We start from the raw sequence: 121,896 nt of genomic DNA on the forward strand, positions 1-121,896 counted from the left end.
GGAGACTTGAGGAATTTTGAGGGATTTTTCTTAGGCTTTGTGGGAATTGGAGCAGATTTTTTGGGATGTTTCTGGAATTCGGTAGGGTTTTGAGACGTTTCAGGGATTTTTGTGGGATTTTTCTGGAATTTCATGTGATCTTTCTGAGCTTTTGTGGGATTTTGATAAAATTTAAATACTTTTGTGGGATTTTTTTTGAATGTTGTGAAATTTTGTGGGATTTTGAGGAGTCTTGAAGAATTTTGGGGGGATTTTTCTGGAATATTGTGGGATTGTTCCTTAAATTTTGTGTGATGCTTCTGGAATTTCATGGGGGTTTTATGGAAGTTTGAAGGATATTGTGGAGACATGAAGAATTTTCAGGCATCTTTCTTAGATTTTGTGGGAATTTGTGGAAATTTTTTGGGATGTTTCTGGAATTCGGTGGGATTTTGAGAAGATTGATGGCATTCTTTAGGGGTTTTTTTTGGAATTTTGTAGGATTTTTTGGAGTTATTCCGGAATTATGAGGAGATTTTGTGGGATGATTCTGGAATTATTGAGGTTTTTGTGAAATTTTGAAAGATTTTGGGAAGATTTCAAGAATTTTGTGGGCTTTTTCTTAGATTTTGTGGAAATTTGTGGAGATTTTGTGGGATGTTTCAAAAATTTGATTGGGTTTTGAGAAGATTTAAGGACTTATTTTATTTTTTTCTGCAATTTTGAGGGATTTATATGCTATTTCTGGGGATTTTTTTTAATTTTGTGTGATTTTTCTGGAATGTTGTGGGATAATGAAGAGACTTGAAGAATTTTGAGGGATATTTCTGGAATTTTGTTGAAAGTGGAAGAGATCTGTGTGGATGTTTCTGGAATTTTGAGGAAATATTTTGGAATGTTGTGGAAATTGGAAGAGATTTTTTTTATGTCTCTGGAATTTGGTGACATTTTGAAGAATTTTGTGGCACTTTTGTGGAATTTTTGTAGAATTTTGTGGGATTTTGAGAAGACTTGAACAATTTTGTGGGATTTTTCTTAGATTGTGTGGAAATTTGTGGAGATTTTGTGGGATATTTCCAGAATTTGGAGGGGGTATTGTAGAATTTTGAGGGATATTGAGGAAGCATGTAGAATTCCGCGGGATTTTTCTTAGATGTTGTGGAACTTTGTGGAGATTTTGTGGGATGTTTCAAAAATTTGGTAGGGTTATGAGAAGATTTAAGGATTTTTTTGGGTTTTTGCTGCAATTTTGTAGGATTTTTCTGGAATTTTGTGATATATTGAGGAAACTTGATGAATTTTGAGGGATATTTCTAATATTTTCTGGAAATTAGTGGAGATTTTGTGAGATGATTCTGGAATTTGGTGAAGGGAGAAAATTTAGGTAATTTTGTGGTATTTTTTTCAAATGTTGTCAAACTTCTCTTAAATTTTCTGGAATTTTCTCAAATTTTGAGGGATTTTTGTAGAATTTTGTGGAAATTGTGGAGATTTTGTGGGATGTTTCTGGAATTCAGTAAAGTTTTGAGAAGATTTAGGGAATTTTGTGGTATTTTTTTCTTTAATGTTGTGTGATTTTTTTTAAAATTTTGTGGGATATTGAAGTGATTTTTGTGGAAGTTTCTTGAATTTTGTGTGATTTTTTTTGAATTTTGAAAGATTTCGAAGACTCATGAAAATTTTTTAGGCATTTTTCTTAGATTGTGTGGAAATTTGTGGAGAATTTTGTGGGATATATCTGGAATTTCGTGAGCCTGTGAGAAGATTTAAGGAATTTCTTGCTTTTTTTCTAGAATTTAGTGGGATGTTTCCAGAATTTTTGGGACTTTTTTTGGAATGTTTTGGGGTTTTGTGGATCATTGTGGGATATTGAGGGGACTTGAAGAATTTTGAGGGATTTTTCTAAGGTTTTGTGGAAATTTGTAAATATTATGTGGGATGATTCTGGAATGTTGTAAGGTTCTGAGAAGATTTAGGAAATTTTGTGGGTGTTTTCTGCCATTTTTTGGGATTTTTCTGGAATTTTGAGGGATGTTTCTGGAATTTTGTGGGTTTTTTTGTAATTTGGGTGATTTTGGAGAGACTTGAAGAATTTTGAGTACATTTTTCTTAGATTTTATGGAAATTAGTGGAGATTTTGTGGGGATAATTCGAGAATTTGGTAGGGTTTTCTGAAGTTTTATGGAATTTTGTGGGATTTTGAGGAGCCTTGATGAATTGTGTGGGATTTTTCTTAGATTGCATGGAAATTTGTGGAGATTTTTGTGGGATATTTCTGGAATGTGGTAAGCTTATAAGAAGATTTTGGGAATTTTGTGGGTTTTTTTCTGGAATTTTGTGTAATGTTTATGTAATTTTGTGGGATTTTGAGGAGACTTGAAGAATTCTGAAAGGTTTTTCTTAGACTGCGTGGAAATTTGTGGAGATTTTATGGGATATTTCTGGAATTTGTTGGGCTTATAAGAAGATCTGGGGAATTTTGTGGATTTTTTTCAGGAATTTTGTGAGGTATTTCTGGATTTCGGTGGGATTTCTTTGGAATGTTATGGAATGGTGAGGAATTTTGTGGGATTCTGAGGAGAGTTGAAGAATTTTGAGGGCCTTTTCCTTAGATTGCGTGGAAATTAGTGGAGATTTTGTAGGGTGTTTCTGGAATTTGGTGGGGTTTTAAGAAGTTTAAGGGAATTTTGTGGGAATTTTCTTGTAAAGTTGTGGTAATTTTCTTGAATTTTGTGGGATTTTGAGGAGACCTGAAGAATTTAGTAAGATTTTTCTTAGGTTTTGTGGAAGTTTGTGAAGATTATGTGGGATATTTCTGGAATTTGGTAGGCTTATGAGAAGATTTAGGGAATTTTGTGGGTTTTCTCTGGAATTTTGTGGAATGTTTCTGGAATTTTGTGGGATTTTGAGGAGACTTGAAGAATTTTGAGGGATTTTTCTTAGATTGTGTGGAAACTTGTGGAGATTTTTGTGGGATATTCCTGGGAATTTGTAAGCTTATGAGAAGATTTTTGGAATTTCGTGGGGTTTTTTTGGAATGTTGTGGTGATTTTCTGGAATTTGGTAGGCTTATGAGAAGATTTAGGGAATTTTGTGGATTTTTTTCTGGAATTTTTGAGGTGTTTCTGGAATTTGGTGGGATTTTTTTGGAATGTTTTGGAATTGTCTGAAATTTTGTGGGATTCTGAGGAGACTTGAAGAACTTTCAGTACATTTTTCTTAGATTGTGTGGAAATTAGTGGAGATTTTGTGGGATGTTTCTGGAATTTGGTAGGGTTATGAGAAGATTTTTGGAATTTGGTGGGATTTTTTTGGAATGTTGTGGTAATTTTCTGGAATTTTGTGGGATTTTGAGGAGCCTTGAAGAATTGTGTGGGATTTTTCTTAGATTTTGTGGAAATTTGTGGAGATTTTTGTGGAGATTTTCTGGAATTTGGTGCGGTTTTCAGAAGATTTAGGGAATTTTGTTGTATTTTTTTGGAATGTTGTGGCCGTTTTCTTGGATTTTGTGGGATTTTGAGGAGCCTTGAAGAATTGTGTGGGATTTTTGTTAGAATGTGTGGAAACTTGAGACGATTTTGTGGGATGTTTCTGGAATTTGGTAAGCTTATGAGAAGATATTGGGGGTTTTGTGGATTTTTTCTGGAATTTTGTTGGATGTTTCTGGAATTTGGTGGGATTTCTTTGGAATGTTGTGGAATTGTCTGAAATTTTGTGGGATTCTAAGGAGACTTGAAGAAATTTGAGTACATTTTTCTTAGATTGTGTGGAAATTAGTGGAGATTTTGTGGGATATTTCTGGAACTTGGTAGGGTTATGAGAAGATTTTTGGAATTTGGTGGGATTTTTTTGGAATGTTGTGGTAATTTTCTGGAATTTTGTGGGATTTTGAGGAGCCTTGAAGAATTGTGTGGGATTTTCCTTAGATTGTGCGGAAATTAGTGGAGATTTTTGTGGTGATTTTCTGGAATTTGGTGGGGTTTTGAGAAGATTTTGGGAAATTCGTGCGGGTTTTTTTGCAAGTTTGTGGGGTGTTTCTGGAATTTTGTGGGATTTTGAGGAGCCTTGAAGAATTGTGTGGGATTTTTCTTTGTGCGGAAATTTGTGGAGATTTTTGTGGGATATTTCTGGAATTTGGTAGGCTTATGAGAAGATTTAGGGAATTTTGTGGATTTTTTTCTGGAATTTTGTAGGCTGTTTCTGGAATTTGGTGGGGTTTTCAGAAGTTTAAGGGAATTTTCTGGCATTTTCTTGAAAAGTTGTGGTAATTTTCTTGAATTTTGTGGGAGTTTGAGGAGCCTTGAAGAACTGTGTGGGATTTTTCTTAGATTGTGTGGAAATTTGTGGAGATTTTGTGGGATGTTTCTGGAATTTGGTGGACTTATGAGAAGATTTTGGGAAATTCGTGCTGGTTTTTTTGCAAGTTTGTGGAGTGTTTCTGGAATTTTGTGGGATTTTGAGGAGACCTGAAGAATTTTGTGGGATTTTTCTTTGTGCGGAAATTTGTGGAGATTGTGTGGGATATTTCTGGAATTTGGTAGGCTTATGAGAATATTTAGGGAATATTGTGGATTTTTTTCTGGAATTTTGTGGAATGTTTCTGGAATTTGGTGGGATTTTTTTGGAATGTTGTGGTAATTTTCTGGAATTTTGTGGGATTTTGAGGAGACCAGAAGAATTTTGTGGGATTTTTCTTAGATTGCGTGGAAACTTGTGGAGATTTTTGTGGGATATTCCTGGAGATTTGTAAGCTTATGAGAAGATTTTGGGAATTTCGTGGGTTTTTTTCTGGAATTTTGTTCAATGTTTCTGGAATTTTGTGGGATTTTGAGGAGCCTTGGAGAATTGTGTGGGATTTTTCTTAGATTGCGTGGAAATTTGTGGAGATTTTGTGGGCTATTTCTGGAATTTGGTAGGCTTATGAGAAGATTTAGGGAATTTTGTGGATTTTTTCTGGAATTTTTGAGGTGTTTCTGGAATTTGGTGGGATTTTTTTGGAATGTTTTGGAATTGTCTGAAATTTTGTGGGATTCTGAGGAGACTTGAAGAACTTTGAGTACATTTTTCTTAGATTGTGTGGAAATTAGTGGAGATTTTGTGGGATGTTTCTGGAATTTGGTAGGGTTATGAGAAGATTTTTGGAATTTGGTGGGATTTTTTTGGAATGTTGTGGTAATTTTCTGGAATTTTGTGGGATTTTGAGGAGCCTCGAAGAATTCTGTGGGATTTTTCTTAGATTTTGTGGAAATTAGTGGAGATTTTTGTGGTGATTTTCTGGAATTTGGTGGGGTTTTCAGAAGCTTTAGGGAATTTTGTTGGGTTTTTTTGGAATGTTGTGGCAGTTTTCTTGGATTTTGTGGGATTTTGAGGAGCCTTGAAGAATTGTGTGGGATTTTTCTTAGATTGTGTGGAAATTTGTGGAGATTTTGTGGGAGATTTTCTGGAATTTGGTAGGCTTATGAGAAGATCTGAATAATTTTGCTTTTCTTTCTGGAATTTTGTGAGATGTTTCTGGAATTTGGTGGGATTTCTTTGGAATGTTTTGGAATTGTCTGGAATTTTGTGGGATTTTGAGGAGACTTGAAGGAATTTGTGGGATGTTTCTGGAATTTTTAGGATTTTTTTTGAATGTTGTGGAGTTTCTGTGGAATTTTGTGGGATATTGAGGAGATTTGATGAACTTGGAGGGATGTTTCTTAGGTTTAGTGGAAATTTGTAAAGATTGTGTGGGATGTATCTGGAATTTGGTGGGCTAATGAGAAGATTTTGGGGACTTCGTGGGGGTTTTTTTTGTAAGTTTGTGAGGTGTTTGCGGAATTTGGTGGGATTTTTTTGGAATGTTGTGGTAATTTTCTGGAATTTTGTGGGATTTTGAGGAGACCTGAAGAATTTTGTGGGATTTTTCTTAGATTGCGTGGAAACTTGTGGAGATTTTTGTGGGATATTCCTGGAGATTTCTAAGCTTATGAGAAGATTTTGGGAATTTCGTGGGGTTTTTTTCTGGAATTTTGTTCAATGTTTCTGGAATTTTGTGGGATTTTGAGGAGCCTTGGAGAATTGTGTGGGATTTTCCTTAGATTGCGTGGAAATTTGTGGAGATTTTGTGGGCTATTTCTGGAATTTGGTAGGCTTATGAGAAGATTTAGGGAATTTTGTGGATTTTTTCTGGAATTTTTGAGGTGTTTCTGGAATTTGGTGGGATTTTTTTGGAATGTTGTGGAATTGTCTGAAATTTTGTGGGATTCTGAGGAGCCTTGAAGAATTGTGTGGGATTTTTTTTAGAATGTGTGGAAACTTGCGGCGATTTTGTGGGATATTCCGGGAGATTTGTAAGCTTATGAGAAGATCTGGGTAATTTTGCTTATTTTTTCTGGAATTTTGTGAGATGTTTCTGGAATTTGGTGGGATTTCTTTGGAATGTTTTGGAATTGTCTGGAATTTTGTGGGATTTTGAGGAGACTTGAAGGAATTTGTGGGATGTTTCTGGAATTTTTAGGATTTTTTTTGAATGTTGTGGAGTTTCTGTGGAATTTTGTGGGATATTGAAGAGATTTGATGAACTTGGAGGGATGTTTCTTAGGTTTAGTGGAAATTTGTAAAGATTGTGTGGGATGTATCTGGAATTTGGTGGGCTTATGAGAAGATTTTGGGGACTTCATGGGGGGTTTTTTTGTAAGTTTGTGAGGTGTTTCTGGAATTTGGTGGGATTTTTTTGGAATGTTGTGGTAATTTTCTGGAATTTTGTGGGATTTTGAGGAGACCTGAAGAATTTTGTGGGATTTTTCTTAGATTGCGTGGAAACTTGTGGAGATTTTTGTGGGATATTCCTGGAGATTTCTAAGCTTATGAGAAGATCTTGGGAATTTCGTGGGGTTTTTTTCTGGAATTTTGTTCAATGTTTCTGGAATTTTGTGGGATTTTGAGGAGCCTTGGAGAATTGTGTGGGATTTTTCTTAGATTGCGTGGAAATTTGTGGAGATTTTGTAGGGTGTTATTGGAATTTGGTGGGATTTTCAGAAGTTTAAGGGAATTTTCTGGAATTTTCTTGTAAAATTGTGGTAATTTTCTTGAATTTTGTGGGATTTTGAGGAGCCTTGAAGAATTGTGTGGGATTTTTCTTTGTGCGGAAATTTGTGGAGATTTTTGTGGGATATTTCTGGAATTTGGTAGGCTTATGAGAAGATTTAGGGAATTTTGTGGATTTTTTTCTGGAATTTTGTGAGATGTTTCTGGATTTTGGTGGGATTTTTTTGGAATGTTGTGGTAATTTTCTGGAATTTTGTGGGATTTTGAGGAGCCTTGGAGAATTGTGTGGGATTTTTCTTAGATTGTGTGGAAATGTGAGGCGATTTTGTGGGCTATTTCTGGAATTTGGTAGGCTTATGAGAAGATTTAGGGAATTTTGTGGATTTTTTCTGGAATTTTTGAGGTGTTTCTGGAATTTGGTGGGATTTTTTTGGAATGTTGTGGAATTGTCTGAAATTTTGTGGGATTCTGAGGAGACTTGAAGAACTTTGAGTACATTTTTCTTAGATTGTGTGGAAATTAGTGGAGATTTTGTGGGATATTTCTGGAATTTGGTAGGGTTATGAGAAGATTTTTGGAATTTGGTGGGATTTTTTTGGAATGTTGTGGTAATTTTCTGGAATTTTGTGGGATTTTGAGGAGCCTTGAAGAATTGTGTGGGGTTTTTCTTAGATTTTGTGGAAATTAGTGGAGATTTTTGTGGTGATTTTCTGGAATTTGGTGGGGTTTTCAGAAGCTTTAGGGAATTTTGTTGGATTTTTTTGGAATGTTGTGGCAGTTTTCTTGGATTTTGTGGGATTTTGAGGAGCCTTGAAGAATTGTGTGGGATTTTTGTTAGAATGTGTGGAAACTTGCGGAGATTTTGTTGGATATTTCTGGAATTTGGTAGGCTTATGAGAAGATCTGGGTAATTTTGCTTATTTTTTCTGGAATTTTGTGAGATGTTTCTGGAATTTGGTGGGATTTCTTTGGAATGTTTTGGAATTGTCTGGAATTTTGTGGGATTTTGAGGAGACTTGAAGGAATTTGTGGGATGTTTCTGGAATTTTTAGGATTTTTTTTGAATGTTGTGGAGTTTCTGTGGAATTTTGTGGGATATTGAGGAGACTTGAAGAACTTGGAGGGATCTTTCTTAGGTTTAGTGGAAATTTGTAAAGATTGTGTGGGATGTATCTGGAAGTTGGTGGGCTTATGAGAAGATTTTGGGGACTTCGTGGGGGTTTTTTTTGTAAGTTTGTGAGGTGTTTCTGGAATTTGGTGGGATTTTTTTGGAATGTTGTGGTAATTTTCTGGAATTTTGTGGGATTTTGAGGAGACCTGAAGAATTTTGTGGGATTTTTCTTAGATTGCGTGGAAACTTGTGGAGATTTTTGTGGGATATTCCTGGAGATTTGTAAGCTTATGAGAAGATTTTGGGAATTTCGTGGGTTTTTTTCTGGAATTTTGTTCAATGTTTCTGGAATTTTGTGGGATTTTGAGGAGCCTTGGAGAATTGTGTGGGATTTTTCTTAGATTGCGTGGAAATTTGTGGAGATTTTGTGGGCTATTTCTGGAATTTGGTAGGCTTATGAGAAGATTTAGGGAATTTTGTGGATTTTTTCTGGAAATTTTGAGGTGTTTCTGGAATTTGGTGGGATTTTTTTGGAATGTTGTGGAATTGTCTGAAATTTTGTAAGATTCTGAGGAGACTTGAAGAACTTTGAGTACATTTTTCTTAGATTGTGTGGAAATTAGTGGAGATTTTTGTGGGATATTTCTGGAATTTGGTAGGGTTATGAGAAGATTTTCTGGAATTTGGTGGGGTTTTCAGAAGATTTAGGGAATTTTGTTGGATTTTTTTGGAATGTTGTGGCAGTTTTCGTGGATTGTGTGGGATTTTGAGGAGCCTTGAAGAATTGTGTGGGATTTTTGTTAGAATGTGTGGAAACTTGTGGAGATTTTGTGGGATGTTTCTGGAATTTGGTAGGCTTATGAGAAGATCTGGGTAATTTTGCTGATTTTTTCTGGAATTTTGTGAGATGTTTCTGGAATTTGGTGGGATTTCTTTGGAATGTTTTGGAATTGTCTGGAATTTTGTGGGATTTTGAGGAGACTTGAAGGAATTTGTGGGATGTTTCTGAAATTTTTAGGATTTTTTTTGAATGTTGTGGAGTTTCTGTGGAATTTTGTGGGATATTGAGGAGATTTGATGAACTTGGAGGGATGTTTCTTAGGTTTAGTGGAAATTTGTAAAGATTGTGTGGGATGTATCTGGAATTTGGTGGGCTTATGAGAAGATTTTGGGGACTTCGTGGGGGGTTTTTTTGTAAGTTTGTAAGGTGTTTCTGGAATTTGGTAAGGTTTTCAGAAGTTTAAGGGAATTTTCTGGAATTTTCTTGTAAAATTGTTGTAATTTTCTTGAATTTAGTGGGATTTTGAGGAGCCTTGAAGAATTGTGTGGGATTTTTCTTTGTGCGGAAATTTGTGGAGATTTTTGTGGGATATTTCTGGAATTTGGTAGGCTTATGAGAAGATTTAGGGAATTTTGTGGATTTTTTTCTGGAATTTTGTGAGATGTTTCTGGATTTTGGTGGGATTTTTTTGGAATGTTGTGGTAATTTTCTGGAATTTTGTGGGATTTTGAGGAGACCTGAAGAATTTTGTGGGATTTTTCTTAGATTGTGTGGAAATGTGAGGCGATTTTGTGGGCTATTTCTGGAATTTGGTAGTCTTATGAGAAGATTTAGGGAATTCTGTGGATTTTTTCTGGAATTTTTGAGGTGTTTCTGGAATTTGGTGGGATTTTTTTGGAATGTTGTGGAATTGTCTGAAATTTTGTGGGATTCTGAGGAGACTTGAACAACTTTGAGTACATTTTTCTTAGATTGTGTGGAAATTAGTGGAGATTTTGTGGGATATTTCTGGAATTTGGTAGGGTTATGAGAAGATTTTTGGAATTTGGTGGGATTTTTTTGGAATGTTGTGGTAATTTTCTGGAATTTTGTGGGATTTTGAGGAGCCTTGAAGAATTGTGTGGGATTTTTCTTTGTGCGGAAATTTGTGGAGATTTTTGTGGGATATTTCTGGAATTTGGTGGACTTATGACAAGATTTTGGGAAATTCGTGCTGGTTTTTTTGCAAGTTTGTGGAGTGTTTCTGGAATTTTGTGGGATTTTGAGGAGACCTGAAGAATTTTGTGGGATTTTTCTTTGTGCGGAAATTTGTGAAGATTGTGTGGGATATTTCTGGAATTTGGTAGGCTTATGAGAATATTTAGGGAATATTGTGGATTTTTTTCTGGAATTTTGTGGAATGTTTCTGGAATTTGGTGGGATTTTTTTGGAATGTTGTGGTAATTTTCTGGAATTTTGTGGGATTTTGAGGAGACCTGAAGAATTTTGTGGGATTTTTCTTAGATTGCGTGGAAACTTGTGGAGATTTTTGTGGGATATTCCTGGAGATTTGTAAGCTTATGAGAAGATTTTGGGAATTTCGTGGGTTTTTTTCTGGAATTTTGTTCAATGTTTCTGGAATTTTGTGGGATTTTGAGGAGCCTTGGAGAATTGTGTGGGATTTTTCTTAGATTGCGTGGAAATTTGTGGAGATTTTGTGGGCTATTTCTGGAATTTGGTAGGCTTATGAGAAGATTTAGGGAATTTTGTGGATTTTTTCTGGAATTTTTGAGGTGTTTCTGGAATTTGGTGGGATTTTTTTGGAATGTTTTGGAATTGTCTGAAATTTTGTGGGATTCTGAGGAGCCTTGAAGAATTGTGTGGGATTTTTGTTAGAATGTGTGGAAACTTGCGGAGATTTTGTTGGATATTTCTGGAATTTGGTAGGCTTATGAGAAGATCTGGGTAATTTTGCTTATTTTTTCTGGAATTTTGTGAGATGTTTCTGGAATTTGGTGGGATTTCTTTGGAATGTTTTGGAATTGTCTGGAATTTTGTGGGATTTTGAGGAGACTTGAAGGAATTTGTGGGATGTTTCTGGAATTTTTGGATTTTTTTTGAATGTTGTGGAGTTTCTGTGGAATTTTGTGGGATATTGAGGAGACTTGAAGAACTTTGAGGGATCTTTCTCAGGTTTAGTGGAAATTTGTATAGATTGTGTGGGATGTATCTGGAAGTTGGTGGGCTTATGAGAAGATTTTGGGGACTTCGTGGGGGTTTTTTTGTAAGTTTGTGAGGTGTTTCTGGAATTTGGTGGGATTGTTTTGGACTGTTGTGGTAATTTTCTTGAATTTTGTAGAATTTTGAGGAGCCTTGAAGAATTGTGTGGGATTTTCCTTAGATTGTGCGGAAATTAGTGGAGATTTTTGTGGTGATTTTCTGGAATTTGGTGGGGTTTTCAGAAGCTTTAGGGAATTTTGTTGGGTTTTTTTTGTAATGTTGTGGCAGTTTTCTTGGATTTTGTGGGATTTTGAGGAGCCTTGAAGAATTGTGTGGGATTTTTCTTAGATTGTGTGGAAATTTGTGGAGATTTTGTGGGAGATTTTCTGGAATTTGGTAGGCTTATGAGAAGATCTGGGTAATTTTGCTTTTCTTTCTGGAATTTTGTGAGATGTTTCTGGAATTTGGTGGGATTTCTTTGGAATGTTTTGGAATTGTCTGGAATTTTGTGGGATTTTGAGGAGACTTGAAGGAATTTGTGGGATGTTTCTGGAATTTTTAGGATTTTTTTTGAATGTTGTGGAGTTTCTGTGGAATTTTGTGGGATATTGAGGAGACTTGATGAACTTGGAGGGATGTTTCTTAGGTTTAGTGAAATTTGTAAAGATTGTGTGGGATGTATCTGGAATTTGGTGGGCTTATGGGAAGATTTTGGGGACTTCGTGGGGGTTTTTTTTGTAAGTTTGTGAGGTGTTTCTGGAATTTTGTGGGATTTTGAGGAGACCTGAAGAATTTTGTGGGATTTTTCTTAGATTGCGTGGAAACTTGTGGAGATTTTTGTGGGATATTCCTGGAGATTTCTAAGCTTATGAGAAGATTTTGGGAATTTCGTGGGGTTTTTTCCTGGAATTTTGTTCAATGTTTCTGGAATTTTGTGGGATTTTGAGGAGCCTTGAAGAATTGTGTGGGATTTTTCTTTGTGCGGAAATTTGTGGAGATTTTTGTGGGATATTTCTGGAATTTGGTGGACTTATGACAAGATTTTGGGAAATTCGTGCTGGTTTTTTTGCAAGTTTGTGGAGTGTTTCTGGAATTTTGTGGGATTTTGAGGAGACCTGAAGAATTTTGTGGGATTTTTCTTTGTGCGGAAATTTGTGAAGATTGTGTGGGATATTTCTGGAATTTGGTAGGCTTATGAGAATATTTAGGGAATATTGTGGATTTTTTTCTGGAATTTTGTGGAATGTTTCTGGAATTTGGTGGGATTTTTTTGGAATGTTTTGGTAATTTTCTGGAATTTTGTGGGATTTTGAGGAGACCTGAAGAATTTTGTGGGATTTTTCTTAGATTGCGTGGAAACTTGTGGAGATTTTTGTGGGATATTCCTGGAGATTTGTAAGCTTATGAGAAGATTTTGGGAATTTCGTGGGGTTTTTTTCTGGAATTTTGTTCAATGTTTCTATAATTTTGTGGCATTTTGAGGAGCCTTGGAGAATTGTGTGGGATTTTTCTTAGATTGCGTAGAAATTTGTGGAGATTTTGTGGGCTATTTCTGGAATTTGGTAGGCTTATGAGAAGATTTAGGGAATTTTGTGGATTTTTTCTGGAATTTTTGAGGTGTTTCTGGAATTTGGTGGGATTTTTTTGGAATGTTTTGGAATTGTCTGAAATTTTGTGGGATTCTGAGGAGACTTGAAGAACTTTGAGTACATTTTTCTTAGATTGTGTGGAAATTAGTGGAGATTTTGTGGGATGTTTCTGGAATTTGGTAGGGTTATGAGAAGATTTTTGGAATTTGGTGGGATTTTTTTGGAATGTTGTGGTAATTTTCTGGAATTTTGTGGGATTTTGAGGAGCCTCGAAGAATTCTGTGGGATTTTTCTTAGATTTTGTGGAAATTAGTGGAGATTTTTGTGGTGATTTTCTGGAATTTGGTGGGGTTTTCAGAAGCTTTAGGGAATTTTGTTGGGTTTTTTTGGAATGTTGTGGCAGTTTTCTTGGATTTTGTGGGATTTTGAGGAGCCTTGAAGAATTGTGTGGGATTTTTCTTAGATTGTGTGGAAATTTGTGGAGATTTTGTGGGAGATTTTCTGGAATTTGGTAGGCTTATGAGAAGATCTGGGTAATTTTGCTTTTCTTTCTGGAATTTTGTGAGATGTTTCTGGAATTTGGTGGGATTTCTTTGGAATGTTTTGGAATTGTCTGGAATTTTGTGGGATTTTGAGGAGACTTGAAGGAATTTGTGGGATGTTTCTGGAATTTTTAGGATTTTTTTTGAATGTTGTGGAGTTTCTGTGGAATTTTGTGGGATATTGAGGAGATTTGATGAACTTGGAGGGATGTTTCTTAGGTTTAGTGGAAATTTGTAAAGATTGTGTGGGATGTATCTGGAATTTGGTGGGCTTATGAGAAGATTTTGGGGACTTCGTGGGGGTTTTTTTTGTAAGTTTGTGAGGTGTTTCTGGAATTTGGTGGGATTTTTTTGGAATGTTGTGGTAATTTTCTGGAATTTTGTGGGATTTTGAGGAGACCTGAAGAATTTTGTGGGATTTTTCTTAGATTGCGTGGAAACTTGTGGAGATTTTTGTGGGATATTCCTGGAGATTTGTAAGCTTATGAGAAGATTTTGGGAATTTCGTGGGTTTTTTTCTGGAATTTTGTTCAATGTTTCTGGAATTTTGTGGGATTTTGAGGAGCCTTGGAGAATTGTGTGGGATTTTTCTTAGATTGCGTGGAAATTTGTGGAGATTTTGTGGGCTATTTCTGGAATTTGGTAGGCTTATGAGAAGATTTAGGGAATTTTGTGGATTTTTTCTGGAATTTTTGAGGTGTTTCTGGAATTTGGTGGGATTTTTTTGGAATGTTTTGGAATTGTCTGAAATTTTGTGGGATTCTGAGGAGCCTTGAAGAATTGTGTGGGATTTTTGTTAGAATGTGTGGAAACTTGCGGAGATTTTGTTGGATATTTCTGGAATTTGGTAGGCTTATGAGAAGATCTGGGTAATTTTGCTTATTTTTTCTGGAATTTTGTGAGATGTTTCTGGAATTTGGTGGGATTTCTTTGGAATGTTTTGGAATTGTCTGGAATTTTGTGGGATTTTGAGGAGACTTGAAGGAATTTGTGGGATGTTTCTGGAATTTTTGGATTTTTTTTGAATGTTGTGGAGTTTCTGTGGAATTTTGTGGGATATTGAGGAGACTTGAAGAACTTTGAGGGATCTTTCTCAGGTTTAGTGGAAATTTGTATAGATTGTGTGGGATGTATCTGGAAGTTGGTGGGCTTATGAGAAGATTTTGGGAACTTCGTGGGGGTTTTTTTGTAAGTTTGTGAGGTGTTTCTGGAATTTGGTGGGATTGTTTTGGACTGTTGTGGTAATTTTCTTGAATTTTGTAGAATTTTGAGGAGCCTTGAAGAATTGTGTGGGATTTTCCTTAGATTGTGCGGAAATTAGTGGAGATTTTTGTGGTGATTTTCTGGAATTTGGTGGGGTTTTCAGAAGCTTTAGGGAATTTTGTTGGGTTTTTTTTGTAATGTTGTGGCAGTTTTCTTGGATTTTGTGGGATTTTGAGGAGCCTTGAAGAATTGTGTGGGATTTTTCTTAGATTGTGTGGAAATTTGTGGAGATTTTGTTGGAGATTTTCTGGAATTTGGTAGGCTTATGAGAAGATCTGGGTAATTTTGCTTTTCTTTCTGGAATTTTGTGAGATGTTTCTGGAATTTGGTGGGATTTCTTTGGAATGTTTTGGAATTGTCTGGAATTTTGTGGGATTTTGAGGAGACTTGAAGGAATTTGTGGGATGTTTCTGGAATTTTTAGGATTTTTTTTGAATGTTGTGGAGTTTCTGTGGAATTTTGTGGGATATTGAGGAGACTTGATGAACTTGGAGGGATGTTTCTTAGGTTTAGTGAAATTTGTAAAGATTGTGTGGGATGTATCTGGAATTTGGTGGGCTTCTGGGAAGATTTTGGGGACTTCGTGGGGTTTTTTTTGTAAGTTTGTGAGGTGTTTCTGGAATTTTGTGGGATTTTGAGGAGACCTGAAGAATTTTGTGGGATTTTTCTTAGATTGCGTGGAAACTTGTGGAGATTTTTGTGGGATATTCCTGGAGATTTCTAAGCTTATGAGAAGATTTTGGGAATTTCGTGGGGTTTTTTCCTGGAATTTTGTTCAATGTTTCTGGAATTTTGTGGGATTTTGAGGAGCCTTGAAGAATTGTGTGGGATTTTTCTTTGTGCGGAAATTTGTGGAGATTTTTGTGGGATATTTCTGGAATTTGGTGGACTTATGACAAGATTTTGGGAAATTCGTGCTGGTTTTTTTGGAAGTTTGTGGAGTGTTTCTGGAATTTTGTGGGATTTTGAGGAGACCTGAAGAATTTTGTGGGATTTTTCTTTGTGCGGAAATTTGTGAAGATTGTGTGGGATATTTCTGGAATTTGGTAGGCTTATGAGAATATTTAGGGAATATTGTGGATTTTTTTCTGGAATTTTGTGGAATGTTTCTGGAATTTGGTGGGATTTTTTTGGAATGTTTTGGTAATTTTCTGGAATTTTGTGGGATTTTGAGGAGACCTGAAGAATTTTGTGGGATTTTTCTTAGATTGCGTGGAAACTTGTGGAGATTTTTGTGGGATATTCCTGGAGATTTGTAAGCTTATGAGAAGATTTTGGGAATTTCGTGGGGTTTTTTTCTGGAATTTTGTTCTATGTTTCTATAATTTTGTGGGATTTTGAGGAGCCTTGGAGAATTGTGTGGGATTTTTCTTAGATTGCGTAGAAATTTGTGGAGATTTTGTGGGCTATTTCTGGAATTTGGTAGGCTTATGAGAAGATTTAGGGAATTTTGTGGATTTTTTCTGGAATTTTTGAGGTGTTTCTGGAATTTGGTGGGATTTTTTTGGAATGTTTTGGAATTGTCTGAAATTTTGTGGGATTCTGAGGAGACTTGAAGAACTTTGAGTACATTTTTCTTAGATTGTGTGGAAATTAGTGGAGATTTTGTGGGATGTTTCTGGAATTTGGTAGGGTTATGAGAAGATTTTTGGAATTTGGTGGGATTTTTTTGGAATGTTGTGGTAATTTTCTGGAATTTTGTGGGATTTTGAGGAGCCTCGAAGAATTCTGTGGGATTTTTCTTAGATTTTGTGGAAATTAGTGGAGATTTTTGTGGTGATTTTCTGGAATTTGGTGGGGTTTTCAGAAGCTTTAGGGAATTTTGTTGGGTTTTTTTGGAATGTTGTGGCAGTTTTCTTGGATTTTGTGGGATTTTGAGAAGCCTTGAAGAATTGTGTGGGATTTTTCTTAGATTGTGTGGAAATTTGTGGAGATTTTGTGGGAGATTTTCTGGAATTTGGTAGGCTTATGAGAAGATCTGGGTAATTTTGCTTTTCTTTCTGGAATTTTGTGAGATGTTTCTGGAATTTGGTGGGATTTCTTTGGAATGTTTTGGAATTGTCTGGAATTTTGTGGGATTTTGAGGAGACTTGAAGGAATTTGTGGGATGTTTCTGGAATTTTTAGGATTTTTTTTGAATGTTGTGGAGTTTCTGTGGAATTTTGTGGGATATTGAGGAGATTTGATGAACTCGGAGGGATGTTTCTTAGGTTTAGTGGAAATTTGTAAAGATTGTGTGGGATGTATCTGGAATTTGGTGGGCTTATGAGAAGATTTTGGGGACTTCGTGGGGGTTTTTTTTGTAAGTTTGTGAGGTGTTTCTGGAATTTGGTGGGATTTTTTTGGAATGTTGTGGTAATTTTCTGGAATTTTGTGGGATTTTGAGGAGACCTGAAGAATTTTGTGGGATTTTTCTTAGATTGCGTGGAAACTTGTGGAGATTTTTGTGGGATATTCCTGGAGATTTGTAAGCTTATGAGAAGATTTTGGGAATTTCGTGGGTTTTTTTCTGGAATTTTGTTCAATGTTTCTGGAATTTTGTGGGATTTTGAGGAGCCTTGGAGAATTGTGTGGGATTTTTCTTAGATTGCGTGGAAATTTGTGGAGATTTTGTGGGCTATTTCTGGAATTTGGTAGGCTTATGAGAAGATTTAGGGAATTTTGTGGATTTTTTCTGGAATTTTTGAGGTGTTTCTGGAATTTGGTGGGATTTTTTTGGAATGTTTTGGAATTGTCTGAAATTTTGTGGGATTCTGAGGAGCCTTGAAGAATTGTGTGGGATTTTTGTTAGAATGTGTGGAAACTTGCGGAGATTTTGTTGGATATTTCTGGAATTTGGTAGGCTTATGAGAAGATCTGGGTAATTTTGCTTATTTTTTCTGGAATTTTGTGAGATGTTTCTGGAATTTGGTGGGATTTCTTTGGAATGTTTTGGAATTGTCTGGAATTTTGTGGGATTTTGAGGAGACTTGAAGGAATTTGTGGGATGTTTCTGGAATTTTTGGATTTTTTTTGAATGTTGTGGAGTTTCTGTGGAATTTTGTGGGATATTGAGGAGACTTGAAGAACTTTGAGGGATCTTTCTCAGGTTTAGTGGAAATTTGTATAGATTGTGTGGGATGTATCTGGAAGTTGGTGGGCTTATGAGAAGATTTTGGGGACTTCGTGGGGGTTTTTTTGTAAGTTTGTGAGGTGTTTCTGGAATTTGGTGGGATTGTTTTGGACTGTTGTGGTAATTTTCTTGAATTTTGTAGAATTTTGAGGAGCCTTGAAGAATTGTGTGGGATTTTCCTTAGATTGTGCGGAAATTAGTGGAGATTTTTGTGGTGATTTTCTGGAATTTGGTGGGGTTTTCAGAAGCTTTAGGGAATTTTGTTGGGTTTTTTTTGTAATGTTGTGGCAGTTTTCTTGGATTTTGTGGGATTTTGAGGAGCCTTGAAGAATTGTGTGGGATTTTTCTTAGATTGTGTGGAAATTTGTGGAGATTTTGTTGGAGATTTTCTGGAATTTGGTAGGCTTATGAGAAGATCTGGGTAATTTTGCTTATTTTTTCTGGAATTTTGTGAGATGTTTCTGGAATTTGGTGGGATTTCTTTGGAATGTTTTGGAATTGTCTGGAATTTTGTGGGATTTTGAGGAGACTTGAAGGAATTTGTGGGATGTTTCTGGAATTTTTAGGATTTTTTTTGAATGTTGTGGAGTTTCTGTGGAATTTTGTGGGATATTGAGGAGACTTGATGAACTTGGAGGGATGTTTCTTAGGTTTAGTGAAATTTGTAAAGATTGTGTGGGATGTATCTGGAATTTGGTGGGCTTCTGGGAAGATTTTGGGGACTTCGTGGGGTTTTTTTTGTAAGTTTGTGAGGTGTTTCTGGAATTTTGTGGGATTTTGAGGAGACCTGAAGAATTTTGTGGGATTTTTCTTAGATTGCGTGGAAACTTGTGGAGATTTTTGTGGGATATTCCTGGAGATTTCTAAGCTTATGAGAAGATTTTGGGAATTTCGTGGGGTTTTTTCCTGGAATTTTGTTCAATGTTTCTGGAATTTTGTGGGATTTTGAGGAGCCTTGAAGAATTGTGTGGGATTTTTCTTTGTGCGGAAATTTGTGGAGATTTTTGTGGGATATTTCTGGAATTTGGTGGACTTATGACAAGATTTTGGGAAATTCGTGCTGGTTTTTTTGGAAGTTTGTGGAGTGTTTCTGGAATTTTGTGGGATTTTGAGGAGACCTGAAGAATTTTGTGGGATTTTTCTAAGGTTTTGCGGAAATTTGTGAAGATTGTGTGGGATATTTCTGGAATTTGGTAGGCTTATGAGAATATTTAGGGAATATTGTGGATTTTTTTCTGGAATTTTGTGGAATGTTTCTGGAATTTGGTGGGATTTTTTTGGAATGTTGTGGTAATTTTCTGGAATTTTGTGGGATTTTGAGGAGACCTGAAGAATTTTGTGGGATTTTCCTTAGATTGCGTGGAAACTTGTGGAGATTTTTGTGGGATATTCCTGGAGATTTGTAAGCTTATGAGAAGATTTTGGGAATTTCGTGGTTATTTTTCTGGAATTTTGTTCAATGTTTCTGGAATTTTGTGGGATTTTGAGGAGCCTTGGAGAATTGTGTGGGATTTTTCTTAGATTGCGTGGAAATTTGTGGAGATTTTGTGGGCTATTTCTGGAATTTGGTAGGCTTATGAGAAGATTTAGGGAATTTTGTGGATTTTTTCTGGAATTTTTGAGGTGTTTCTGGAATTTGGTGGGATTTTTTTGGAATGTTTTGGAATTGTCTGAAATTTTGTGGGATTCTGAGGAGACTTGAAGAACTTTGAGTACATTTTTCTTAGATTGTGTGGAAATTAGTGGAGATTTTGTGGGATGTTTCTGGAATTTGGTAGGGTTATGAGAAGATTTTTGGAATTTGGTGGGACTTTTTTGGAATGTTGTGGTAATTTTCTGGAATTTTGTGGGATTTTGAGGAGCCTTGAAGAATTGTGTGGGATTTTCCTTAGATTGTGCGGAAATTAGTGGAGATTTTTGTGGTGATTTTCTGGAATTTGGTGGGGTTTTCAGAAGCTTTAGGGAATTTTGTTGGGTTTTTTTGGAATGTTGTGGCAGTTTTCTTGGATTTTGTGGGATTTTGAGGAGCCTTGAAGAATTGTGTGGGATTTTTGTTAGAATGTGTGGAAACTTGTGTAGATTTTGTGGGATGTTTCTGGAATTTGGTAGGCTTATGAGAAGATCTGGGTAATTTTGCTTTTTTTTCTGGAATTTTGTGAGATGTTTCTGGAATTTGGTGGGATTTCTTTGGAATGTTTTGGAATTGTCTGGAATTTTGTGGGATTTTGAGGAGACTTGAAGGAATTTGTGGGATGTTTCTGGAATTTTTAGGATTTTTTTTGAATGTTGTGGAGTTTCTGTGGAATTTTGTGGGATATTGAGGAGACTTGATGAACTTGGAGGGATGTTTCTTAGGTTTAGTGAAATTTGTAAAGATTGTGTGGGATGTATCTGGAATTTGGTGGGCTTCTGGGAAGATTTTGGGGACTTCGTGGGGTTTTTTTTGTAAGTTTGTGAGGTGTTTCTGGAATTTTGTGGGATTTTGAGGAGACCTGAAGAATTTTGTGGGATTTTTCTTAGATTGCGTGGAAACTTGTGGAGATTTTTGTGGGATATTCCTGGAGATTTCTAAGCTTATGAGAAGATTTTGGGAATTTCGTGGGGTTTTTTCCTGGAATTTTGTTCAATGTTTCTGGAATTTTGTGGGATTTTGAGGAGCCTTGAAGAATTGTGTGGGATTTTTCTTTGTGCGGAAATTTGTGGAGATTTTTGTGGGATATTTCTGGAATTTGGTGGACTTATGACAAGATTTTGGGAAATTCGTGCTGGTTTTTTTGGAAGTTTGTGGAGTGTTTCTGGAATTTTGTGGGATTTTGAGGAGACCTGAAGAATTTTGTGGGATTTTTCTAAGGTTTTGCGGAAATTTGTGAAGATTGTGTGGGATATTTCTGGAATTTGGTAGGCTTATGAGAATATTTAGGGAATATTGTGGATTTTTTTCTGGAATTTTGTGGAATGTTTCTGGAATTTGGTGGGATTTTTTTGGAATGTTGTGGTAATTTTCTGGAATTTTGTGGGATTTTGAGGAGACCTGAAGAATTTTGTGGGATTTTCCTTAGATTGCGTGGAAACTTGTGGAGATTTTTGTGGGATATTCCTGGAGATTTGTAAGCTTATGAGAAGATTTTGGGAATTTCGTGGTTATTTTTCTGGAATTTTGTTCAATGTTTCTGGAATTTTGTGGGATTTTGAGGAGCCTTGGAGAATTGTGTGGGATTTTTCTTAGATTGCGTGGAAATTTGTGGAGATTTTGTGGGCTATTTCTGGAATTTGGTAGGCTTATGAGAAGATTTAGGGAATTTTGTGGATTTTTTCTGGAATTTTTGAGGTGTTTCTGGAATTTGGTGGGATTTTTTTGGAATGTTTTGGAATTGTCTGAAATTTTGTGGGATTCTGAGGAGACTTGAAGAACTTTGAGTACATTTTTCTTAGATTGTGTGGAAATTAGTGGAGATTTTGTGGGATGTTTCTGGAATTTGGTAGGGTTATGAGAAGATTTTTGGAATTTGGTGGGATTTTTTTGGAATGTTGTGGTAATTTTCTGGAATTTTGTGGGATTTTGAGGAGCCTTGAAGAATTGTGTGGGATTTTCCTTAGATTGTGCGGAAATTAGTGGAGATTTTTGTGGTGATTTTCTGGAATTTGGTGGGGTTTTCAGAAGCTTTAGGGAATTTTGTTGGGTTTTTTTGGAATGTTGTGGCAGTTTTCTTGGATTTTGTGGGATTTTGAGGAGCCTTGAAGAATTGTGTGGGATTTTTGTTAGAATGTGTGGAAACTTGTGTAGATTTTGTGGGATGTTTCTGGAATTTGGTAGGCTTATGAGAAGATCTGGGTAATTTTGCTTTTTTTTCTGGAATTTTGTGAGATGTTTCTGGAATTTGGTGGGATTTCTTTGGAATGTTTTGGAATTGTCTGGAATTTTGTGGGATTTTGAGGAGACTTGAAGGAATTTGTGGGATGTTTCTGGAATTTTTAGGATTTTTTTTGAATGTTGTGGAGTTTCTGTGGAATTTTGTGGGATATTGAGGAGACTTGATGAACTTGGAGGGATGTTTCTTAGGTTTAGTGGAAATTTGTAAAGATTGTGTGGGACGTATCTGGAATTTGGTGGGCTTATGAGAAGATTTTGGGGACTTCGTGGGGGTTTTTTTTGTAAGTTTGTGAGGTGTTTGTGGAATTTGGTGGGATTGTTTTGGAATGTTGTGGTAATTTTCTGGAATTTTGTGGGATTTTGAGGAGCCTTGAAGAATTGTGTGGGATTTTCTTAGATTTTGTGGAAATTTGTGGAGATTTTTGTGGTGATTTTCTGGAATTTGGTGGGGTTTTCAAAAGCTTTAGGGAATTTTGTGGATTTTTTTCTGGAATTTTGTGAGATGTTCCTGGAATTTGGTGGGATTTTTTTGGAATGTTTTGGAATTGTCTGGAATTTTGTAGGATTCTGAGGAGAGTTGAAGAATTTTGAGGGCCTTTTTCTTAGATTGCGTGGAAATTAGTGGAGACTTTGTAGGGTGTTATTGGAATTTGGTGGGGTTTTCAGAAGTTTAAGGAAATTTTCTGGAATTTTCTTGTAAAGTTGTGGTAATTTTCTTGAATTTTGTGGGATTTTGAGGAGCCTTGAAGAATTGTGTGGGATTTTTCTTAGATTGTGTGGAAATTTGTGGAGATTTTGTTGGAGATTTTCTGGAATTTGGTAGGCTTATGAGAAGATCTGGGTAATTTTGCTTTTCTTTCTGGAATTTTGTGAGATGTTTCTGGAATTTGGTGGGATTTCTTTGGAATGTTTTGGAATTGTCTGGAATTTTGTGGGATTTTGAGGAGACTTGAAGGAATTTGTGGGATGTTTCTGGAATTTTTAGGATTTTTTTTGAATGTTGTGGAGTTTCTGTGGAATTTTGTGGGATATTGAAGAGATTTGATGAACTTGGAGGGATGTTTCTTAGGTTTAGTGGAAATTTGTAAAGATTGTGTGGGATGTATCTGGAATTTGGTGGGCTTATGAGAAGTGTTTGGGGACTACGTGGGGTTTTTTTTGTAAGTTTGTGAGGTGTTTCTGGAATTTGGTGGGGTTTTCAGAAGTTTAAGGGAATTTTCTGGAATTTTCTTGTAAAATTGTGGTAATTTTCTTGAATTTTGTGGGATTTTGAGGAGCCTTGAAGAATTGTGTGGGATTTTTCTTTGCGCGGAAATTTGTGGAGATTTTTGTGGGATATTTCTGGAATTTGGTAGGCTTATGAGAAGATTTAGGGAATTTTGTGGATTTTTTTCTGGAATTTTGTGAGGTGTTTCTGGAATTTGGTGGGATTTTTTTGGAATGTTGTGGTAATTTTCTGGAATTTTGTGGGATTTTGAGGAGACCTGAAGAATTTTGTGGGATTTTTCTAAGGTTTTGTGGAAATTTCTGAAGATTATGTGGGATATTTCTGGAATTTGGTAGGGTTTTGAGAAGATTTAGGGAATTTTGTGGATTTTTTTCTGCAATTTTGTGAGGTGTTTCTGGAATTTGGTGGGATTTTTTTGGAATGTTGTGGTAATTTTCTGGAATTTTGTGGGATTTTGAGGAGACCTGAAGAATTTTGTGGGATTTTCCTTAGATTGCGTGGAAACTTGTGGAGATTTTTGTGGGATATTCCTGGAGATTTGTAAGCTTATGAGAAGATTTTGGGAATTTCGTGGTTATTTTTCTGGAATTTTGTTCAATGTTTCTGGAATTTTGTGGGATTTTGAGGAGCCTTGGAGAATTGTGTGGGATTTTTCTTAGATTGCGTGGAAATTTGTGGAGATTTTGTGGGCTATTTCTGGAATTTGGTAGGCTTATGAGAAGATTTAGGGAATTTTGTGGATTTTTTCTGGAATTTTTGAGGTGTTTCTGGAATTTGGTGGGATTTTTTTGGAATGTTTTGGAATTGTCTGAAATTTTGTGGGATTCTGAGGAGACTTGAAGAACTTTGAGTACATTTTTCTTAGATTGTGTGGAAATTAGTGGAGATTTTGTGGGATGTTTCTGGAATTTGGTAGGGTTATGAGAAGATTTTTGGAATTTGGTGGGATTTTTTTGGAATGTTGTGGTAATTTTCTGGAATTTTGTGGGATTTTGAGGAGCCTTGAAGAATTGTGTGGGATTTTCCTTAGATTGTGCGGAAATTAGTGGAGATTTTTGTGGTGATTTTCTGGAATTTGGTGGGGTTTTCAGAAGCTTTAGGGAATTTTGTTGGATTTTTTTGGAATGTTGTGGCAGTTTTCTTGGATTTTGTGGGATTTTGAGGAGCCTTGAAGAATTGTGTGGGATTTTTGTTAGAATGTGTGGAAACTTGTGTAGATTTTGTGGGATGTTTCTGGAATTTGGTAGGCTTATGAGAAGATCTGAATAATTTTGCTTTTCTTTCTGGAATTTTGTGAGATGTTTCTGGAATTTGGTGGGATTTCTTTGGAATGTTTTGGAATTGTCTGGAATTTTGTGGGATTTTGAGGAGACTTGAAGGAATTTGTGGGATGTTTCTGGAATTTTTAGGATTTTTTTTGAATGTTGTGGAGTTTCTGTGGAATTTTGTGGGATATTGAGGAGACTTGATGAACTTGGAGGGATGTTTCTTAGGTTTAGTGGAAATTTGTAAAGATTGTGTGGGACGTATCTGGAATTTGGTGGGCTTATGAGAAGATTTTGGGGACTTCGTGGGGGTTTTTTTTGTAAGTTTGTGAGGTGTTTGTGGAATTTGGTGGGATTGTTTTGGAATGTTGTGGTAATTTTCTGGAATTTTGTGGGATTTTGAGGAGCCTTGAAGAATTGTGTGGGATTTTCTTAGATTTTGTGGAAATTTGTGGAGATTTTTGTGGTGATTTTCTGGAATTTGGTGGGGTTTTCAAAAGCTTTAGGGAATTTTGTGGATTTTTTTCTGGAATTTTGTGAGATGTTCCTGGAATTTGGTGGGATTTTTTTGGAATGTTTTGGAATTGTCTGGAATTTTGTGGGATTCTGAGGAGAGTTGAAGAATTTTGAGGGCCTTTTTCTTAGATTGCGTGGAAATTAGTGGAGACTTTGTAGGGTGTTATTGGAATTTGGTGGGGTTTTCAGAAGTTTAAGGAAATTTTCTGGAATTTTCTTGTAAAGTTGTGGTAATTTTCTTGAATTTTGTGGGATTTTGAGGAGCCTTGAAGAATTGTGTGGGATTTTTCTTAGATTGTGTGGAAATTTGTGGAGATTTTGTTGGAGATTTTCTGGAATTTGGTAGGCTTATGAGAAGATCTGGGTAATTTTGCTTTTCTTTCTGGAATTTTGTGAGATGTTTCTGGAATTTGGTGGGATTTCTTTGGAATGTTTTGGAATTGTCTGGAATTTTGTGGGATTTTGAGGAGACTTGAAGGAATTTGTGGGATGTTTCTGGAATTTTTAGGATTTTTTTTGAATGTTGTGGAGTTTCTGTGGAATTTTGTGGGATATTGAAGAGATTTGATGAACTTGGAGGGATGTTTCTTAGGTTTAGTGGAAATTTGTAAAGATTGTGTGGGATGTATCTGGAATTTGGTGGGCTTATGAGAAGTGTTTGGGGACTACGTGGGGTTTTTTTTGTAAGTTTGTGAGGTGTTTCTGGAATTTGGTGGGGTTTTCAGAAGTTTAAGGGAATTTTCTGGAATTTTCTTGTAAAATTGTGGTAATTTTCTTGAATTTTGTGGGATTTTGAGGAGCCTTGAAGAATTGTGTGGGATTTTTCTTTGCGCGGAAATTTGTGGAGATTTTTGTGGGATATTTCTGGAATTTGGTAGGCTTATGAGAAGATTTAGGGAATTTTGTGGATTTTTTTCTGGAATTTTGTGAGGTGTTTCTGGAATTTGGTGGGATTTTTTTGGAATGTTGTGGTAATTTTCTGGAATTTTGTGGGATTTTGAGGAGACCTGAAGAATTTTGTGGGATTTTTCTAAGGTTTTGTGGAAATTTCTGAAGATTATGTGGGATATTTCTGGAATTTGGTAGGGTTTTGAGAAGATTTAGGGAATTTTGTGGATTTTTTTCTGCAATTTTGTGAGGTGTTTCTGGAATTTGGTGGGATTTTTTTGGAATGTTGTGGTAATTTTCTGGAATTTTGTGGGATTTTGAGGAGACCTGAAGAATTTTGTGGGATTTTTCTTAGATTGCGTGGAAACTTGTGGAGATTTTTGTGGGATATTCCTGGAGATTTCTAAGCTTATGAGAAGATTTTGGGAATTTCGTGGGGTTTTTTCCTGGAATTTTGTTCAATGTTTCTGGAATTTTGTGGGATTTTGAGGAGCCTTGAAGAATTGTGTGGGATTTTTCTTTGTGCGGAAATTTGTGGAGATTTTTGTGGGATATTTCTGGAATTTGGTGGACTTATGACAAGATTTTGGGAAATTCGTGCTGGTTTTTTTGGAAGTTTGTGGAGTGTTTCTGGAATTTTGTGGGATTTTGAGGAGACCTGAAGAATTTTGTGGGATTTTTCTTTGTGCGGAAATTTGTGAAGATTGTGTGGGATATTTCTGGAATTTGGTAGGCTTATGAGAATATTTAGGGAATATTGTGGATTTTTTTCTGGAATTTTGTGGAATGTTTCTGGAATTTGGTGGGATTTTTTTGGAATGTTTTGGTAATTTTCTGGAATTTTGTGGGATTTTGAGGAGACCTGAAGAATTTTGTGGGATTTTTCTTAGATTGCGTGGAAACTTGTGGAGATTTTTGTGGGATATTCCTGGAGATTTGTAAGCTTATGAGAAGATTTTGGGAATTTCGTGGGGTTTTTTTCTGGAATTTTGTTCAATGTTTCTATAATTTTGTGGGATTTTGAGGAGCCTTGGAGAATTGTGTGGGATTTTTCTAAGGTTTTGCGTAGAAATTTGTGGAGATTTTGTGGGCTATTTCTGGAATTTGGTAGGCTTATGAGAAGATTTAGGGAATTTTGTGGATTTTTTCTGGAATTTTTGAGGTGTTTCTGGAATTTGGTGGGATTTTTTTGGAATGTTTTGGAATTGTCTGAAATTTTGTGGGATTCTGAGGAGACTTGAAGAACTTTGAGTACATTTTTCTTAGATTGTGTGGAAATTAGTGGAGATTTTGTGGGATGTTTCTGGAATTTGGTAGGGTTATGAGAAGATTTTTGGAATTTGGTGGGATTTTTTTGGAATGTTGTGGTAATTTTCTGGAATTTTGTGGGATTTTGAGGAGCCTCGAAGAATTCTGTGGGATTTTTCTTAGATTTTGTGGAAATTAGTGGAGATTTTTGTGGTGATTTTCTGGAATTTGGTGGGGTTTTCAGAAGCTTTAGGGAATTTTGTTGGGTTTTTTTGGAATGTTGTGGCAGTTTTCTTGGATTTTGTGGGATTTTGAGAAGCCTTGAAGAATTGTGTGGGATTTTTCTTAGATTGTGTGGAAATTTGTGGAGATTTTGTGGGAGATTTTCTGGAATTTGGTAGGCTTATGAGAAGATCTGGGTAATTTTGCTTTTCTTTCTGGAATTTTGTGAGATGTTTCTGGAATTTGGTGGGATTTCTTTGGAATGTTTTGGAATTGTCTGGAATTTTGTGGGATTTTGAGGAGACTTGAAGGAATTTGTGGGATGTTTCTGGAATTTTTAGGATTTTTTTTGAATGTTGTGGAGTTTCTGTGGAATTTTGTGGGATATTGAGGAGATTTGATGAACTCGGAGGGATGTTTCTTAGGTTTAGTGGAAATTTGTAAAGATTGTGTGGGATGTATCTGGAATTTGGTGGGCTTATGAGAAGATTTTGGGGACTTCGTGGGGGTTTTTTTTGTAAGTTTGTGAGGTGTTTCTGGAATTTGGTGGGATTTTTTTGGAATGTTGTGGTAATTTTCTGGAATTTTGTGGGATTTTGAGGAGACCTGAAGAATTTTGTGGGATTTTTCTTAGATTGCGTGGAAACTTGTGGAGATTTTTGTGGGATATTCCTGGAGATTTGTAAGCTTATGAGAAGATTTTGGGAATTTCGTGGGTTTTTTTCTGGAATTTTGTTCAATGTTTCTGGAATTTTGTGGGATTTTGAGGAGCCTTGGAGAATTGTGTGGGATTTTTCTTAGATTGCGTGGAAATTTGTGGAGATTTTGTGGGCTATTTCTGGAATTTGGTAGGCTTATGAGAAGATTTAGGGAATTTTGTGGATTTTTTCTGGAATTTTTGAGGTGTTTCTGGAATTTGGTGGGATTTTTTTGGAATGTTTTGGAATTGTCTGAAATTTTGTGGGATTCTGAGGAGCCTTGAAGAATTGTGTGGGATTTTTGTTAGAATGTGTGGAAACTTGCGGAGATTTTGTTGGATATTTCTGGAATTTGGTAGGCTTATGAGAAGATCTGGGTAATTTTGCTTATTTTTTCTGGAATTTTGTGAGATGTTTCTGGAATTTGGTGGGATTTCTTTGGAATGTTTTGGAATTGTCTGGAATTTTGTGGGATTTTGAGGAGACTTGAAGGAATTTGTGGGATGTTTCTGGAATTTTTGGATTTTTTTTGAATGTTGTGGAGTTTCTGTGGAATTTTGTGGGATATTGAGGAGACTTGAAGAACTTTGAGGGATCTTTCTCAGGTTTAGTGGAAATTTGTATAGATTGTGTGGGATGTATCTGGAAGTTGGTGGGCTTATGAGAAGATTTTGGGGACTTCGTGGGGGTTTTTTTGTAAGTTTGTGAGGTGTTTCTGGAATTTGGTGGGATTGTTTTGGACTGTTGTGGTAATTTTCTTGAATTTTGTAGAATTTTGAGGAGCCTTGAAGAATTGTGTGGGATTTTCCTTAGATTGTGCGGAAATTAGTGGAGATTTTTGTGGTGATTTTCTGGAATTTGGTGGGGTTTTCAGAAGCTTTAGGGAATTTTGTTGGGTTTTTTTTGTAATGTTGTGGCAGTTTTCTTGGATTTTGTGGGATTTTGAGGAGCCTTGAAGAATTGTGTGGGATTTTTCTTAGATTGTGTGGAAATTTGTGGAGATTTTGTTGGAGATTTTCTGGAATTTGGTAGGCTTATGAGAAGATCTGGGTAATTTTGCTTTTCTTTCTGGAATTTTGTGAGATGTTTCTGGAATTTGGTGGGATTTCTTTGGAATGTTTTGGAATTGTCTGGAATTTTGTGGGATTTTGAGGAGACTTGAAGGAATTTGTGGGATGTTTCTGGAATTTTTAGGATTTTTTTTGAATGTTGTGGAGTTTCTGTGGAATTTTGTGGGATATTGAGGAGACTTGATGAACTTGGAGGGATGTTTCTTAGGTTTAGTGAAATTTGTAAAGATTGTGTGGGATGTATCTGGAATTTGGTGGGCTTATGAGAAGATTTTGGGGACTTCGTGGGGGTTTTTTTTGTAAGTTTGTGAGGTGTTTCTGGAATTTTGTGGGATTTTGAGGAGACCTGAAGAATTTTGTGGGATTTTTCTTAGATTGCGTGGAAACTTGTGGAGATTTTTGTGGGATATTCCTGGAGATTTCTAAGCTTATGAGAAGATTTTGGGAATTTCGTGGGGTTTTTTCCTGGAATTTTGTTCAATGTTTCTGGAATTTTGTGGGATTTTGAGGAGCCTTGAAGAATTGTGTGGGATTTTTCTTTGTGCGGAAATTTGTGGAGATTTTTGTGGGATATTTCTGGAATTTGGTGGACTTATGACAAGATTTTGGGAAATTCGTGCTGGTTTTTTTGTAAGTTTGTGAGGTGTTTCTGGAATTTTGTGGGATTTTGAGGAGACCTGAAGAATTTTGTGGGATTTTTCTAAGGTTTTGTGGAAATTTCTGAAGATTATGTGGGATATTTCTGGAATTTGGTAGGGTTTTGAGAAGATTTAGGGAATTTTGTGGATTTTTTTCTGCAATTTTGTGAGGTGTTTCTGGAATTTGGTGGGATTTTTTTGGAATGTTGTGGTAATTTTCTGGAATTTTGTGGGATTTTGAGGAGACCTGAAGAATTTTGTGGGATTTTCCTTAGATTGCGTGGAAACTTGTGGAGATTTTTGTGGGATATTCCTGGAGATTTGTAAGCTTATGAGAAGATTTTGGGAATTTCGTGGTTATTTTTCTGGAATTTTGTTCAATGTTTCTGGAATTTTGTGGGATTTTGAGGAGCCTTGGAGAATTGTGTGGGATTTTTCTTAGATTGCGTGGAAATTTGTGGAGATTTTGTGGGCTATTTCTGGAATTTGGTAGGCTTATGAGAAGATTTAGGGAATTTTGTGGATTTTTTCTGGAATTTTTGAGGTGTTTCTGGAATTTGGTGGGATTTTTTTGGAATGTTTTGGAATTGTCTGAAATTTTGTGGGATTCTGAGGAGACTTGAAGAACTTTGAGTACATTTTTCTTAGATTGTGTGGAAATTAGTGGAGATTTTGTGGGATGTTTCTGGAATTTGGTAGGGTTATGAGAAGATTTTTGGAATTTGGTGGGATTTTTTTGGAATGTTGTGGTAATTTTCTGGAATTTTGTGGGATTTTGAGGAGCCTTGAAGAATTGTGTGGGATTTTCCTTAGATTGTGCGGAAATTAGTGGAGATTTTTGTGGTGATTTTCTGGAATTTGGTGGGGTTTTCAGAAGCTTTAGGGAATTTTGTTGGGTTTTTTTGGAATGTTGTGGCAGTTTTCTTGGATTTTGTGGGATTTTGAGGAGCCTTGAAGAATTGTGTGGGATTTTTGTTAGAATGTGTGGAAACTTGTGTAGATTTTGTGGGATGTTTCTGGAATTTGGTAGGCTTATGAGAAGATCTGGGTAATTTTGCTTTTTTTTCTGGAATTTTGTGAGATGTTTCTGGAATTTGGTGGGATTTCTTTGGAATGTTTTGGAATTGTCTGGAATTTTGTGGGATTTTGAGGAGACTTGAAGGAATTTGTGGGATGTTTCTGGAATTTTTAGGATTTTTTTTGAATGTTGTGGAGTTTCTGTGGAATTTTGTGGGATATTGAGGAGACTTGATGAACTTGGAGGGATGTTTCTTAGGTTTAGTGGAAATTTGTAAAGATTGTGTGGGACGTATCTGGAATTTGGTGGGCTTATGAGAAGATTTTGGGGACTTCGTGGGGGTTTTTTTTGTAAGTTTGTGAGGTGTTTGTGGAATTTGGTGGGATTGTTTTGGAATGTTGTGGTAATTTTCTGGAATTTTGTGGGATTTTGAGGAGCCTTGAAGAATTGTGTGGGATTTTCTTAGATTTTGTGGAAATTTGTGGAGATTTTTGTGGTGATTTTCTGGAATTTGGTGGGGTTTTCAAAAGCTTTAGGGAATTTTGTGGATTTTTTTCTGGAATTTTGTGAGATGTTCCTGGAATTTGGTGGGATTTTTTTGGAATGTTTTGGAATTGTCTGGAATTTTGTGGGATTCTGAGGAGAGTTGAAGAATTTTGAGGGCCTTTTTCTTAGATTGCGTGGAAATTAGTGGAGACTTTGTAGGGTGTTATTGGAATTTGGTGGGGTTTTCAGAAGTTTAAGGAAATTTTCGTTAATTTTCTTGTAAAGTTGTGGTAATTTTCTTGAATTTTGTGGGATTTTGAGGAGCCTTGAAGAATTGTGTGGGATTTTTCTTAGATTGTGTGGAAATTTGTGGAGATTTTGTTGGAGATTTTCTGGAATTTGGTAGGCTTATGAGAAGATCTGGGTAATTTTGCTTTTCTTTCTGGAATTTTGTGAGATGTTTCTGGAATTTGGTGGGATTTCTTTGGAATGTTTTGGAATTGTCTGGAATTTTGTGGGATTTTGAGGAGACTTGAAGGAATTTGTGGGATGTTTCTGGAATTTTTAGGATTTTTTTTGAATGTTGTGGAGTTTCTGTGGAATTTTGTGGGATATTGAAGAGATTTGATGAACTTGGAGGGATGTTTCTTAGGTTTAGTGGAAATTTGTAAAGATTGTGTGGGATGTATCTGGAATTTGGTGGGCTTATGAGAAGTGTTTGGGGACTACGTGGGGTTTTTTTTGTAAGTTTGTGAGGTGTTTCTGGAATTTGGTGGGGTTTTCAGAAGTTTAAGGGAATTTTCTGGAATTTTCTTGTAAAATTGTGGTAATTTTCTTGAATTTTGTGGGATTTTGAGGAGCCTTGAAGAATTGTGTGGGATTTTTCTTTGCGCGGAAATTTGTGGAGATTTTTGTGGGATATTTCTGGAATTTGGTAGGCTTATGAGAAGATTTAGGGAATTTTGTGGATTTTTTTCTGGAATTTTGTGAGGTGTTTCTGGAATTTGGTGGGATTTTTTTGGAATGTTGTGGTAATTTTCTGGAATTTTGTGGGATTTTGAGGAGACCTGAAGAATTTTGTGGGATTTTTCTAAGGTTTTGTGGAAATTTCTGAAGATTATGTGGGATATTTCTGGAATTTGGTAGGGTTTTGAGAAGATTTAGGGAATTTTGTGGATTTTTTTCTGCAATTTTGTGAGGTGTTTCTGGAATTTGGTGGGATTTTTTTGGAATGTTGTGGTAATTTTCTGGAATTTTGTGGGATTTTGAGGAGACCTGAAGAATTTTGTGGGATTTTCCTTAGATTGCGTGGAAACTTGTGGAGATTTTTGTGGGATATTCCTGGAGATTTGTAAGCTTATGAGAAGATTTTGGGAATTTCGTGGTTATTTTTCTGGAATTTTGTTCAATGTTTCTGGAATTTTGTGGGATTTTGAGGAGCCTTGGAGAATTGTGTGGGATTTTTCTTAGATTGCGTGGAAATTTGTGGAGATTTTGTGGGCTATTTCTGGAATTTGGTAGGCTTATGAGAAGATTTAGGGAATTTTGTGGATTTTTTCTGGAATTTTTGAGGTGTTTCTGGAATTTGGTGGGATTTTTTTGGAATGTTTTGGAATTGTCTGAAATTTTGTGGGATTCTGAGGAGACTTGAAGAACTTTGAGTACATTTTTCTTAGATTGTGTGGAAATTAGTGGAGATTTTGTGGGATGTTTCTGGAATTTGGTAGGGTTATGAGAAGATTTTTGGAATTTGGTGGGATTTTTTTGGAATGTTGTGGTAATTTTCTGGAATTTTGTGGGATTTTGAGGAGCCTTGAAGAATTGTGTGGGATTTTCCTTAGATTGTGCGGAAATTAGTGGAGATTTTTGTGGTGATTTTCTGGAATTTGGTGGGGTTTTCAGAAGCTTTAGGGAATTTTGTTGGATTTTTTTGGAATGTTGTGGCAGTTTTCTTGGATTTTGTGGGATTTTGAGGAGCCTTGAAGAATTGTGTGGGATTTTTGTTAGAATGTGTGGAAACTTGTGTAGATTTTGTGGGATGTTTCTGGAATTTGGTAGGCTTATGAGAAGATCTGAATAATTTTGCTTTTCTTTCTGGAATTTTGTGAGATGTTTCTGGAATTTGGTGGGATTTCTTTGGAATGTTTTGGAATTGTCTGGAATTTTGTGGGATTTTGAGGAGACTTGAAGGAATTTGTGGGATGTTTCTGGAATTTTTAGGATTTTTTTTGAATGTTGTGGAGTTTCTGTGGAATTTTGTGGGATATTGAGGAGACTTGATGAACTTGGAGGGATGTTTCTTAGGTTTAGTGGAAATTTGTAAAGATTGTGTGGGACGTATCTGGAATTTGGTGGGCTTATGAGAAGATTTTGGGGACTTCGTGGGGGTTTTTTTTGTAAGTTTGTGAGGTGTTTGTGGAATTTGGTGGGATTGTTTTGGAATGTTGTGGTAATTTTCTGGAATTTTGTGGGATTTTGAGGAGCCTTGAAGAATTGTGTGGGATTTTCTTAGATTTTGTGGAAATTTGTGGAGATTTTTGTGGTGATTTTCTGGAATTTGGTGGGGTTTTCAAAAGCTTTAGGGAATTTTGTGGATTTTTTTCTGGAATTTTGTGAGATGTTCCTGGAATTTGGTGGGATTTTTTTGGAATGTTTTGGAATTGTCTGGAATTTTGTGGGATTCTGAGGAGAGTTGAAGAATTTTGAGGGCCTTTTTCTTAGATTGCGTGGAAATTAGTGGAGACTTTGTAGGGTGTTATTGGAATTTGGTGGGGTTTTCAGAAGTTTAAGGAAATTTTCTGGAATTTTCTTGTAAAGTTGTGGTAATTTTCTTGAATTTTGTGGGATTTTGAGGAGCCTTGAAGAATTGTGTGGGATTTTTCTTAGATTGTGTGGAAATTTGTGGAGATTTTGTTGGAGATTTTCTGGAATTTGGTAGGCTTATGAGAAGATCTGGGTAATTTTGCTTTTCTTTCTGGAATTTTGTGAGATGTTTCTGGAATTTGGTGGGATTTCTTTGGAATGTTTTGGAATTGTCTGGAATTTTGTGGGATTTTGAGGAGACTTGAAGGAATTTGTGGGATGTTTCTGGAATTTTTAGGATTTTTTTTGAATGTTGTGGAGTTTCTGTGGAATTTTGTGGGATATTGAAGAGATTTGATGAACTTGGAGGGATGTTTCTTAGGTTTAGTGGAAATTTGTAAAGATTGTGTGGGATGTATCTGGAATTTGGTGGGCTTATGAGAAGTGTTTGGGGACTACGTGGGGTTTTTTTTGTAAGTTTGTGAGGTGTTTCTGGAATTTGGTGGGGTTTTCAGAAGTTTAAGGGAATTTTCTGGAATTTTCTTGTAAAATTGTGGTAATTTTCTTGAATTTTGTGGGATTTTGAGGAGCCTTGAAGAATTGTGTGGGATTTTTCTTTGCGCGGAAATTTGTGGAGATTTTTGTGGGATATTTCTGGAATTTGGTAGGCTTATGAGAAGATTTAGGGAATTTTGTGGATTTTTTTCTGGAATTTTGTGAGGTGTTTCTGGAATTTGGTGGGATTTTTTTGGAATGTTGTGGTAATTTTCTGGAATTTTGTGGGATTTTGAGGAGACTTGGAGAATTGTGTGGGATTTTTCTTAGATTTTGTGGAAATTTGTGGAGATTTTTGTGGGATATTTCTGGAATTTGGTAGGGTTTTCAGAAGATTTAGGGAATTTTGTTGGATTTTTTTGGAATGTTGTGGCAGTTTTCTTGGATTGTGTGTGATTTTGAGGAGCCTTGAAGAATTGTGTGGGATTTTTCTTAGATTGTGTGGAAATTTGTGGAGATTTTGTTGGAGATTTTCTGGAATTTGGTAGGCTTATGAGAAGATCTGGGTAATTTTGCTTTTCTTTCTGGAATTTTGTGAGATATTTCTGGAATTTGGTGGGATTTCTTTGGAATGTTTTGGAATTGTCTGGAATTTTGTGGGATTTTGAGGAGACTTGAAGGAATTTGTGGGATGTTTCTGGAATTTTTAGGATTTTTTTTGAATGTTGTGGAGTTTCTGTGGAATTTTGTGGGATATTGAAGAGATTTGATGAACTTGGAGGGATGTTTCTTAGGTTTAGTGGAAATTTGTAAAGATTGTGTGGGATGTATCTGGAATTTGGTGGGCTTATGAGAAGTGTTTGGGGACTACGTGGGGTTTTTTTTGTAAGTTTGTGAGGTGTTTCTGGAATTTGGTGGGGTTTTCAGAAGTTTAAGGGAATTTTCTGGAATTTTCTTGTAAAATTGTGGTAATTTTCTTGAATTTTGTGGGATTTTGAGGAGCCTTGAAGAATTGTGTGGGATTTTTCTTTGCGCGGAAATTTGTGGAGATTTTTGTGGGATATTTCTGGAATTTGGTAGGCTTATGAGAAGATTTAGGGAATTTTGTGGATTTTTTTCTGGAATTTTGTGAGGTGTTTCTGGAATTTGGTGGGATTTTTTTGGAATGTTGTGGTAATTTTCTGGAATTTTGTGGGATTTTGAGGAGACCTGAAGAATTTTGTGGGATTTTTCTAAGGTTTTGTGGAAATTTCTGAAGATTATGTGGGATATTTCTGGAATTTGGTAGGGTTTTGAGAAGATTTAGGGAATTTTGTGGATTTTTTTCTGCAATTTTGTGAGGTGTTTCTGGAATTTGGTGGGATTTTTTTGGAATGTTGTGGTAATTTTCTGGAATTTTGTGGGATTTTGAGGAGACCTGAAGAATTTTGTGGGATTTTCCTTAGATTGCGTGGAAACTTGTGGAGATTTTTGTGGGATATTCCTGGAGATTTGTAAGCTTATGAGAAGATTTTGGGAATTTCGTGGTTATTTTTCTGGAATTTTGTTCAATGTTTCTGGAATTTTGTGGGATTTTGAGGAGCCTTGGAGAATTGTGTGGGATTTTTCTTAGATTGTGTGGAAATTTGTGGAGATTTTGTGGGCTATTTCTGGAATTTGGTAGGCTTATGAGAAGATTTAGGGAATTTTGTGGATTTTTTCTGGAATTTTTGAGGTGTTTCTGGAATTTGGTGGGATTTTTTTGGAATGTTTTGGAATTGTCTGAAATTTTGTGGGATTCTGAGGAGACTTGAAGAACTTTGAGTACATTTTTCTTAGATTGTGTGGAAATTAGTGGAGATTTTGTGGGATGTTTCTGGAATTTGGTAGGGTTATGAGAAGATTTTTGGAATTTGGTGGGATTTTTTTGGAATGTTGTGGTAATTTTCTGGAATTTTGTGGGATTTTGAGGAGCCTTGAAGAATTGTGTGGGATTTTCCTTAGATTGTGCGGAAATTAGTGGAGATTTTTGTGGTGATTTTCTGGAATTTGGTGGGGTTTTCAGAAGCTTTAGGGAATTTTGTTGGATTTTTTTGGAATGTTGTGGCAGTTTTCTTGGATTTTGTGGGATTTTGAGGAGCCTTGAAGAATTGTGTGGGATTTTTGTTAGAATGTGTGGAAACTTGTGTAGATTTTGTGGGATGTTTCTGGAATTTGGTAGGCTTATGAGAAGATCTGAATAATTTTGCTTTTCTTTCTGGAATTTTGTGAGATGTTTCTGGAATTTGGTGGGATTTCTTTGGAATGTTTTGGAATTGTCTGGAATTTTGTGGGATTTTGAGGAGACTTGAAGGAATTTGTGGGATGTTTCTGGAATTTTTAGGATTTTTTTTGAATGTTGTGGAGTTTCTGTGGAATTTTGTGGGATATTGAGGAGACTTGATGAACTTGGAGGGATGTTTCTTAGGTTTAGTGGAAATTTGTAAAGATTGTGTGGGACGTATCTGGAATTTGGTGGGCTTATGAGAAGATTTTGGGGACTTCGTGGGGGTTTTTTTTGTAAGTTTGTGAGGTGTTTGTGGAATTTGGTGGGATTGTTTTGGAATGTTGTGGTAATTTTCTGGAATTTTGTGGGATTTTGAGGAGCCTTGAAGAATTGTGTGGGATTTTCTTAGATTTTGTGGAAATTTGTGGAGATTTTTGTGGTGATTTTCTGGAATTTGGTGGGGTTTTCAAAAGCTTTAGGGAATTTTGTGGATTTTTTTCTGGAATTTTGTGAGATGTTCCTGGAATTTGGTGGGATTTTTTTGGAATGTTTTGGAATTGTCTGGAATTTTGTGGGATTCTGAGGAGAGTTGAAGAATTTTGAGGGCCTTTTTCTTAGATTGCGTGGAAATTAGTGGAGATTTTGTAGGGTGTTATTGGAATTTGGTGGGGTTTTCAGAAGTTTAAGGAAATTTTCTGGAATTTTCTTGTAAAGTTGTGGTAATTTTCTTGAATTTTGTGGGATTTTGAGGAGCCTTGAAGAATTGTGTGGGATTTTTCTTAGATTGTGTGGAAATTTGTGGAGATTTTGTTGGAGATTTTCTGGAATTTGGTAGGCTTATGAGAAGATCTGGGTAATTTTGCTTTTCTTTCTGGAATTTTGTGAGATGTTTCTGGAATTTGGTGGGATTTCTTTGGAATGTTTTGGAATTGTCTGGAATTTTGTGGGATTTTGAGGAGACTTGAAGGAATTTGTGGGATGTTTCTGGAATTTTTAGGATTTTTTTTGAATGTTGTGGAGTTTCTGTGGAATTTTGTGGGATATTGAAGAGATTTGATGAACTTGGAGGGATGTTTCTTAGGTTTAGTGGAAATTTGTAAAGATTGTGTGGGATGTATCTGGAATTTGGTGGGCTTATGAGAAGTGTTTGGGGACTACGTGGGGTTTTTTTTGTAAGTTTGTGAGGTGTTTCTGGAATTTGGTGGGGTTTTCAGAAGTTTAAGGGAATTTTCTGGAATTTTCTTGTAAAATTGTGGTAATTTTCTTGAATTTTGTGGGATTTTGAGGAGCCTTGAAGAATTGTGTGGGATTTTTCTTTGCGCGGAAATTTGTGGAGATTTTTGTGGGATATTTCTGGAATTTGGTAGGCTTATGAGAAGATTTAGGGAATTTTGTGGATTTTTTTCTGGAATTTTGTGAGGTGTTTCTGGAATTTGGTGGGATTTTTTTGGAATGTTGTGGTAATTTTCTGGAATTTTGTGGGATTTTGAGGAGACCTGAAGAATTTTGTGGGATTTTTCTAAGGTTTTGTGGAAATTTCTGAAGATTATGTGGGATATTTCTGGAATTTGGTAGGGTTTTGAGAAGATTTAGGGAATTTTGTGGATTTTTTTCTGCAATTTTGTGAGGTGTTTCTGGAATTTGGTGGGATTTTTTTGGAATGTTGTGGTAATTTTCTGGAATTTTGTGGGATTTTGAGGAGACCTGAAGAATTTTGTGGGATTTTCCTTAGATTGCGTGGAAACTTGTGGAGATTTTTGTGGGATATTCCTGGAGATTTGTAAGCTTATGAGAAGATTTTGGGAATTTCGTGGTTATTTTTCTGGAATTTTGTTCAATGTTTCTGGAATTTTGTGGGATTTTGAGGAGCCTTGGAGAATTGTGTGGGATTTTTCTTAGATTGTGTGGAAATTTGTGGAGATTTTGTGGGCTATTTCTGGAATTTGGTAGGCTTATGAGAAGATTTAGGGAATTTTGTGGATTTTTTCTGGAATTTTTGAGGTGTTTCTGGAATTTGGTGGGATTTTTTTGGAATGTTTTGGAATTGTCTGAAATTTTGTGGGATTCTGAGGAGACTTGAAGAACTTTGAGTACATTTTTCTTAGATTGTGTGGAAATTAGTGGAGATTTTGTGGGATGTTTCTGGAATTTGGTAGGGTTATGAGAAGATTTTTGGAATTTGGTGGGATTTTTTTGGAATGTTGTGGTAATTTTCTGGAATTTTGTGGGATTTTGAGGAGCCTTGAAGAATTGTGTGGGATTTTCCTTAGATTGTGCGGAAATTAGTGGAGATTTTTGTGGTGATTTTCTGGAATTTGGTGGGGTTTTCAGAAGCTTTAGGGAATTTTGTTGGATTTTTTTGGAATGTTGTGGCAGTTTTCTTGGATTTTGTGGGATTTTGAGGAGCCTTGAAGAATTGTGTGGGATTTTTGTTAGAATGTGTGGAAACTTGTGTAGATTTTGTGGGATGTTTCTGGAATTTGGTAGGCTTATGAGAAGATCTGAATAATTTTGCTTTTCTTTCTGGAATTTTGTGAGATGTTTCTGGAATTTGGTGGGATTTCTTTGGAATGTTTTGGAATTGTCTGGAATTTTGTGGGATTTTGAGGAGACTTGAAGGAATTTGTGGGATGTTTCTGGAATTTTTAGGATTTTTTTTGAATGTTGTGGAGTTTCTGTGGAATTTTGTGGGATATTGAGGAGACTTGATGAACTTGGAGGGATGTTTCTTAGGTTTAGTGGAAATTTGTAAAGATTGTGTGGGACGTATCTGGAATTTGGTGGGCTTATGAGAAGATTTTGGGGACTTCGTGGGGGTTTTTTTTGTAAGTTTGTGAGGTGTTTGTGGAATTTGGTGGGATTGTTTTGGAATGTTGTGGTAATTTTCTGGAATTTTGTGGGATTTTGAGGAGCCTTGAAGAATTGTGTGGGATTTTCTTAGATTTTGTGGAAATTTGTGGAGATTTTTGTGGTGATTTTCTGGAATTTGGTGGGGTTTTCAAAAGCTTTAGGGAATTTTGTGGATTTTTTTCTGGAATTTTGTGAGATGTTCCTGGAATTTGGTGGGATTTTTTTGGAATGTTTTGGAATTGTCTGGAATTTTGTGGGATTCTGAGGAGAGTTGAAGAATTTTGAGGGCCTTTTTCTTAGATTGCGTGGAAATTAGTGGAGATTTTGTAGGGTGTTATTGGAATTTGGTGGGGTTTTCAGAAGTTTAAGGAAATTTTCTGGAATTTTCTTGTAAAGTTGTGGTAATTTTCTTGAATTTTGTGGGATTTTGAGGAGCCTTGAAGAATTGTGTGGGATTTTTCTTAGATTGTGTGGAAATTTGTGGAGATTTTGTTGGAGATTTTCTGGAATTTGGTAGGCTTATGAGAAGATCTGGGTAATTTTGCTTTTCTTTCTGGAATTTTGTGAGATGTTTCTGGAATTTGGTGGGATTTCTTTGGAATGTTTTGGAATTGTCTGGAATTTTGTGGGATTTTGAGGAGACTTGAAGGAATTTGTGGGATGTTTCTGGAATTTTTAGGATTTTTTTTGAATGTTGTGGAGTTTCTGTGGAATTTTGTGGGATATTGAGGAGACTTGATGAACTTGGAGGGATGTTTCTTAGGTTTAGTGGAAATTTGTAAAGATTGTGTGGGACGTATCTGGAATTTGGTGGGCTTATGAGAAGATTTTGGGGACTTCGTGGGGGTTTTTTTTGTAAGTTTGTGAGGTGTTTGTGGAATTTGGTGGGATTGTTTTGGAATGTTGTGGTAATTTTCTGGAATTTTGTGGGATTTTGAGGAGCCTTGAAGAATTGTGTGGGATTTTCTTAGATTTTGTGGAAATTTGTGGAGATTTTTGTGGTGATTTTCTGGAATTTGGTGGGGTTTTCAAAAGCTTTAGGGAATTTTGTGGATTTTTTTCTGGAATTTTGTGAGATGTTCCTGGAATTTGGTGGGATTTTTTTGGAATGTTTTGGAATTGTCTGGAATTTTGTGGGATTCTGAGGAGAGTTGAAGAATTTTGAGGGCCTTTTTCTTAGATTGCGTGGAAATTAGTGGAGATTTTGTAGGGTGTTATTGGAATTTGGTGGGGTTTTCAGAAGTTTAAGGAAATTTTCTGGAATTTTCTTGTAAAGTTGTGGTAATTTTCTTGAATTTTGTGGGATTTTGAGGAGCCTTGAAGAATTGTGTGGGATTTTTCTTAGATTGTGTGGAAATTTGTGGAGATTTTGTTGGAGATTTTCTGGAATTTGGTAGGCTTATGAGAAGATCTGGGTAATTTTGCTTTTCTTTCTGGAATTTTGTGAGATGTTTCTGGAATTTGGTGGGATTTCTTTGGAATGTTTTGGAATTGTCTGGAATTTTGTGGGATTTTGAGGAGACTTGAAGGAATTTGTGGGATGTTTCTGGAATTTTTAGGATTTTTTTTGAATGTTGTGGAGTTTCTGTGGAATTTTGTGGGATATTGAAGAGATTTGATGAACTTGGAGGGATGTTTCTTAGGTTTAGTGGAAATTTGTAAAGATTGTGTGGGATGTATCTGGAATTTGGTGGGCTTATGAGAAGTGTTTGGGGACTACGTGGGGTTTTTTTTGTAAGTTTGTGAGGTGTTTCTGGAATTTGGTGGGGTTTTCAGAAGTTTAAGGGAATTTTCTGGAATTTTCTTGTAAAATTGTGGTAATTTTCTTGAATTTTGTGGGATTTTGAGGAGCCTTGAAGAATTGTGTGGGATTTTTCTTTGCGCGGAAATTTGTGGAGATTTTTGTGGGATATTTCTGGAATTTGGTAGGCTTATGAGAAGATTTAGGGAATTTTGTGGATTTTTTTCTGGAATTTTGTGAGGTGTTTCTGGAATTTGGTGGGATTTTTTTGGAATGTTGTGGTAATTTTCTGGAATTTTGTGGGATTTTGAGGAGACCTGAAGAATTTTGTGGGATTTTTCTAAGGTTTTGTGGAAATTTCTGAAGATTATGTGGGATATTTCTGGAATTTGGTAGGGTTTTGAGAAGATTTAGGGAATTTTGTGGATTTTTTTCTGCAATTTTGTGAGGTGTTTCTGGAATTTGGTGGGATTTTTTTGGAATGTTGTGGTAATTTTCTGGAATTTTGTGGGATTTTGAGGAGACCTGAAGAATTTTGTGGGATTTTCCTTAGATTGCGTGGAAACTTGTGGAGATTTTTGTGGGATATTCCTGGAGATTTGTAAGCTTATGAGAAGATTTTGGGAATTTCGTGGTTATTTTTCTGGAATTTTGTTCAATGTTTCTGGAATTTTGTGGGATTTTGAGGAGCCTTGGAGAATTGTGTGGGATTTTTCTTAGATTGTGTGGAAATTTGTGGAGATTTTGTGGGCTATTTCTGGAATTTGGTAGGCTTATGAGAAGATTTAGGGAATTTTGTGGATTTTTTCTGGAATTTTTGAGGTGTTTCTGGAATTTGGTGGGATTTTTTTGGAATGTTTTGGAATTGTCTGAAATTTTGTGGGATTCTGAGGAGACTTGAAGAACTTTGAGTACATTTTTCTTAGATTGTGTGGAAATTAGTGGAGATTTTGTGGGATGTTTCTGGAATTTGGTAGGGTTATGAGAAGATTTTTGGAATTTGGTGGGATTTTTTTGGAATGTTGTGGTAATTTTCTGGAATTTTGTGGGATTTTGAGGAGCCTTGAAGAATTGTGTGGGATTTTCCTTAGATTGTGCGGAAATTAGTGGAGATTTTTGTGGTGATTTTCTGGAATTTGGTGGGGTTTTCAGAAGCTTTAGGGAATTTTGTTGGATTTTTTTGGAATGTTGTGGCAGTTTTCTTGGATTTTGTGGGATTTTGAGGAGCCTTGAAGAATTGTGTGGGATTTTTGTTAGAATGTGTGGAAACTTGTGTAGATTTTGTGGGATGTTTCTGGAATTTGGTAGGCTTATGAGAAGATCTGAATAATTTTGCTTTTCTTTCTGGAATTTTGTGAGATGTTTCTGGAATTTGGTGGGATTTCTTTGGAATGTTTTGGAATTGTCTGGAATTTTGTGGGATTTTGAGGAGACTTGAAGGAATTTGTGGGATGTTTCTGGAATTTTTAGGATTTTTTTTGAATGTTGTGGAGTTTCTGTGGAATTTTGTGGGATATTGAGGAGACTTGATGAACTTGGAGGGATGTTTCTTAGGTTTAGTGGAAATTTGTAAAGATTGTGTGGGACGTATCTGGAATTTGGTGGGCTTATGAGAAGATTTTGGGGACTTCGTGGGGGTTTTTTTTGTAAGTTTGTGAGGTGTTTGTGGAATTTGGTGGGATTGTTTTGGAATGTTGTGGTAATTTTCTGGAATTTTGTGGGATTTTGAGGAGCCTTGAAGAATTGTGTGGGATTTTCTTAGATTTTGTGGAAATTTGTGGAGATTTTTGTGGTGATTTTCTGGAATTTGGTGGGGTTTTCAAAAGCTTTAGGGAATTTTGTGGATTTTTTTCTGGAATTTTGTGAGATGTTCCTGGAATTTGGTGGGATTTTTTTGGAATGTTTTGGAATTGTCTGGAATTTTGTGGGATTCTGAGGAGAGTTGAAGAATTTTGAGGGCCTTTTTCTTAGATTGCGTGGAAATTAGTGGAGATTTTGTAGGGTGTTATTGGAATTTGGTGGGGTTTTCAGAAGTTTAAGGAAATTTTCTGGAATTTTCTTGTAAAGTTGTGGTAATTTTCTTGAATTTTGTGGGATTTTGAGGAGCCTTGAAGAATTGTGTGGGATTTTTCTTAGATTGTGTGGAAATTTGTGGAGATTTTGTTGGAGATTTTCTGGAATTTGGTAGGCTTATGAGAAGATCTGGGTAATTTTGCTTTTCTTTCTGGAATTTTGTGAGATGTTTCTGGAATTTGGTGGGATTTCTTTGGAATGTTTTGGAATTGTCTGGAATTTTGTGGGATTTTGAGGAGACTTGAAGGAATTTGTGGGATGTTTCTGGAATTTTTAGGATTTTTTTTGAATGTTGTGGAGTTTCTGTGGAATTTTGTGGGATATTGAAGAGATTTGATGAACTTGGAGGGATGTTTCTTAGGTTTAGTGGAAATTTGTAAAGATTGTGTGGGATGTATCTGGAATTTGGTGGGCTTATGAGAAGTGTTTGGGGACTACGTGGGGTTTTTTTTGTAAGTTTGTGAGGTGTTTCTGGAATTTGGTGGGGTTTTCAGAAGTTTAAGGGAATTTTCTGGAATTTTCTTGTAAAATTGTGGTAATTTTCTTGAATTTTGTGGGATTTTGAGGAGCCTTGAAGAATTGTGTGGGATTTTTCTTTGCGCGGAAATTTGTGGAGATTTTTGTGGGATATTTCTGGAATTTGGTAGGCTTATGAGAAGATTTAGGGAATTTTGTGGATTTTTTTCTGGAATTTTGTGAGGTGTTTCTGGAATTTGGTGGGATTTTTTTGGAATGTTGTGGTAATTTTCTGGAATTTTGTGGGATTTTGAGGAGACCTGAAGAATTTTGTGGGATTTTTCTAAGGTTTTGTGGAAATTTCTGAAGATTATGTGGGATATTTCTGGAATTTGGTAGGGTTTTGAGAAGATTTAGGGAATTTTGTGGATTTTTTTCTGCAATTTTGTGAGGTGTTTCTGGAATTTGGTGGGATTTTTTTGGAATGTTGTGGTAATTTTCTGGAATTTTGTGGGATTTTGAGGAGACCTGAAGAATTTTGTGGGATTTTCCTTAGATTGCGTGGAAACTTGTGGAGATTTTTGTGGGATATTCCTGGAGATTTGTAAGCTTATGAGAAGATTTTGGGAATTTCGTGGTTATTTTTCTGGAATTTTGTTCAATGTTTCTGGAATTTTGTGGGATTTTGAGGAGCCTTGGAGAATTGTGTGGGATTTTTCTTAGATTGCGTGGAAATTTGTGGAGATTTTGTGGGCTATTTCTGGAATTTGGTAGGCTTATGAGAAGATTTAGGGAATTTTGTGGATTTTTTTCTGGAATTTTGTGAGGTGTTTCTGGAATTTGGTGGGATTTTTTTGGAATGTTGTGGTAATTTTCTGGAATTTTGTGGGATTTTGAGGAGACCTGAAGAATTTTGTGGGACTTTTCTAAGGTTTTGTGGAAATTTCTGAAGATTATGTGGGATATTTCTGGAATTTGGTAGGGTTTTGAGAAGATTTAGGGAATTTTGTGGATTTTTTTCTGCAATTTTGTGAGGTGTTTCTGGAATTTGGTGGGATTTTTTTGGAATGTTGTGGTAATTTTCTGGAATTTTGTGGGATTTTGAGGAGACCTGAAGAATTTTGTGGGATTTTCCTTAGATTGCGTGGAAACTTGTGGAGATTTTTGTGGGATATTCCTGGAGATTTGTAAGCTTATGAGAAGATTTTGGGAATTTCGTGGTTATTTTTCTGGAATTTTGTTCAATGTTTCTGGAATTTTGTGGGATTTTGAGGAGCCTTGGAGAATTGTGTGGGATTTTTCTTAGATTGCGTGGAAATTTGTGGAGATTTTGTGGGCTATTTCTGGAATTTGGTAGGCTTATGAGAAGATTTAGGGAATTTTGTGGATTTTTTCTGGAATTTTTGAGGTGTTTCTGGAATTTGGTGGGATTTTTTTGGAATGTTTTGGAATTGTCTGAAATTTTGTGGATTCTGAGGAGACTTGAAGAACTTTGAGTACATTTTTCTTAGATTGTGTGGAAATTAGTGGAGATTTTGTGGGATGTTTCTGGAATTTGGTAGGGTTATGAGAAGATTTTTGGAATTTGGTGGGATTTTTTTGGAATGTTGTGGTAATTTTCTGGAATTTTGTGGGATTTTGAGGAGCCTTGAAGAATTGTGTGGGATTTTCCTTAGATTGTGCGGAAATTAGTGGAGATTTTTGTGGTGATTTTCTGGAATTTGGTGGGGTTTTCAGAAGCTTTAGGGAATTTTGTTGGGTTTTTTTGGAATGTTGTGGCAGTTTTCTTGGATTTTGTGGGATTTTGAGGAGCCTTGAAGAATTGTGTGGGATTTTTGTTAGAATGTGTGGAAACTTGTGTAGATTTTGTGGGATGTTTCTGGAATTTGGTAGGCTTATGAGAAGATCTGGGTAATTTTGCTTTTTTTTCTGGAATTTTGTGAGATGTTTCTGGAATTTGGTGGGATTTCTTTGGAATGTTTTGGAATTGTCTGGAATTTTGTGGGATTTTGAGGAGACTTGAAGGAATTTGTGGGATGTTTCTGGAATTTTTAGGATTTTTTTTGAATGTTGTGGAGTTTCTGTGGAATTTTGTGGGATATTGAGGAGACTTGATGAACTTGGAGGGATGTTTCTTAGGTTTAGTGGAAATTTGTAAAGATTGTGTGGGACGTATCTGGAATTTGGTGGGCTTATGAGAAGATTTTGGGGACTTTGTGGGGGTTTTTTTTGTAAGTTTGTGAGGTGTTTGTGGAATTTGGTGGGATTGTTTTGGAATGTTGTGGTAATTTTCTGGAATTTTGTGGGATTTTGAGGAGCCTTGAAGAATTGTGTGGGATTTTCTTAGATTTTGTGGAAATTTGTGGAGATTTTTGTGGTGATTTTCTGGAATTTGGTGGGGTTTTCAAAAGCTTTAGGGAATTTTGTGGATTTTTTTCTGGAATTTTGTGAGATGTTCCTGGAATTTGGTGGGATTTTTTTGGAATATTTTGGAATTGTCTGGAATTTTGTGGGATTCTGAGAGAGTTGAAGAATTTTGAGGGCCTTTTTCTTAGATTGCGTGGAAATTAGTGGAGATTTTGTAGGGTGTTATTGGAATTTGGTGGGGTTTTCAGAAGTTTAAGGAAATTTTCTGGAATTTTCTTGTAAAGTTGTGGTAATTTTCTTGAATTTTGTGGGATTTTGAGGAGCCTTGAAGAATTGTGTGGGATTTTTCTTAGATTGTGTGGAAATTTGTGGAGATTTTGTTGGAGATTTTCTGGAATTTGGTAGGCTTATGAGAAGATCTGGGTAATTTTGCTTTTCTTTCTGGAATTTTGTGAGATGTTTCTGGAATTTGGTGGGATTTCTTTGGAATGTTTTGGAATTGTCTGGAATTTTGTGGGATTTTGAGGAGACTTGAAGGAATTTGTGGGATGTTTCTGGAATTTTTAGGATTTTTTTTGAATGTTGTGGAGTTTCTGTGGAATTTTGTGGGATATTGAAGAGATTTGATGAACTTGGAGGGATGTTTCTTAGGTTTAGTGGAAATTTGTAAAGATTGTGTGGGATGTATCTGGAATTTGGTGGGCTTATGAGAAGTGTTTGGGGACTACGTGGGGTTTTTTTTGTAAGTTTGTGAGGTGTTTCTGGAATTTGGTGGGGTTTTCAGAAGTTTAAGGGAATTTTCTGGAATTTTCTTGTAAAATTGTGGTAATTTTCTTGAATTTTGTGGGATTTTGAGGAGCCTTGAAGAATTGTGTGGGATTTTTCTTTGCGCGGAAATTTGTGGAGATTTTTGTGGGATATTTCTGGAATTTGGTAGGCTTATGAGAAGATTTAGGGAATTTTGTGGATTTTTTTCTGGAATTTTGTGAGGTGTTTCTGGAATTTGGTGGGATTTTTTTGGAATGTTGTGGTAATTTTCTGGAATTTTGTGGGATTTTGAGGAGACCTGAAGAATTTTGTGGGATTTTTCTAAGGTTTTGTGGAAATTTCTGAAGATTATGTGGGATATTTCTGGAATTTGGTAGGGTTTTGAGAAGATTTAGGGAATTTTGTGGATTTTTTTCTGCAATTTTGTGAGGTGTTTCTGGAATTTGGTGGGATTTTTTTGGAATGTTGTGGTAATTTTCTGGAATTTTGTGGGATTTTGAGGAGACCTGAAGAATTTTGTGGGATTTTCCTTAGATTGCGTGGAAACTTGTGGAGATTTTTGTGGGATATTCCTGGAGATTTGTAAGCTTATGAGAAGATTTTGGGAATTTCGTGGTTATTTTTCTGGAATTTTGTTCAATGTTTCTGGAATTTTGTGGGATTTTGAGGAGCCTTGGAGAATTGTGTGGGATTTTTCTTAGATTGCGTGGAAATTTGTGGAGATTTTGTGGGCTATTTCTGGAATTTGGTAGGCTTATGAGAAGATTTAGGGAATTTTGTGGATTTTTTCTGGAATTTTTGAGGTGTTTCTGGAATTTGGTGGGATTTTTTTGGAATGTTTTGGAATTGTCTGAAATTTTGTGGGATTCTGAGGAGACTTGAAGAACTTTGAGTACATTTTTCTTAGATTGTGTGGAAATTAGTGGAGATTTTGTGGGATGTTTCTGGAATTTGGTAGGGTTATGAGAAGATTTTTGGAATTTGGTGGGATTTTTTTGGAATGTTGTGGTAATTTTCTGGAATTTTGTGGGATTTTGAGGAGCCTTGAAGAATTGTGTGGGATTTTCCTTAGATTGTGCGGAAATTAGTGGAGATTTTTGTGGTGATTTTCTGGAATTTGGTGGGGTTTTCAGAAGCTTTAGGGAATTTTGTTGGGTTTTTTTGGAATGTTGTGGCAGTTTTCTTGGATTTTGTGGGATTTTGAGGAGCCTTGAAGAATTGTGTGGGATTTTTGTTAGAATGTGTGGAAACTTGTGTAGATTTTGTGGGATGTTTCTGGAATTTGGTAGGCTTATGAGAAGATCTGGGTAATTTTGCTTTTTTTTCTGGAATTTTGTGAGACGTTTCTGGAATTTGGTGGGATTTCTTTGGAATGTTTTGGAATTGTCTGGAATTTTGTGGGATTTTGAGGAGACTTGAAGGAATTTGTGGGATGTTTCTGGAATTTTTAGGATTTTTTTTGAATGTTGTGGAGTTTCTGTGGAATTTTGTGGGATATTGAGGAGACTTGATGAACTTGGAGGGATGTTTCTTAGGTTTAGTGGAAATTTGTAAAGATTGTGTGGGACGTATCTGGAATTTGGTGGGCTTATGAGAAGATTTTGGGGACTTCGTGGGGGTTTTTTTTGTAAGTTTGTGAGGTGTTTGTGGAATTTGGTGGGATTGTTTTGGAATGTTGTGGTAATTTTCTGGAATTTTGTGGGATTTTGAGGAGCCTTGAAGAATTGTGTGGGATTTTCTTAGATTTTGTGGAAATTTGTGGAGATTTTTGTGGTGATTTTCTGGAATTTGGTGGGGTTTTCAAAAGCTTTAGGGAATATTGTGGATTTTTTTCTGGAATTTTGTGAGATGTTCCTGGAATTTGGTGGGATTTTTTTGGAATGTTTTGGAATTGTCTGGAATTTTGTGGGATTCTGAGGAGAGTTGAAGAATTTTGAGGGCCTTTTTCTTAGATTGCGTGGAAATTAGTGGAGATTTTGTAGGGTGTTATTGGAATTTGGTGGGGTTTTCAGAAGTTTAAGGAAATTTTCTGGAATTTTCTTGTAAAGTTGTGGTAATTTTCTTGAATTTTGTGGGATTTTGAGGAGCCTTGAAGAATTGTGTGGGATTTTTCTTAGATTGTGTGGAAATTTGTGGAGATTTTGTTGGAGATTTTCTGGAATTTGGTAGGCTTATGAGAAGATCTGGGTAATTTTGCTTTTCTTTCTGGAATTTTGTGAGATGTTTCTGGAATTTGGTGGGATTTCTTTGGAATGTTTTGGAATTGTCTGGAATTTTGTGGGATTTTGAGGAGACTTGAAGGAATTTGTGGGATGTTTCTGGAATTTTTAGGATTTTTTTTGAATGTTGTGGAGTTTCTGTGGAATTTTGTGGGATATTGAAGAGATTTGATGAACTTGGAGGGATGTTTCTTAGGTTTAGTGGAAATTTGTAAAGATTGTGTGGGATGTATCTGGAATTTGGTGGGCTTATGAGAAGTGTTTGGGGACTACGTGGGGTTTTTTTTGTAAGTTTGTGAGGTGTTTCTGGAATTTGGTGGGGTTTTCAGAAGTTTAAGGGAATTTTCTGGAATTTTCTTGTAAAATTGTGGTAATTTTCTTGAATTTTGTGGGATTTTGAGGAGCCTTGAAGAATTGTGTGGGATTTTTCTTTGCGCGGAAATTTGTGGAGATTTTTGTGGGATATTTCTGGAATTTGGTAGGCTTATGAGAAGATTTAGGGAATTTTGTGGATTTTTTTCTGGAATTTTGTGAGGTGTTTCTGGAATTTGGTGGGATTTTTTTGGAATGTTGTGGTAATTTTCTGGAATTTTGTGGGATTTTGAGGAGACCTGAAGAATTTTGTGGGATTTTTCTAAGGTTTTGTGGAAATTTCTGAAGATTATGTGGGATATTTCTGGAATTTGGTAGGGTTTTGAGAAGATTTAGGGAATTTTGTGGATTTTTTTCTGCAATTTTGTGAGGTGTTTCTGGAATTTGGTGGGATTTTTTTGGAATGTTGTGGTAATTTTCTGGAATTTTGTGGGATTTTGAGGAGACCTGAAGAATTTTGTGGGTTTTTCCTTAGATTGCGTGGAAACTTGTGGAGATTTTTGTGGGATATTCCTGGAGATTTGTAAGCTTATGAGAAGATTTTGGGAATTTCGTGGTTATTTTTCTGGAATTTTGTTCAATGTTTCTGGAATTTTGTGGGATTTTGAGGAGCCTTGGAGAATTGTGTGGGATTTTTCTTAGATTGCGTGGAAATTTGTGGAGATTTTGTGGGCTATTTCTGGAATTTGGTAGGCTTATGTGAAGATTTAGGGAATTTTGTGGATTTTTTCTGGAATTTTTGAGGTGTTTCTGGAATTTGGTGGGATTTTTTTGGAATGTTTTGGAATTGTCTGAAATTTTGTGGGATTCTGAGGAGACTTGAAGAACTTTGAGTACATTTTTCTTAGATTGTGTGGAAATTAGTGGAGATTTTGTGGGATGTTTCTGGAATTTGGTAGGGTTATGAGAAGATTTTTGGAATTTGGTGGGATTTTTTTGGAATGTTGTGGTAATTTTCTGGAATTTTGTGGGATTTTGAGGAGCCTTGAAGAATTGTGTGGGATTTTCCTTAGATTGTGCGGAAATTAGTGGAGATTTTTGTGGTGATTTTCTGGAATTTGGTGGGGTTTTCAGAAGCTTTAGGGAATTTTGTTGGGTTTTTTTGGAATGTTGTGGCAGTTTTCTTGGATTTTGTGGGATTTTGAGGAGCCTTGAAGAATTGTGTGGGATTTTTGTTAGAATGTGTGGAAACTTGTGTAGATTTTGTGGGATGTTTCTGGAATTTGGTAGGCTTATGAGAAGATCTGGGTAATTTTGCTTTTTTTTCTGGAATTTTGTGAGACGTTTCTGGAATTTGGTGGGATTTCTTTGGAATGTTTTGGAATTGTCTGGAATTTTGTGGGATTTTGAGGAGACTTGAAGGAATTTGTGGGATGTTTCTGGAATTTTTAGGATTTTTTTTGAATGTTGTGGAGTTTCTGTGGAATTTTGTGGGATATTGAGGAGACTTGATGAACTTGGAGGGATGTTTCTTAGGTTTAGTGGAAATTTGTAAAGATTGTGTGGGACGTATCTGGAATTTGGTGGGCTTATGAGAAGATTTTGGGGACTTCGTGGGGGTTTTTTTTGTAAGTTTGTGAGGTGTTTGTGGAATTTGGTGGGATTGTTTTGGAATGTTGTGGTAATTTTCTGGAATTTTGTGGGATTTTGAGGAGCCTTGAAGAATTGTGTGGGATTTTCTTAGATTTTGTGGAAATTTGTGGAGATTTTTGTGGTGATTTTCTGGAATTTGGTGGGGTTTTCAAAAGCTTTAGGGAATTTTGTTGGATTTTTTGAATGTTGTGGCAGTTTTCTTGGATTTTGTGGGATTTTGAGGAGCCTTGAAGAATTGTGTGGGATTTTTGTTAGAATGTGTGGAAACTTGTGGAGATTTTGTGGGATGTTTCTGGAATTTGGTAGGCTTATGAGAAGATCTGGGTAATTTTGCTTTTCTTTCTGGAATTTTGTGAGATGTTTCTGGAATTTGGTGGGATTTCTTTGGAATGTTTTGGAATTGTCTGGAATTTTGTGGGATTTTGAGGAGACTTGAAGGAATTTGTGGGATGTTTCTGAAATTTTTAGGATTTTTTTTGAATGTTGTGGAGTTTCTGTGGAATTTTGTGGGATATTGAGGAGACTTGATGAACTTGGAGGGATGTTTCTTAGGTTTAGTGGAAATTTGTAAAGATTGTGTGGGACGTATCTGGAATTTGGTAGGCTTATGAGAAGATCTGGGTAATTTTGCTTTTTTTTCTGGAATTTTGTGAGACGTTTCTGGAATTTGGTGGGATTTCTTTGGAATGTTTTGGAATTGTCTGGAATTTTGTGGGATTTTGAGGAGACTTGAAGGAATTTGTGGGATGTTTCTGGAATTTTTAGGATTTTTTTTGAATGTTGTGGAGTTTCTGTGGAATTTTGTGGGATATTGAGGAGACTTGATGAACTTGGAGGGATGTTTCTTAGGTTTAGTGGAAATTTGTAAAGATTGTGTGGGACGTATCTGGAATTTGGTGGGCTTATGAGAAGATTTTGGGGACTTCGTGGGGGTTTTTTTTGTAAGTTTGTGAGGTGTTTGTGGAATTTGGTGGGATTGTTTTGGAATGTTGTGGTAATTTTCTGGAATTTTGTGGGATTTTGAGGAGCCTTGAAGAATTGTGTGGGATTTTCTTAGATTTTGTGGAAATTTGTGGAGATTTTTGTGGTGATTTTCTGGAATTTGGTGGGGTTTTCAAAAGCTTTAGGGAATTTTGTTGGATTTTTTGAATGTTGTGGCAGTTTTCTTGGATTTTGTGGGATTTTGAGGAGACTTGAAGGAATTTGTGGGATGTTTCTGAAATTTTTAGGATTTTTTTTGAATGTTGTGGAGTTTCTGTGGAATTTTGTGGGATATTGAGGAGATTCGATGAACTTGCAGGGATCTTTCTTAGGTTTAGTGGAAATTTGTAAAGATTGTGTGGGATGTATCTGGAATTTGGTGGGCTTATGAGAAGATTTTGAGGACTACGTGGGGTTTTTTTTGTAAGTTTGCGAGGTGTTTTTGGAATTTGGTGGGATTGTTTTGGAATGTTGTGGTAATTTTCTGGAATTTTGTGGGATTTTGAGGAGCCTTGAAGAACTGTGTGGTGTTTTCCTTAGATTGTGTGGAAATTAGTGGAGATTTTTGTGGTGATTTTCTGGAATTTGGTGGGGTTTTCAGAAGCTTTAGGGAATTTTGTTGGATTTTTTTGGAATGTTGTGGCAGTCTTCTTGGATTTTGTGGGATTTTGAGGAGCCCTGAAGAATTGTGTGGGATTTTTCTTAGATTGTGTGGAAATCTGAGGCGATTTTGTGGGATATTTCTGGAATTTGGTAGGCTTATGAGAAGATATTGGGGGTTTTGTGGATTATTTCTGGAATTTTGTGAGGTGTTTCTGGAATTTGGTGGGATTTCTTCGGAATGTTTTGGAATTGTCTGGAATTTTGTGGGATTCTGAGGAGAGCTGAAGAATTTTGAAAGCCTTTTTCTTAGATTGCGTGGAAATTAGTGGACATTTTGTATGGTGTTTCTGGAATTTGGTGGGGTTTTCAGAAGTTTAAGGGAATTTCGTGGGATTTTCTTGTAAAGTTGTGGTAATTTTCTTGAATTTTGTGGGATTTTGAGGAGCCTTGAAGAATTGTGTGGGATTTTTCTTAGATTGCGTGGAAATTTGTGGAGATTTTGTGGGCTATTTCTGGAATTTGGTGGGCTTATGAGAAGATTTTGGGGACTTCGTGGGGGTTTTTTTTGTAAGTTTGTGAGGTGTTTCTGGAATTTGGTGGGATTGTTTTGGAATGTTGTGGTAATTTTCTTGAATTTTGTGGGATTTTGAGGAGCCTCGAAGAATTCTGTGGGGTTATTCTTAGATTGCGTGGAAACTTGTGGAGATTTTTGTGGGATATTCCTGGAGATTTGTAAGCTTATGAGAAGATTTTGGGAATTTCGTGGGTTTTTTTCTGGAATTTTGTTCAATGTTTCTGGAATTTTGTGGGATTTTGAGGAGCCTTGGAGAATTGTGTGGGATTTTTCTTAGATTGCGTGGAAATTTGTGGAGATTTTGTGGGCTATTTCTGGAATTTGGTAGGCTTATGAGAAGATTTAGGGAATTTTGTGGATTTTTTTCTGGAATTTTTGAGGTGTTTCTGGAATTTGGTGGGATTTTTTTTGAATGTTGTGCAATTGTCTGGAATTTTGTCGGATTCTGAGGAGACTTGAAGAACTTTGAGTACATTTTTCTTAGATTGTGTCGAAATTAGTGGAGATTTTGTGGGATGTTTCTGGAATTAGGTAGGGTTATGAGAAGATTTTTGGAATTTGGTGGGATTTTTTTGGAATGTTGTGGTAATTTTCTGGAATTTTGTGGGATTTTGAGGAGCCTTGAAGAATTGTGTGGGATTTTCTTAGATTTTGTGGAAATTTGTGGAGATTTTTGTGGTGATTTTCTGGTATTTGGTGGTGTTTTCAAAAGCTTTAGGGAATTTTGTTGGATTTTTTGAATGTTGTGGCAGTTTTCTTGGATTTTGTGGGATTTTGAGGAGCCTTGAAGAATTGTGTGGGATTTTTGTTAGAATGTGTGGAAACTTGCATAGATTTTGTTGGATGTTTCTGGAATTTGGTAGGCTTATGAGAAGATCTGGGTAATTTTGCTTTTCTTTCTGGAATTTTGTGAGATGTTTCTGGAATTTGGTGGGATTTCTTTGGAATGTTTTGTTATTGTCTGGTATTTTGTGGGATTTTGAGGAGACTTGAAGGAATTTGTGGGATGTTTCTGAAATTTTTAGGATTTTTTTTGAATGTTGTGGAGTTTCTGTGGAATTTTGTGGGATATTGAAGAGATTTGATGAACTTGGAGGGATCTTTCTTAGGTTTAGTGGAAATTTGTAAAGATTGTGTGGGATGTATCTGGAATTTGGTGGGCTTATGAGAAGATTTTGGGGACTACGTGGGGTTTTTTTTGTAAGTTTGTGAGGTGTTTCTGGAATTTGGTGGGGTTTTCAGAAGTTTAAGGGAATTTTCTGGAATTTTCTTGTAAAATTGTGGTAATTTTCTTGAATTTTGTGGGATTTTGAGGAGCCTTGAAGAATTTTGTGGGATTTTTCTTTGCTCGGAAATTTGTGGAGATTTTTGTGGGATATTTCTGGAATTTGGTAGGCTTATGAGAAGATTTCGGGAATTTTTTGGATTTTTTCCTGGAATTTTGTGAGGTGTTTCTGGAATTTGGTGGGATTTTTTTGGAATGTTGTGGTAATTTTCTGGAATTTTGTGGGATTTTGAGGAGACCTGAAGAATTTTGTGGGATTTTCCTTAGATTGCGTGGAAACTTGTGGAGATTTTTGTGGGATATTCCTGGAGATTTGTAAGCTTATGCGAAGATTTTGGGAATTTCGTGGGGTTTTTTCTGGATTTTTGTTCAATGTTTCTGGAATTTTTTGGGATTTTGAGGAGCCTTGGAGAATTGTGTGGGATTTTTCTTAGATTGCGTGGAAATTTGTGGAGATTTTGTGGGCTATTTCTGGAATTTGGTAGGCTTATGAGAAGATTTAGGGAATTTTGTGGATTTTTTCTGGAATTTTTGAGGTGTTTCTGGAATTTGGTGGGATTTTTTTGGAATGTTTTGGAATTGTCTGAAATTTTGTGGGATTCTGAGGAGACTTGAAGAACTTTGAGTACATTTTTCTTAGATTGTGTGGAAATTAGTGGAGATTTTGTGGGATGTTTCTGGAATTTGGTAGGGTTATGAGAAGATTTTTGGAATTTGGTGGGATTTTTTTGGAATGTTGTGGTAATTTTCTGGAATTTTGTGGGATTTTGAGGAGCCTTGAAGAATTGTGTGGGATTTTCCTTAGATTGTGCGGAAATTAGTGGAGATTTTTGTGGTGATTTTCTGGAATTTGGTGGGGTTTTCAGAAGCTTTAGGGAATTTTGTTGGATTTTTTTGGAATGTTGTGGCAGTTTTCTTGGATTTTGTGGGATTTTGAGGAGCCTTGAAGAATTGTGTGGGATTTTTCTTAGATTGTGTGGAAACTTGTGTAGATTTTGTGGGATGTTTCTGGAATTTGGTAGGCTTATGAGAAGATCTGGGTAATTTTGCTTTTTTTTCTGGAATTTTGTGAGATGTTTCTGGAATTTGGTGGGATTTCTTTGGAATGTTTTGGAATTGTCTGGAATTTTGTGGGATTTTGAGGAGACTTGAAGGAATTTGTGGGATGTTTCTGGAATTTTTAGGATTTTTTTTGAATGTTGTGGAGTTTCTGTGGAATTTTGTGGGATATTGAGGAGACTTGATGAACTTGGAGGGATCTTTCTTAGGTTTAGTGGAAATTTGTAAAGATTGTGTGGGACGTATCTGGAATTTGGTGGGTATTGAGAAGATTTTGGGGACTTCGTGGGGGTTTTTTTTGTAAGTTTGTGAGGTGTTTCTGGAATTTGGTGGGATTGTTTTGGAATGTTGTGGTAATTTTCTGGAATTTTGTGGGATTTTGAGGAGCCTTGAAGAATTGTGTGGGATTTTTGTTAGAATGTGTGAAAACTTGTGGAGATTTTGTGGGATGTTTCTGGAATTTGGTAGGCTTATGAGAAGATCTGGGTAATTTTGCTTTTTTTTCTGGAATTTTGTGAGATGTTTCTGGAATTTAGAGGGATTTCTTTGGAATGTTTTGGAATTGTCTGGAATTTTGTGGGATTTTGAGGAGCCTTGAAGAACTGTGTGGTGTTTTCCTTAGATTGTGTGGAAATTAGTGGAGATTTTTGTGGTGATTTTCTGGAATTTGGTGGGGTTTTCAGAAGGTTTAGGGAATTTTGTTGGATTTTTTTGGAATGTTGTGGCAGTCTTCTTGGATTTTGTGGGATTTTGAGGAGCCCTGAAGAATTGTGTGGTATTTTTTTTAGATTGTGTGGAAATCTGAGGCGATTTTGTGGGATATTTCTGGAATTTGGTAGGCTTATTTGAAGATATTGGGAATTTTGTGGATTTTTTTCTGGAATTTTGTGAGGTGTTTCTGGAATTTGGTGGGATTTCTTCGGAATGTTTTGGAATTGTCTGGAATTTTGTGGGATTCTGAGGAGAGCTGAAGAAATTTTAGGGCCTCTTTCTTAGATTGCGTGGAAATTAGTGGAGATTTTGTAGGGTGTTTCTGGAATTTGGTGGGGTTTTCAGAAGTTTAAGGGAATTTTGTGGGATTTTCTTGTAAAATTGTGGTAATTTTCTTGAATTTTGTGGGATTTTGAGGAGCCTTGAAGAATTGTGTGGGATTTTTCTTAGATTGCGTGGAAATTTGTGGAGATTTTGTGGGCTATTTCTGGAATTTGGTAGGCTTATGAGAATATTTTGGGACTTTTGTGGATTTTTTCTGGAATTTTTGAGGTGTTTCTGGAATTTGGTGGGATTTCTTTGGAATGTTGTGGAATTGTCTGAAATTTTGTGGGATTCTGAGGAGACTTGAAGAACTTTGAGTACATTTTTCTTAGATTGTGTGGAAATTAGTGGAGATTTTGTGGGATGTTTCTGGAAATTGGTAGGGTTATGAGAAGTTTTTTGGAATTTGGTGGGATTTTTTTGGAATGTTTTTCAATGTTTCTAGAATTTTGTGGGATTTTGAGGAGACTTGAAGGAATTTGTGGGATGTTTCTGGAATTTTTAGGATTTTTTTTGAATGTTGTGGAGTTTCTGTGGAATTTTGTGGGATATTGAGGAGACTTGATGAACTTGGAGGGATCTTTCTTAGGTTTAGTGGAAATTTGTAAAGATTGTGTGGGACGTATCTGGAATTTGGTGGGTATTGAGAAGATTTTGGGGACTTCGTGGGGGTTTTTTTTGTAAGTTTGTGAGGTGTTTCTGGAATTTGGTGAGATTGTTTTGGAATGTTGTGGTAATTTTCTGGAATTTTGTGGGATTTTGAGGAGCCTTGAAGAATTGTGTGGGATTTTTGTTAGAATGTGTGGAAACTTGTGGAGATTTTGTGGGATGTTTCTGGAATTTGGTAGGCTTATGAGAAGATCTGGGTAATTTTGCTTTTTTTTCTGGAATTTTGTGAGATGTTTCTGGAATTTAGAGGGATTTCTTTGGAATGTTTTGGAATTGTCTGGAATTTTGTGGGATTTTGAGGAGCCTTGAAGAACTGTGTGGTGTTTTCCTTAGATTGTGTGGAAATTAGTGGAGATTTTTGTGGTGATTTTCTGGAATTTGGTGGGGTTTTCAGAAGGTTTAGGGAATTTTGTTGGATTTTTTTGGAATGTTGTGGCAGTTTTCTTGGATTTTGTGGGATTTTGATGAGCCTTGAGGAATTGTGTGGGATTTTTTTTAGAATGTGTGGAAACTTGCGGAGATTTTTTGGGATATTTCTGGAATTTGGTAGGCTTATGAGAAGATCTGGGTAATTTTGCTTATTTTTTCTGGAATTTTGTGAGATGTTTCTGCAATTTGGTGGGATTTCTTTGGAATGTTTTGGAATTTTCTGGAATTTTGTGGGATTTTGAGGAGACTTGAAGAATTTTGAGGGATTTTTCTTAGGTTTAGTGGAAATTTGTAAAGATTATGAGGGGTGTTTCTATAATTTGTTAGGGTTTTGAGGAGATTTCGGGAATTTTGTGGGTTTTTACTGGAATTTTGTTCAATGTTTCTGGAATTTTGTGGGATTTTCAGGAGACTTGAAGAATTTTGAAGTGTTTTTCTTAGATTGTGTGGAAATTAGTGGAGATTTTTTGGGATATTTCTGGAATTTGGTAGGGTTTAGAGAAGATTTAGGAATTTTTGTGGGTGTTTTCTGCCATTTTTTGTCATTTTTTCTAGAATTTTGAGGGATGTTTCTGAAATTTTGTGATGTGTTTGTGTAATTTGGGTTATTGTCCTGGTTTAGGGTAAATTTGGGAGAAAACCTCCAGTGGGCTCCCCCCGGGAAGCAAACCCACGTGGCCCCTTTCTCCCACCCCCATCCAGTTCGGGAAGAGATTTCCCTGAGAGGAGTGGAAAAAACCTGTTTATTTCCCAGGCACAGCACTACCCAGCACAAAAATGAACGATATCAAATTACAAAACCTCTCGCCCTTCAGCAGAGATGAGGAACTTCAGAGGGTCTCTTTCCTGGGGGTGTTGGCTCTGTTATCAGTCCCTCTGGCGCTGGAAAATGCCGCTGCCCAGGCTGGGCTCCCGGTAGTCCAGGGGTGCTCCCGGTGCTCCCCCGAGTCCCCAGTCCAGAGCAGGTTCGATTCGTTTCAGGAAAAGGGAAAGAAAACAGTCCAGGAAGACCTCTCTGCCCCGGCTAGCTGGAAAGCCAAGGCGATCTGTGTCTTGTTGTCTGTCTGTGCTGTAGTCAAAACTCCCGATGCGGGGGGAGCAAGTGCAGTCTGATAACAGACTTGGTGCTTCTTTTCCACTCACTTTTACTCTCAGATGGAATTTTAAGAATACAGAACCTGTGTCGGGGTTAGGTGGACGAATGGGGATACAATTTAACATCATAATCAACCCAGGACACACGCCCACTGTGCTTTCCAGCTGCTTTGCTCCAGCTCCCCCCAAATCACCACGAATTCCACTGAACTGAAACAAATCCAAATCCTCGTGGGTCCGGACAAGGGCAGGGAGAGGTCACTCAGGGATCACCATCAGGGCCACAACAGCCCGACACGGGGAAATGAACTGAATTTAGGACTGAGCAAATCAGACCAGGAGAATGAGGATTAAAATCAATATTGAGAAACACCTCCTCCCGCTCCTGAACTTTTCTGTCCGGGCCGCTGCTCGCGGGGCACAGAGAGGGGCCCGGCCGTGTCCCTCCAAACCTCCCTGGGAATCACCCCAGAGCCCTCAGCCTTCTGTGTGCCCATCCCCGGGGCCCCTTGTCCCTCCCAGTGGCTCCCGTGGCTCTCCCAGTCCATCCCAGCCTCTCCCAGTCCATCCCAGCCTCTCCCAGTCCATCCCAGTCACTCCCAGTGACCCCGCCTGTCCATCTCGCCCCTCCATGGATCTACCGCCCCTCAGCCAATCAGAGCGCGTCTCTCTGATGACTCATCAGTTGCCGGGCAGATCCACAGAGCCGAGAGCCCCGCGCTGGACTCGGCCCCTCAGTGCCGCGCACTTCATTCCCAGTCCCTCCCAGTGCCACCACAGTCCCTCCCAGTGCCACCACAGTCCCGCCCAGTGCCACCACAGTCCCGCCCAGTGCCACCACAGTCCCGCCCAGTGCCACCACAGTCCCTCCCAGTGCCACCACAGTCCCGCCCAGTGCCACCACAGTCCCTCCCAGTGCCACCACAGTCCCTCCCAGTGCCACCACAGTCCCGCCCATTGCCACCACAGTCCCTCCCAGTGCCATCACAGTCCTGCCCACTCCTTTTTAGCCATTCCCAGTCTATTCCTAATTCATTCTCACTTCACTCCCAGACCTCTATGCCCTCATCCAGTGTCCCAGTATCCACTCTCATCTCTTTCAGTGCCATCCCAGTCCCTGCCAGTCCATTCCCAGTCCCTCTCAATGCCACACAACTCGTCTCCCATCTCTCCCAGTGCCCATCCCAGCGTGTCCATCTCGCTGGTGCCCTCGAGCTCCCAGCCCGGCCCCGGCCGCCTGCTCTGCTCCCTGATGGATTTCTCCCCTGCCCACATCCAGCTGAGCTGCTCCCAGGGCCAGCAGCAGCTCTCGGGCCACGTGCTGGCCACTGCCGTGCTCCCCAGCGGGGACTGGAGCCAGCAGCTCCTGGTGCTGCTGGAAACCGCCCCCGGCAATGCGGGCTCAGCTCCAGCTGCCAGGTAGAGCACGGCAGCCTGGAGCACCCCCTGAGCCGGCACTGGGGCACGGCCCGGCCCCCACAGCGCCGGGGGCAGCGGGGGAGGCACTGGAGGGGCCCAGAGGGGGATTGGGGTGTGCTGGGAGGAACTGGGAGGGAGTTTGAGATAGACTGGTTTAAACTGGGGAAGGGATTGAGGTGCTGAGGATGCCTGGGAAGGGGTTTGAAGAATGTTGGGGAGGGTGGGATGGGGTTCTGGGGGTCCTGGTGGACCCTGGGAGGGAGTTTGGGGGTGCTGGGTGTCACTGGGAGAGATTTGAGTGAGCCTGGAGGAGCTGGAAGGAGATTGGGGATTGGAAAGCAGGGATTGGGATGAGGTTGGTTGTGCTGGGAAGAGACTGGGAGGAGTCTTGATGAGTCCTGGTGGGGCTGGGAAGGGACTGGGAGAGGGTTTGGGGGTCCAGGGGCAGTGGGGAGAAATTGGGAGGGGGCTGTGGGATCCTGAGAGGAACAGGAGGGGCTCTGGTGGGTCCTGGGGAGGCTGGGAAGAGACTCGCAGTGATTTACCAAAATAGCAATATTGATCCAGTATCAACATCAATCTGTTAATGGACAAAAAAACCTCTCCAACAGTTTAAAGTTACAAAGTGGATGTTTAATCACAGCACTGGCTGAGTGCAGGAGTCACCCCTTAATAGGCACTGCAAGTTGACAAAAGATTCCAGTGTGAATTTATTTACAAAAGTCTTAAATATCCAAAATACTAATACATATGAATGTATATATGTATATATGCATATACTAATGCATATGCATAATGCTATCACGTCCCATGTGCCACTTCGGATTAGAATTCATGGTAATGATTTTAATGTCATTACACCTGCATGGTTGGCTCCCCAATTTGAGGAGGGGGTCATTTTGGTGAGGAGGGGTCATCAGGAGATGAAGGAAAACCGCTTTTCCTCACTCTGACCTTTCTGCCTTTACAATGGTTAACATTACAAATGACATTTGGTACAACTCCAGTTTCCTCCCTTGTGACTTGGAAATGGGTTTCCAGATGTAAGGTCTGTGATCTTCCTGAACCCGTTTATCAGTTTCTCTTTTCTCATTATAAGCACAGCTGAACAAACATACAATGAAAAGTAATTTTTTTACCTAAGTCTGAGATTCATTATCTCAAATCCTGCTTTTCCCTTCATCATTAACTCTAACTAGTTCCAGCAAGGCCTATCTCTAGCCAAGACCCCTAATTTTTCTAAAATTCTTAATTGTTTAAAATTAGTGACTCCAAAGGAGGTTTCAGAGGGTCTTGGGGGGGCTGGGAGAGACTGGGAGGGTCCTTGGAGGGGCTTGGGGTGTCTGTGAGAGGTTTTGGGGGTCCTGACCTCTGCAGATGCCCCAGGGATGCCATCAAACGCTGCCCAACGCAAGATGCTGATGGGGATTGGAGTCTCAGTGTTGGGCTTCGTCTTCTTGGCACTGGGGCTCGGCTTCTGCCTGCGCAGGAAGGTGAGGGAGGGTTCTGGGGGTCGTGTCTCCCTCACCCAGAGCATTTGTGCTCCCCTCTGGGCCCCCAAGCCCGGTGTCACCCCCTTTTCTCTGCCCACACAGCTCCTGAGGCAAAAGGTTCTCGAGGATTAAAAGTCAACAATTCCCACTGTCATTCTGTGTCCTGTTGAATTTTCATTCCCCTGCTTTCATCCAGGTGCCCACAGGGAGCCAGGAAGATGTGAAGCCTCCCAGCCAGGTGTCTTCCCAACATGGATCACCAGGACCACGGATCACCAGGGCTCTGCCCAACAGGGGTCACTGGGGATCATCCAACGCCCATCCTCCCATGGGGGATGGAGCTGGAGCAGCGCACGAAGCTCTTCCCGCACTCAGGGCACTCGCAGGGCTTCCCTTACTGGTGCCTCCGTTGGTGTTGGGTCAAGTGATAGCCCCTGGAGAAGCTCTTCCCACACTGGGGACACTCGTAGGGCCTCTCCCCAGTGTGGATGCGCCGGTGGACGGTCAGGTTGGAGTTGCGGTTGAAGCCCTTCCCGCAGTCGGGGCAGCGGAAGGGCCTCTCGTCTGTGTGAATCCGCTCATGTAGGAGGACACTGGACCTGGTCTGAAACCTCTTCCCACACTGGAGACACTCGTAGGGCCTCTCCCCAGTGTGGATGAGCTGGTGTTCCCTCAGAGTGGAGCTCCACCCAAAGCTCTTCCCACATTCCAAGCAGGTGTAGGGCCGTTCCCCCGTGTGGATCACCTGGTGTGTCATCAAATTAGAGGTATCTCTGAAGCTCTTCCCACATTTCCCACACTCGTAGGGCTTTTCCCCAGAGTGGATCCTCTGGTGTTTCCTCAGGTTGGAGCCGTGGTTGAAGCTCTTCCCACATTTCCCACACTCGTAGGGCTTTTCCCCAGTGTGGATCACCTGGTGCTGGATGAGGTGGGAGCTGTACCTGAAGCCCTTCCCACATTCCAAGCACTTGTGGGGCTTCTCCCCCAGCTCTGAGCTCCGGCTGGATCTCTGGCCGTGTTCCTGGCACTGGGGGGATCTTTCCTCCTCACAGCTCCCTGGACTGCGTTTGCAGCCCCTCCTTGTGCGGCATCTCCAGGGCTTTTCCTCCTCCTCTTCCATCTGGAAAAAATTTGGGAATGAAAATTCCTGGTTAGGAGGAAAAAAAGAGAGGAGAGTGCCTTGGGCTGGGGGTGCCTCTGTTGGGAAGGCAGAATTAGAAAGAAATTATAAATATGTCTCTTTAGCCAGAAAGGCTAAGGAAGAAATACAAATGAAAGCACAGTTTGAATAATTCAATGAAACCAAGCTGACATGCCAGAGCACGTTCTTTCCCCCAGGAAAACTAAGCTGAGACCCCTCTTCCCAGCCTTATAAGGAAAGGTCTGAAGAACCCCGAGATAACTAAAAATATGCAAAACCAGCGATTTCTATAGGTCGAACACAAATGTTACTGTATTAGGATACTTAGAAAGATTGGTTAGTAAAGGAATAGAATATTCAATGTATAGGTTATATATGTATATATGTAATTGTAATGTAAATATGTAATTGTAAAAGAGAGTTCTCTTTGTTCTCTTAGTCTCTCTTAACTCTTGGCTCTCTTGCTACTCTCTCTTGGCTCTCTCTTAGCTCTCTTGTTTCTCTTAGCCTTCTTGCCTCATACTTTCTACACTCTTGCTGCTCTCTTTTTCCTGCTCTTTCCTGCTCTTCTTTATCCTCTTTTTCCTGGCTCTCTCACTTCTGTTCTGTTATTCTCTTTCTTAGCAATCTTAAAGTCTTGAACTCATGTATTCATATTTTACCCCCTTTTGTATTGTTCTCTCTGAGCCTGCTTTGCGCTCTATCTGTCGGCTCATGGCAGGCTCTCCCTCTCTCTCTCTCCCACGCCCTGAAATAAACAACTAACATCTAACTCGACTATAGAGGTCTCTGCCGAGTCTCAGACCATCCACCCCCGATGTGTCTCCTACATGCCTCCTTGCCCAGGTTCGTCTCAGAAAGACATTGGGCATCTTGCGTCTGTAAGAACCTCAAAAACAACAAGATTCAGCCCAAACAACAAAACACAGATCACAAACAAACCAAACAACAAGATTCAGCCAAAACCCCCTGCACAATAGAAAGGTTCAGCCCCTGCAAGAAACTAAAGCACCAACGTTTACCACAGTAAGGCTCAGAAACACCAAGATTCAGCCCCATAAAAATCGTGGATTGCCCACTGTGGTCACCCGCTGCATGTGGGGAGGCACTGCACCTGAGGCTGGGGGAGCTGCAGATACAGGGATGAACTTCGTGCTGCTTCCTCTCCCTGCTCCTCCTCCTCCTCCTGTGGCCCTACTCGACCTCACACTCCTCCTCCTCCTTCTGCACAACCCCAGGTACATATATTTTGACCGTTTTTTTCCTCAACCCTGCTTCTCCTTCCCTTCTCCTCCTGCCCCCAGGCCCAGCACCCACTGCCGCCTCCCTCTTCCCCCCCAGTCCCACAGCATCCCACCGCAGGGGCACGGATGCAGCTGGGCCAGCTCGGCCTGGGGCAGCGCTGGGCTCTCGGCCGCTTCCACCCGCACTCGCTCCCCACTGCAGCCGCTCCCGCCACCACAGCGCGGGGGGGCCCGGCCTTGGCGCTCCCCCCTCCCACCTCCCCAAATTCCCCTCCAGGGGGGCGCCAAGGCCCGGGGGGGAGGGGCGCAGCTGGGCTCCAGCTGGGGAACGCTGGCAGCTGCGGCTCTGCCTGGACACTGATGAGTCATCAGCGCCGCGCGCTCTGATTGGCTCAGCCCTGCCTGAGCCCTGCGCCTGCACCAAGGGGGGACACCCTGCTCCAGGGGGGATGGCCCCAAAACGGGGCAACCCCAGCAAAGGAACAACAACAAAGCCTCTTTACAAACTGATCCCCTCAACCTCACTGCACATAGGGCCAGGGACGTGGACATAAGGAAGTGACAGGAGGAGCCAGCAGCTGCACAAAATGTTATGAATTGATGACACAGACTGCTGCTCAGCCAAGGTCCTGCTAAATTCATCAACTTCCAGAAGAACAACAAAGACTTAACACAGCCATCAATATCGTTAGCTATACAAAAGTGGGGTGCATATTAAGGGGGTATGTAGGAGGTGCATTGGGAAGTCTGTACCTCTCCAGGACTTCAGCCAGTAGGGAAAGGGACAGGGAGATGTGGCCAAGAAAATTAGGGTGAAAAGGAGGCTGTGTCTGCCAACAACTGGAGAGACCCCATGGGAAATGTCCCATGGGCACACCCTTTTTTAGGAATACAATTACTTTTACAGGACTCCTCTGTCTTCCTTGTGGACAGAAACCTCTGGGGATGTCAATTTTTCCACACACCTTGGGGCTCCTCCGCAATTCCTTCCACCGTCCGGGCCGGCGGGCAGTGAGTGCAGCTGAAGGGGCCTCACCCAGTTTGGGGGATCGGCTCCCTCGGCTGGCGGCGGCACCGGGCATTGATTGGGTACCCGAGAGTGAGCAGGAGACAGACGAGTGACGGATCAGGGCGGCTCTCAAGAGTCGGCAGGGAGAGAGCACTGAAAATCTCAGCAGTGACTACAGTGGCATCTTCGGGGAGTGAACATGGCAGGGCACCCAGGGAGGGGACAAAAGGGAAAGCCACAATGGGGTCCCAGCAAAAGGGATGAGGATCCCAAAATATCTCTCAAGGGTCCCTTGGGAGCATGTGGAGGTCGTTTGCACATTCTCCCAGAGGGAATTAAGGACATGGACACCCAGGGGGGCAAGAAGGGAAGTCCAGAAGGCATTTAGACAACAGGGACTTTTTTTTTTAGACAAAAAGCAGCAGGAGGAATCCATGGGGTAAGAAAAATGATGATGGAAAAGAAGAGGAAGAGAAAAATACTGAGGATTGGGATGTGTTTCAGAAGGGTCTTATCCTCAGAATTTGCCAGCTGACTCAGATCCTTTGTATCCCAGTTTTCCAGGACAGGAAAACAAGGAGGTGAGGATTTCAGGGGGTTTCTCTGAGCTGGGAGCGGCAGGAGCGGGCGCAGAGCTGCGGCACCGGGAGCACGGGCTGGGGGCCTGTGGGGAGCTGTGGGGCCGGGCCGGGGCTGTGGGGCAGCCGGGGCTCAGCGCCGGGCGCTGCCTGAGCCCAGCACCCCCCGGGCAGGGCCGGCAGTGGCCCCCGGCCCCCAGGAGGCTGCGGGACGCCCCGGCCGCTGCCCGGCCCCGTGGAGCTGCCGGCCCTGCCCGCCGGGGGGGCCGCCTTTGGACACTGCGGCAGGACAGGGACCGGCTCTGGGATACGGGCTGGGGAGGGGAGCCTCAGCACAGCCAGCACGAGGAAGGAACAGCTCACAAATGGCGATTAGACCTGCAAGGATCCACATGATCTTTTAAGCATTTCCTGCTGGGTCCCTGGAGACAGGAAGGATTTTGCAGAAAGCTCAGCAGCTGCCACAGGATGAGCACCCACAGGCACTGAGGGGGGCTGCAGCAGCGACAGAAGAAGCCCCTGCAGCACTTGCTCACAAAGGCTCAGCAGCTGAATGCAGCAAGGGATGAGCAAAAGGCCAAGCTGAAGGCAAAGGCCATGGCACAGTTCCTACAGCCCCTGAGGGATCAAGCCCAGGGCCCAAGGGGGCCCCAGCACCCAGGGGACACCCTCGGCCACAAGCACCTGGCACAGGCATTGCCCTCCTGGCCAGGGCACAGCCCACCCAAACAGCCCCTGGCAAGGAATCAGCCTTCCAGCTGCAGGGCACAAGGACACTGCAAGCACAGACAGCAGCACCCTCAGCACCAGCAAGTCCAGCCCTTGATGGACACGCATTCTTAGCGGTGGCACAGCTCCCATTCCACCAGGGACCCACCACACTGCAGCCCTTGGGAACATCCAGGGTGGGGCTGGATCCAGAGGAGACCTTTCCTGATGGACACAGGGGCCTCTCCATCCACTCGGAATCTTAAACCTAAGGATGGAAAATAATTAGGGAATATTTTAATTAAGGCACTAAGTGGGAAAGATGAGTGGGTGTGTTTTATTCAGCCACTATTAGCAGATGTTGGGGACGGGTTTGAAATGCAGGAATTTTTATTTGCTCACAATTGTGATTGTAATTTACTGGGAAGGGATTTGATGGCTAAATTGGGAATGCAGATTAATGTTGCAAAAGGTGATACAGAGGCTGGTTCTGTTGTACCTCTGTGTCAAATGTCTGGCAGAGCCGTGGCTGAAGTGAACCCACAAGTGTGGGCAGCCCCATGGAAATTGGCAAAATTAGATATGGAGCCTCTCCAAATTTCCCTGAAGCAACCAGGACAAGAGGTGTCCAAAAGCAATCCCCTGTTCCAAGGGAGGGAAGGAAGGGCTCACAGCCTGTCTGGGAGTCCTGCTCAAGGCACGGCTTGGGGAGCCAGGGATGGCTCCCTAGAATGCTCCTATCCTGCCAAACAAGAAATCCAATGGAATCCACAGAATGCTGCAGGACCCAAGAAGAAGAAATGAGATGATGAAACCGAGGCACCCCACACTCAGATCCTTACACCAGCCTCAACCAGGTGCCCTCCTCACACTGCTGCCATTCACAACTTGATGCAAAAGATGCTTTCTGGGGATCTGCCCACTTCCAGAGGATGCAAACACAATTCTGCCTTGGGCTGGCAACAAGAGCTAGAAGGGAAAATGCTCAAGACATGGACGGTCCTTCTGCAGGGATGCACGGAAGCACCGGCCTGATTGGGGCAAGCCTTGCAGGAAATATCAAAGGAATTGACCTCACCCCCAGGGACTGGCTTCATGCAGGATGTGGATGACTTGATCCAGTCAGAAAAACAAGGAGAAGAGGTAGAGGAAGCCTCTGTGAAATGGCTTCATTTTCAGGCTAAAAAGCAGCTTTGCTGCTTTGCTTTTTCTGAAAAAAAAGGAAGAGCAAATGGTAGAGAAAATGGTTAAATATTTGGGACCTATTTTGACTGAAGCTTTGTCTTGTATTGACCCTGAGAGGGCTCAAGTAATCTCAGAAATAATGTTACCCAGGACTAAAATGGAGCTGGTACAATTCCTACAATTAACAGGGAATTGCAGGAGATGAATTGAGGATTCTCTCTTCTAGCCAGAACATTCTGTGACTTTTTTAGCCCTAGATAGTCTCAATATTATGGAGTGGACATAAGAAAGAGAACAAAACTCAATAAAATGAAAAAAATAAAATGAGTGATGCCCCAGCCATGGCTCTTCCAGACTCAGAAATCTGAATTGCAAGGGAATATTAAACAGGCCACCCCTGAGCCTGCACTGAAGGCAACGCAGCAGCAGCCAGGGCTCCCCAGCGGGGGAAGCCCCTGCGCCTGCCCACAGATCCTCTGCTCAAATCCTCGGCCTGGGCACCCTCCTTTGCCATCTCCAGCCACTGCGGGACAATCCTTGCTCTCACTCTTGCACCTTCAGGCCTTTCTGTGCCTGCCCTCGCCACAGCTGCTGGGGAAGGCACCGGGACAATTCCACTCTGCCTCTCAATTACACTCACACTCTGCCCTGCCTGGGATTAAAGTCTGGGAAAATAGACCAACTTTAAATTCGCTTAAAATCCTATTTCTCTGCTCACACTTGGTTTGCCTTTGCCTTGGGGAAAGGAATTTTAATGTTTCTTATAAGGGATGTTCCAACACTCAGCAGAGATGAAATTAACATCTCAACAGACTGGGAATAGCCCAAAAGATTCCATCAGCTAACATCAACCAACACCTGCCCCAGACACTGCCCCAGGCACAGCTGGAGACACCTGGTCTGGAAAAGGCTGAGCAGGAAATCCAGGAGTGCCCACCTAATTCCCATCACAGGCACAGAAATCCGGGTGCAACAGGAAACCAAATCCTAACAGCTCCACACCTTCAAACCAATGAACAATAAACCAATGGATTTCTGTGGGTTCAGACTGTATAAAGTTTTGGAAAAATCTAGTAAATTCCCGTGTCATGGAATGATTTTCTCTGCACACCCAGCCTAAGTATGGATTTAATGATTTCTGTTGCACATTCTGGCCAGAATCACGTTGTGCCTTGACTCTCTAGCACTAAAGACATTGTGGGAGAGTTTTTGATTTTCCCAAAGTTTCCGTGAAAGGATTACACCATTAGAAATTTTTTTTTGTAATAATCCTGATTTTATATTGTCAGTTCAGTTTGGGCCAAGGTAGGGAGAATCAATTTTTAGGCCGAGAGAGAAGTAGGAAAAATTCGATTGCCTTGAAAATGTTTTGGGAATGTTTGTGCCTGGCTCATAGTGATGGCAAAAATTTTATATGGGTTTTTGGATGTTGAATTTTAGGCTGTTTCTGAAAACCAGAAGAGCTTTAAAGGTGACCCTTTATGTCATACTTATTAGAGTACTGTTAAAAAAGTAAACCAAAACAAAAAACAACCACATTGTGGCACTAACAAATGTGAGTCATCCCATGACTGCCCTGGAAGAGAAGCTTTGTTCCAGGCAGCCAGGAGAAGAGCTTTAGAAATGCAAATTAACACTGATGGGACAAAGCCTGCACAATGGCCCAGGGGCTTCCTGCCTGCAGGAGGAATTGGGCTGATTCCCTCTGCCCCTCAGCCCAAGCTCTGCCTGCTTGAACAGATGGAATTTGCACAGCTAAAGGCACAGCCCATTGTGAGGATATCTGACTCTGCAGCAGAAATTGGTTCAGCTGCAAAGGAAAACAGAAAATGGAGAATGTTGTGAAAACTTCACTAAAACAAGTGAGGGAGAATCATCCCTGTCCCCACTCCAACATGTGCTGTCTCTGTCTATGTTATATAGGGTGTATCAGACCACTGGGGTTTATTTGCTACCACAAGTTCAGGGAAATCAGTTGGGAATCCAAGTATGTGATGATTTAATGAGAAAAGCTGACAACTGATGCAACCCTGGCTGGAGGGAGCACCCAGAAATGGGGAAAAGATGAACGGCCACCAGAACAAATCCTGCAACACCATGGACCAGACCCTGGCAACCCTGATGAATTCATAGCAGGTACCAGAGAAACCATTTCTCATTTCAATGGCATAATTAGATTACAGGATGCCATTGAAATAATAACCAACCAGACAGCTCCAGCTCCTGACCTTCCCCCCAACCAATCCACTCAGATGAGGAACACAACATTTCACCATGGGCTGGGATCACATTATCTATTATTAGAAGGAGGCAGAATTTGTGGGAAAGTAAATGACTCAAACTGCTGTTGACAAATAGATGAGAACAGATACCAAAGGAAACAAGAAAGCAGCTCATGAACCAGACCAAACAAGGAAAGGATGGGAATGAGAAACGTTTTTGTGCTTCCCTGGCAGACCATGGGTTAAAAAATGCCAGACAGAGCTGTCCCCCTTCAAACCTACACCCCAAAATTCCTGTAACGCCAGGATTCCTCCCCGAAGAAATCTGCTAGGATCTCCCCAAATTGAGTGAAAGGGGGGATGGGACCCCCAGACTGAGCAGGAGGGGCCTGGAACACCCAAATCCAAGCATGGGGGAGTGGGTTGGAGATTGGACGGATGATTAGGAAGGGGCAAGAGTGGGAAAAGGAGAGGGCTGGGACCCCCAAAGCGTGGGGGAGGGTGCTGGGAAACTCAAATTGCATTGAGAGAGGTCAGTGGATTGGGGGAAGGATGAGAAAGGGGGAGAGGAGAGGGAAAGGTGGGGCTGGGATGAAAGAAACGTGGTTCCCCGTCCCCGCAGCACTCGATCCCTGGAGCGATTCCCTGCGGCTTGTGGGGAGGAAGATCTGCACTGGGGGGTCCCCAAGCCCCCTGCCCATCCCAGCGTGTCCATCTCGCTGGTGCCCTCCAGCTCCCAGCCTGGCCCCGGCCGCCTGCTCGCTCCCTGATGGATTTCTCCCCTGCCCACATCCAGCTGAGCTGCTCCCAGGGCCAGCAGCAGCTCTCGGGCCACGTGCTGGCCACTGCCGTGCTCCCCAGCGGGGACTGGAGCCAGCAGCTCCTGGTGCTGCTGGAAACCGCCCCCGGCAATGCGGGCTCAGCTCCAGCTGCCAGGTGGAGCACGGCAGCCTGGAGCACCCCCTGAGCCGGCACTGGGGCACGGCCCGGCCCCCACAGCGCCGGGGGCAGGGGCTGGCAGGACACGGAGGGGATTTGGGGCTCCTGGCCTTAACTGGCAGCCCCTCCTTGAGAACCCCTCTCCCCCTGGCCCAGCTCCCCTCATCCCCCTCTCCCAGCCCTTTCCCAGCGGCTCCCGGCCCCGCTCCGCTCACCCCAGAGCTCCTCGCCAGCAGCCGAGAGATGGAGGAGGAGGAGGGGAAGGAGGGGAAAGCGGAGGAGCGGGAGGAAGAGGAGGGGTAGAGGAGGAGCAGGAACTGCAAGAGGAGCAGCAGAGGAGGCCCCACGTGCGTCCATCGCTCTCTGGATCTGCAGCCCCTTCGCGCCGGGAGCATCGGGCCCCGCAGCCCGCAGCTCACCGGGGACGGGAACCTCGCCCCGAAGGTCTTGGGCCGTCCTGGCAGGATTTGTTTGCAGGGGAAGGGATATTTGGAGCTCACTCGAAGTATCTTTGGGGACCCCTGTTCCTTTTTTTGGGGCCGGGCCGGGCAGAGCGATGTCTGGATCTTGCAGGACTCCAAAGCTGAGCTGAGATGCCCGGTACCGGCAGGGGGAGGGGAGCAGAGAAAAGGGGGGAGCCCCGGGAGTCCCGGAGCCTGAAATGGGGGCCTGGAGATGGGGGACCCCGAGAGCCGGGAGTGAGGGGAGCCTGGAGAAGGGGCAGCCCAGAGAAGGGATGAGCCTGCAGAGGGGGAAGCCCTGGGACACCAAAGTGGGGACCCCAGGAAAGGGAAATCTCAGGGAGGGATTTTTTCCTCTCAGTCCTGATGCTTTGGAGATTTTCATGGACACAAGACACCTGAAGACTTCTAGAGATGGACTTGGGCAGGAGGAACCCTGAATCCTAGGTGGTCACCCCTTGTTTTTCCCCCCAAACAAGACTTCTCATGCCCAAGCATTAGACAAATGGAGGAGAAGAAGGCAGAGAGGAAGATGCTCTGGGACCCCCAGGCAACAACAGTCAGTACAACAGTGGAGGCAAAAGCATTATCAGCAAATCCATCTGCCCAGAGGGCAGAACTGGTTGCCTTAACCAGAACACTGGAATCAAGTGAAGGGAAAAGGGTAAACATATGGACTGGCTCAAAGTATGCTTTTGGAGTACTGCATGTACACAGAGCACTGGGGAAAGAAAGAGGACTGCTGTCTCCTCAAGGCACACACATTAAACATCAAGATGCAGTCCTGCAATCAATAAAAGCAGTACAAAAGCCTGACCAAGTAGCAATCATGCACTGCAAAGCTCACCAATCAGGAAGCTCCAAAATTCATGAGGGAAATCGGAAAGCAGACTGGACAGCCCAACAAGCTGCTCGAGAAGTGCAAACTGCAATGGCATTGATACCTTCAAAAACTAATGTATCTCAATTCAATTTACCCCCAGAACAAAAATATTCAAAAGAAGATGAGAAATTATGACACTCACTGAATGCACAGAAGAATTCAGAAGGGTGGTATGTGAGTACACAGGGACAAGTAGTGGTACCCCCCTTGATAATGAGAGAACTTCTACAGATTAAACATAACAAATGTCATTGGAGTACAGAGGCATTGGTGAAATTGTTAAAACAAAATTTAATTTCAGTATGGATGTTCACAATGGCAAAATCAGTAATGTCAAAATGTGAAATTGGCTTAAAGAACAATCCAGTGGCTAGATGACAGGCACAATTAGGGAAAATTCGGGTAGGAGTAGGACCAGGAGATTACTGGCAAGAAGATTTTGTAGAATTAGCAAGAACTTGAGGATACAAATATCTATTGGTAGGGGTTGACACATTTTCAGGATGGCCAGAAGCTCTTCCCTGTCACACAAACCAAGCAAAGGAGACAGTCAAGTGGTTAGTGCAAGAAATCATTCCAAGATTTGGGGTGCCTCTAGGAATATCATCAGATAGGGGCCCACATTTCACAGCCACAGTAGTGAGGGAGGTGAGTAGGTTACTGGGAATAGCTTGGGATCTCCATACACCATGGAGACCCCAATCCAGTGGACAGGTAGAGAGGATGAATCAGACATTGAAGAGGCAAATCAGCAAAAGATGCCAAGAGGCTAAATTGCAGCAGCCACAAGCTTTACCAATAGCACTGCTGAGGATTCAGATAAAGCCTAGAAGCGGGATGTCAGTCAGTCCTTATGAGATATTGGATGGGAAACCATATGAATGCCCTGAACCTAATCCAAATGTACATGTTACAGGGAAGCAAGAGGTGTAGAATTATGTTCTGTCTCTTGGAAAAGGTCGAGCTCGGCTTCGGAGCACCCTTGTGTGGAACAGGCCGCTGACTCTTGAGAATCCAGTTCATGACATCCCCCCGGGAGATGAAGTGTACGGTAAAAGCTGGAAGGAAGAACCATTAAAAGAAAGGTGGAATGGACCCTATCAGGTACTGTTAACTACCTTGACAGCAGTCAAAGGAGCTGGACTGGATCCCTGCATACATTACACCAGGGTGAAGAAGGTTTCCCCTGCACTGTGGACTGCACAAACTGTAGGGCCAACAAAGCTGCAGATAAAGCGGGTTTGATTGTTTCAAATGTCTAGGTTGCTAGTGACTGTATTGGTGATTATTTCATGGCCTTTAGTGCCATCAGTAGGAATCAATGTTACCTTGGGATGTGAAATGCAAAAGGATCAGCTGACAACTCTTCATTTTAGAATGAAGAGGGATATTGGGGTGCAGCCAGAAACACAAGTGATAAAAGTCTCTAATACTATTCAGGCAGAAAATGGGATGATTGGATTAATTCAAGATTTGGCCAACATGCAAAACACCAGCAAAATAACTGCCTGTCTGTCAATACCAAAGGCAGCAGGAGACCAAATAAATTGGGGAATTATAACATCAGAATTACCTGAAATACAAAAGAATAAAAATAAAAATGTGAGCTGTGTATTGCAAATAGATTACGAGTACCCAAATAAGACAGTGTTTGAAAATGCTGTGAAGCCAAAGTATTCATCTACATGGGATTGTCATGAAAATGGAGGAAAGTATGAACCAAAACTAGGCTGGTATGGGGGATTAGGGAATTATGGATTGTGTTATGAAAAGATAGCAAAGGTCATTAAAGAAAAGATTCCAGTATCGAAGTGGAAGTGTGAAGGACAGGAAGGAAAAGATCGGGCTGAAGCTTGGGACAGTGCATGGGCAATGAGTGGGCTTCAGAAATTCCAATCTATGGCAGATAGCCCTTGGTGCATTAAGTGGGAAGGCTCTGAAAATGAAACAGATCCAGGGGTATGGAACACTGCAACCAGTAGTAGAATGGAGGCAGACAAAGTGAATTGGTGGGTATGGAACAAAGCTTAGGACTGTACTTCTGATGATGAAGAAATAAAACAAATGCCACCACTTGTGGTAGCTCTGAAAATTGGATGTGCCTGCAGAGGAATCAAACATAAACAAGGTGAAATAAATGACAAGATAGGACAAGTGATCCAAAAGGTAATATGTAGCAAAAAAACAATTCAGAGTCCAGGCCAATTTGGATGGGCAGCAAGTGATGGCACCTGGACAACACATCTGCCTGTAGGTGAAAAAGTAAAAGAGATTACTTTAGGCCTCCCCACCTTATGCCCAATTTGGAAAAGGTCCCCATTCAAGGGAGAACATGAACTTCTGCAAATAAGCATGAGACGAGAAGTTCAGGAAAACAAATCTGAAGATGAAGAAAGATGGCAGGAACCCTCCAGTAGTGTAAAATCTGAGTGGGCTCTGGAATCCTTGTTTGGTCCAATAGCAAATCATAACAAATAGAAAGATGTTGTACAAACTTACAGGCCAGGTAGAAAGATTGGCAAGAGTTACCAAAGAGGGATTTAGAGAGCTAAATGTACAATTACAAGCCACAACTAAAATGACCCAGCAAAACAGATTGGCTTTAGATATGTTATTGTTGAAAGAACACGGAGTGTGCGGGTACCTAAAAGGACAAATTGATCACTGCTGCATCCACATCCCAAATGGAACTGCAGATGTAGAACACAACATTAATCCGTTAAAACAAATAGAACATGAAGCACAGAAAGAGAGGGAAGATCTGACCACAAGTTGGGTAGATAAAAGTTTTGAAGGGTTAGGATGGAATGTGAGCTCATGGATCAAATCTATTCTTGAGAGTCTGATAATCCTACTATTTGTGTTCTTAGTAATCTAGTTACTCTGTGAAGTTTTAAAAGAAGAAATAAGGAAAAGAGTGTCCTGGAACCAGAAGATAATAAAGGCGCTGACACGGGACAGAGATCCACATCCGCATTTGTCATCTCCAAGTCCTCCAGAGTGTAACAACGCTTACGACAACTGTGGATTCGAAGATGAACATCAAGTATAATCTCAGAAAAAGGACTGTATAGAGTGAAAGCATTACACTTATTATAGTAAAGTGAAATATTTTCAAAGGAGGGAAATATGTTACTATGGGGTTAAATGTTTCTGAAAATGTTTCTTAAAATCATGTAGACGTAGGCCACATGAATGCTGGGTATTAGGGATGATCTAGCAAGCTGAAATGTTTACGGTAACGGGAACTGGTACTTGGGGTCTCCAAGATACCCACCCACAGATAAGATTTGGACACGTTCATACAAGGATGAGCTAACTCTCATGAAGCAATATAGATAAAGTTAATGAAAATTTAGTAATGAAGCAATATCGATAAGGTTGTTACAGTGATTACTGCTACAGCTGAAATTGTAGAAATATGTGCACGTTGGACAAAGACGATGGAGGTAGATTTGGGTTGCTGATACTCCCAGTTCCTGCACGCTTCAATAAAGTACCTGCATATAATCAGTCTGTGATTATGTGTGTTCCGGAACGCTAACAAAGACAGATCAAAAACTTCCAAAACACAAAACCTCTGGTATCCCTCCAAAATAGAAAGATTCTGCCCTCACAAAAAAAAAAAAAAAAAAAAATCACCAACATTCACCGCAATAAAGCTCAGAAAACACCAAGATTCAGTCCCGGGAAAATCGTGCATCTCCCTGCCCGGGCACTCGCTGCATGGGGGGTGAGGGGGGCAATGAGGCCGGGCCGGAGCAGGGGGTGCCTGAGAGAGGCCCCGAGCCCGGCAGAAGCCCCTGCACAGCCATGCAAGTGGCTCCTGGCCGCACTCGGGGATCCCCCTGGCCATCCCCGCTGGAGCAGCCTGGTCCTGAGGGACTCTGGCCCCTGCGAGGGACCCCAGGCTGCAGCAGGACAAGGATTCCTGGCCCTCAGGGGGAGGCAGTGACATGACCTGACTGTGACCCCCATCCCTGTGCCTCTGGGCGGGGAGGGGGACGGAGAGGGGCACAAAGTTAAGCCCGGGAAGGAGGGACAGCTGGGGGGAAGATCGATTTCCGTAGGAATTACTTTACTTCTCGTTTTCTTGTTCTGACACGTTGGATAATAAATTCAATTTAATTTCCTCAAGTCAGGTGTGCTGTGCCCGTGACCAAGGATTGAACTGTCCCCACCCTCATCCCGACCCCCGAGCCTTTCCTTGTGTGTTCTGCTCCCCGCCCGGGACAGGAAGGAGAGTCACAGAGTTTTGGCCTCGCTCCGGCATGCCCTGCTCCATCCCGGACTCACCCCCAGCTCGCAGCGCCCTCAGCTCCCGGGCACCCCGGGCACCCCGAGCTCCCGGCGCTTCAGCGCAGCGGCGCTTCCTTGGCCTCCTGCCCGGGCCGGGCCCAGCGCCGGGGCCGCTCCTCAGCCCAGGGGGCCGAGAAATGGCGGAACTCAGCCCAAGGCAGGCGAGTCCGTGGCGTGTGCAGAGCCCGCCGCTGGCTGCCATTGGCTGCTGCTGCCGTCACTCGTGGCTCTGGCGCGCGCTGATTGGGCAGAGCGGGCACAAGCCCGGCCCCGCTGGAGCCCCCAGGGCGGCCGTGGGGCAGGAGAGCCGCCATTGCCGGAGCGTCTGTGCGGGCCCGGCAGCGGCGGCAGCAGCGGCCGGAGCCCGGTGAGGCGGCGGCGGAGCTCGGAGGCGGCCCCGGCCATCGCAGGTGGGAGCCGCGCTCGGTTCTGCGGGGGCTCGGGGCTCGCTGCGGGCCCGGGAGGGGGCGGCAGGGGGCTGTGGCGGGTGGCTTGTGCCGTGGCCGGCCCGTGTTGGCCCTGGGCTGAGGGCGCTGCGGGAGCGGCTGCCCGCGGTCTCCTTGCCGCTGGGGCCTCGGCAGGAGGCGGTGGCGGAGCAGCGCTGGCTCGTCCCGCTTCGTGTCGGGAGGCCGGAGGTGGCTGCGCTGGGCCCGGGGCCGGGCGGGAAAATTCCCGGCGCCAGAGGTTTGTGTGGCCCAAGGAGGCAGAGGAGCGGTGTGCAAGTGACTTTATTGCTGCCCAAAGGGAGAGGCCATGGGGCATTTGCCGTGCGCTCTCTCCAGGTGTTGGAGGACGCGGCCTCGTTTTTGTCCTGATTTTCCCGGCCGCATGTCCCTGTCCCTTTGCCCAGCACTGGCCGAGGTGCTTGGAAGGTTCAGCCTTCCCGATCCGCCTGCTGCATGTCCTTTTTGTATAACACCCGATATTCCTGGCTCTGTGAAGTGTTTGTTCTTCTGGAAGTTCAGGAATGTATTGGGACTTGGTCTGAGCAGCAGTCCTTGTCAATTAGTAACATTTTCTGACACTGGTGATTTCTCCCATTGCTTCCTTATGTGTAAGTCCCTGTCCCCATCTCCAAGCAGATTCACTCATTGCCTCTGGTTTTTCTTCCTGGGTGTTCTTTGTTTTTGGGATTGCTCTCAGTGCCCTCATTCTCTGTCCTTTTGTAGCCGTTTGTGGCTCAGGAGGCCTGGCTGCCACCTGCATCCCCTTGCTCAGCTGCTGAATGAGCTGCACTCAGCAAGGTGTGGTGCATGGTAAAAAGATGAGAGTTGCTGTAGCACATGAGAGGAGAAACAGCATTTGTTTAACCCATGGTCTGCCAGGGAACCACAAAACCGTGTCCCATTCCCATCCTTTCTTCGTTTGGACCAGTACAAGAGCTGCTTTTTTATTTCCTTTTTTATCTGTTCCTCCACTTTTCCTTTGTGATCTATTTGCCAAGAGCAGTTTGAGTCATTTACCTTTCCACAAACTCTGCCTCGATTTTCTGCTAAAAGGTAATCTGATCCATCCCATGGTGAAATGTTGTGTTCCTCATCTGAGTGGATTGGTCGGGAAGAAGGTTGGGAGCTGTCTGATTGAGTATGTCAGGAAAATTAATCCACAAACCCCAGAGGTTTATGTCCAAAAAGGATACAGGGGAGTCCTTTGACTTTATTTGAATAAAGGGAGAGGCCATGGGGCATTCCCCTGGGGTCTCTCAAATTTTTGGAAGACACAACCTTGTTTTCATCCCAATTTCCCGGCTCCGTGTCCCTCTCTTTCCCCACTGCCTGAGGTATTGGAGAGGTACAGACTTCCCGGAATGCCTGATACCTAAGATTCCCCTCTAATGTGTAACCCTCCCTCTTAATTTTTAACTCTTATGGAATTTATGGTTTTCTTGCATTATTTCTTTCATTTTTCAATATTTAATCTCATTTATCAGCAATCCTACAGTCTGTAAAGACAAATAGATATTTTCCATTCATCCATCAGTGGAAACTTTCTCATTGTTTCTTTTATCTCTCAGTGCTGGTTTCATGTATCAGCAAACCCACAGCTTGTTTATAAAGACAAATCTGTCATTCCTCTCAGGTATTTCACTGACAGTTTGTAATCTAATTGTGGCATTGAAATGATGAATGGGTTCTCTGGCTCCTGATATGAATTCCTTGGGGTTCCCAGGGGCTGGTCCATGGTGTTGCAGTGAGAAATGTGAGTGAAAATAGGAGAAGAAGGTGACAGGAGAAAAGGAGGAAAGATGATGGGAAAATTCTAAGAAGCATGAGTGCAAAAGGGTGAGAAACAAAAGGGGAGAGAAGGGAGAGAATGTGAGGGGAAGAGCATGAGAAACTTAACTATTAAAAACAGTAAAACAGTCAGGAAATGTGAGGGAAACATTGTGGAAACCTGAGGGGAAAAAAATAAAAGAGAAACCTGAGGGTGGAAAAAGGCAGAAGATATGAGTGAAAAAAGGGCACAAAATATGAGAGGAAAAGTGTAAGGAACATGAAGAGAAAAGAATGATAAATGTGAAGAAAAAGGTGTGACAGACATGAGAAGAAAGAAGTGAGAAGCATGAGGAGAAAAGTGAGAAACATAAGGAGAAATTTTGAGAAGGAAAACTGGGATAAGGAGAGAACCAAGAGGGGAGAAAAAGGTGGGAAATGTGAGAGGAAAAGTGTGAGGAACATGTGGTGAAAAGGCTGGGAATCATGAGTAAAAATGATCAGGAGAAGTGTGACAGTCTTGGTTGGGAAGGGGTGGAAATGTGAGAGAGAAAGGACAGGAAATGTGAATGGAGAAAAGGGCAGGAGAAAAGGCACTATTGACAAAAGAGCTGTAATAATTCCAAACCCATTCCCCCATACGTTTGTCCATTTATTGGACAAGCCCAGGGCTGCTCTGTGTGTCCGTCTCTACCTCTGCCTTAATTCCGCTTTGGAAGCGGTGGAACTGGCCGGATCTCTGTCGCTAGAGGACACAAAGTGGAGCACGAGGGTTTGAATCACGAAACAGCCAGAGGTTTATTTCATGAGGCAAAAGCCCTTAAAGCCCTTATTTTGGGGTTTTTCACCCCTTTTTATAAGGTGTTCCAATACAGGTTAGCCTGACTGGTAGAAGAAACAACAGCTCCCTCATCCCATTGGTGGGACAAGAGAGAAACACTCTCAGAACATCTGTATGATTATTTTGAGAAACTAAAACCTTGTTTTCACTACAGTCCTTGAGAGAGAAGAAAGTTCTCAAAAGACTTTCCCTTGGGAACAGATCAGCCCCTGAGAGCTTGAAACTGTCTCAGGTTCAGAAAATCATGTCCACAGATCTGCCCACCAGCAGCAGCTGCTCCAAGCTGGGAACGTGACTGGCGGTGCTGATTTCCAGAGGCTTCTGTCCCCCAGGTGAAGCCAAGGCAGGGCAGGGTTGAAAAGCGCTGCTGGTGCTGGTGCTGCTGGTGCTGCTGCTGCTGCTGCTGGTGCTGCTCTGTGCCAGAGAGCCCCGGCTGGGCAGGGCACGGCGCCCACGCACTGCGGGCTCTTCCTCCTGCTGGGCACACCTGGGAACAAGTCATGATGACTTGTGGGAAAAACAAGAGCTTTGTGGGGGCTGCACTGCTCCTCACACACTCAGGCCACCTACGGCACAGAGCTTTGGCCCCCAAAAAGGTAAACCAGAGGGAAACAGCTGGAAAAGGTTTCATTTCAACCTTTCTTACCTGCTCAACAGAAATGGCCAAAATGAAAGTTACCAAGCAGGGTGTGATCCCCACATCCAGCTCAGAAACAGTTAGAAAGAAGGCAATACTGTATTTCTGCACTGGTTGTGTGGGAAATCCCTTCCCTAACTTGTGCACACCCAGCAATCTCACCTACTCGTTTGTATCCATGGAACTAAGACATACTCAATACTTTGCTGAAGCTCACAGGCTAAACATTCCCCTAAATTATTTGACATATTTAAATCTCATCTCAGAATTTATCAACATGAGAGTAGGGCTGTCCTGAGGGTCTCTGGTCTCATTGTCATAGGTTCAGGAGGAGACCCATGCACAAAAAAACCCAAGACTCAGATGGGGTTGCAAAGCAAATTTATTCTATTAGTTGCAGTAGCAAATACTGCATACCAACCCCAGCATTCCCAAAAACCCGCTGAGCGGGAGAAGGAGCTGAAGCATCGTCCTCAGCAGGAGGGCAGGTAGGCAGTGCCCTTTCAGGACATCCCCTGCATCAAAACAGTGTGCACCTCGTCCTTCTCACCTCTCCACCCCAGACGCAGGCCTTATGTCTCCTGCTCAGGAGTGGCATTTTCCCAGTTCCAGCATCAGCTCCCACATGGCCAGCATGAGATGAGGCCACAATGGCTCAGAATAGCGACTCCAAGCCAAAAAGGCCTCCATTATGCATTGTTCCTCTTTCAAAAGTTAACTGCCCACCGACTGACCAATACATTGCTTCTCTTGCAAGGGTCAAGTTCCCACCCCTTAAACGATACAGTTTTCTTCATTGTCTTGTCAACCTGCTCAAACATGGATCAAATGTGGCAGGGCCTCAAACACGACTGCAGTCCCTGACACAATCTTTTGGAAACACCCGTTCCTCATCTTCTCCTCTGGATGTCAAGAGACTCCTAAAACCACTTTCTTCCTGTGAATGCATTCCAGCTACCTTCTTACCAGGACCACTCTCTTTATTCTCAAGGCTAAGATAGCCACTTGGAGACATGAATCACTGCAGTGGGGGAATACAGGGTTCAGCACTGTTTGTTAAAACTAATGGAATTCACGAGCCCTATTTGTTACACTTCAACACCTCTGCTTCCTTTTCTGGGAATTCAACACAAACTTAGTAAGTTCTGCAAGTGCTCTTGCTGCATGAGGCCACATTGTGTTTTTCATTCAGCAATTCATGAAGAAAACACCAATTGCCTACTGAGACCCTTCTGCTCCCTCCCAAATCACTACTCAAGAACAAGCCTCAGGCACATGCCCATAGTCCCTCTCTGCCAGCAGCTCCGAGCTGCATTGCACAGTGCTTGCTGTGCCCCAGAGAGCACCAAGCAGGCTGGCCTGGTGCCCCTGAATATTTCTGCAAAGCCCTCTGCATTTCACACCTTTGCTGTGGCTCAGTGCAGAGCTCCAGGATTGCAGGCGCTTGGTCCCAGAGCTGTGTGAGGCAGTGGCTCGTGCAGATGTGCCCTGACTTGCTGTCAGTGCCTCACGCTGGCCTCGGTTCCCCTGGCAGAAATGCCGTGCCTGAAGGACACTGCCCTGTGCTGGAGCCTGCGGAGCAGCCCGGCTCCCTCCCCCTGTGCCCAGAGTGCTGCACACACTGCTGACCATTGCCAGGAGTTCCAGGGCAGGTGGCAGAAGAGCAGCAATGGTCAGGCAGGGCAGCAGCCCTGGGCTGCTCTTTGCCTTTCTCTCCTCCTGTGCAGACTCCAGACAGCCCATGGCACCAGTGTGTGCTGTGCCCAGCACGGCGCCGCTTCCCCTCAGGAGCAGCCAGCTGCCAGCTTGGCTCTGAGAGCGGAGGATTTGCCTGGGGCCAGCAAGAGGCAGCCAGGGCCAGGCTGCTGCCTCTTGCAGCTCCAAGGGCCTCCTTCCAGCCTGCCTCTGCTGAAGCTCAGGCTTCTCCGGGCTCTGCCAGGGCTCTGCTGGGGCTCCAGCCTGGCCAAGGCCGGGCCCGCTCTCACCTCACAGTCGCTGACAGCTCTGCACCACAGGAGACCTTGCACAGCACCCTCACTGCTCTTTCTGCTTTCTCTCTTCAGCCAGACTCTCCTCCAGCCAAAGAAATTTCTCTTAGGGATACAAATCCAAGTGGCAGGAAGCCAAATACTCTCGAGTCACATCTGCACAGCCTGCATCTGCACAGGATGTTTGCGTTGCACCGCTCCTCCTTTGGTTTTTCCTGCAAATGCGATTGCTGTTTCTGCCTCAAATAGAAATGCCAGAGCTGGGCAAAACTTGTCCAGTTGGCCATATTCCAAAGGCAGTGTGGTCTGGAGAGGATGAATGAAGAGGAGCCTTCCCCCCTTACAAACTGTACCAAAGAAGCCATCAATGTCACTTTCCACCTCTAAGAAAAAACTGACAATTCAGGAGGAAATGTTGAGCTTTCTCACAGGGTCAGAAGGAGAGAAATGTTCCAAAGGAGTTGAGATTTTAGAAATTTTATTTAAAATCCTACTCTACAATCCTACACTACAAACCTACACTACCATCCTGCACTACAATCCTACTCTATAATCCTACTCTACAATCCTACTCTGCAATCCTACTCTATAATCCTACTCTACATTGGTCATGGAGAAGACAGTTCTAAATTAATTGTTGCATTCCTGCCTCCTCCTTCCACTTCTTCACGGCAACGATGAGAGGTGCCAGGCTGGACCCAGGCATGGCCGATGTTATAAATTGATGCTGCAGAAAGGAAAAGAAAACAACAAGAAAGCATGATTTTCCAAGCTAAGAGCTTCAAAGGCAGGGGAATACTTTTGAAATGGAAAGGGGATTGAGTCAGAGTAGGTCAGGAGCATGGGGCAAGAGTGGCACAGGTTGCCCCAAGAGCTGGTAGGAGGCCCACCCCTGGAAATATCTGAGGTGTGAGTATCCTGATCTCTTGAAAGATGTCCCTGCTCATTGCAGGACACAGACTAGATGACCTTTCCATGTCCTTGTGTGTTAGTTTGAGATGAATTGACATTTAGGGAAAGAAGTAAGAAACCCCGCACGGAAGTGATTTCTTTGAGAGAAGCTGCTGGGAGCTTCCCCTGTGCCTGAGACAGGCCAATGGCTGGCTAGTTCTGAGAACTGACAACATTTTGCACCATTTAGAAATGAGATGTGCCTCTGTGATGATGCACATTTTGAAAACCACCATCCCGGGCACTGGCCCTCTTTGCTTCCGGAGCCCGAAGGTAACGGAGCTCTGGTGAGGCCGGCCCTGCTCGCCCACGGCCTGTGCTCCTGGGGGAGGCCGGGCCAGAGCCCAGCGGCTCCCGGGCGGGGGATGGAGGCTGCGGGACCCCGGCCCCAGGCTGGGCCAGGCCACGGCTGCTGACATCTTGCCCACACTAAACCCTCTCCCCGGCGTGCAGCGACGGCTCCAGGCCTCACCTCCCCTCCCAGCGGCTCCCGGGCAGAGAGAGGGGCCCAGCACAGCCTGAAATCCAACACCGTGACTGCCATGACCTGGGTGAGATTGAACCCTTTCACTGCACAGGTGAGACCTTTCTTATTCTTGTGGGCCTGATAATAAAATCAATTTGTTATTCCTTTGAAGTCTGAAGCCTGTTTTGCCCTTCTCCTAATCCAGAGCTCCCAGCAAGAAATGAGAAAGTGCCCTGGTGATTTTAGCCAGCGCTAAAACCCAGCACTCCCTGCCAGCCCAGCCCAGTCTAGGATTGCTCCCACTGTCAGCTGAACAGCACCAAGGTTGGAAGGGAGGAGGATGGGGGCTCATCTGATGCCTTGGATTTCAGTGGAGGAGGAGCCCATCCCTGGGACACTGTTTCACCTGCAGCCCTTTTGGCATTTTACCTGCAGCAGCTCCTTGGCAGACCAGCGCTGCGCCTCGCCTTTCTGCAGGCAGCAGCTCAGGAAGTCACGCAGCAAAGGCGAGAATTGCTCGGGCTGCCGCAGCTGTGGGCTCCCTTCTGTGGCTATGTGGAATTTAGCCTGGAGAAAAAGGAAACACAAGGCTCCACCTGCTTCTTTCCCATCTGGAACTGCTCTCCCAGAGCCCATTGTTCCAGCTCCACTCTGCAGTGGCAGTTTTTGCCCTGGTAGAGAGGCAGACATGACTTTCCTGTAGCATTTGGATGATGACTTTCCTGTATCATGAAAAAACCCAAGCCCCAAAGCCACAGCTTTGCCAACATCCAGCAGATCTTGCCTTGGCAGCTGATTTCATTGCCTGATCTAGTTAGTGGCAACTACATCAGCAAATACGTGTTTCCTTCTTGGAGGATTCCCAGCAGCTTGGCAGCCTTTTTGGAAGAGGGATTTTGCTATTCTAACTAACTGTACTATTCCAAGGATTCTTATAAGAAAAGAATCTCTGCAGTGCTTGTTGGTCCCTTAAGCACAGCTGCCATAAAACAAAACTCATCAGGCTTTTTGTCCTGTTCTTGAAAATGATGGTAATTGGAAGAAAAGAAAGGAAATGCAGCAGGTGTTCCTCAGGGAAGGAAACAAACCTTTGGAATCTCATTTTCAACACAGACACATTAAGATGCCTCCACAAATGTATTGGGTTGAAAATGCCTGTTTGGGTACACAGGAGCCACCTTCAGCTCTGTCTCTCAGCACTCTGAAAGTTTCAGGTTCCTTTATGTGGCAAAAGGAAAATATTCATGGTGAAATCAGAAGTGTCATCCCTGTGGTAAGCCTGTGCTCGTTGGATTCTCATGTCAATGCATTAACGCTGTGCCCATCCCAGAAAGTGCCAGGAAACAAACAGGAGGTTTTGGCAGGCTCTCCCCGTCACCAGGCTCCAGCTTGGTGATATGGAGAAAGTGGCTTGGGTTAGGAAAGAAGGTGGTCACTGAGTGTCTCAGCAGCACTGCACAAGAAGCAGAAGAGACTCTGGCTTTACAGCCTCATCTCCAGGTTTCAGGCAAGTTTCCCTGTGAGAAGAATGGGGCTGCACCTCTTCTCTCAAAAGCACTGTTTTTGAAACTTGGTTTGGTTTGAGTTTCTTTGCTTCGTTTCTGGAAAGATAACACCAGCTCTGAGATGCTTGTTTCCTATTCTTGGGGCCATCTACACAGCCAAAAGAGCTGGAACGACTTGTAAGGCAAAGCAAAATGCTGCCTGAGAATGGAGATGGTTTGGGCGAGGTAAGGCTTGAGTTCCCCCAGTGCTGCAACCAAAGCTCCAGCAGATGCTGATGTGCTGCAGGGCCATTTGTAGAAGGGGCCTTGGTGGAAGTACTTCCAGCAGATGGCCATGGGATTTTGTGCAGTGAGCAGAGAACACGGGACAGGTGAGAAAGACAGCGGGATCAGAGAGTATTTGCTCCTTACCGATCGAGCAGTGAAACTGTCATAAGGAGTTTTTTGTTCGGCCATTTCAATTGCCACAATTCCAAAAGACCACACGTCCACTTTGGGGCCATATGGTTGACGCTTCACCACTTCAGGTGCCATCCACCAAGGAGTCCCGGTCACCGAGCACCGCTGATTTTGCTCAGGGGTGAGCTGAGCAGAAAGGCCAAAATCAGCTGAGGAGAAAGCAAAATACTCTTTTAATTTTAATACTCTCAAATTAGGAAACCAAGCCAGAGAATTCCCCAGTGGAAGTTTGAGAATGTGCAGTTGAATTTCCTGGACAACACTCCCTGCTCTGTTTCCTTGGGGCTCTAGCCAAGGAAATATGAATTGGCTACTTCAAACATCCCCCCATTTCTTACACTTCCTCCAGCAGTGCCTTTTGTTCCCCTGAAGGTTTAGATTGCAGCTCCCTCCCTCTGGAAGGAACACACACAGACACACACAGAGCAATAGCACTCTTGGCTGCTTGTGGTTCCTTGTCATAGCTGTGTGCACCCTGCAACTGTGCCTTCAGCCCACAGCAGGGGGGACCCCTGCACTGCCAGCAGCAGCATTTTTGGGGAGCTGGCAGTCACTGAAAGCAGCCCCACACCCCCCATTCCTGGAAGGCTGAAGCTGAGCAAGAATACACTGACCCAGCTTGACAGAGCCGTCGGTTCTGAGAAGGATGTTGTTGCTCTTGACATCTCGATGGATCACGTGGTTGGAGTGAAGAAAATCCAGTCCTTGCAGGCACTGAGAGAGAAAAGAGAACCAGGGGGGCAAAAAGTAGTGTTGTGAGTTCATCGCACAAGAAAGGAAACAGCTGTGGAAGGTTCCCTTTGCAGGGGAATGGGGAGGAATGGCAGAACACAGTGCCATTGAGAGCAAGAGCCTGCTGCTCCCACAGTAGCAGAGCAGCACCTTTCTCAGTGGAGAAGTGCAAATGCCAATGCACGAGACAGAGCTAGAATACAAGAGCAGGGGATAAGAGTACAGGAAGTGAGTCCAGTGAGTGTAGGGGCACTGGCAGACAGTTCCCTTGTGATGCTCTTGCTTGCCCATAGCCTAGCAGCAGCACAGAAACCAAGCCTGGCCCATGAAATCCCTCCTGTTCTGAGCCCCTGTTTCCCAGACAATGCAGCTCAAGGCCTTGGAAGCACAGATGGGATCCCTGACCTCCCGACTGACAGCTGCAATCTCTCCTTCAGACATTTGAATCTCGTCGATGAGATCTCTCAGAGTGCCTCCGTCCATGTACTCCATCACCAGCCAGAGTTCCTCATGCACAAGGTAACTGAAAAAAGGAAACAAGGCCATGCATGTGAACATGCACAGCTAGGTTGGTTTTTTGCTTGAGTCTTGTTTCTGGGTCCCTTGGAGACAAGGGCAGAAGAAAAGGAACTGACATTGCCTCTAGGCTGTGCAGTGTTTGCAGTCTGTGCTGTCTCAAGGAGAAAGGCAGTTTAGGAAGAGCCCAGATAAAAAACCTGTCACGCATGGCATTTCTGGAAATAAGCACCTAGTCTTCCTGGCATGCACAGCAATGGAAAAGAGGGGCAACAATGCAAGGGCAATCCTCTCTTGGATGGTTCATCAGCATTTAAGAAACTTGAAAAACTCAAGCCCAAAGAACTGTGGAGGCAATGAACTTACAAGGTATTGAATTCTTAAGATAGGGCTGATGCAGGTTTTTGAACAATGTTCAGTCTGCATTTGCCAGGGTGGATTCATGCAGACAAAATGCAGTCTCTTCCCATCCATTGGAGATAAGTAGAGAAATAATCATTAACAGCTCTATTTCCTGCCACTGACCAAAGTGGGTTTTTAAGCTCTCATGCTTGTAGTATGTAAACAAACATTCAAGGGATAGGACCGTGACCACTCACCTGGCTAAGTAATTCACGATCCTGGGACTCCTATTACTCTCCATGATCCTGATTTCATTCATGGTTAGTATCTTCCTACTCACTCCTTGCACATTTATTTTCTTTATGGCCACCTCAAATGACATTGAAAAGGAGTAATTTGAGAAAATTGGTAGCATAAGACCACAACACACATGGAGCAAGTGATTGTGGAATGGCACAGCCAAGCTGTGCCAAAGTGCCTTGTGATTAGACCTCATCACCGGAGTAATTAGGGAGTGACATTGCAACAGCCCATTTCTCTGCTCCCTTGGGGGTCAGTTACAGGACATGTGGCCACTGGCAATTTGCCTTGTCCACAAAGCCTGTTCCAAGTGCAATTTGCAGGCTGGCTCCAGTCTGTGCTTCTTGTGCCTTTTCAGCACAGCTCTACTCAAAGCTCCAGCCACAGCTGTCAGCAGTGGGGAAAGGCCTGGAGAGCAGCAGAGGCTGCAGGGGCTGTTGACATTTACCTCTCCTCCTGTTGCAATGTCAAGTGCTCTGGAAACCTCTCCAAAACCCCTAGAAACAAAACAGCAGCAAAGAAAGGAGAAGCCATTTAGATCTTGCAGTGGAAGCCAGTCCAGACAGGAGAGCTCTGCTGTAAATGCCTAAAAGCTGCAGGTTGCAGGAGGGGTCTGCCAGAAGGCAGATGATGCATTTTCCCCTCAAGTGCTTGGGCACTGGGCCTGTTCCTGAAGCCTTGGGCTTTACTGCCTCAGCTCCAAAAGGCAGCTTATTCCTTCATCTCGGCTATCAGCTTCTAAACTGTGCAATTCTAATCCTGAGCACGGAGTATTTCCTTTAGCAAACTCTTGGAGAGAAATGTTCCTGAGAACTGTTATCTGACAGCTCTCATTGGGGGTAGGTTGTGCTTTCAGGCAAGCAAGATTCTTCTCCTTTCATTAGTGTGGCCAGATGATTTGGAGACATCCAAAAATGCGAAGGAAATGAATCCTGAGCTGTCCCACACTTGAGAGACAAGCAGATTTCCCAGGTTCTGTTCCTTGCTGCAGGCAAGACCTTGGCAGCATGGAGATGTCTTTGACAATGCCTTCTGAGCACACTTGACAAATTCTGGCCAGTACTGAGACATGGGGCAGACTAAGCCCGCTGTCTAAACATGTGGACAACTTGTCTGACTTCCCACTTGATGGATATTCCCCCAGTGAAACACCTGGCCCATGGCTGTGTAGAAGTGACTGTGGTTGGACTCACCCGCTGCCAAGACTTTCCAGTTCGATGTATTTTGTGACGGGATTTTCGTTGTTCACCATTCTCCCTGAGGGAAACAAAATGCACGATGCTGACTTTCAGGCAGAGATCCCAACTTGCAGGAGATGCCAAAGGCAGCCCCGCTGTCTGGGGCTCTGAACCCTCTGTGGTCAGCTGGGCAGCAAGCACAGCAGCAACAAGACAGGCAGTTGTGCAGTACAAATGGGCAGCAGAGAGACTGATTTTGTCCAGTCCTTGGAAGGAAATGAAGCGCAGAGAGCACAGCAGGGCACAGCACAAGGCTGGCAAAGGCCAAGCATGAGCACTGACAAGCAATGGCAAGAAGACACAGCCAGCCTGAGCCCCTGACAAGCTGTGGCCCCCGTTCAGGACACAACAGCATTGCCTTGGAGATCAGACACACCCAGGTGCAGATCAAGGCCCTTTTGTGTCCCAGCAGGTGAAGGTAGACACCAAATCAGCTGGGATCTTTTCTCAGCCCCACCAGGTCTTTTCTGAGAGCACAGCACTGGCAGCTGTCATGGGCAAGAAGCAGATTAAATGGGTTGTGCTGCAGAATCACAGAGGGCTTGATGTGTTTTCCCAGAGACTGATCTGAGCAGGGCTTGGGCCAATAGGTAGGATTCTAAGAGTCATGGGAATGGCTGGGAATCAGGGATGAAAAAGTGCCATGGATCTGAGGAATACACAGCACAGGGGCTGCAGGCTCGCTCCTGAGAAATGCCTGCAGTGCTGTTTTATCTGATCACACCACATGGATGTGTCTCTTGGACACGTCTTTATAAGAATAAAACTAGGATATTAATTACAGATTGTTATACAAGTATCTGTTTCTTCAGTGTGGGCCCAATGAAAACATCTCTTGCTCTCTGTTTCTGCTGTCACCTGATGTTCTTTCAAACGAGTCCTCACTGACAAAAATACAGCATCCTCACAAAAACCTTGTAGATGTAGTAGAGGCAATAAAAACAGTCCTAAAAATGACACCAGTAAGACACATGGGGCAGAACAGCTCTTTCAGGATGGAGAAAAATAAAAACTCTACCAAAAAACCACCAAAACCAAAACAAAAATCTATAAAAAACACCACACAGAAAACAGAACCACAACAAAAAGACAAAATCCCAAATCAGTTTCTGTGAAGTCTTTTGGTGCTGACGACAGGTGGGAAGTCTGGAGTCTAAGGAGAATTTAGGAATCAAATATTCTGTTCAGTTTGGCCACTAGCACACAGAACTTGCATAGATCATTTGCTGGGCCACAGCCTTCTGCTGATCCAAGAACAATTCCTGCTTCTGCCTTTAGTGGCAAGGGAATGCCAGGCAAAGCCGAGCCAGTCCAAGCTGCCCTCAGAGGCAGCAGGAACAGCCAGAGCGCTCTCTCGCTGCCTCAGAGCACAGCAGTTCCTGTGGGGAGTCCTAAATGTCTCTGGGACACCAAAGTGAGGAGGATCATTTGCTACAGCTCTGCTGGCACGTGCACACAATACACTGTCCCTCAGACAAGAAATACACCAGACGTACTCAGTTGCTCCACGAAGTCTCCCAGGCTCTCCTGGAGCTGAGCAGCAGATGTGTCACTGGTGGAAATGGACAAACTGCCCCGGCTCCACTGCTCAGCTTGGGGAACAAAGGCTCCTTTAGATGCTGCTGCTGCTGCTGCTGCTGCAGCAGATTGAATGGAAGAGCCTGTGTAGATCTGAGAGAAGAAAGGAGTTTGTGTCAGAAAGCTGGCTGGCAGAGATTACCCCGAGTTCCCTTTTCAAATGCAAGCCCTTAGGAAGTTGCTGTTAGCCACATGCAAAGCTCATCAACTGGATTTTTTGGATGCCCACTTCTGGAACCAAATGGTCAAAACCCAAGGTTGGTTTTAATCAAGTTGATGGCCAGTTTCATATTCCATTTTCCTGGATTTTCTGAAGGATGGCTGCAACAACGACCATTGCACTTCCTCCCAAGGATCCCTTTCCCCCTCCAAGGGCTGCAGACACATTTGCAGCTCCTTGTTCTAATGTTGGAGCTCCTCCCCCTCAGTCCTCTTTTCCTGCACCATCTTCAGAAGGTGCTCAGCCTGCAGCACTTGTGCTTGGGACAGTACCTGTGCCTGCCGCCGACCTTGGGGCTCTTCATCAGCAGGCATTTGCTGGAAGCCTTCGCAGGCTGCCAGGTGAGATATCAACACATCCACCTCAAGTCAAAGAGAACAAAGCAGTCAGAGACCACAGCTTGTCCCTGTGTGCCAAGGCTCATTGACTGTGAGCAAAGGGAAAGAGCAGGACAGCAGCAGATTCACCAAGGGATACAGACAGCTTGCAGCTTGTATTCCAAATCTGTCTGGGGGACTGTGTTCACTTGCAAAAAGCCCTGAAGAAACAAGGAGAGCAGGAGCAGGCCAGCAGGAATCCCTTGAGATGAGTGCTGGCAAAAGGGGCAAATGACTGGTGCCACTGTCCAGGGCAGCAGCTGAGATTGAGCACAGCAGGAAATGTCCTTCCAAGCAGCTGGGATAGACACTACAGCAGGATGGCACTGAGAGGCATCAGCCCAGCCCCCTGCTGCTCTGCAGAGGAAAGGCAAGAAGGGCAGAAAGCACCAGACTGCAGTGACTGCTGTGCCTATCGCTCTTTCACTCACTCGATTTTCTAGAGCCTCTTGCTGCTGAGCGAGGAGATCTAATTTCTCTTCGATGATTCTCCTTTCTTCCTCCAGCCTGTTCTCCCTTGCCCTGATCCTAGCCTCAGCTTCCTGCAGCTCTGCCAGAAGCTCCTCCTCGGAGGCCTGAGAAGAATGACAGAGAGGAATTTCCATGAGTGGAGTGTCTGCCACTCTTTCACTCACCTGGTTCTGTTGATTGCCTCTCTGCCAGGGGAGATTCATCTCCTCTTCGATGCTTCTGTCTTCCTCAGGCCTCCTCTTCACTGCCATGATGGCCCTCGGAGCTTCGGGCAGCTCTGCTTGGGGCTCTGCCTCGATGTTCTGTACACACAAATGGAGAGCAAGTGCCTGGGAGCTGCCATCAGGCTCAGCTTCTTCCTCAGTTTCAGCCTCAAAATCACACTCATTCAGTCACTGCTTTCTGCTTCCCTACCCACCTCTGCTTCCACTCTAACCTCCTGTCCCGCTGCTGATCTCTGCAGAGGCTCTTTGCTTTCAGGGCCTCTGGCACTCGTGGCCTGCTCAGTCCCAAGAGCTGCGTTTTATGCCCCTCTTCCTGCCCTTCACTCTGTCCCCTGCTGAGTCAGCCTTACCTGGCCATTCTCCAGTGGCTCTTCCACCTGCTGCCCCAGCTGCTCTTCCTGCTCTTGGGCTGGGAACAGCTCTCCCTCAGGCTGGCACGGCCGTCCTGATAAAACAATCTGCTCCTGCTCTTTCTCTGGATGGACCTGCAGAGAAAGCAAGAGAAGATGGGCTTCAGCTTCTCATCCAACATTTGTGGGCCAAGACTCAAAGGCTGATGGGCTCCCACGTTCCCAAAGCTCTGTGCTGCTGCTCTCCTGCCTTGTTCTCTGCCCGTGGGGAAGCACAGATTCCAAAGTGACCCTGGCAGTGCAATCAGGACCCATCTGGCACTGAATCTCCAACAGACTCTTGGACAGCTGACAGGAAATGTGGGGCATTTCTCAAGGGCCTCCCTCCCCTTCTGCTGTGTCCTGCTTGTCTCTCCCTAGTGACTGACAGCCAGCCCTGTCCCACAGCTCCATCCTGGCTCTGCAGGGGCTTCCTGGGTGAGCTCAGCCCTTGGGAGAGACACTGCTGGAGTTCATGTTCTTTTCAGGCCTGCCCTGCCACTCCTGCCCCTCTGACATCTACACTCTTGTTAGAAATCCTGCTCAGTCAGGAGACAAGGATGTGTGCAAATCCTCTGCTGCAGGTCAGAGAGCCTCTATGGCCACCTCAGGATATGGAAGAGGACCAAGGTGTTTCTCCTCCCTCTTTTGTCAGCTGAGAATTCTGAGTGGCACTGACAGAGATCCTCAAAAGGCCCCACCAACAAATTAATTGATACACCCCTAGGGATGCCAATGAAGGAAGCCATGGGTCATGTAATGCATGTATGACCAAAGTCACCAAAAACCACCTAAAACATGGAATTGTCCCATCTCACTAGGACAGGCAGAAATTTATAGGTTAAACAGGGAGTGTCAGGACAGAAGAGGCAGGAGGAGGAAAACAGCTCTGAGGAGAAAAAACAACCATCTCTAAAGGGGTTCTTAGCAACAAAAGACAGCACTCAAGGACTTGCAGCTTTGCCCCCACACTAGGCTCCAATGCAGTTTCCAAAGCTGCAGACTTCACCACAAAACGTATCAAGAGAAACTTGCCACTTGTGGATTTTGCCTCAGAAGAAGGGTTCAGAACTACACAGTTTGTTTCTTTGGCCACACAGGACAAGAATGGCCGGCCACAGCTTCATGGACAACACAATCATCTTGCAGCTTATCAAAAGCCAAAAGACAGGTGGCCTAAAAGACTCTGCAGAAGTGAAGAATTACTCCAGAAAACTGCAGAACACTTCTCCAGGTCATGCAGAGGTTTCCAAAAAGGGACAGCAAACAAACCCAGCCCTGTGAGCCCCAGCAATGCCGTGTGAGCCCTTGGCCATGGCTTGGCAGAAGCCAAGAGACAGAGCTTCCCTGAGCCAAGCAGCCAGCTGCTCACCCGCAGGCAGCAGCGCTTTGGGGCCTCAGCACGACGGCTCAAAGCCCAATTTCCAGCTGCCACGGGATGGGGGAATGGCTGGGTGCTGGCAGGACTCCAGCACTCAGCATCCTCAGCCAGCAACAGCAAGTGCTGGCTGCTCAGAAACTTGCAGCTCTGCCTTGCACTAAAGACAGCAGCACCCAGCACTGGCACTTACTGTCTGGGCATGGTCAGGCTGGGCTGTGACCACAGCTGGAGGCTCGTGCTCCTTTTGCTCATTTTGCTCCTCTTTGGCCTCTTCTCCAGGAGCAGAGGGAGCCACAGCAGAGTCTGCTCTTGCTTCTGGGCTCTGTGGACAGATGGTGGAGTTAGGGACAGGCAGCTCCCTATCATTTAGAACCTTATTTCTCTTCAGCTCGATTTCTACAACCAGCTCTACCAAGCACAAATCATCAGCTTTGATAGCAATGGGATTCTAAGTCTCTCCAACTAAATTAAAATGGGTTAATTCAGCCAGGCTGCAAATAGCTCTGAATTAGAGAGTTCACCCTGGCTACTATCAGCAAGCAACGTTCTCTCTGCAAATCTGAGCTTTGAGTTCTTTTAAAGCTCTGCAATGGAAAATTAGGAAATAGCCAACAATGCCTTTGCTATTGCTGTTGTAAACATGGAAATGGATCTTCTTTCAGCCCACCCAGCTGGCCCTCTGCACTCTACTGCCACAGGCCAAGCTCACAGTTCCCTGCACAATTCTGAAACACCAGGAGCATCAAATGTTCCTTTCTGACTCACCTCAGGATCGGCACCTCTGAACACACGGCTCAGATGACCTGCAGTGGGCAAGGAAAAGGAACCAAATTCTTTGAGAAAACTGGAGAGAACCGTGGCCTATTTAGAGCAGCATCTGAGAAGATCTCCCAGTCTGCATTTTCAAAGGTGTCCTGCTTGACTGGTGTGGTTTAAAGCAGCAACGAAAAAATCACTAGAAAACTTACTTATTTCTTGCAGTGAGATATGGATTAGAACAAGAGCAAAACAGGCTTAAAACTTAAATGGAATAAAGAAAGTTCATTAACAAAAACTACAAGAATAAGAAACGAGAATGAAACTTCCAGAACAACCCTTTTCTCCCCCACTACCCAACCATTCCCTTGTTTACATGACAACATAGAGACAAAAATACTTTGGAACTTTGGTGTTTACAACACTCCCAATTCCTGCTAGAGTCTTTTCATCAGTCTTTGTAGAGAAACAGAAGTCTTCTTCTGCTATCTATGGAGTTTTTCACAAGAAAACGATTTTTCTTCATAGCTTTCTATTTCTCTGATGCCAGCTGCCCGGAAATCTGCCATCAGTTGTCTCCTCTCATTACCCATCACTCTGAGGTGTGTTATGGGTCATGAGTCTAGGGATGTCATTTTTATGAATGAGTTATTCAAAGACAAAAGTTCTCTTTATCTGTTTTTGTGAGCCCTCCTGGACACAGAAGTTTTCTTTTTACTTCTTAAAAGCCACAAATCTTCAACTCTTACTTCTCCCGCTCTGTTCCAGCATCTCACAGTGTCACAACTACTTCATCATTTGCTCAAAATCCACACTTGGAAACACTCCATTCCTCCCAATATACTCTGTCATGAATTAAAGGAGTTTTTTTCAGAACACTACTGTCCATCTCCATAGCTTTAACAGAAAAATATTTCAGCTTATTAAAGCATCTCCTTATTTCTCTTCCCCCTCTAAAGTTAATTTTTTTCTTCACTCTCTTTGATGGGTTGATGGTTGATCACTCCCTCTCTCTCTCTGGGAAAAAAGGATTAATCTGCAAGTCTCATGCAGGTGGTAAAAGAGTTAAAATCTTGCTAAAGCTGCAGATGTTGATGGTGTCAGGTTTCAGTTCAGTGGCAGAAACTGCAAACCAAGTCAGGCTGGCCGGCTCCGTTTCTCCCCCCACCCCGCCCTCTGCAGCCTTGTCCGGCCTGGAGGGGGGAGGAGGCCGAGACAGAGGCCTGTGACCTCGTCAGAAGCCAGAAACCAAAGAGAGCAAGAAATTCCCGGCCTCACATCTTCAGGTGGTGTTCACAGGTTGATCTCACTTCTCAATAGTTAAAACCGCTGCCAATTCTCACCCATGGCCAGGAATTAGTCAGGAGAAAAAACTCCCATCAGCCTCCAGCAGTTTCAACTTCCCCAGCTCTCAGAGCTATCTTAAAAGTAAAGTCACCCCAAGAGATTGAGCCAGCAAAGTGAGGAAATGACAGACTCTGCTGCCACAGGCTCTCCCATGGAGGGAACAGAAGCCCTGCAAATGCTGCCCGCAGCCCCCTGGCTACAGACACCCTGTGTTTTGCTGAAGGTGTTGACAGGAGCTTTACCAAACCAGGGGCATCCTCATGGTCTTTGTGTTTCAATAGCAACCCGGTCACTAAGAAAGAGCAGGGAGACCTACAAAAGCCAGCTCAGGTTCCAGCCAGGGAAAACCTCTACTTACGTGCCAGGTTGGTGAGGTAATAGCCGGCGTAGGCGATGCCATAAATGGTGCAAATGGCAACAGCGAGCTGCTCCATCACTGTAGCACTGCTGTGCCAGTTTGCACACTCTGCTCCACCACAAAAACAAACACGGCTCCTGTCAGTGTGCAGCTGCCCACTGACAAACGCCTCAAGCAGGAGGATGCTCCTGCACTGAGCAAGCCCAAGAGCTGCTCTGACCCTGAGGCCTTCCGTGCACCAAGGCAACCTTGGGATGTCACCACGACAAGGTGGCATCCATGCCCTGACATCACAAAGCCAATGCTCTGCGCTGCTCTGGGAATTGATGCAGAGCAACCCAACCTTCCCTACAGCAAACACAAAATTGCCTGGCAGGTTCTCCTCTGTCACAAAGTGTCACAAATCCTTTGGTGGGCTGTGGGAAATGGAAAGACAGAAACTTCCACAGATACTGAAGGGTTTGATTTCCAGCCTTGGAAGGAGCTTGGGTTCATGCAATGCTAAAGGTTCACAGACGTTGAGTCAAGAATTCATAAGCTTATGTTCCTATAGCTGCAAGTAAGAATATGCCATAAGTAAATAAAAAACTGCATTGAGTGAGATGGTGGAGAGTTTTCTACTGTAATTGTGTGATTTTATAGAGTAAGCTATGAATCTAAATATTATCCTAAGAAGCACATGTGTGTAGGTGAGCTAGCAGTGTATTGGGTGAAAAGCAGACACAGTGCAGCAGAACTTGGCAAAGGTGAAAGGTGATTAAGTAATAATAAACCTCTTCAATTTAGTGCATTAGCCAAAAACTCAAATTAGCGAATCTCAGCCACTGCACCAGGCTGAAGCTGAGGATCCCCAGCCAAGCTCAGAGGGAGGAGAACACAGCATTTGTGGGATCCTTTCCAGTCTGACTTGCTTCAGCTGGAGCCTGGGGGAGGAGAGAGCAGGAGAAGGGTTGGCTGAGTCCTCTCCCCTCTGCCTTGCCCTTCTCTGCTGGATCCTCAGTTCATCCCACACCCATCCCAAGACTCCATCCCCATCCTACTGGTGCTGACGGGATTAAAGGAGATAAAGAGGAGATAAAAAAGATAGAGAGGAGAGAAAAAGAGAAGTTTAAATGCAGCTTAAATATGAAAGAAATGCACATGTTAGTGACTGCTGAGAGTTCCAAGGGAGCTGAAGGGTTTGCGAAGGGCCAGGAGCCCGTGAAGGGCTCAGGAGCTGCTGCTGCCGGGAGGGAGGAAATGCACCAATGGCTCCCAGCAGAGTCTGTGCTTTGAGGCTCTTTCCCAAACAGCTGCAGGAGGGAAAGCAGCTGAGTTTGGAGGAAGAGTTTTCTGCGGAGGTTTCCTGTTTGGAGCTGTCACAAGCTTGAGCTGCTCAAGGGAAACGCGGCTCTGCTTCCAGCAGGGCCCAACTGCCCGGGAGCACAACTTGGTTCCCTGGCCCTGAGCCAACGGGCAGCAGCAGCTTCTGTTCCCTCCTGGCTCTTGTGTCATTTCCAGCAGCACAAGACACACCAAGAAAAGCTCCTCCAGAACATGCCATGAGAAACACAACCTGATTTCATGGCATGGAGGAGCTCTGACAGTCCCACGGGCTCAGGTTTGTTTGTCAGTGAACAGAGCAGGGAAAAGCACAGACACATTCCCTGCACAGGGAATTCACAGGAGGAAAGTGCAGCGCTGGAGGATGTGCTTGGATACAACGTTCCCACGGCAGTTTTGGGGATAAAACTGTCAGCAGAGAGAAAAGAAAAAGTGCTACCAAGGGTGGGCTGGGGAGGGCTGGTGCTTCCCGGGAGGCTCCCGAAGCTCAACAGTGTGGAAGAGTGGCTAGCTAACAAAGGTCGTGTTCCCATGCAGCAATTAGCTGATAAAGAATTAAACAACGGTAGAGTGTAGTTGGTATGAGATGTTGCAAAGTCAGAAAGACCTTAGTGATAACTGTGAACTGGGAACAGGACACTGTGATCAGAAGAATGTGGATTCAGCACAGATGAACGAGCACAAGATGGTGGAGTTGTCCTTAAACGAAATATCCAATAATGAGCTTGCTTTTGCACTATGTAGGAGCCTAATTATTGATGTTATATAGGGAGTTTGGAGTTGCCAATAAAGGAGACTTGCTGATCATTCATATTGAGTGCTGCTTGTCTCCCGCCGAACTCATCAAATGGCGCCCGAACAAATGGGACCCTTGGGACCTTTGGGACCTTTGGGACATTAAAAAGCGAAGGCCACGGGAGTCGGCGACAGGGGACGGGTCCTCCGCAGCAAGGACGGCGAAAAGCAACGGTGCCGCGCCCCAGGCGACCTCAGAGGAGAGTCCTGGCCGGAACGTGCTGCCGAACCTTGTAGGGCTGCAACAGCGCTGACAGTAAGATGGAAAGGCAAGCAGCACATGATTTATTTACCTGCTTTTTAGAAAAGCCACAGCTTAAGGGTTTTGATTTGCGCAAGGAGCTCCCTGGACTTCTTGCTTATGGGTATGCTCACGCCTTTGCCTCCCACTGCTGGGCAAACACTCCTATCTATGCTGCCCATGGAAAGAGGGAGGGAGAGTCAGAGAGAAGGAAATAATAAGAAAGAAATTCCAGAGCAAACGCTGAAACAACGAACAGAATCTGTTCAGTTACGGCAGGATGTTGTTATAAATGCAACGGCAGATTAAAGATTAACAAAGATTAATTTATTATAAATTAATAAAGCAACAAACAGCGAGGAAAAAAACACAATAAATGGACAGCGCAGCGCTGGGTGGACAGGGTCTATACGCAAGGTATAGGTGTTCCCAAATCCACGTCTGAGGGTTCTCTGGCCTGGGTTTTTATAAGGATTTTATGTCCCCAGGCTAGAATTCCAACCAGTTTCCATTCACCCAATGTCCCTGATTGTCTGGTGAATGGATTTCCTGGCCTAGAACATTGAGTCAGTAAGTATCCGGGCAGAGTCTCCTCAAATGCAAAGTGAGTCTGTATGTATTTTAACATATTTCATCACAGCAGGATCGAGAGATCCGGGCTAGCACCGATGGATATCTCGGAGGAGTAGTCTCTTCTTTGTCTTTCTTGATTGAGTTTCTGTAGTATGGGTTTGGCGGGTGTGGTGTTCGATTCTGGCAACGACCATCTTCCTGGGGCTCGTCCTTTTTGTCTTGCTTGATGGTCTCCGGCCGAAATCGGCCGGGCGTTGCCTTTCTCTGGAGGTAGACGTTTAGGCTGGTTCTTTTGTTTCTATGATGGCCTGTGTCCTGTCTTTTCCTCCGAGTTGATGAGTCTGCTGAAACCTGTTATCTGGGGGGGGTTCTTTTGCAATTCGTGATTTTTGGAAAAGGAATTCTACCTCGACCGGGAGGAGAATTCCTTATTCCATACTTACATTTAGTTATAATTATACATACTTTATTTAAACTTCTTATTCCGAATTTTTATTTACCCAATTCTTTATTACAGTCCCCCACCTAATAATTTGAACACATTAAAAATTCGTGTTTTCTTACTTTTTCAAAGGAATATCAGGTTAAATAATGTCGTTTTCCTCTTGGTCTAACTCTTCTATATTTTCTGTGGACAACATATGTTTATTTTCAAATTCCCTCAATGCCTTAACCGCATTTCTATTCTCTTTTTCTTCTTCTAACTTCATGATTTTTGAAAGAAGGGTAGTGTTTCCTTGTGCCTTTTCTGGGTCTATTGGGAGAGAGGCAATCTGCATTCCTTGAACGACAGAATGTATCAGTCTGATCAGACAAGGAATCAGGCAAGGTAGGAAGATGACTCCGGCAATAGAACATCCTATAAAGAATACTAGCTTTTTCTACCATGCCCCTTGCCTAAAAATTTGATCTCACCAAGAGGCTTGTAAAATCGAATTCCACTTCTGGACGGGTACATGGGCTACTTTCTTTATTTCAGCAGCTAGACCCTTTATAGTTTCTCCAAAGTCATCTATCTCCATGCAACACTCTGACTCGTTATATCTGCCACACACTCTTCCCTCTTCAGCTAGCAAATAGTCGAGAGCGAGTCTGTTTTGGTAGACAAAGGCTCTCATCTGAGAATGTTGTTTTGCTAGGAGTTCCAGGGCTTCTGAAGTGTGGTTTGAAACAACTTCTACCACAGCCTGTAACCTAATGAGCCGATTGAGGAGGTAGATTGGGGTCCTGTATCCCCAACTGCCATCATTTGCTCATGTTGCCGGTCCATAATATTGTATGATTCTTTTGGCGGGCCATTCCTCCCCCTTCCACTGGTGGTTACCTCCGGCTATTGGTAGTTCCCGTTTCAATTCCCTCTTTTGTCGGGCTAGGGTTTCAAAGAGGGGAGCACCTAAAGACCTGCTTTCATCTTTAGGTAGTGTAAAGAAGAAAGGCCGAATTATTCCGAGTGTGCATGACCCTTTCCAATTTCTGGGCAATTCACTGTATGCTTTCTTTCCGCATATCCAGTAAATCCCATCCGGTGCCTTCCAATCTCTGTTAAGTTTTGCCGGGTCCTCCCAATATTCCCTCAGGCCGAGAAAGGCATGGAAGGGATTCGCCCCGTCCTGTTTATTCCAACATAAACCAATTAGATCTATCCATTCGCAATTATTTTCCTGAGATTGGCTCCAATAGCCCTCGGGTGATTCCGGCTGCCAAATTTTTGTTTTTTTATCTGAATTTACCGAGAGAGTTTTTACACACGGGGTGTAACCAACTAGCTCGGTGAATTCCCTTCTTTCCCGACTGACACAAAAAGTTCCAATGATTCTTTTGTCAATCACCCACCCCTCTGGTCGCCGGGTTGTTTTGGATAATTTTAATCCTGTCCACTTAAGTAATTGTTCTGGGGTTAATCCTTCTCCCTTCCATGGCCATCTTTCGGCTGATTTCAGGCCACCACATATCCAACAATTAGTCAATCCCAATTCGGTAGCTATTTCCTGCATCAGATCTATGAATAGATTCTGATTAGGGCTAGGTAGCTTCCAATTATCGTATTGTTTTTCTAGTTGTTCGTATTGCTCACTGAGAGAGTTTAACCTCTCTTGTTTGAGTCTTTTTTTCTTATTTTCCATTTCCTGCCTTTTTAGTTCAAGAGTTAATTGTTTTATTTTATTTTCAGGGTCTGAACCATCCTCGTCTTTTGCGAAACAGATCACCTGATCAAACTGCAGACACACTCTATCATCGTAATTTTTCAGTAAATCTAAAACTATCGGTTCATTACTGAATGACGCTTTCGTTTCATGTTTCAGGTTCTTCCCTTCCCAGTACAATTTCCCCCCCATGGCACAATATTTTAAGTTTGCTTTATTGTAACACAAGGGGTTGACTCTGTGGTACGCAATGAACGTCGACTGTTTCTTTCCTCCAATCCAGACAGTTTTATTACACTGCCCGCAGACCGAGATTGGGGAAACCCCTCCTATATCTCTCTTATTTCGTAGGTGGGTCGCTCGGACCTCTTTTTCCCCTGTGTTATGGGGTTGCCTTTTTCCAGTACCTATCCCCGGGATGGAGCACCAAATTTTTCCTTCTAGCTTACACAGGTCCATTTGGGTACCGTTTGCCCAACATTCTCCTGCGTGCAATTCCGGAGGGCAGGCGATCCATGGCTCGGTTCGCGAGGCAGTTTGGCACTGCTCACACTTCCCCAGGGAGGTCGTCTCCGGAGGCGCCTCGGGGCCCGTTCTCTCGGTCCAGCACATGGCTAGGTTCAGGATCGTCAGGATTCCCCACAATCACATCCCTCTGCCATTCCCTCCGCCCGTACAAGAACATACGGCGGGGATAACCATCTTCTCGGCAGCAAGGACTGTCTTCAGGGGCCCTTGACGTTCTGATGGCAAACCTCCTTTTAAAGGTTGCCCACCGAGATGCCTTGATCGTGCCGCTCCTGCACGGTACTTTTACGTTTCGGCGGCACTCTATTATTAGAGGTTCCGCTTTACAGTCCAAATGGCCTCGTAATCCTTTTTGAAAAAATCGGAACCACTCAGGAGAGTCGAGTTCCAAGATACCCACCCGGGTAGCAAGTGCTAGAAAAAGGTTGGTCTGTTTTAATTCCTCTTTGTAACACGCGGCACACAACCCTCTCGGTTTTTGCCCTCCCAAACAATGAGTCACCCACGTTTGTTTACAATATGCACACTTAAAATGTACAAAAGGAAAACAATAACATTCAAAATTGGTGCAACTTATCCTGTCTTCGTTGCTCATTTGTTGTTCCGCTGAAGCCTGATTTTCAATTCTCCCGGAGGGGTTACAATTTTCCACTCGGGGGAGTCGCGAACCGAAACTTTCTTCACTCGGGAAGAGTGTGTCCAGCCCTTTTCAGCCGTACGAACCGCGGTGTCTGTAGTCAGGAGGACGAGGAATGGTCCTTCCCAGTGGGGACTGAGGGGTTGCTCTTTCCACACTTTGATCAGTACCTTGTCCCCTGGTTGAATTTGGTGGATCGGAAATCCCAACGTGCTGCTTTGAGGAATCAATCCTCTTCTCCTTAACTCCTGTAAGTTTTTATTTATAGAAATGAGATAAGGTTGGAGTTGAACATCCTCTGTTTGAAGATGTTCAACCGGCATACCATGCTTGTACGGCATTCCATACAACATCTCAAAGGGGGACAGCCCTGTTTCTGAGTTCGGCATGGTTCTTATATTCAACAATGCCAAGGGGAGACATTTGACCCAGGACATTTTTGTTTCAATTGTCAATTTGGATATTTGTGACTTCAGTGTCTGATTCATTCTTTCCACTTGCCCCGAGCTCTGAGGGTGCCAAGGAGTATGATATTGCCATCTGATCCCTAACGCATCGGACAACTGTTTGATAATTTTTGAGGTGAAATGTGTACCCTGATCCGAATCAATATGGTCTATAATACCATATCTAGGAATTATTTCCTCCAGTAGAATTTTAGACACTGTTTGAGCCGTGGCCTTAGCTCTGGGAAAAGCCTCTACCCAATGTGTCAATTTATCTACTATAACTAACAAATATTTATTTCTGCCAATTTTCGGTAATTCTGTGAAATCCACTTGGATTCTTTCAAACGGTCAGTATGAGATTGGCCGACCTCCCCAATTGGTTTGCCGAAAATTCGCTCTGTTTACCTTTTGGCATATCACACATCCCTGTACCTCTTGTTTTGCAAGCTCGAAGATTCCCTTACACCCGAAGAATTTTAAAAATTGTTCAGCTAATGCCCTGGTTCCCCAATGGGTTTGTGCATGTAGTCTTTTGAGTATTCCTTTCGCTATCCCCTTCGGGACCAACTCCCTCCCGTCGGGTAACCACCATTTACCCTCTTTGAAATGTCCCCCTACCTTTTTGAAGTCTTCCTGCTCCTTTTCTGAAGGAAGCACTGAAACCTCTGGGGGTTCCCTTGGGACTAGCTCAGAAATACTTACGGTCAACAATGCCGCTCTTTTCGCCTCTTTATCCGCTAAATTGTTTCCCCTTGTATGGAATTGTCGTCCGGTCTGGTGTCCTTTTACATGAACCACAGATATCTCCAGTGGCTCCCTGACCGCTTCTAAAATTTGTCTAATTATTTCCTCATGTACCAATCCTTTTCCTTTAGTGTTGATCAGACCCCTTTCTTCCCAAATTTTCCCGAAGGTATGCACTATCCCAAATGCATATCTTGAATCGGTATAGATGGTTCCCCTTTTTCCCTTCAAGCCTTTGAGGGCTTTTAGGAGAGCAAAAAGTTCACAAGCCTGTGCTGACCAATTTGCTTTTAGGGGACCCGATTCTACAGTCTGTCCTGTTATACCATTTATGATGGCATAACCCGATTTACGTTTTCCCTCCATCATTCTCGAGGAACCATCGATAAACCATTTTTCTCCTCCTTCCAATTCCTGATCCTCCAGATCGGGTCTTACTTTAGTTTGTAATTCCACTGCTTCAATACAATTATGTAGTAGCTTTCCCGTTGGTTCCCCGTACAAAAATTGCGCAGGGTTTTGTGCAGAGGTTGTCCTTAATTCCAATCCTGGCGAACTGATTAACATGGCTTCATATTTCAGAAGCCTTGAATCGGTCAACCATTTCTCTGCTTTTTGTTGTAAGATATTTCTTACATCATGTGGAGTATAAACTATCAGGGGAGCTCCAAACGTTACCTTTTTGGCTTCCCCAACCAACAGTGCTACTGCCACAATTGCTTGCAGACACGTAGGCCAGCCCCGACTGACTGGATCTAGGATTTTGGACAAAAACCCTATGGGTTTCTTCTTTTCTGCCCATTCCTGGGTTAAAACTCCCTGTGCTGTTTGTCCACTTATGTCGACAAACAGTTGAAACTCTTTTCTGATGTCTGGTAATGTTAGAACTGGAGCAGTGACAAGGGCATTCTTTAGTTCTTGAAATTTAATTTCGTCTTGTCCTGTCCATTTTAATCGATCTGTATTTAGCCTTTCATACAGAAATTTCACCTTTTCACTGTATCCCTCAATCCACTGTCTGCAATATCCCATGAGCCCTAAAAATTGCCTAATTTGTCTCTTGGTTTGTGGGGCAGGAAGTTCAAGGATTCCCACCACCCTCTCGGGATCTAATTTCTTTTTCCCTTGTGATATCCAATGTCCAAGATATTTTACTTCGGGCTCGGTGAATTGCAACTTGGATTTAGACACTTTCAACCCCTTTTGTCCCAGAAAATTCAGCAGGGAAATGGTACATTTCTTCACCTGCTCTTCCGTGATCCCGGCGATTAGCAAATCGTCTACATATTGTAATAGTTTTGTCCCTTCCTCTGGAGTGAATTGAGTGAGTAGCTGCTCTAAGGCTTGTCCGAACAAGTTCGGAGATTCAATGAATCCTTGTGGAAGGACCGTCCACCGCAATTGCTGATTTCGATTGGTATCTGGGTCCTCCCACTGGAAAGCGAAAAAATCCCTACTCCCTTCATCCAGAGGACATGTCCAGAAAGCATCTTTTAAATCAATTACACTATACCATACATCCTCTGGTGAGAGTCTGTTTAGTAAAGTGTAAGGATTTGCTACCACCGGAAACCTGGTTCGGGTTCTAGCATTTACAGCTCTCAAGTCCTGAACCAATCGGAAGTTCCCATCGGCTTTCTTTACTGCCAGGATGGGGGTGTTATGTGGGGACATGCAGGGCTCGAGCGTGCCTCCTTTAAGCAGCTCGTCAATTATTAATTTCAAACCCTTCCTCCCTTCGGCTGGGATGGGGTATTGTCGGATTCTTATCGGATTCTCTGGATTCTCAATTTCAATTTTGATGGGAGCAATATCTAATTTTCCCACTTCCCCCTTTGAGTGCCATACTCGGGGGTCAATTTCCTTTTCATCTTTTGAAGTTAAATGCAACACCTTCACTACTAATTCTGAATTTTTCACAATGATATTTATTCCTAAAGCTATGATCATATCTCTTCCCAATAGATTGTAGTCGGCTTCTTCTACAAGCAACAAATTTCCTAAACATATCTTATTTTCTGACTCGATTTCCACCTCCTTGATTACCGAGACTTTAAATGGATCTCCTTTTGCGCCAATTACAATTACTTTTTCTTTACTCGTTTCACACCCTATAGGCAACTTCTGCAGGGTGCTTCTCTCAGCCCCGGTATCAACCAGGAAACTCATTTCCTGGCGGTGGGGACCTACCTTCAATTTTATCAAGGGCTCTTTTGCTGTTACTGTCCCCATTTGAAAGAGCCCAAGACTTCCCTAATCTTCTTTAAATATTTGTTCATCTTTTATTCGTTTCCTGCAATCCTTTTTTATGTGTCCTACTTTCTTACAGTAGAAGCACTCAGGAAGATCCTTTCGAGGAGGAGTTTCCTCCTTTTGGGATCCTTTTTGTTTTTTAGGTATCGGTTTACCCTGTTTCTGTTCGTGTTTTTGAACTTCTTTTACTGCAGCCACTAATATTTTGGCTTGAAGTTTCTGTTTTTCGTCTTCTCTCCTCATATAAACCTTCTGAGCTTCCCTTAGAAGCTCTTGGAGACTCTTCTCCTGCCATCCATCAATTTTCTCAAGTTTCTTCCTAATGTCCTCCCATGATTTAGCCACAAACTGCGTTTTCAGCAGGACCTCCCCCACCGGAGAACTGGGATCAGTCCCGGAGTAAATCTGCAGACTTCTCCGCAGCCTTTCTACCCATTCGGTAGGGGATTCTTCTTTTCCCTGACATTCCCCAAATACTTTGCTAATGTTCTGTCCTCTGGGGACCGCCTCTCTTATTCCTTGCACGATGATATTCCTCAAATCCATCATGCTTCTTCTCCCTTCTTCGGTCTGGGCGCTCCAACTCGGGCTCACGCTCGGCCACTTTTGGTCACCGGGTGTTCCCTGCGGGTGCCGCCTTTCCCAATCCCTGATGCCCGCCTGTTTAATCATTTCTCTCTCCTCCTGGCTAAACAGGGATCTCAGGATGGCCATGAGATCTTCGTAGGTGTAAATACTACTTCCTAGAAAATCGTCTAATCTTTCGGCCACTCCAAATGGGTCATCTAGCAGTCGCCCCATTTCTTTTTTGAATGCTCGTACATCCCCTGAGTGAAGGGGCACGTTTACAAATCCAATTATTCCGGGGGCGGTTGGCACTTCCCTGAGAGGGAACATTCGGTGCCCATTTTCTGTCTCTCCCCATTCTCCATTCCCTATTTTTGATTTCCACCGAGTCCTGCTTGCAGGAGGGGAACTGGAGTTTGCGGGAGGGTTTCCCCTCATTGCTGGCGGGATGTCTGCCGCAGCTACGTGACTCAGAGGGTTCCCTTCTGATACTTTCGGTGGTCCCAGCTGTGGTGGCCGGACCGGGATTTGTGGAGGGGGTAAGCCCCATCCTTGCGCCAACACCGACTCCAAAGAGGGTGCGGTGGCTGGGTTTTCTGCAGGTGGGGGGGTAGTGAGGGTTTCTGGCACTACTCCCGGTGGTTGAGGGGAGCGTGCTTCTGCTAGTTGCCCCATGGAACCCTCGGGTGCTGATGGTACTACTTGGTCCATCACCGGAGGCTCTACTGGCCCGCGGTATGGAGGGGGTAAGTGATCCAGGGGTTCCCAGGTCTCTGTCTTATGTTCGTTTTTCTGTTTCACTGGAAACAGCCGCACTCTGGTATTTAACCAGAGTTTGGCATACTCTTTCTCCTCGCCGTCTGACGAGACCTTTTTCTCTATGTGTGCGAGTAATTCCCTGCACGTCCATTTATCAAATGTTCCCAATACTGGCCAAGTGAGACAGTTTCTCAATTCCTGTCCTCCCCAGATCTCGGCACAGTAATAAATCATTTTTGCCTTGGATTTTCCTCGTCTCTCGGGACAAATTTCCCAATTTCTCAACATCCACCCTAAAGGACTCTCTGGTGGGATGTCTAGCATTTGTTTTGATTCCTCTGATGGGCTTTTCTCGTTATCTAGTTTCTGCGTTCTACTTTTTCTCTGTCCCATTTTCTTACGATTCTTACCTGCTCTGCGTTGTGTTCGTCTTTCTTTTTTTCTTCATCTGAAAGTCCTAGATCGCACCAATACTTACCTCTCGGTTAGCTGTACCGGGGTTTTCTCGATGTTCCGACTTTCTAAATCTTTTGGCTGAGAGAGTTTACCAGTTCCAGAGCTCGACTGGACGTCCCTTCCTCTCTCAGCCCCCTTTGATCGGTCCCCTGAGACTCCCTTTAGCCTCAGGCTTTACGAGTAAGGAAAGAGAGACCCTTTCACACAGAATCGCTTCCTTCGCGGCCGGCCAATTCCCTCGCGGGAGGATGGAAACGCGGCCTTGAAGTCCACACTCGCTTCGTGACCAGGTCACGTCTCTCACAAACTCGCCCGATCACCCGCTCAACCTCACAGTACTTACAGCAATTTCCTGCGAGGGCGTCTTCGTGCACGTATGACTTTTTATGAGCTACCAAGCCGTGGCTTTCCCGAAGGCTCCTGCCTTCCCGAGCTCTCTGGATCCGTTCCCCTTTTTATTATGGTTTTTCCTCAGCCTAAATTTGGTTCGGCAATCGGAGCGAACTGCGGAGGGTCTCTGCTCCCCAGGCCGCTGAAATCAGCGGGGGTACCCCCCTGGACAGCGAGATTCTCCCACAGTTTCTTCCGATCCGAGTCACGGCACCAATCTGTTATAAATGCAACGGCAAATTAAAGATTAACAAAGATTAATTTATTATAAATTAATAAAGCAACAAACAGCGAGGAAAAAACCACAATAAATGGACAGCGCAGCGCTGGGTGGACAGGGTCTATACGCAAGGTATAGGTGTTCCCAAATCCACGTCTGAGGGTTCTCTGGCCTGGGTTTTTATAGGGATTTTATGTCCCCAGGCTAGAATTCCAACCAGTTTCCATTCACCAAATGTCCCTGATTGTCTGGTGAATGGATTTCCTGGCCTAGAACATTGAGTCAGTAAGTATCCGGGCAGAGTCTCCTCAAATGCAAAGTGAGTCTGTATGTATTTTAACATTTTTCATCACAGCAGGATCGAGAGATCCGGGCTAGCACCGATGGATATCTCGGAGGAGTAGTCTCTTCTTTGTCTTTCTTGATTGAGTTTCTGTAGTATGGGTTTGGCGGGTGTGGTGTTCGATTCTGGCAACGACCATCTTCCTGGGGCTTGTCCCTTTTGTCTTGCTTGATGGTCTCCGGCCGAAATCGGCCGGGCGTTGCCTTTCTCTGGAGGTAGACGTTTAGGCTGGTTCTTTTGTTTCTATGATGGCCTGTGTCCTGTCTTTTCCTCCGAGTTGATGAGTCTGCTGAAACCTGTTATCTGGGGGGGTTCTTTTGCAATTCGTGATTTTTGGAAAAGGAATTCTACCTCGACCGGGAGGAGAATTCCTTATTCCATACTTACATTTAGTTATAATTATACATACTTTATTTAAACTTCTTATTCCGAATTTTTATTTACTCAATTCTTTATTACACACTGGAACGGAGTTGACTCTGTAACCAAATTGCCATGAGGACAGGGTTGGTTTGGGAGAGCTCCTGCCAGCAGCTGCAGCTGAAAAAGGGGGTGTCTGCAGCCAGCGGGGCGTGCACAGCATTTGCAATGAGGCCTGGGGGGGTTCTGTTCCCTCAAGCGGGGAGTCTGTGGCAGCGGAGCCTGGAACTCCCTCCGTTTGCTGCTCCAGCCAAGAGCTGACACAGCCCAGTATTTTGTGCTGCTCTCTTGCTTGCTGTGTGAAGGGCCTGTGGCTCCTGGAGGGATGCTGTGAAAGCAAAATGCTCTCTCAGGCTTGCCTTGCTCATTTCCCACCACAGGCAGTTTTTTCCTAACAACATCTGGTTCACGTTCCCTCTCCCGTTGCAGGGCACCTCACGCGTGGATCCCCAGCAGCTCCTCCTTCGGTGAGTGGCAAAGGAAGCTTTGGTGTTCAGAATTGTGCAGCAAGTTGTGAGCTCGGCGTGTGGCAGCCGAGTGCCAGCCTGGGAGGCTGAAGGAAAGTTCCTGTCAGTGTCTTTGCAGCAGCAGCAGCAGCAGCAAAGAGATCCCTGGCAGTTTTCTCTGTTTCTGCTGAAGAGCTTTTGAAGAGCTGTAGGACTGGTTTTGCAGGCAGAAGATTGCTTGCTGGCTTTAGCCATGCTGGAATATGGAATTCCCAACAATAAGTGGCAATGTCGGCTTGAGCCCATTGTTAGTTTGAACAGCTCTGAACCCTATTTCTGCTTAGTGCAGCTGGATGTGTAGCTGAGGATAAAGAAGGTGATAACTGAGATAGAACTTCCCGTCCCTCACACTCCTGTCTGTCCACAGGGCACCAAAGCAGCATCAGCACCTCCTCTGGCTCCCTCTGCTTGCAAAGAGGAGGCCAAAGAGGAGGAAGAGAGCAGTGAACTTCCCGCTGTTCTGGGAGACGAGGGCGAACACTCCGCGGTTTGGGAATACAACGGCGAGGCTCCCGTGGTGTGGGACAAGGACAGTGGACATCTCCCGGTGTGGGACGAGGATGGTGGACATCCTGTGGCTTGGGAAGAGGAGGGTGAACATCTTCCAGCATGTGAAGCGGACAGAGAATGTCCCATGGCTTGGAAAGATGATGATGAACCTGCAGCTTTTTGGGAAGAGGACAGAGAAGCTGCAGCATTTTGGGAAGAGGACAGAGAAGCTGCACTGCTTTGGGAAGAGGACGAGGAACCTCCCTCTGCTCCTGAAGAGGACACCGAAGCTCCCTGTGCTGCAGGATCCTGGGCTGAACATTCTGACAGCAGCACAGCCCTGCAGCCAGAGGGGAGCGGGGAGTGGAGCCTGATGCAGCTGAGTACGTCTGCTCTGTTCCTGTGTGCCAGAGCAGGGTGCTGTGTGTGTGTCTCAGCATCAGCTGCACCCAGGGTTGCTCTGCAGCTGAATGGCACAGGGTCATTTATTGTCCTTCCCCAGCTGAGAGCAAGGGGCTCCCGGCCCCAGGGAGTGGGGCTGCATTCTGGCTCTCATCTGAGAGGGAGCATCTTCCCCCTGGTTTCTTTCAGGGAACACCGTGAGCGTGGGGGAGCCTGCCGAGAAATACCTGGAACTGGAGCAGCTTGGCCAAGGGTAAGTGCAAGGCAGTTACTTCTGCACAAGCAGGGCCCAGGTATTTTGCTGGTGCAGGATCCAGTGAGAAGTCAGGAGAGCTCCAAACCCCTTCAGACACTGGGGTACGATGCTGCTGCCTCTCAGTGCTGATCAGAATTGATAACTGTGGTCAGAAGGCACCTTGCATGGCAGAGGGCTGGTGGCTGCTGTGCTGTTGTTTGAAGGGTGGATGCACTCGGGTGTTTTGTGAACGCTGCAGGCAGCAGAGATCTCCTGTCTGGGCTGGCTTTCACTGCCAGGGCCTAAAGCACTGCTTCTTTCTTCTCTGCTGTTTTGTCTCCAGGGCTTTTGGAACCGTTTCCAAAGGACTCGACAGGGCCACGGGAGGAGAGGTCAGTGTCAACACGCCCGGCACGTCTGGCAGCTCTCGAGGGCTTTCCCCTCTGCTGGGAGCTGTGGCTGGAGCTGTGGGGCCCAGCAGAGCTTTCCTGCACAGGCTGCTCCTCTGAAGGCAGAGCAGGGTCAGCCTGCAGAGCACAGCTGGGACAGACTTGGTCCTTCTCAAGTGCCCAAAGGAAGGCAAGGAGGGCAGCGGTGTCTGTCAGAGCAGGACACACTGGCCTGGTCTTCATGTCTAAAAGTGTGAATGCATCAGCTGGTGGAGACTGAGGCTCAATTTACCTTCATCCCAGCCTCAGACAGGAACACTATTTAGCAGTTTTATCATCCTGAGTTCCATCAGGATACCTCAAGGCCTAATTAAGGAGAGATCCTGCTTGGGCTCAGTTTGGGGTTTTAGTCCTACTGCAGCTGTTCCCACAGAGACAGGAGAGAAATGAGAAGATGGATGTGCAGAGCAAAGCTCTCTCCTAAACCCTGCAGCTGTGTTTGGGTCTGGTGTCAGTGGCAGCTGGGACAGGGATTATCTGAGCAATGGATGTGCACGTTTGCTTTGTTGTGCTATCCCAAACAGGGCAGGGACATTTGAAATCCTGGCCAAATGCCATAGAATTGCTAAAGGGTTCCCGGCTGTTTTGCTCTGTGTGCACAGAAACAGAATTACCTCCTGCTTGCAAAATGTGTTGGAATAATAATCCTAAGAGTGCTGAGGCCATTTGAGAAGACTGTAGGTGCAGAGAATGTTGTTAGAGCTTTGAGGCTGACAGCTGAGGGAGCATTTCTGCAGAGCTTACAGAGCCAAATGTCTCTGGCCATGAGTCCTGTAACAGCCCCAGCAAGCAGAGCAATGGGCTGTGGGAATGGCACTTGCTGAGCTCTGGTGTCCCATCCCAAGGCAGTTTGGCACAGCCCGGCTCGCTCGCTCCAAAAAGACTCGCTCCGTGTTTGCTGTGGCCTCCTGCCACAGACTGCTCCAGTTAAAGGTCTGCAATGTCCCTTCAGGTGGCCATCAAGAAAATGAGTCTCAGAGGGCACAACAGGGAACGAGCTGTGAATGAGGTCGTGGTCCTGAAGGACAAGAAGAACCCCAACATTGTCAGCTCTCTGGACAGGTGAGTGCTTCAGGTCTTCTCCCGTGCACGGGCCCTGCGTTCATCTTTCCTGGCATCCCCAGTCTGTAGCCTGTTCTGAAAATGCCTGACCCGGCCATATCTTCCCAGAACAACAGCCTGGCACTTCACTCCTTCCATGTGCTTTTGTTGCTTTGCTTTGGCTTTTTCTTCAAGCTGACCCCATTTGCTGTGTTTTACAGCAAGTGCTGATAAACCCTGGTAGAAATTATTTTCCTTGGCTTCTTCTTCCCAGCCCTGTCCCATTGCTGCAGGTGACAGGAAGACCAGGTTCTTGTTTCCAGAAATGCCTCATTTGCCCATTTTTCCATGGCCCTGCCTATTTCTGAAGGGACTTTGTGCAAGGTTTTCCAAGCATTTGACTGCTTTTGCCCCAAGTGCTGCACGGCCTCCTCCCCTGGATAACTCTGGAAGTTGTGTTGCCTTGTTCCGGAGGGAATGGTGGAACTGATGAGCTCAGATGCTGAAGCAGCTGGGGACAAGTGTTGTGGTTCCACGTTGAGCTGGGCTGTTGCTAAAGTGCATTTTTCACCTGCTTGCCATCTAAGGCCTCTCCTTTCTCCCGGGTGCCTCCTTCTCCTTTAGCCTGTGCAGATTCCAAGGCCTGTGCAGCCTGGCAGGAATGTCTCTCCATCTGATTCTGTCCTCACTGACAAGTGACGTGGGAACAAAACTCCACTCTGGGCTTTTCCCTGGGGGAATTGAGCAATGCACATTCATCTCTGTGCCATTGTTCTCCTCTTCCAGCTTCCTTGTTGATGGAGATCTCTGGCTGGTGATGGAATACATGGATGGAGGAACTTTGCAGGACGTTGTCAGACAGACACGCATGGCTGAAGGAGAGATGGCAGCTGTCAGTCAGGAGGTGAGGGATCCTGCTTGTGCTTCCCATGGCTGGGACACCATGGTCCTTCCAAAGAGGCTGTGAGAGCAGAGTGGCTCCATGCTCAGACCTTTGTTTCTGTGTTGTTTTTATGAGCTGGAGAGGAAAAAGCCTCTGAAGTGAATGGCCTGCAAATATCACTGCATTTCTACTCTGTTCTTGTGTTCTTTCCTGCTGTTGTGGTACTCTCTGTCTTTTTTGGATCTGATTTCCTGGTCTCAGCTTTGCCTTGAACCTTTTGCCTGGAGCTTGTCTGCACTGCACTCCTGGGCTGTCACAGCAAAGTTGCTGCTGGCAGAATTCTAAACTGTCCTTTCTTGTGTGATATATTCCAGCCTCTGATTTTTTCCCTCGTGTTTCTTGTTGTCTCTCAGTGTCTGCAGGGCCTGGATTTCCTCCATTCCAACCGGGTGATCCACAGAGATCTGAAGAGCTCCAACATCCTTCTGGGAATGGACGGCTCTGTCAAGCTGGGTGGGTGTTCCTGGCCAGGCACGGCGCTCCCGGGGTGCGGCTGTGGGGCTGCTTCCCAGTGAGGGCCAGAGCCCCACAAGTGCTGCTGGTGGCACTGCCCGGCCCCTGCTGCCAGCTGAGAGCGGCTGCCCCGTGCAGAGAGCTCAGGAGAGGAGCAGGCTGTCAGGAGTGCCTTTGCTCTGGGAATGGCCCTCCCAGAGGGGCAGGAGTTGCAATCTAAAGCTTCAAAGGAAATCAGTAAAAGCCAAGCATGAAAGCTGAGGGCTTCTTTAAGGGTCCACTTCCATCTTTCCTTGGCTACAGCCCTGAGGACATTTCCAGCTGGATTCAGCACTGCATTCTCAGACTGAGAGTGGGGAATCTTTGTGCTTGGTTTCCTCATTGCAGCTGCCTTTGACAGTGCTTGTTTCTGTCCTCAGCTGATTTTGGCCTCTGCGCTCAGCTCAGCCCTGAGCAGGACCAGTGCAGCTCCATGGTGGGCACTGCTCACTGGATGGCCCCAGAAGTTGTGACCAGTTCTCCTTACGGCCCCAAGGTGGACATCTGGTCCTTTGGCATTGTGACCATCGAGATGGTGGAAGGAGAACCTCCTTACTTCCAGCAAACGGGGGCCATGGTAAGAGGCAAATTCTCCAGGCTTTGCAGAGGCCTGTGAGCACAGGGTGACCCTGCACTGGGAGGAGCAGCTGGAGGTTTCTGCACATCGCAAAGGGAATTCCCACAGCACCTGAGCCTGAACACAGACAAATATTCTGCAGCCTCCAGCAACAATTTGCTTTGGGATTTAAGTTGTTGCAGCTCTTGTGAGGATGACCCAAATACATGAAGCAAGTGCATCAGCTCTAATGTTGTCTTGCAGAAAACCCCAAACCAACCCCAACACCCACACCCAAACCCAACAAGATTTCTGGAGGAGTTTCTGAAAGAGGTTTTGTGAGATGAACTCCCCCTGGCTCTTCTCACTGGGAAACTTGTCTAAAACATGAAGATGATTGTTTAACATCCCCACACTCTAACATATTTCTTTCCTTCCTTTCACTTTCTCTGTGTCACCAAGCCTGAGCTTTCAGCCACACAAACCTGCTGTTCCTTGCCTGGCAGTTTCTGGCATGGGGCATCAGGAATGCTTTTACTTGAGGGTCAGTGGCACTGCAGAGATGCATTTGATGTAAGAATCCCTTAAAATAACACAGGCAGACCACACTGACTCTTGAAAATGGCCTGTAAAGCTGGCGTCTGTATTTGGAGAAGCAAAATGGGCTATTTCTGATGGAGTTCCTACTGACAAAGTCAGCCAATGCAATCGGCTCTGAAGGCGAGATCATTTGGATGTTGCAATGGCTGTGGCTGCACCAGGGTTTGGGTTTTTTGGCTGGCCCAGAAGAATGAGCTGTGAGCAGCAGCATCTGTGCCAGGGAGGAAAGTGCCCGGGGAGCTGGGGCAGAGAAAGCGGGCTGGATGTGAGCACGTGTGGGTGTGGAGGAAGCTGTCAGAGCGCTGTGTTTGCTTTTCCTGCAGGCCCGCGCTCTGATCCGGCAGAACGGGAGCCCGCAGCTGCAGGAGCCCAGGCGCCTGTCGGCTCTGCTGCGGGACTTCCTCGAGTGCAGCCTGGAGCCGGACGAGGAGCGGCGCTTCTCTGCCCAGGAGCTGCTGCAGGTGAATGCCAAGCGGCTGCGGGGGAAACGGCAGCGCCAGGGAGGGCTTTTCTTGTGGGGCCCCCTCCCATCATCTCCAGTCCCGCTGCTTTTCACACGCAAAGCCAGCAGAATCCTCGCCTGCTTTGGCTTGGCAGGCTCCTGTCGAGCTCATCTGGAGCTGGTGCCCCGCCACGAGCGGGGACATCTTCAAGCACATCAGGTGGCTCAGAGCCCTGCCTGACCTGAGCCTGGATGTTTCCAGGGAGGAGCCACCTCCCACATCTCTGGGCTCCCTCTCTCAGTGTTTCCCCACTCTCCTGCTACAGCAATTCTTCTTTACATCTAATCTGAGCCTGCTTCCCTCTCTTGACTTTCAAACCATTCCCCTTTGTCCCGTTGCAACAGAGCCTGTGAGGAACTTGAGTCTGGAAAGTAACAGTTCATTTCTTTCTTTTTTATCCCTTGGGCAGCACCCATTTTTGTCATCAGCCAAGCCTCTCTCCAGCCTGACCCCTCTGATCACTGCAGCAAAGCAACTGAGGGAGCAGCGCAGGAGGAGATGAAGCACAGGATGACAGCTTTTTGTTACAGTAGTTAGGAGAAGTAGTTAGTTATGTTAGTTAGGACTGCTAGTTAGTTAGAATAGTTAGGACAGCCTGTTTGTTATGGCAGTTATTTGAATAAAATCTCTGTTAAACCTCAATCCCTTGAGGTGTCCTGTCCTTCTCCCGCTGTGACTCAGCTGCCCGGAGCACTGCGAGGGGAGAGCGGGCCCAGCCTCGCCCAGAGCTGAGCCCCAGCAGAGCCTGGCAGAGCCCAGAGCAGCCTCGGCATCTGCAGAGTCAGCCTGGAAGGAGGCGCTTGGAGCCTTCTGGGCTGCAGCCGGCTCTTGCTTACAAACTGTGTGTGCTGGAAAATGCCTCTGGTTCTGCGGGAGGGCAGAAGGGGCCCGGGGAAGGCCCAAGTGCTCCATGCAAGGGAAAAACCTGCCCTGTGTTTGTGATAAAGAACTATATTGTTGTTGCCCTTTGCTATTATGTGCTGGCTTTTGCAATTTATTATAATCAGAACGATTTTGATATAGCACAGTTTGTAATCACTTTTAACTGCTTTTGATATAGTAGTGTTATAAATGACTTTCAAATTTCCAAACAATCAAATTTAATTAATTGATAACATAGCTTAATAAATTGGATACAAAATAATAAAAGAATAGAATTTAGTAAAAAAGAGATACAATTTAGTAGATATATTCAGATACATATATATATATATATATATATATATATGTGAATATAATTGGCCAGTGGTTACAAATGGTTAAGGCATAAGCAAAACCGACTGGGGTGTGGGGGGTTCTTCTCACCTCACCTCACGTACGAAACAAAGCACTTCAAGCTAAACTTATATACTGTATGCTTATACATATTCATTAATGTTTCCCATAAATTTCCTCCTTTTTCTGATTTTACTGACCGTTTATTTTCTAAACTACAGACTGTACCTTAATTTTGACGTGTAACATCTGCAAAGGGGTACATCTGCTTTGTAACACTAATTCTTGATCGTTTCTAATGATAACTTTAGTAACAGTTGCAATTTAAGTAGCACGAATCAATTCCATTTATTACACTGGGAATGGGGAACCCCTGCACTTCCATTTCCGGGCAAACCCCCCTTCCTGGGCACAGAGACCCCCTTGAACTTTCATTTTGTGGCACCGGGACCCCCTGGTACCCCCTTCCCAGCTCCAAAAACCCCTGCACCCCCTTATCTGGAACCTGGAATCCCCTGAACACCCATTCTCGGGAATGGAAACCTCCCAGAACCCCCATTTCTGGGCACCAGAACCCCCATGAACCTCCATTTTCAGGCACCGGGACCCCTTGAACCCCAGAACAGAGGAAGGGATCCCCCTGAACTCCCATTCCGCTGCAGCAGGACCCCCGTGCACCCCTGTATCCAGGGCTGGAACCCTCCCAAACCCCCCATCCTCACACCCTGGGACCCCCCTGCAGCCAAGCCAGGCTGTTACCCCCCTGCTTTGTTGGTTTAACCCAAAGTTATCTCCTCCCCTGCCCTGCCTATCATTGTATCCCAACCCCTTTTTCCAGCACCTTCCCTATCAATCTTGTCCACCCTGCCCCTTGTTCCCAAATGTTCCCTGTCAATCCTGCCTTATGCCAACCCCCTGCTTGGACGTCCCCTTTGGAAATCCCCTAATCCACAGCACCCCATTGGTCCATGTGTCCTATTCCCCTCCCCAGGATATCCCTCACTGGTTGAAATTGTATCCACCCCTGGGCCCTCCCCATATATAAATTGCTGTACGCTTGTGTTCTGTGTCTTTTGTCCCTGGACCCTTGGGTGGTTAAACCTTTGTCTGAACCCCAATATAAAAGACCTTCCCCGCATTCTTGCCTCCACACTGTGCCTGACAGCTGTTAAGTGCTGTAGAGCATTGCTCTAAGCCACATCTCGGGTCATCCTGCTCCAGAGGTGTATTCCACTCCTGGCGTGGAGCTGAGGAAGAGCTGACCGGCCTTAGCACCATTTCACACCCAGCTGATCCCAGTGTGCCCAATCTCTCCAAGCGCCCACCCCAGCGTGTCCATCTCGCTGGTGCCCTTGAGCTGAAGCCAGCAGCTCCTGGTGCTGCTGGATACTCCCCCGGCAATGCGGGCTCAGCTCCAGCTGCCATGTGGAGCACGTCAGCCTGGAGCACCCCCTGAGCCGGCACTGGGGCAAAGCCCGGCCCCCACAGCGTCGGGGACAGAAGGGGAGGCACTGGGGGGGCCCAGAGGGGGATTAGGGTGTGCTGGGAGGAACTGGGAGGGAGTTTGAGATAGACTGGTTTAAACTGGGGAAGGGATTGAGGTGCTTAGAATGGCTGGGAAGGGGTTTGAAGGATGTTGGGGAGGGTGGGATGGGGTTCTGGGGGTCCTGGTGGACCCTGGGAGGGAGTTTGGGGGTGCTGGGTGTCACTGGGAGGGATTTGAGTGAGCCTGGAGGAGCTGGAAGGAGATTGGGCATTGGAAAACAGGGATTAGGATGAGGTTGGTTGTGCTGGGAAGAGACTGGAAGGAGTCTTGATGAGTCCTGGTGGGGCTGGGAAGGGACTGGGAGAGGGTCTGGGGGTCCTGGGGAAGTGGGGAGAAATTGGGAGGGGGCTGAGGGATCCTGAGAGGAACAGGAGGGGCTCTGGTGGGTCCTGAGGAGGCTGGGAAGAGACTGGCAGTGATTTACCAAAATAGTGATACTGATCTGGTATCAACACCAATCTGTTAATGGACAAAAAAACCTCTCCAACAGTTTAAAGTTACAAAGTGGATGTTTAATCACAGCACTGGGTGAGTGTGGGACTCACGCCTTAATATGCACTGCAAGTTCACAAAAGATTCCAGTGTCTATTTATTTACAGAAGTCTTAAAATATCTAAAATACTAATACATATTAATACTAATGCATATGCATAATGCTAACACTTCCCATTCCCCAGGTTTGATTAAAATGCATGGTAATGATTTAAAAAGTCATTATGCCTGCATGGTGGGCTCCTTAATTTGAGGAGGGGGTCATTTTGGCATGTAGTGGTCATCAAGAGATGAAGGAAAACCACTCTTCCTCACTCTCACCTTTCTACCTTTACAATGGTTGACATTACAAATAACATTTGGTACAATTCCAATTTCCTTCCTTGTGACTTTGAAATGGGTTTCCAGATGTAAGGTCTGTGATCTTCCTGAACCCGTTTATCAGTTTCTCTTTTCACATTATAAGCACAGCTGACCAAACATACAATGACAAGTAATTTTTTACCTAAGTTCAAGATTCATTAACTCAAATCCTGCTTCTCACTTAAATCATTAACTCTAACTAGTTCCAGCAAGGCCTATCTCTAGCCATAATCTCTAATTTTTCTCTAATTCTTAATTGTTTAAAATTAGTGACTCCAAAAGAGGTTTCAGAGGGTCCTGCGTGGGCTGGGAGAGACTGGGAGGGTCCTTGGAGGAGGTTGGGATGTCTGTGAGAGGTTTTGGGGGTCCTGACCCCGGCAGTTGCCCCAGGGATGCGTGAAATGCCACCCGCAGCAAGATGCTGACGGGGACCGGGGGCTCCACGTTGGCCTTCATCTTCCTGGCACTGGGGCTCGGCTTCTGCCTGTGCAGGAAGGTGAGGTGGGGTCACGGGGGTCATGTCCTCCCCTCCACAGAGTGTGTGTGCTCCCCTCTGGGCCCCCAAGCCCGGTGTCACCCCCTTTTCTCTGCCCACACAGCTCCTGAGGCAAAAGGTTCTTGAAGATTGGAAGTCAACAATTCCCACTGTCATTCTGTATCCCGTTGGATTTTCATTCCCCTGCTTTCATCCAGGTGCCCATAAGGAGCCAGGAAGATGTGGAGCCTCCCAGCCAGGTGTCTTCCCAACACGCATCACCAGGACCACGGATCACCAGGGCTCTGCCCAACGGGGGTCACTGGGGATCATCCAACGCCCATCCTCCCATGGGGGATGGAGCTGGAGCAGCGCACGAAGCTCTTCCCGCACTCGGGGCACTCACAGGGCTTCCCTTACTGGTGCCTCCGTTGGTGTCAAGGTTGAGCTGGTGGAGAAGCTCTTCCCACACTGGGGACACTCGTAGGGCCTCTCCCCAGTGTGGATGCGCCGGTGAACGGTGAGGTGGCCATTGTACTGGAAGCTCTTCCCGCAGTCGGGGCAGCGGAAGGGCCTCTCGTCTGTGTGAATCCGCTCATGTTTGAGAACATCAGAGCTGCGCTGAAACCTCTTCCCACACTCGGGACACTCGAAGGGCCTCTCCCCACTGTGGATGAGCTGGTGTGCCCTCAGGTAGGAGCTCCACCCAAAGCTCTTCCCACATTCCAAGCAGGTGTAGGGCCGTTCCCCTGTGTGGATCACCTGGTGTGTCATCAGGTCAGAGATACTTCTGAAGCTCTATCCACATTTCCCACACTCATACGGCCGTTCCCCAGTGTGGATCACCTGGTGTTTCATCAGGTAAGCTGTGTTGGTGAAGCTCTTCCCGCATTTCCCACACTCGTAGGGCTTTTCCCCAGTGTGAATCACCTGGTGCTGGATCAGTTGGGAGCTCCAGCTGAAACCCTTCCCACACTCCAAGCACTTGTGGGGCTTTTCCCCCTGCTCTGAGCTCCGGCTGGATCTCTGGCCGTGTTCCTGGCACTGGGGGGATCTTTCCTCCTCGGAGCTCCCTGGACTGGATTTGCAGACCCTCCTTGTGCGGCATCTCTGGGGCTTTTTCTTCTCTTCCATCTCAACATAGTTTGGTGTTGAAAGACCCCCGAGCTGTTCACCAGTCTTAACAGAAGTAATTGTGAATGCCGTTTATTTCTATTATTAACACACCTTTTATAGGGTTCTACAGGGTCTGCGGGCAGAGCAAGTTACTATTGGCTAACACACGTAGGTTTACATTCTTATCCTTGTACACAAGGATATTGTTTTGCTTTACTCTCTCTTCTGCAGGCAAGTTTCAAGGATTTCAGCCCTTAATATCACGACTTATTTCAAAGACTGGTTTGTGCAGACAGGCCTTTACTAATATATAAAATATAGCAACAATTCCCCCTTTCTCTTTTTGCACAAACCAGGCTTTGGATGTGACTCATTCTATAGTTTCATGAAGCCAAGATAACACACAACTTAGACTTTCATCCCGATTAACATTATAAGTAAAGTCTGTCCCCCTTCTAGCACAAGAGACCTCAACCATCCAGTGATGCCGCAGCTGGAGAACCAACTTCCAATGGGGTCACTATCTTCTTTCAGGGCATGTAACCCATCCTGAAGCTGTTGTAGTTGCCCATGGATGGAAACTGAATGATCAGTAAGATTCAGACAGCACATGCCTTCAAATTCCTCACAACCACGTCCTTGTGCTAAGAGCAAAAAGTCAATTGTGGCTCGATTTTGTAATACTGCATGACGTACACTACTCACATCGGCTGAAAGCTCACTTAACATTGTGGATGTTAAGTTCAATTTTTTCTTAGTCTAACAAGCGAGCCTTTTTAGAGTTGCTAAGCTTTAATTCATTCAGGCTTCACTTTGACTGACTGATGTTTTTTATTTTATCAACTACATTCAGCAATTGGTGTAAGCTTGGATGGAAACAAAGTAAGTTTCCCAAAATAACAGAGTTTTCTATGTGGATTAGCAGGAATCTCATTCCATGCTCTATCTCCACAGATTAGGAATATGGAACTAATTAATCACTTTGGTAATTGTTCTGTGAGATTGCACCACTAATAAAGGCTTTACTTTCAATGGTAGTAACGACATCAGCTATAGGGTTGTCTGCAGCCCAGTGCTGCATTACTTTGTTGGAATGACGTTTTGTCGGGGGTTCAAACATTATCCATCCACCTGAGGTATTGGTGGAACCTAACAAATCTAATTCTTTTGGGGGGCCCTATGGTAACATTGAGAACTTTGGTAATTTTTGCTTGCCAGCAGGCTTCAAGTTGTCTTAATGTGAAGCCAACAGTGCAATTGCACTCTTGCAACATTGCAAATTGATTCAGTCAAGTCTCATTTCTAACTAAACCTTTAAATGCTGGAGGATCCCATTCAGGGATTCCTATGAGACAGGTGTGAAAAGGATCTCCAGGTGTGGCTAGGCTCAGACACATTGACCTTTGGCCAGTTCAATGTGCCAGAGTGACCCATATGTTCTGTCACTTCTGGATGTTAGTTAGCAGACAGTTGGTCAGGACTATACACAACACAATTACCATAAGCAGTTTGTTCCATGTAAATGACACCATACTTGCAAACTCACAGCTAAACTTTAATGTTAAATGAACTTTCAAAGATGCTTACACTACCTCTTGAAGGGGGGAAATGCTTATACTTTATACTAATATAACAATTACTACACAGGCTAAACTCTTAATCTTAAACTATTATCTAACTACTTTTACCACACATGCTCTGGTATATATGTAGTCTAAGTGTGGAAGCAATTTGCTGAAAGGGTAAACACACAACTACAATTTGCTTTATATACAGTTAGATGGAGTCTCTACACTTTTCTTAGATCTTCTACAGAATTTCCTTCACAAACAGACTATGATTTAACACAATTCAGTCTTGGAACGTTCACTGCTCCCTTGATGTCAGCTGGCAGCTGATCGGTGACTGAGGGCTTTGATGTTCATGTTGTTCTTCACATCCTTCTAAATCTTAAAACAAAGGATAACTGAAAAATTGGTAGAGACACAACATCATAATAACAACATAAAATTTCTGTTGGCAACTGTCTGTGTAGTGTTCAGACACAACTGTGTCCTGACAGCTCCACTTCTGATCCATGTCTGGAGTACCAAGGCTGTGTGGTGACTTCTCTGTTCACTGGATCTCATGTGTTCAGAGGCACACAGTCTGGTCAGATGGACAGGTGACCTTTTTGAACCTGCCAACAAAACACAGACACTTCTCCCCTTGAAGTTAATGAATTACACTAATCAAAATGCTTTTAGGATATCAATTTTCCCTGTTTTCTTAAAAAAAAAAAAAAATGAGATGTACTTCTG

At 43.2% G+C, this 121,896-nt stretch overlaps 4 protein-coding genes across 5 annotated transcripts; 1 reads left to right on the forward strand and 3 right to left on the reverse strand.

The window, feature by feature from the left end:
• Positions 1 to 60,491: 60,491 nt before the first annotated feature.
• LOC147646222 (uncharacterized) lies at positions 60,492 to 76,222 on the reverse strand. Its single transcript, XM_086873754.1, has 2 exons — positions 76,040 to 76,222; positions 60,492 to 62,493 (listed from the first exon to the last, which is right to left on the reverse strand). Exon 2 carries the CDS (start codon positions 62,491 to 62,493, stop codon positions 61,768 to 61,770), a length of 726 nt encoding a protein of 241 aa, XP_086729880.1. The 5' UTR covers positions 76,040 to 76,222; the 3' UTR covers positions 60,492 to 61,767.
• A 114-nt stretch (positions 76,223 to 76,336) lies between these two features.
• LOC147646223 (serine/threonine-protein kinase PAK 1-like) lies at positions 76,337 to 115,031 on the forward strand. The gene is made up of 10 exons (XM_086873757.1): positions 76,337 to 76,452; positions 108,603 to 109,551; positions 109,760 to 109,823; positions 110,149 to 110,197; positions 111,207 to 111,316; positions 112,082 to 112,199; positions 112,592 to 112,691; positions 113,111 to 113,307; positions 114,210 to 114,347; positions 114,799 to 115,031. The coding sequence occupies exons 2-10, from the start codon at positions 109,314 to 109,316 to the stop codon at positions 114,889 to 114,891; spliced, it is 1,107 nt and encodes a 368-aa protein (XP_086729883.1). The 5' UTR covers positions 76,337 to 76,452; positions 108,603 to 109,313; the 3' UTR covers positions 114,892 to 115,031.
• Positions 82,183 to 95,587, reverse strand: LOC147646224 (serine/threonine-protein kinase PAK 3-like). Of its 2 annotated transcripts, XM_086873755.1 has the most exons (15): positions 95,332 to 95,587; positions 93,636 to 93,673; positions 93,061 to 93,192; positions 91,451 to 91,585; positions 90,837 to 91,178; positions 90,301 to 90,390; positions 89,727 to 89,901; positions 88,186 to 88,249; positions 87,441 to 87,489; positions 86,950 to 87,062; positions 86,240 to 86,357; positions 85,717 to 85,816; positions 85,055 to 85,251; positions 83,568 to 83,705; positions 82,183 to 82,448 (listed from the first exon to the last, which is right to left on the reverse strand). In XM_086873755.1, the coding sequence occupies exons 1-15, from the start codon at positions 95,405 to 95,407 to the stop codon at positions 82,347 to 82,349; spliced, it is 1,869 nt and encodes a 622-aa protein (XP_086729881.1). In that variant the 5' UTR covers positions 95,408 to 95,587; the 3' UTR covers positions 82,183 to 82,346. The 2 variants fall into 2 exon arrangements, with proteins under 2 accessions (XP_086729881.1, XP_086729882.1); XM_086873756.1 differs by lacking the exon at positions 91,451 to 91,585 and having other exon boundaries at positions 95,332 to 95,542.
• A 2,609-nt stretch (positions 115,032 to 117,640) lies between the features above and the next one.
• On the reverse strand, positions 117,641 to 121,649 carry LOC111945404 (uncharacterized). The gene is made up of 2 exons (XM_086873758.1): positions 119,327 to 121,649; positions 117,641 to 119,242 (listed from the first exon to the last, which is right to left on the reverse strand). The coding sequence occupies exons 1-2, from the start codon at positions 119,612 to 119,614 to the stop codon at positions 118,883 to 118,885; spliced, it is 648 nt and encodes a 215-aa protein (XP_086729884.1). The 5' UTR covers positions 119,615 to 121,649; the 3' UTR covers positions 117,641 to 118,882.
• Positions 121,650 to 121,896: the final 247 nt, after the last annotated feature.

The sequence above is a fragment of the Cyanistes caeruleus genome, unplaced genomic scaffold (assembly GCF_971803275.1).
Source record: "Cyanistes caeruleus unplaced genomic scaffold, bCyaCae1.hap1.1 HAP1_SCAFFOLD_107, whole genome shotgun sequence".
NCBI classification, from domain to species: domain Eukaryota; kingdom Metazoa; phylum Chordata; class Aves; order Passeriformes; family Paridae; genus Cyanistes; species Cyanistes caeruleus.

Excerpts from the sequence above, each read along its gene's own strand:
- LOC147646222 (XM_086873754.1), bottom strand. The coding sequence starts at position 62,493 with ATGGAAGAGGAGGAGGAAAAGCCCTGGAGATGCCGCACAAGGAGGGGC.
- LOC147646224 (XM_086873755.1), bottom strand. The coding sequence starts at position 95,407 with ATGGAGCAGCTCGCTGTTGCCATTTGCACCATTTATGGCATCGCCTAC. Across the intron at positions 93,674-95,331 it reads TTACCTCACCAACCTGGCAC|GTCATCTGAGCCGTGTGTTC; the intron begins GTAAGTAGAGGT and ends TGCCCACTGCAG. Across the intron at positions 86,358-86,949 it reads ATCGTGAATTACTTAGCCAG|TTACCTTGTGCATGAGGAAC; the intron begins GTGAGTGGTCAC and ends TCCTTTTTTCAG.
- LOC147646223 (XM_086873757.1), top strand. The coding sequence starts at position 109,314 with ATGGCTTGGAAAGATGATGATGAACCTGCAGCTTTTTGGGAAGAGGAC. Across the intron at positions 110,198-111,206 it reads ACAGGGCCACGGGAGGAGAG|GTGGCCATCAAGAAAATGAG; the intron begins GTCAGTGTCAAC and ends ATGTCCCTTCAG. Across the intron at positions 111,317-112,081 it reads ATTGTCAGCTCTCTGGACAG|CTTCCTTGTTGATGGAGATC; the intron begins GTGAGTGCTTCA and ends CTCCTCTTCCAG.
- LOC111945404 (XM_086873758.1), bottom strand. The coding sequence starts at position 119,614 with ATGGAAGAGAAGAAAAAGCCCCAGAGATGCCGCACAAGGAGGGTCTGC. Across the intron at positions 119,243-119,326 it reads CTTACCTGATGAAACACCAG|GTGATCCACACAGGGGAACG; the intron begins GTGATCCACACT and ends ATGACACACCAG.